The sequence below is a fragment of the Delphinus delphis genome, chromosome 3 (genome assembly GCF_949987515.2).
Source record: "Delphinus delphis chromosome 3, mDelDel1.2, whole genome shotgun sequence".
In the NCBI taxonomy this organism is placed as follows: domain Eukaryota; kingdom Metazoa; phylum Chordata; class Mammalia; order Artiodactyla; family Delphinidae; genus Delphinus; species Delphinus delphis.
This window is the reverse complement of record NC_082685.1, coordinates 3,661,293-3,771,875: the sequence shown is the minus strand read 5'-3', so window position 1 is coordinate 3,771,875 and position 110,583 is coordinate 3,661,293. Positions and strand designations below refer to the sequence as shown.

The window sequence follows — 110,583 nt, the reverse complement described above, 5'->3', positions numbered from 1 at the left end:
CTTATCCTTGTTGTAGCATGAATCAGCAATTTATTCCTTTTTATGGCCGGTGATATTCTATTGGATGGATGGACCACAGCATTTATCTGTTCATCAACTGATAGACATTCGGGTTGTTTCCGCTTTTTAAAAAATTTTTTTAAAATTTTATTTATTTGGCTGTGCTGGGTCTTGGCTGCGGCAGCCATGCTCCTTAGTTGCGGCTCGCCGGCTCCTTAGTTGTGGCATGCATGTGGGATCTAGTTCCCTGACCAGGGATCGAACCCTGGCCCCCGGCATTGGGAGCACAGGGTCTTAACCACTGCGCCACCAGGGAAGTCCCTGTTTCCACTTTTGCACTAGTGTGAATCTTGCTACTGTGAACATTCATGTACAAGTGTCTTTGTGGACGTATGTTTTTAATTCTCTTGGGTATATCCCTAGGAGTGCAATGGATGGATCGCATGGTAACTCCATGGTTTGTTTTTTTAACATTTTGAGGAACTGCCAGACTGTTTGCCAAAGCTCCTGCACCTGCCTGTTAGAAATTTACATGATTCATTTATTTGTTTATTCAACATATATGTATGGAGAGTGCCTGTGGGCACTGTTCTGGGTGCTGGGAATATAGCATTGAGCAAACAGGCAGCTCACAGGGAGCAAACGAACATATGGAGAAAAGATAAGACGAGGTGGGGTACAAGCCTGGGAAAGTCTCACTGAAAAGGGGGCCATTTAATCTGGGGGAAGGGCACTCCAGGTGGAAGAAAGCGCGAGTGCAAAGGCCCAGAGGTGGGAATGAATGAAATGTAGGTATCTGAGGAACATCGAGGTAGCCGGTGCTGAGTGAGGAGGAAAGTGCAGGGAGGTGAGAGCCGGAAGGTGATGTCGGCAGATTGTTTAGGTTCTAATGGGCCATCATGAGCACCCAGTAACCACAACTAGCATCCTGGGGTCAGAGGCAACCCCAGTCCAGGCTGTAAGAAGACCAGGCTGCTGCCTGGGGATCCCCAAGATCCCAGGGCAGTCTCCTGGCCCTCCATCTTCACGAGGTCCTTGCAATTTTCCTGTCCACACCACCTTTTCCTAAATGCTTCCAGCCCAGCTCCCGGTCTCATCCTCGCAGCATCCCAGCCTCCTGGTCCTGAACACCGTGCAAAATCTCCATTGCACAGGAGAGAAAGCAGAGGCCCCTTCACAGGAAAGAGAGTAGCCCCTGCATCCAAAGGCCCCCGGCTCAGAGCAGGGCGGGGCACGGCGAGGGCGTCGGGGGCTACAAGTCCTGTCAATAAACGGGAAATTTCCCCTCCAGGTTTGCTAAGAACAGGTCCCCACCTTGCCGTGGGGTAAGGGGCTGCTCCGAAAGACCTTAATCCCTCCCCTAGCAACCTGCCGCCGTCCCAGGGTAACTAGGGCGGGGCTCAACTCGGAGTCACAGGTCCCCGGATCCTGCAGGGGCGGGGAGTCTCGCCTTCAGAGGGGGAGGAGGAGTCCGCGCCGCGCCTACTGGCCCTTTAAGAAGCTCCTCCTTGCGATGCTTCAAAGCATCCTGATTGGTCCCGAGAGCCGCCGAGCGCAGCCGAACTTGACGCACCCGCCCGCAGCGTTCCCTACTTACCTCCCACGCGGCTCAGCGGCCGCCCCAGCCAATCACCAACGGGCGCGCCGACCCTCATCTACATGGTCACGCCCCAGGGGAAGGGCATACCCAATCCGATCGCTCGCCGAACCGTCATTAGCATGCCGGGGGCGGGACAGGGCGGGGCGGACGGCAGGGGTGGGCGGCAGGGGCGGGCTCGGGGAGGTTGGTTGGAGCGTCGTAGAAGCCGAGAGGTCCGGGAAAGTTTCTTTGGAGGTGAAAACAGCCGCGGAACTCGGGGCCCTGCGAGGCGGCGGGGGCACGGGGGTCCAGGGGCCGGTGCGGGGCCCTTCCAGGGCCGGGGGGGTGCGGACCTGGGCCTCCTGGGGGGGCGATTGCCCAACAAAGGATCCTTGGGGCGCCTGCCCTCGAGGGCCTCCCCGCCCCCGGTTCCGGCCCCCCCAGGCGCCCCGGACCCGGCTTTCCGGGGCTCCCCAGCCCGGCCCCGTCGTCACCGGCTTGGGCGGCCCTCATCGGCCACGCGTCTACGTTCCAGGTGCGGCCGGGAGTGGCCATGTCCCACGGTCCCAAGCAGCCCGGCGCGGCCGCCGCGTGAGTGCGACATCCCCTCCCCCCAGCCCACTCGGAGCTGCAGCCTAGCCCCCACCTCGTCCCGTTGGAGCTCCTCGACCCCCGCCCCCCAGGGTCTTGACTTCCCCGACTTGGAGCAGGCCCTCCCCCTTGGGCCCCCACGGGCTTCCCCCCAAACCTCCGGGCTCCAGTTCCTTTCAGGGGTCCCCTACTAGCCTCCCCTACTGCTCTTGCCCGAACCCTGGATCCTGACCTCCTCTGACCCCTGCTTCCTGAACTCAGGAACCCCTAGCTGCCAGCGTTAGCGTCGTGGGGGCGTGGGTGGCCCTGGCGTCCCGTGGCTCTAGTCTCTCCCACGCCCCCTGTGGCCCCCCCTAGTGCTTCTGCCTCAACCCCCGGATCCTGACCCTCTCAGAGCCCTCCTCTGAGGGAGGACTCAGGGCCCTCTCTGCCAACTCCGCCGTCGGTGTTGGGAAGTGGGGGTGACCCTGGCTTCCCATGGCTCCAGGCCGGCGAGCGGCAAGGCTCCAGGACAGCATGGGGGCTTCGTGGTGGCTGTCAAGCAAGAGCGCGGCGAGGGCCTGAGGGCCGGAGAGAAGGGGTCCCACGAGGAGGAGGTGAGAGTCCCTGCACTGCGGTGGCGGCGGCCCTTAGTCTTGAAGCTCCGCCCCGAACTCAATTTGAATTCGTTGTGGCTCCGCCCACAGTCCAGATTTCCCTCCAGATGCTGAGGCCCCGCCCCGTGCCAGATACCACGCCCCAAGAGCTCCACTGCCACTCTAAGTCCAGGCCCCGCCCACTGCCCAGGGATCGAAGCCAGTACGGAAGCCACGGCCACAACGAGGCCACGCCCACAACACAAGCCAGCCCCAACCCTGGGCTGATCCTCTGTCCCCAGTACTTCTCTGATCCCTTTACCCCTGGCCAGGGGTCTCTTAACCACACTCTCCCAACCCTGAACCCTGACCAGGCCATACTTCCAGGCCTTCTGGGTCCTACCTCGTGGTTAGGCCCCGCCCAAGTCTTTCAGGGCCCCGCCCCTTCCCCTCTGGGCCCGGCCCCAGCCCTCCAGGCCCCTCCCAACGGCGAGGCTGGGTTCTGCAGCCGGTGAAGAAGCGAGGCTGGCCCAAAGGCAAGAAGCGGAAGAAAATCCTGCCGAATGGGCCCAAGGCACCTGTCACCGGCTACGTGCGCTTCCTGAACGAGCGGCGCGAGCAGATCCGGACGCGCCACCCGGACCTGCCCTTTCCTGAGATCACCAAGATGCTGGGCGCCGAGTGGAGCAAGCTGCAGCCGGCGGAGAAGCAGGTGGGGACGGCTCGGGACAACTGACCTTCCCTCACCCACTCAGATACCCACCTGCAGCCACTTACCCCAAAGGAACAGGTGTGGAGGGTCCTTCGTTCCTCCTGGACTCCAGGACCTGGAGAACTGACCACCCATTAGCTCTCTCCAGCTTGTTGAAGGGAGGGGAGAGTAGCAGTAGGCTGGAATAGACATAAAATTTAATAAACAACGTTAGACTAAAGAAGTAGGGGTGGGGGCTGGATTTCTGTTAGAAACTTTATGGTTTTTAAGTTCTGGTAATTAATTTAAAAATTGCAAAAACATCAAGGAAACGTTAGCACCAGCTTGCACCCTCTACCCTGGGATTTCAACAAGCAAAATGCGTTCGGGAGGGCAGTCCAGCCTGGAGGTGGGAGCCTGCAGACATTCAGACACCAGGGAGTGGTTTATAAAGGCTGGAATTGGGATGAGGTCGGTGAGGTCAGGGAGTTGGGAGGTAGCCTGAGCAGCAGCCTGAAGGGTGGGGTTTTGTCTGGAGGGCAGTAGGGCGCTGTGGGAAGGTGCAGCACAGTGAGCTGACTGATGGAGATGGGGTCTTGCCCTGCGAGGGCTACCCTGCCCCTGGGCTGGGCCAAGCCTTCTCATGCTGCCCCCGCCAGCGGTACCTAGACGAGGCTGAGCGGGAGAAGCAGCAGTACATGAAGGAGCTGAGGGCGTACCAGCAGTCAGAAGCCTACAAGATGTGCACAGAGAAGATCCAGGAAAAGAAGATCAAGAAAGGTGCGAAGGGCCCCAGCCCCCAGGCAGCTGAGTGCCTGCTCTGAGATAGGTGACACAGGCAGACCAACCTACCCCCTCCAAAGGGCTCTCACGGTCCCGTGTGAATGAGACACACATAACCAGACAGTTGTGAGTGAATAGGGCTGGTCAGCGCTGAGACTGGGCACACACAGATGCGGGGGCGGGGGGAGGGGGCCAGGTGGGGATCTTGACCCAGGATGAGTAGGGCTGACTAGGGGAGGGGAATGATGGTGTTCCAGGCAGGGGGAACAGCACGTGCAGAGCAAAGCGTGGGGTCCGAGGAGACCTGGGAGGCTCACCCTGCCCTCCTCCCTCCCCCACCAGAGGACTCCAGCTCCGGGCTCATGAATACCCTTTTGAATGGACACAAGGTAAGCTTCCCTCCTCCATGGAGGACACCTGGGCAAGAAAGGTCTGGAGGTACTTAGACCTCTGGGTGAGTGAGCACCGTCGCTCCTGGGATGAAGTGAGCGCCCGGTCCAGATGTGTGCAAGCAGAGGCTGGACAGCCACACAATGGGAAGGCTGTAAAATGGACTCTGACCCAGGTGGCCTGAGGAGACCCTCCCAAGCTTAGGGGATGTCCCAGAGGGGGTGTGGCTGCCCTCCCACCCTCTCCCAAAAATATTGCCACCTTGTCCTGTCGTCCCAGGGTGGAGACTGTGACGGCTTCTCCACTTTCGACGTCCCCATCTTCACGGAAGAGTTCTTGGACCAAAACAAAGGTGAGCGCTGACCACAGGTTCTTGGAGCAAGTGTTGGGCCCAGAGGGCGCCAAGGGGGTAGGCAGTGGGTGCCTTCCTCCCCTGCCCCCGTAGACCAGAGAGCTGCGGTGTGGGGCTGGAGGCAGAGCAGTGACGGAAGGCCTGGCGTGAGGCACAGCGAGGGGCAAAGCGTGGCTGAGGGAAGGCAGGGAAGCGCCAGGATCTGACCCGGCTCCCCGCCTACAGCGCGGGAGGCGGAGCTGCGGCGCCTGAGGAAGATGAACGTGGCCTTCGAGGAGCAGAACGCGGTGCTGCAGAGGCACACGCAGAGCATGAGCAGCGCGCGCGAGCGCCTGGAGCAGGAGCTGGCGCTGGAGGAGCGGCGGACACTGGCGCTGCAGCAGCAGCTCCACGCGGTGCGCCAGGCGCTCACCGCCAGCTTCGCCTCGCTGCCGGTGCCGGGTGCGGAGGCCCCGCCCCCAACCACCCTAGCCCCGCTCCTCCCACCCCCGCCCCGCTCCTCCCACCCCCGCGAGTCCCGCCCCGCTAACTCCGCCCTCGACTACTTCGGGCTCCGCCCAGGCTACCGCGAGTCCCGCCCCCTCTGGCCCGGCTCCGCGAGCCCTACCCCTCACCCCCTCACCAGTCTCTTCACAAACCCTCACCTCCCTCCCTTTCGCCACGCCCCTGCGGACCCCGCTCCCGGCTACCCGAGCGCCTCCCGCCCCGCTGCCAGACCTTGCTGCGCCAGCCCCGCCCACGCTGGCTCTCGCGCCCCGCCTCTGACCCCTCCCCTCATGCCAGTCTTCCGCGTTCTTTCCTCAGCTGAGCTGGGCCAATTTCCCCTCCCCCACTAGCCTCCGCATCCCCCCCCCCATCACGACCCCGCCCTCTCCAACTTGCTTCATCTGACCCCTGCCACAGCTGACCTTGATTTCCCCGGGTCCAGACACCCTGACCGCGCCCGCCCGGCCCCACTGAAGTGCGCTCCCGACCCTCTCCCCAGGACCCCGCGCTTACAGACCCCCACCCTCTGACCTCTGCTTCGGTGGAGACCCCACCGCGGTGACTCCTCCGCTGGGCTCGGCTGACGGGTCCCCCCCCCCCCCAGGCACAGGCGAGACGCCCACGCTCAGCACCCTGGACTTCTACATGGCGCGGCTGCACGGTGCCATAGAGCGCGACCCCGCGCAGCACGAGAAGCTCATCGTCCGCATCAAGGAGATCCTGGCCCAGGTCGCCAGGTGTGTGCCCCAGCCGGTCTGCCCCCAGGCCCGTTCAGCCCAGCTGGGGCTGCCTTGAGTAGGGGCTGCCTCAGGCTAGACCTTCGCTGGCGGGACCCGGCGAAATAGACTAGCTTTAGGCCTCCAGCGGGGTTTCTGGGGTCTGTGGGCGCTGCCCAGTGGGATCTGGCTGCCGGCTCTTTTTCGGAGGGCACAGCCCATGCGGGATCTATTAGGTGGGGCTGGTTTGATGCAGGTGGCTAATGGCCTAGCCCCTGGGGGCGCTGATTCGGCCTGGTACTCTATTACGACTCTGGTGAATCATCCAGCACTCCCTTGGCCCAGGGGACCCGAGCTTCCCCAAAGCTTCGGGGTGGGTTTTTCTGGGTGCCTCCCAGCTGCCCAGGATAGGTGGGATCAACTCCAGGCTCCCCACCCTGGCATCTGAAGGAGCAGAGAAGGATGGCCTCTAGGGTACCCAGGAAGGGGGTGGGGTTGAGAGATGATGGGGGTCCCCCCTCACAGATCTCCTCCCTTCTGTCACAGTGAGCATCTATGAGGGTGTCTGCTGCCCCATGATCCAGAGAAGACCAAGCCCTGGTCACGGCCCCTCCCCCACCCCCACCCCATGGAGGAGGGGTGTGGGTCCATCCTTTGGGGCCAGGCCCAGTCCTGCACCTTGGGGGCTCCAGCCCCCCTAAAATTAAATTTCTACAGCATCCCTCTAGCTATCAGTCTCCCCAGCACCCCAACCCAGAAAAATCGCCCACCACGCACAGTGCACAGAACCCCATGGCCCCAGGGTCCACCACAGGGCACGTCACACTACACGGATGTGGGAACAGCACACATGGACAGCGTGACCCGGGACAGGAGGAGACCCGCAGCCGCTCATCCGCCCAGTGTGGGGAGAGTTACACACCCTACACCGGCTCTCCAGGACCAGTCCCTGGACACAGGGCAGAGAAAACCCACACCTGACACACTGGGACTCCTGCCTGGCAGGTGCCACCCTAAGTGCCCACACGGCCAGGCACGCCGCAGGGACACACTCTCACACTCCGGGCGGGGCCCTCTACCCCAGAATGGGGGGGCTGGTACTGACCACCCTACCCTCATCCAGCTGAGGGACCCCCGTGGAGGGGGCCCCTTTGCCACTGCTCAATTGGACTTTTTAAATAAAAATGGAATTTGAATTTCAAGCTTGTGCCTGTGTGTCTTTTGGAGGGAAACAGGCCAGGACCCTCTGTTGGGGTCCTAAGCCTACTCTCCCCAGCCCCTGGCAACCAGAAATCCACTTTTTTTTTTTTTTTTTTTTGGGCCACACCACGTGGCATGTGGGATCTTAGTTCCCCGACCAGGGGTGGAACCCATGCCCCCTGCATTGGAAGCCCGGAGCCTTAACCACTAGACCACTAGAGAAGTCCCACAAATTCACTCTCTGTCTCTGGATCTACCTGTTCTGGACATTTCATATAAATGGAATCACATGCTGCGTGTCCTTTGGTGTCTGGATTCTCTCACTGAGCATCGTGTTCTCAAAGTTCATCCACATTGTAGTGCATGTCAGTGCTTCATTCCTTCTCCTGGCTGAATAATATTCCACTGTGTGGATGGCCCACATTTTGTTTATCCAGCATCTGTTGATGGCCCTTCGGGTTGTTCCCACCTTTTGGTTGCTGTGAATCGTACAGCTGAGAACATGCATGTACAGGTTTTTGTTTGAACACCTGCCCTCACTTCTGGGTCGATCCTGAGAAGCAGACTTGCTGGGTCAGATGGCAATTCTATGCTTAACTTACTGGGGAACCCTCTCAGAGACTTCAGCCTTTAATGGAATGTTTGGGGCAGCTTAAAAATTCTAGGGAGTAATTTGACAAGCACTGATGTTACCGGTTGAATTTTGTCCCCTCCAAAGAAAATCTTGAAGCCCTAACCCCCAGAACCTCAAAATGTGACCGTATTTGGCAATAGGGTCACTGCAGATATGATTAGTTAAGATGAGGTCATGGAGTGGGGCAGCCTCTAATCCAATATGACTGATGTCCTTATAAGAAGATAAAGATTTGGACACAGCTGCAGAGAGGAGACAGCCATGTGACAACGGAGGCAGACACAGGCAAAGCACGCCTCCAAGGAATGCCAAGGATGACCAGCCACCAACAGAAGCCAGGAGGGGCAGGAAGGATGCCACCCAGGGTGTCAGAGGAGCTTGGTCTTGCTGATTTCTAGCCTCCAGAACTGAGAGAGTAAATTTCTGTTGTTCATGAGCCAGCCAGTTGGTGGTACTTTGTTACGGTTGTCCCAGGAGACTCGAAAAACGATACTCTCACACACCCACGTCCAAGTGTGTGCTCCCTCCTCTCACGCCCTCCCTGGCTCTGTACCCTCATCCCAAATTTGGAGTTTACCATTCCTGGGCAGGTCTTTACCTACTTTTAGCACAAAAGGATGTCTTCCCACAAGAGTACCATCCTGATGGATTTTTTTTTTGGTTCGTTTCTAAAGGTTCGAAAGTAGACGACTCTGTGGCTTCTAGTTTAATCACAAAGTTGTGCAACCACCAGCCCAACTTAATTCCAGAACATTTTCATCACCCCCAAAACAAACCCCCCTCCCATTAGCCATCACTCCCCATCCTCCCCTCCCCCAGTCCCAGGCAACCACGAATCCACTTTCTGTCTCCATGGATCTGCCTGTTCTGGACACTTCATCTAAACGGCATCACACGCTACGTGGCCTTTGTAATCTGGCTTCTTTCAATGAGCATCGTGTTTCCAAGGTTCATCTGTGCTATAGCGTGTATCCCATTTTGCACGTTTTTAAACTTTACATAAATTTTCTTACATCGTCCGAAGCCTTCTGCAACTTGCCTGTTTTCATCAATGGTTGGTTTCTGAGATTCATCCAAGGCGAAAGGCCTCTCTTTGGAGCTGCTATATGGCATTCCACTGCTGTTTATTGAGCCAACCATCGTTCCTGTCGGTGACGCCTAGATGCTGTGTTCCCAGGGGATTCTGAGAGACGCCTCCTGGTGCCCAGAACTTCCTTCTAATTTATCTGTAACCCAGTGTGCCCACTGTGTGCCAGGATACAGCAGGGGATGAAAGAGACCAGAACTCCTGCCCTCCCGAAACTGACATTCCAGTTGAGGAGACAGAGGAAACACAAGATGAATAAATAAACTATCTGCTATGTCAGGTCATGCTCAGTGCTAGGGAGGAAAAAAGCCAGAAAGAGAGATTGGGAGATGGTGATAGGAGGTGACAACTGAGCCAAGAGCCGAAGGAGGTGAGGGAGTGAACCACTTGGAGATCTGGGAGAAGATGTTCCAAGTGTAGGGGCACAGCCTGTGCAAAGGCCCTGGGGCAGGATAGTGCCTGTTGTGTTGAATGAACAGCAAGGAGGTCCGTGTGTCTGGAGCAGAGTGAGCAAGGGGGAGAGAGGGAGGTGGGGAGGGCAGGGAGGGGACGGGGCAGGTTGTGCAGGGCCTTGTGCGTGGAGGGGAGGACTTGAGTTTTTACCCCGAGGGAGGTGGGAGCCCTGGAGGGCTGTGGGCAGAGGATGGACACGTTGTGGCTCAGTTTATACCAGGGTAAGCGTCCTCCCCACCTCTTATGGTTGTTGCAAGGATTAAATGAGTGCGCCCAGCAGAGAGCAAGCGCCCGGGCACCCACGGCTGCCGCATCCTTATTTGTGATCCTTATTTTTCCCGCTCCCTGGAGAGTTCACAGCTGGCCCTGGCAAGGCCGGCACACCTGGGGCCAGCCCCCCCGCCCCCCTGCCCTCCCCCCCCACACCCCCGCACTCCGCGGTGTCGCCTTCCCGGGAGGCTCGGGTTCCCGGATCCCCTTACCCCGACGGCTCGGCTGTCGCTCCTTGGGCCGGGGGAGGGGAGGCTGCAGGAAGCGGCGGATCCGGCGGCTGTGGCCGTGGCCCCGGTGGCCGAGCTCCTCCTGCCATGGAGACCACAGCGGCCCGCGAGGCCCGGGGGGCCGAGGCCCCACGCCTGCCCGCACCCCCGCCCTCGCCCGCCGAGCCCCCAGCCGCGTCCCCCAGCCCGGCCGCGCCCCGAGCCCGCCCGCGCCTCATCTTCCGCACGCAGCTGGCTCACGGCAGCCCCACGGGCAAGATCGAGGGCTTCACCAACGTCCGCGAGCTTTACGCCAAGATCGCCGAGGCCTTCGGGATCGCGCCCACCGAGGTGAGGCCCCCGGACCCCCAGCACCCGAGGCCCACCGGCTGACCGGGGGTAGGGGTGGACCCTGGACGCCGGGACTGGGGCCCCAGAACGCCCATCTTCGGATGGAGGGGACCCGATCTCCGGATCTCAGAGACGCACCTCTCAGATCCTGGGGTGTCCGTACCCGGTGGACCCCCTGCGCAAAACATGCGCACGTCTTAGGGTTAACGGATGCCTAGTTCGTCCAGGAAAACACTGGGCTGACCCAGCTAGGAGTGGACCCCAGCTCTCAGGGAAGCGCCTATGTTTCCTGGGCGCGGCTGCGGGGCTGTGGTTCCAGGCAGCCCCCTTTCAGGTGAGAAGTCCGAGGCCGCGGGGGGTCAGGGGCTGGGTTGTAGGTGCGCCTCGCAGCCCCGAGGGGGCGCCAGCAGATTTAGAACAGTTTTAAAAGATCGGGGGTGACAGAGCAACGAAGGGTTAAAAGGGGAAGTCTGGGGGGGGTGGGAGAGGGGGCGTCCTCCTGCCCTAAGTCTCCTTCTCACCCTGCTCCCCATTCTGGGGGTCCCAGTCTCCTCGCCTCCCACCCCATTCTGAGAGGATCCCATACTCTGCCATTACACGTGACTGCGATCCTGGTAGGGGATGACTGGGGTCGGTTTCGTGCCTCTTTGCGCCTCGGTTTCCCTATCAGGCCCCTGAGCCCAACCCCCGGTTGTTCTGCGCAGACGGTGGGGGATGAATGAGGTCTGTCATTAATTTTGGGCTCCCCCTCCCCTCGGGACAGATCTTATTCTGCACCCTAAACAGCCACAAAGTGGACATGCAGAAACTCCTAGGCGGCCAGATAGGGTTGGAGGACTTTATCTTTGCCCACGTGCGCGGCGAGACCAAAGAGGTGGAGGTCACTAAGACCGAGGACGCCCTGGGACTGACCATCACTGACAACGGGGCTGGCTATGCCTTCATCAAGGTGCCCGTGGGGGCGGGTGGCTTCCCGGGTGCCCCTCTCTGCCCCTCTCTGGTGTGAACAGGACCTGAGAGGGGCCGCTGGGGTGGCCCTGTGAGTGACTCTGGGTCCCTGCAGAGGATCAAGGAAGGCAGCATCATCAACCGGATCGAGGCAGTGTGCGTGGGCGACAGCATTGAGGCCATCAACGACCACTCAATCGTTGGCTGCCGCCACTACGAGGTGGCCAAGATGCTCCGGGAGCTGCCCAAGTCGCAGCCTTTCACCCTGCGCCTGGTTCAGCCCAAGAGAGCTTTCGGTGAGGGCCACCTGGGGCCCAGGGGGCAGGCTGGTGGGGGGCGGCGGGGAAGCTCTTCCAGAAATTGGTCCTCTGCATGCACCGGGTGGCAAAGGGTGGGGGGATGGGACAGGATGGAAGGTTCTAGATGCCTCTGGTGACAGGACAGGGAGCTTCTGGCACTGTATGAGGAACAGGAGGGTCATTTCTAGATTGTTATAGAGTTGGTCTGGGCATGGGGGTCGGGGGAGGCTTGGGAAGATTGGGAAAGGATGAGGAGGTATCTGGATCTATTTTGTAGCTGGTCTGGGAGCTTTTAAAGTATTGCTATGAGGCTCTGGTGAGTTCTTGAGAGTGACTCTCAAAGGGAGCTCTAGAATGGGGCTTTTCAAAGAGAAGTCTGTGACTGGTCCATGGATGAGATAAGGAGGTCCCCGTCGAAGAAGGATTCTTAACCTCAGCACTATTCACATCTGGGGCTGGATGACTGTTGTGGGGCGGTCTTGGGCACTGTCAGGTTCGACCTAACAGGTGCCAGTGTCTCCCCTGAGTTGTAACAATCAAAAGCGTCTCTAGGTATTGTCAATGTCACGGGCGGGGGGCGCAAAATCACACTCCTCCCCCCCCCCGCCCCCCGTGCCAGCTGGGTTGAGAACCTTGATCTAGAATGTAGATCACCTTGTTTAGTTCAGCAGACAATTGTTTTCCATAAGCAGACTTTCTCAAGGAAGGAAGCAGGATGCTAATTTCCTTTCTGGCACAGGCTTCTTATCTCATCATGGACTGGCCCTTTGAGTCACCCTGTCCCAGAACAAGAGGTTCTAAAGGTGCCCTGGCCCATCTGGAGGGAGGTCCCAGGGGAGTGCGACAGGATGGGGTCCTAGATCTGCCCTGGAGCAGGACAGTGAACTCTGAGAGCCGTGAGCAGGTTAGGAAGAGCCAATTCTAGAGCAAGGAGCTTTCTAGATTGATCCTCTGGGAACAAGGAGAATCTTAAGCAGTCTCTTCTAGAGAAAGTCACTTTGAGAGGAGGAGGGAAATTTGAGGGAAGAAAGGATTCTCAAGCATGGTCCCTGAGGATTCACCCATGGACATAAGGAGGACTTTGAAGGGTAGGAAGGTTCTAGAAAGGCTCAGCTGGTGGCTTCTGAGTGTTTAGGAAGATATGGATCTGCCCAGAACACATGCACCTCCTCCACTCTGTCCCCTCCAGATATGATCGGCCAGAGAAGCCGGAGCAGCAAATGCCCCACGGAGGCAAAAGTCAGCAGTGGGAGGGAGACCCTGCGGCTTCGGTCTGGGGGGGCCGCCACTGTGGAGGAAGTGGTGAGTGGAGGGGAGAAGGGTGGACATCAGGGTCTCTTGCACCTAGAGCTCTATCGCTGACTCAGCATGACCTTGGGTAAGACCCTCTCCTTTGCCCAGCCTCAGTTTCCCTACCTGCAAAGTGGGCCCTTGTCAGTCAGGGCAGTAATGGTGGGACCAGAAGCATTGACTAATGTGTGGTCCCAGTCTGCTGTCACCTAAGGGGTGGGGGACTGGGGAGGGGGCTCGGAGTGATCCCAGGCTTCTGACCCTCTGCTTTGCTCCCTACAACCCCAGCCTAGTGAATTTGAGGAGGAGGCATCTCGGAGGGTGGATGACCTGCTGGAGAGCTACATGGGCATTCGGGACCCAGAGCTGGGTAAGGGGCCAGGGTAAGCCGGGTGGACCCTGGGGGGAGGACAGCCCATGGGGAGGAGGCAAGGGTCCCAGGGGAAGCTGGCGTCCCCCCAGGGAGCGCCCTCACCCACTTCCCCTCGGCTCGGCCTGCAGCGTCCACCATGGTGGAGACATCCAAGAAGACAGTGAGTGTCCAGGAGTTTGCACGCCATTTAGACTCCGTTTTGGGCGAGTTCGCCTTCCCGGACGAGTTTGTGGTGGAGGTGTGGGCCGCCATCGGCGAGGCCAGGGAGGCCTGTGGCTAGTCTGCCCCGGGGCCGAGCGCAGCCCCAGCCCGGAGCCCAGCCCCATGTCCCAGCCCTCCCGGCCAGTTCCCCAAGCCCAGCCCTGCTCTGGAGTCCAGAAGCCCAGATCTGAGACCCAGCCCTGCTCTAGAGCCCAGCCCAGCTCAGAGACCAAGCCCATATCTGAGACTGGTATCACCTCTAGAACCCACACCAGTTTTGAGACTGAGCCCAGCCCTGAGACTCGGCCATGCTCTAGAACCCAGCTCAGCTCGGAGACCAAGCACAGCCCTGAGACCACGTTCACCTCTAGAACCCATACTAGTTTTGAGACCAGGCGCAGCCCTGAGACCCAGCCCTGCTCTAGAACCCAGCCCAGCTCAGAGACCAAGCCCAGATCTGAGACCCAGCCCTCCCCTAGAACCCAGCTCAGCTCGGAGACCAAGCTCCCCTCTAGAGGCAAGGCCAGCTCTGAGACCACGTTCACCTCTAGAACCCATACCAGTTTTGAGACCAAGCCCAGCTCTGAGACCAAGCCCTGCTCTGGAACCCAGGCCAGCTCAGAGACCAAGCCCAGATCTGAGACCCAGCCCTCCCCTAGAACCCACCTCAGCTCGGAGACCCAGCTCCCCTCTAGAGGCAAGGCCAGCTCTGAGATCACGTTCACGTCTAGAACCCATACCAGTTTTGAGACCAAGCCCAGCTCTGAGACCAAGCCCTGCTCTGGAACCCAGGCCAGCTCTGAGGCCCAGTTCATCACTAGAACGCAAGCCAGTTCTGAGATGCAACCCAGCTCCAGAACCCAGCTCTCCTCTAGAACCCAGGACAGCTCTGAGGCTAAGCTGAGCTCTGATATAAAGTCAAGTTTGGGAACCCAGACAAGTTTTAAGAGCCACCCCGGCTCTGAAATCAATGCTAGTTCTGAAAGTCAGGCCAGCTTTATGACCCAGCCCTGCCTTAAAACTCGACCCAACTCTGGAACGCAAGACAGTTCCATGACCCAGTTGTACCTGGACACCTGGTCTAGCTCAGAAACACCAGTTAGTTCTGGAACCCAGGTGAGACTCAAGAAGCAGCCCAGTTCCAGAAGCCACATCAGCTCAGGATTCAAAGGCAGTTCCGAAACGCAACCCTGTTCTCATGCCCAGACCAGCTCAGGAACCCAGATGCACGCTGTGGAGCAGTCCAGGCCCAGACCCCACCCCCATACTAGGGCCCAGCCCAGCTCCAACGATGAGTCCAGCTCAGAGACTGAGCCCCGCTCTATACCCCAGACTAGCGCAACAAGCAGGCCTGTCTCCAGAATTCAGACAAGCTCTGGACCCCCATCCATCTCTGGGGCAAGGCCCGCCTCCAGAGCTCCACTTGATGCCAAGACCCACCCTCACTGCAGAACACAGAGCAGCTCTAGAACATCATCCAGCTCTGGGACCCAGACAGACTTCAAGGCTTGGCCAACTTCCAGAGTTCAGTCCAGCTCAGGCACTCCACCCAGCTCCAGAACTCAGCTCAGTTCTAGAGCGCAGGCCGGCTCTGAAATCCCATCGAGCTCTAAAACACAGTCAATTGCTGAGACCTACTTGAGTTCCAGAGTCCAGCTAAAGTCTGGGCCTGGGACCCAGACCAATGCAGCAACAGACTTAAGCTCCACAGCTCTGTCGAGCTCTGAGAGCAGGCCCAGCTCCAGGACCCAGCCCGGCCTGGGAACTCAAAGCACCTCTGGGACCCAGCTCGTCGCAGAAACCCTGCAAAGCTCTAGAAACCACCTCCAGACCACACCCCCAGGCAGCTCTGCTATTGAGCCAGACTTTGGGAGACAGACCAGCTCTGGAAGTCCGCTCATCTCTACAGCCCAGCCCAGCTCTGGGACCCAGACCAGTTCAAGAATACAGCCCAGTTCTGGAACCCAACCCAGCTCCGGAACGCAGACCAGTGCTGGAACCCAGCTCATCTCTGAGACCCAGCCCAGCTCTGGGACCCAGCCCAGTGCAAGAATTCAGCCCAGCTCTGGAGCCCAGCTCAGCTCCAGAACCCAGTTCAGCTCTAGAATTCAGTTCAGAGCTGAGACTCACCACAGCTCTGAAACCCAGACCAGTTCAAGAACCCAGCCCAGCTCTGGAATCCACCTTACTTCCAGAACCGAATCTGTTTCTGAAACGCAATCCGGCTCCAGAAGCCAGACCAGCTCAAGAATACAGCTCAGCTCTAGAAATGGGCTCCGCCCACCAACCCCTGGCCTTGACCCCAGAACCCAGGCTGTTGCCACTGCCCCAGCCCGACCTCAACACCCAGGCCCATCACTCAGAGCCCCACCTACAGGTCCTAGGAGGGTCTCTCACCCTCAGTCCCATGATCGGGTTCAAGGAGCCCAGGCCGATACTGGCCCAGGCCGAAGCCCATCCACTTCTGCCCTGTTCCCACGGCCGTGGTCCCCCTCCGTCCCGCAGAAACCAGCCCTTCCCCCCAAGCCCCAGCTGAGACCCCAGAAGTCCACCCCACCCACCAAATCTGTCATCCCTAGTTCTGCCACCAGGGCGGCCCTCCTGCATTCCCAGCCCCCTGAACCCTCAGCTCAGGGGCCTGCCCCCTCCCCCGAGCTCAGGGAGCCAGGGCCAGCTCCGCCGGCGTCAGAGCCCCTCCCCTACCATGGGGGGCTATAGCTTGGGGGTGACATACTTGTGGCCCCCATCCCCTCTCCTGCCCCTCCCAGCCTGGGTCCCCCAGAAGCAGCAGGTGACCTCATTCCCCCACAGGCGGGGTGGGGGGCGGTGAGGGAGGGTGGACACAGGGGCTTTGGTTTCACCCGGGCCTGGCTCTGGGAGCTGTAAGCAGATCCCAGGTCTGTGGAGGGGAGGCGGGGTGAGGCGGGGGGGGGAAGTTGGGGCAGGAGGCGGTTTCCCCCTCATGTACCTCGAGGGCTCATGGGGAATAAAGGCACCTCCCACCCCTGCAGCTCTGTGTGTCGTTTTTGGGGGGTGTTTGGGGGAGAGCAGAGGAAGGGGCAGGCGTGAGGGTGACATGACAGCACTAGATGCTTCTTACGTGGCTACGATGTGCCAGGCACATTGTTAAGTGCTAAGTGTGCAGGTGCTCATGGACCTGCAGACACACGGTGCTCTAGACAAGCTCAGTCATTCGGCCATTCTGTCTGCCTTTACTGAGCACCTACTATGGGCCAGGAGCTGCTTGTTCAAGGCATGGGGAGTCTGAAGGGCTGAGTGAATAGATGGCTAAACCACAAGCTTATGAGGGAGTGCATCCCATCTGCCGTGGAGGAAGCAGGCGTGTACGCCATGGTCCCTGTGTGTCTTGCCCTCTCTTTTCCTCACCTGCAAAATGGGCTTAATCCCAGAACCCTCTCTTAGGGGCTGTAGGGAGGCTTCCAGGAGATCCAAGCTGTAAAGTGCTTAGGGAAGACTCAATAAAGGAAGTGGGGAGAGGAGCTGGAAGCCAGCCCAAGCTCTTGGGGCTTCCACAGCCCCCCAGTCCTGCTCGGCTGCCACACGGTTGGATAGGAATATTGATACAAGAAACTTCAATAATTGACGATTTCAGAGCCAAAAGAGATTATGTTTTGGCAAGAGAGGGAGTCTCTTGCCCGTTCTCATTCAATCTTTTCTAGACAGAGCCTTCTCAAATTGGGCTGTCAAAGGGAATCAACTGTACCTCAGTAAGCAGGTCATATTCAGGGGTCAGAGGGGGTCAGAGTCCCCCATTTCTGGAGGATTTCTGCAAGGGGAGGCTTACAAGTCTGCTTTCCTCCAGACACCATCCCAGCATTGCCCACACCCTTCCTGGGATTGGGAGGCGCCTCTGAGTGGGGAGGGGCGGAGAGAGGGGAGGGGCTTTGGAAAGGGGAGTCAGGGAAGAGTTGGAGGGTCCCCAGGGATGATGGAAGACAGCACACAATCCTGCCACTCAAACTGTCCATCCTGCACTCCTGGCTCCTAGACTTCCGAACAGGCAGATGCGACTGACAGGGAGAACAAAGTTTAGATGGGGGACATGCTGGCAGGGTGCTCTGTCCTTCCAGAGCTGCCCCCGACGTCCAGCCCTGGCCCTACTGCATCGTGGACCTGCGGGTGAGCTGGGGTTGCAGGGAGAGAGACCTGGGCCGGGTACTGAGGCGAGGGTGGAGGCGCCGGATCACCGCCCGGCGAAACAGGATGTACACCCAGGGGTCGAGGATCTGGTTCCAGGTGGCCACGCGCAGGTAGATAAGCAGCTGCTTCTCGGTGGCTCGGGACAGCTGCCCAGTCGGGCTCATGGCAGGCGGGCTCCGCAGCACCGTCTGGGCGATAAAGACCTGCGGGGGGAGGGGTGTGTGTGCGTGTGGCCAGAGCGGTCAGCCGGGGGCCAGGCCGGCCACCAGCCCTGCCCTGCACCAGTACCTGCCCGGGCCACCTGCCATCCACCGAGACCCCGTGCTGATTTTGTCCCCGAGGTGCTGTGTGACCCCGGGAGAGCTGCCTGACCTCTCTGAGCTTCAGCTGATGTGGCCGAAAAATAGCACACTTTTCCTGCTCCTCTCCTGGGCACAATTAAACGTGGTGGACAAGAGGACTTGCAGGTGCGAGCAGGTGGAATCACTGTGACTGCCAGTTTTATTATTCTATCAAACATTTATATTTTATACAAATTTTATAATATAATATCAAATTATGGTATAAAATTGTATATTAAATAATTAAATTTTATGTTGTTTATTTTAAGTCAGTTTATATTATATTAAAATTTATAGTTTATAAAATTTTATGTTAAATAATTTTTGTTAAATTCTTATATTAACTCACTTTAATATATTTTATTAAATATTGGATTTTAGATTTAATATTATACAATATATAATGTAATAAGGTATTTACAGATTATCATAGAATATAATTAGTTACCTAATAATTAATATATTGTTAATTATAACTATTATATATAGTTATGTTATATATATTATATAGTATTTAAAGTTATATATGTAATTATATAATATATAACATAATTATAAGGATGTGACTATATATTACATAATGATTGATATAATTATTAAGTATTAATAATATGTAATTATAGCTATATGTTATATCATATTTAACAATTACATAATATATATAATGATTGATATATTATTAAGTATGAATGAATAATATATAACTACAGTTATATGTTATATAGTATTTAACAGTTATATAATATATAACTATATATTATATAATGATTGATATAATTGTTAAATATTAAGTAATAATATGTAATTATAGTTATGTTATACAGTATTTAAAAATTATATAATGATTGATATAATTATTAATTCTAATCTAATCTAATTAATTATAATTATTATATTTCATAATTATAATCAAATTTATACTATAGTTAATATAATTATATTCATATTGTATTGCATGTATTATACTAAAATAAATTTTTTCTTTTTTTTTTGGCTGCACCATACAGCTTGCAGGATCTTAGTTCCCTGACCAGGGATTGAACCTGTGCCCTCAGCAGTGTAAGTGCAGAGTCCTAACCACTGGACCGCTAGGAAATTCCCCCACAATTATTATTTTAAAATTGTTTCCTGAGCACCTAGTGTGCTGGGCAATTCTGGGGACACTGCAGTGGCCAAGACAGACCCAGGTCCCACTTGCACAGGTTCACAGGCTCACAGCCCCATTAGGACATGTGACCAGGTGGTTGCAGTTTGGTGGTGGGAGTGGGGGTGACCTAGCAGTGATGGAGGCACTGTTGGAGCCCAGAGTAGGAGCCTGACCGGGCTTGGGAGAGGTAACCAGATGGCGAATAGGAGTTTCCCAGGTGAGTTTGAAGGAAGTGTCTGTGGGCCTTTCTTCTGGGACAATAGGGAGTTATGGGAGGTTTTAGAGCAGGAGTTGCCTCATGGGCCAAATCTGGCCTGCCACCTGTTTTTGTTTTGCTTTGTTTGCTTTATTTTTGCCTTTTTGGTTTGTTGTTTTTTTTTTTTGTTTGTTTGTTTGTTTTTTTAAAGATAACTTTTTTTTTAATTTATGTATTTTGGGCTGTGTTGGGTCTTCGTTTCTGTGCGAGGGCTTTCTCTAGTTGTGGCAAGCGGGGGCTACTCTTCATTGCGGTGCGCGGGCCTCTCACTATCGCGGCCTCTCTTGTTGCGGAGCACAGGCTCCAGATGCGCAGGCTCAGTAATTGTGGCTCACGGGCCCAGTTGCTCCGCGGCATGTGGGATCTTCCCAGACCAGGGCTCGAACCCGTGTCCCCTGCATTGGCAGGCAGATTCTCAACCACTGCACCACCAGGGAAGCCCTGGTTTGTTGTTTTGCTAAGAATGTTTTTACATGTGTCAATGGTGAGAGAAAAAAATTAGAAAGCATATTTTGGGGGTTTTTTAATTTAAAAATATTTTTATTTTTATTTTTTATTTTTTGGCCAAGTCACGCAGCATGCTCAACTAGGGATCGAACCCACACCCCCTGCAGTGGAAGCACGGAGTCTTAACCACTGGGCCACCAGGGTAGAGGCCTAGAAAGCATATTTTGTGACGTGACAATGACATGAAATTCAAATTTCAGAGTCCGTAAATGAAGTCCTATTGGTGCACAGCCACGCCCGTTTGTTTCCATGTAGCTTTCATGCCACAGCAGCAGAGCTGCGTCGTTGTCACAGAGACTGTGTTTAAAGGGTTTACTATATGGCCTTTTAGGAAAAACTTTGCTGCCCAAGGGGACCAGGAATCGTTTAATGATTCAGTGATTCTACCTAGGATGCCTTCCTGGTTTTTACCTAACAGTTCAACTTCTATTTATCCTACAAAGCCTCAGTTCCAATGGCTCAGAGCAGGGCGGGGCTCATCCTGGCTATTTCAAGAGAGTCAAGGCTGGAGGGCAGGGAGAAAGAAGAGGCTGAGACAGATCCTTGTCAGGGACCTCTTGGTGAAGGTGACATTTGAGGTAAGACATGGAGGAGTGAGGGAGTGATCCATGTGGAGATCTGGGGTGGGGGAAAGCATTCCAGGCAGAGGGTACAGCCCAGTGCAAAGGTCCTGGGGCAGGACCGGGCCTGGCATGTTGGAGGAACAGCCAGGAGGTTCATGTGTCTGGAGCAGAGTGAGCGAGGGGGAGAGAGGGAGGAGGGGAGGGCAGGGAGGGGACGGGGCAGGTCATGCAGGGCCTTGTGGGTGGCAGGGAGGACTTAGGCTTTTACCCTGAGGGAGGTGGGAGCCCTGGAGGGCTGTGGGCAGAGGGGGGACCTGACTCAGGTGCTCACAGGCACCGTCTAGATGCTGCTCGATAAATAATAATGATAATAATTACAAGTGAATATAGAAATGGCCTCAGCTCGACACAGATGTAGAGAATAAACGTATGGACACCAAGTGGGTAAAGTGGCGGGGTGGGGCGGTGGTGGTGGGATGAATTGGGAGATTGGGATCGACATACATACACTAATATGTATAAAATAGATAACTAATAAGAACCTGCTGTATAAAATAAATAAAATAAAATACAAAAAAAGAAATGGCCTCAGCTCTATGAGACCAGGCCTGGGAGGGACACCCCAGGTACAGAACAGAAGCACATTTCTCAGCCGGAAGCATCATCCTGTAACTGCCACTCCCCTGGGACCCATCAGTGCCTGCAGCTTCACGTATCACAAAAAAAATTATGTTCCTTTCTTTTTTTTCTCCCACCACTGACACACGTAAAAACATTCTTAGCAAAACAAAGCAAACCAAATTTGCAATCTTCCTATCCCACAGGTTTAGCTTTTGTTTTAGCCCTTATCACCTCCTAATATCTACCACTTCACTTATTTATATACTATGTTTATTTCCTGTCTTCCCAACGACCTGAGTTCCAGGAAGTCAGGCAGTTTTGTCAGCTTTGTTCCCTGTGCAGTGCCTAGACCAGAGCCAGCAACACACTCATAGCTCAGTGAATGTTTGTTGAAGGAACCAATGAACAAATGAGTTCATGTCATCATCCTGACAGTCACTCTGAGAGGCTGGCACCTTTTCAGTCATCCCCATAATAGGGGGAGATTGAGGCTGGAGGAGATTGAGGCTGGAGATTGACCCGTAGCCAGAGTCACATGATAAGTCCGTGTTGGATGTGGGCTGGAAACCAAGTATCTGATTCCAGTCTCCAGACTTGTCGCCATACAGTCAGAAATGGAAAAATAACCACTCCAAGCGGCCAATTACATCAATCAGTGGAAGGACTTCAGCAAGCTCCCCTGACCCAGGGAAGATCTGTGCAAGGTTAGGGTCCAGCCCAGAACTAGGCACAAAGTAGAAATGATTCAGTAATTGTACCTGGAATGTCCTCCCTGCTTTTCTCTGGCAGGTAAACTCCTCTTCATCCTTCAAAACCCCAGCTCCAATGCCCCTCTTCCAGAAAGCCTTCCCTTATATCCCAGGGAGAGCCTGGGAGCCCTTCCCTGGGCATCTCAGTCCCAGGACACTGCCTCTGCCCCAGTCCTGCCCCCAGTTTGGGATTATCTGTGTCTTGCTCATGGGTTCCTCAAGGAAGGACCCTTGAACACTGGGGTCATGCCCACATTTTCTTGGGCGGACGAGAACCTGAGGGTTATGAATTCATTCGGGAGGAACCGAGGCCCAGTCACCAAGGGTGGGTGGGAGACCCCGGCAGCCCCTGCCCCCGCCACTCACCAGCAGCGGCATCCAGCAGATGCTGGCCACCACCATGATGCCCGTGAGCTGAGCCATCATCTCGACCTCGCAGTCCCGTGGGCGCTGCTGGGCGGCCTCCTGCCCGTGGTAGACGTGGCACAGGGTGGCCACGCTGATCGTGTTGAGCAGGAAGGAGAGCCCCACCGAGAGGCTGCCAAGGAGGGTGAAGAGCAAACCGAAGGCCACATCCCCTGGCTCGGCACCGAGTGTGAGGAAGCACCAGGAGCCCGGGTACTGCACGGTGTAGCGACCCACACCCAGCAGGGGCAGCAGGCCCAGCGCCAGCGCGGCGGCCCACACCAGCCCCACCGTGGTCCAGGCCCGGCGCTGCGAGGAGGCTGCGGGCCGTGAGAAGGGCCGGGTGATGCCCAGGTAGCGCTCCGAGGCCATGGCGGCCCCCAGCAGCAGCGGGCACAGGCCAAAAAAGACCATGATGACGCCCATGAAGTGGCAGAGGCTGCAACCGGGGTCCACGACCTGCCAGTCAAAGAGGGCGGCGTGCTGGGACACCACGATGGTGCCAGTGACCAGCAGCCCCATGAAGTCAGTGATGACCAGGCCGCAGAGGAAGGTCAGGAAGGAGGATCGCACATGGGAGCTGCCCTGCCGCGCACTCACCAGCACACTCAACGCCAGCAGGTTGGAGGCCAGGCCCACCAGGCAGAAGGAGGCTGCGAACCAGGGGGAGGCGATCAGGCGCCGTTCCTCCAGCGTGATGTTTGTTGGCCGCAAACAGGGCCCCAGAGAACTGCCATTGGGCCACATGGCGCCAGAGCGGAGTGGGGAGGGTCACCACCCCATCAGGCCAAGGCTGCAGGTGGGGTGGACTGGCACTGGCTCAGGCACACCTGGGGAGGGTGGTGGCGGAAGAGAAGATTTGCTGGTGATTCATTCTGCATTTTAGTCTGAGCAGCCCTGCTGAACTCCTACACAACCTTCAATGCCCCAGCTCAAATATCCCCTCCTATAGGAAGCCTTTCCTGACCTATCTCACTCCCTACTCAGTAAGTATTACTATTACTACTATGACTAGCTCCAGCCCTGTCCTGCCCAGGCTCAGTGACCCTCAAGGGTGAGGATCAGTTCTGTCTCCTCTGGGAACCCTGAAAGACACCAGTTGGTATTTGCCAGGTCTCAGAGAAGGGCTGAGAAGCCCCAGTTTGAACTCCAGCCCTCGTACCCACTGTGTGACCCCAGGCAAATGATTTCTTCTCTCTAAACTTCCATTTCCCTGCTGGTCATCCATCTGAGCCCTTGGTGGACTGCAGAATCCAGAACAGATTTCAGCTATTGTAAAACAGGACACACCCAGTGTGGGGAGGGCAGCTGGCTGGTGGCCAGAGGTCGCTGGTTCTCAAGCAGGCTCCAAGGTCAGCCTTGTGGGTCACAATTTCTCGTGAAATTGTGGGAGAAACCCGGCCCCATTGGTGTTTTAGGGAGAGCCTTCCTCACATGTTGGAATCGTGTAGATTCTTTTTTTCCCCCGTTTTTGTTTAATAAGAAATAAACCCAGAAATCCAGTTCCATCTGTGAGCAAAACTCAGGTCATGTGGAGCAGCAGGATCCCTAGGGACGGGCTATAAACAATAGGAGGAGGGTAATGGGCTATAAACTACCCTGTGTGGGGCTGGGGGAGAAAATTGGAGAGACATATGGGTCTGACTGCCTCGGGTGTGGACGAATCAGCCAGATATGGGGACGTCGAGTAGAAATAAAATGAGACCATTCAAAAGCCAGCTTCCAGGGGCTTCCCTGGTAGTCCAGTGGGTAAGACTCCGCGCTCCCAATGCAGGGGTCCTGGGTTCAATCCCTGGTCAGGGAACTAGATCCCACATGCATGACGCAACTAAAGAGTTACATGCCGCAACTAAGAGTCCACATGCCACAACTAAGAAGTCTGCATGCTGCAACTAAGAAGTCCGCATGCCGCAACTATTCCCCAAAAGGACACAGCAGGGAGGGCGTAAGGTCACCCAGGGGGCCGGCACCCCACCCTGGGCGCACACCACGAGCCATCCTTGTGCTGGCAGGGAGGGGGCACTGGGTGGCAGGATCAGAGTGGGCAAAGGTGGGGAGGCGGGACCATGGGAGGCACAGATGGCCCAGGCAGTTAAAGCTCAGAAAGGTCCTCTTATGATCCCCATTTTGCAAAGGCAGGGAACCGGAGGCACAGAGAGGTTAAATAACTAATCCAAAGTCACACAGCCTAGCCGGGGTGGATCTGAGATTTAAACTCGGGCCTCATTACATACAAATGTGTGTAATTGAGTCAAAGGCCTGCGAGTCAGGTGGAGGCTGGTGGGAGGTGGGTGTGGAGGGTCACCATCATCGGAATTTTCCTTGATGAAAAACAGATCGAATTTTTCTAGGGAATTCCCTGGCGGCCCAGTGGTTAAGACTCCGAGCTTTCACTGCCGAGGGCATGGGTTCAGTCCCTGGTCAGGGAACTAAGATCCTGCAAGCTGTGCAGCTCAGCCAAACAAGACAGACAAAAAACACACCAACCAAACAAACAAAAAAAAGGGATAGAATTTTTCTAAAAAGTTGGTCAGACTGGATTCGAACACTGACTTTGCCACGAACCCTGAGGGGAGTCAAGCCCCCGCTCCGAGTCTCAGTCTCCCTTCCTATAAGATGGGGCGGATGATGAGAATGACTTCATCTGTGCCCAGGGCTAAGCCCACGCAGGCGCTCCATTCGTGCTGGCCCTGAGCCCATGCCTGTGACCCGGCCTCAGCAGTGAGCGTGCTCGCTACCCCCTCACTCCCCATCTCATTAATTCAGCTCAGCAACTCCTTATTGAGCCTCATAAATTACCCAGCTCCTGCTGGCCAGCTCCACAGAGCTTCCCTCCCAGGCTGAGAGCCAAGGCCACTGCCACTTCGATGGGGGCGGGGCCTGGAGACGGAAACCTGAACCCCAGAGGGGTGGGGGCTTTCCACGGTGCTCGGCCATCTGAGCCCTCCACTCCCCGGCAGGGGTGTGCTCTTTGCCATCTCAGATTTGGCCTGCACTTGGATTCCCCCTGGGGCGGGGCGCTTGCTCCCTCCCTCCCTGGAGAGCTGGCAATGCGCTGTTTCTAAACATTCCTGGGGACTCAGGGCTGTGCCTGCGGCCACTGCCCCTGCCTCAGCCCTGAGTGACCGCCAGCTCCTCCCGGGTCTCGTGGTCTCCTGGTTCCCCACCCTTGCGGGGAGCTTATGCACCTGGGGACACACACCCCGTGTCTGCCTCGTCTCCCATGTCTGGGAACAAGCCTGTGGCCCAGGGCCTTTGGCCTGGGGGAGGCTGGAAACTGGCACCACTCCCTCTGGCCCCAGCCGGTGGTTTCCAGTCCCCCCGAGGGGTTCAGGTGAGAGCGGGCAGCTCAAGTTCCCCAGGCAAGCGGGCCAGAGGGGCACCTGGCGAGGCCTCCCTTCCCCTCCCACATTGGCCGGGAGGGCTGGCAGGGCCCCCACCCTGCAGGGGACCGTGCTCTTCCCAGCCCGAGGGCCATAAGCACCACGGTGTGGCCCTTGGGGGAAGTGCTCTCCCTCTCTGTGCCTCAAAAGAAGCATGGACCCCAGATTTGCTGGACAAACCCAGGATTCCATGGCCCGAGAGTGGGGAGGTTTGGACTTTGAAGGTCCCGGGTTCTGGAATTCTAACGAGTTCCCAGTTCTGGAAGCTGAAGGTCCCAGGAATCTAGAATTTCAAGGGGCTGAGGTTCCAGAACTTTGATGGGAATTTGGTTGGGTCCTGGGTTCCAGAAATCTCTCTCGGGTCCTGGCTCCTCTCTGGAGGATGGACTTTCAGTGCTCCCTCAGCCTCCCTCGGTGAGGCTGGGAGGGATCCATCCACCGCTGTCCCAGAGGCCTGTGCGCTGGGTTGGGCTCGGGCACCAGGCTGGTCCTCCCTCCGCCCACCATGGTGGCCCCGATGGAATGTGGTCTTTGGTTCCCAAGGGCCAGGCCCCTCCTCTGCCTGAAGGTCCGTCATCACCTCTGCCCCATTCTTCTCCTCCCGCTTCTGTGATCCATCCGTCTTTCAACAAGTCCCTCTTCCTCTTGACACACCACCACCTGGCCTGCCTGGCCTGCCCGGCCTGCCTGTCCTCACGCTATGGACCCACCCAGCCTCCCCCAAGGGTGACGGTGACCTCAGACAAACTCGGACTGGAGCCCGCAATCTGCCACTGCCCAGCTGGGGGCTCGACCTTGCTGAGTCTCAGTTTCCCCCTCTGTGAAATGGGGATAACAAGGACACCGACTCGCCTGCTGGCATTCTGGCTGGTCTTCCCAGGCCTGACCTGCTCCTGCCACTGAGACTTTGCCCCCTCTGTGCCCCCCCATCCCCACCCCGCCTGGTGCACCCTTCCTGCTTTCTGGCTGTGCTCACAGCTCATCTCCTGGCTGCGTGCATGGGGCAGCCAGGTGGGAGCCCTGATGCTCTGTGTGACCTTGGCCCACTTCCACGTTTCCTAAGTCCTTTAATGCTGCCCAGGTGACAAACGACGATGTCCTCTGGCATGAAAGTGCAGGGACCAGGCCAATCTCTGCATCAGTTCCTGCCCTTACCCGATGCAGACCTGCACGCCTGAGGGTGTGGACCCCCTCCACGCCCTTGTGCAGCCACAGACGCTCACACAGACACAAACGCATACATGCAGGGCCACTGTCAGTCCCCAGGCCCACCCTTGCCTTCCCCCACCACAAGACTCAATTTCCGGGAACTTTTCCTGTTTGTGACAGCAGCCAAGCGCCCACCCCAGAGGCATCACAGTCAGCCTGCCAGGGTTGGAGCTGAGCCTTGGCCCGGACTCACACGGTCCCTCCCTGTGAGCCTCAGTTTCCTTATCTGTCCAGTGGGTGTCCCCAAGCACCAGCGGGGGACGGATGGGTGATGAAGGGACAGGACCTAAGCCAGGCGGCCAGTGGTTAATGATGGGCACAACTCCGAGTGTGCACACAGACACACAACCAACCAGACGTGTGCTCACACTCACAGCCACAGCCAGCACCCTGGCTCCCTCCCCGGCTGTAGTGGCACCACAGGACACGGAATGGCCGGGCACAGACCCAGGGAAAGCCACACACAAAGAACATCCTCCGCCACACTGGCCACAGAGGCACACGCAGGTGCCCAGGGCCGGTAGCACTCCAGGCACGGGACCCAAGCTCACCAATGCCCCGGAACACCCAGCACCTGGCAATTGTCACCGCCCACGGTGAAACACCCACAGCAGGGCGGGTCACCGCAGGATACACCCGAGGCACACCGGCCCACTCTCATGCCCCTCCCCTAACCTGATGGCCAATTGTCCTCAGCAGGCGATGGTCGATGGGGCGTACAGGGGTAGCCAGCCGCGCAGTCGTGTCCCGGCGGACCTGCGGGTGCCGGGCTGGAGGTGGGCGTGCGGAAGCGGAAGCAGGGCGGCTTCCGGGGCCCCTGAGGAAACTGAGTCACAGCGGGAGAACCACGCCGAGGACCCCGGCACTGCCACGTCGCGGCGGGACACAGATAGAGGGTGGGGCGGGGCGGGGTCCCGGGCCGCGGGAGGGGCGGCGAGGTCCCCTCCCGGCCTGGAGGGGGTTCGGCGGGGACTAAAAATAGCCCGGGGCTGGGGCTCCGTTCTGCGGCCGGCGCCCGTCTCTGCTAGTGTCTGTCTCCCATCAGCCCCTCCAGTCCCGCGCTGGCCACTCCCCTCCCGCCCGGGCCTGGCTGATGAGGGTCAGTGGGCGCCCCCTAGCCCAGCGGGGAAACCGCGAGGCCTCCTGGGGGAGGGGGCGCCCATGGGACCCCAGGGCCGTAGGGGCAGGGGCGGTGGCCGGGGTGGCCGGCGCCCTCTCGGGAGCCTCCGCCCGCTCCCCTCCCCCAAGCCCGCCCCGGCGCTCCGGCCGCCAGGCCCAGTGTTATTCACCGTCCGGGCTGCACCCGAGGATGAGAGGGGGCGGGGCGGGGCGGGGGCGGGCCCGGCAGGCCCCGCTCCCCAGGGCGCTAGACCCCGACCCAGGGACCCAGGGCTCAGAGCTGGTGAACCCGGTGGGGTGGGGCCTGGCACACAGTAGGTGCCTCATCAATGTAGGGTCTGTCTGAGGCCCCTGCCCGGGCTGGGGGTAGAGGTGCAGGGACGTTTAGAGGGGAGAGGCGAGCACACTCTCCACCCAGGAGCTTCGTGGGCAGCCTGCTGAGACAGGCTTCTCGAGCAGGTGATCTGGGAGGGCTGTGGGTGGTGGCATTCTAGGGGGAGGGTCCTGTGAGGACACAGGCTGGCATTGGGGCCAGAGGAGGCAAAGCCCCCTGCAGAGCCGCCTGCGGTCCGGGTGGGGAGGTGTGCTTTCCCTCAGCCCCCGCAGTGCAGGGTGGGGAAGGATGCCCAGAGCCCGGCACTGCAGGAGTGATTGAGGATGAGCAGCGGGCTGGAAGCAGGGCTGGGGAATGTCTCCCCAGGAAGGATTGGCTTCCTTGGAAGCCCCCAGACTCACTCAGGGCTGTGGGCCAGGGTCTGATCAGCCCAAAGCCATGAAAGCAGAGGATGACCACCTGGGTACGGCTAGAGCAAAGGCATGGAGGCTGGACCGTGATGCAGGAAAGTGAGAAGCTCCTTAAAGGTCCTTCCTGCCCACAGTCCTTGGGCCTCAGGTGGGTGAAGGGGGTCCACGGGCCTGGGGCTGGCCTTCGAAGATGTGTGGAGGGCAGGGCTTGGGCATGGAGGGGTGGCCTTGGGCCTCCTTGGCGCTCAGTTAAGGCCTGGAGTGAGCCGGGGCTCTCTGGCTTGGCCTTGACCTCACCCCACCCAGTCCTCGGGGGCCTGGGAGGGGCACAGAGTATAGGCTCTGAGTGAGAAAGATGGACTCCTGCCCTGGCCCTGCTCTCCCCTCCATTGGGTCTACCCACTATCCTTCTGGCCTCTGCATCCCTCCAGATGGCACCTCCTCTGTTCCATCCCACTTAACCGTAACTTCTCTTCCTTGACAAGGAATCTCCCCAACTCCTATGCATCTGGCAGAGCCCTGGCTCCGAGGCCCTCTCCTCTGTAAAGCCTAGTTGTTCCAGGCAGTCTTGCCTCCCCCACCCCCTCCTTAAGGGCAACTCTGTGGCAGCCCATGTGGTAGAACAGGTAGACTAAACCTGACCTGCCCTCAAAGATCCCCCAGGCCGGAGAGAGAGAAAGCTGGATACAGACAGTCCCACTCTCCTGCGCTCAGGGCTGGGCCCAAGGAAGTGACAGGGCTTAGGTAGGAGCCCAGGAGGTGAGCCAGGAAGGCATCCTGGGGTGGGAGTAAGGGAGAAGGGACTGAGAACTGGGGCTTTGTGGAATGTGTAGGAGTTCCACAGGTCCAAGAGACGTGGCAGAAATTACACGTGCAAAACTTTGGAGGCAAGAGAGAACATGAGGCTTCGGGGAACTGTAAGGAGGGCAGACTTGGTGGGAAGAGGATGTGGGGCTGGGACTTCAGATGGAGTGGTGGGTGAGATGAAAGGGGACTGTTCCGGTCTCACTTCCTCTGGCCTGAGATAAGAAGGACAGTGCTCCTTCTGGGAAGTAACCAGGGCAGGGGTCAGAGAAGCGTGCTTGAGCTGCAATTAGCCTGGGTCTCACCACGACGGGGGGGGGGGGGGGGGGGGGGGGTGGTGGTAAAAATGCTCATTTTATAGATGGGGAAACAGGCCTGGAGGGCAGATAGGACGTGTCAAAGGCCACGTGTGGGTGGGATCTGAATATGAGTACTGGGCTTCCCCCACCTCCTGGGCTGGTGGCTGGGGGTCTCCTGGCCTCCGTTTCCCACCCCCCCCCCCCCCCGCCCCGCACCCTGCTCATAGGGCACACGGGAGTCGTGGGAGGGGTTGAGATGGCCTGGGGGCTCCAGATGGTGGGAACAGAGACCAGGTTCAGGACGTGCCCCCCCCCACCCCGGCCATGGCTGTGGTTTCCTGTGGGAGCCAGGCAGAGAGCATCTATTCTTAGCTTCACTCACAGCCCAGGGCAGGAAGAGGCTGGGGTGGGGGTTGGGGACAATCTGAGGGACACTGGGTGGATGCTGGGCTGGGGCTGTGTCATGGGGCAGCTGGGTGGGGTGATGTGCCTCCAGTCTGCCTGAGGGGTCTTCCTGACACTCAACTTGTGCCCTGCCCAGCTTACTCCCCTCTATGGCTCCCCAGTGCCCTGGGAAAGAGTACAGCAGCTGGACTTGCATTCGGCCCTGCCCTGGGCGCACCTGTTGCCTTTTCCTCTGCAAGGCAGGCCCCACCCTCCTTCTCTGCCCGGCAGCCCCGTCCTCCCAGGCCCAGAACAGGCATCCCTCCCCTCCTCCAGGGAGCCTTCAGTGTCCCTTCTGGGGCCCCCCAGACTCAGTGCCTCCCCTGCCCTACCCTGACTCCTTGCCTGGAGGGCGACTGAGCCCAGCTCTCCTCCCTCTGGACGGGGGGCTCCTGGCTAAACACGTGCCCAGCGAGTTGGGGTCACAGCCACCTTGTTCCCCTGCTCAGAGCCACCACCTCCCCTGGGTAGACTCCCTGCCCGGATTGCAGGAGGGGCGTAAGGAGGAACCAGGATGCTGGGGCTGGGAGGACTCCTCGGGGGGCAGGTGGGGAAACGGGCTGGGAATGGGAGGTTGGAGAAACCCGGGTTCTAACCCTGACTGCTGCTTTCTAGGCTTGAAAACATGTGCCTCTGTGAGCATGTTTCCCCAAATAGACACAAGCGCTGTCATGCAGGGCTGGCGTGAGGTCCACAAAACACAGGCTAAAGGCCAGGCTATTGCAGCCACACAGAGCCTGTGCTCTGAGAACAGAACAAGGCCCGACCCATCTGGTGACCAAGCACCCTGCTAGGCGCGAAAGTGCCTCCCGGCTCTGCCCCCGACTCAACCCTGCTCCCTGCTCCCGGGGCCTGTCCCACACTCGATGACAGTGGAGCAGGCCAGGGATTAATTGGTAGCGGCTGCCCAGAGGATTCTAAGATTGCTCTGGCAATCAGCAATTGATTACTAACGTCTGTGGAGGGTTCCAAAGGGGATGGATATGGTCTGTGTTCTGCTCTAAAGGGTAGTCTTCATTCTGGACCAGGCTGGCTGGGTGGGACAGGGTCTGCAATGGGGATTGGGCGTCCCATGACCAGATGCACTTCCCTGCCGAGGCCCCAAGCCCTGCTGTCTAGAACATGTTTATGGATGTATGAGCATGTGTGGGGTGGGGCAGGGCAGTGGAGGCCAGAGCTGAGCCAGAGGCTCCTGGGACATTGTTAAGTCGGGGTTGGTAGATGACCAGTGGCCTGGGGAGTGTCAGCCTCAGCGCTGGGGATACAGGGGCAGATTACTCTCTGTGGGGGGCTATCGTGGGCCCTGTGAGGTGTGGAACAGCATCCCTGGCCCCCACACTGCGATGTCAGGAGCCCCCCAGATCATGACCAGCACAGATGTCCCCAGACACCAGTGAGCATCGTCCCCTGGCCTAGGTGAGCAGCTGCGCACCTCCTGGAGCGTTCAGAAGTACAGCCTCCTTCTGGGAGCTGAGGCCGGGGGTGGGGGACAAAGCGGGAGGAAGCCCTCAGACTACCAGGGGCTCCCTGAGGAACTGTCACTGACTATCTTTAGGTGTGGTGGTTGTTTTCAAAAGGTCTTCTTGGCTGTTTAGTGCCTTAGTTGTGACAGATGTGCTGTGGTTACGTAAGGCGTTAACAATGGGGACAGCTGAGTGTGGGGTGCGGGAACACTAGACTATCTCTGCAGCATTTCTGAAAACCTAAACTTATTCCAAAATAAAATGTTTATTGAAAAGAAACATGCAATCTCACAAGTAGACCAATTAAATGAAAATAAACAAGATTCCCCCCCACCCCCCCCACCTAAAAAAATCGTTTTAGAGAAACAGCCTGAAACAGAAACGTTTCCAGATGAAATAGGGTATTTGGGCGAGGCTGTCTGAGGAGCTGGCAGCGGCCCTTCAGGCTTCTGACCACTTGAGGTTGGAAATGTCTCCGTAAGAAAACGCTAAAAGCAATCTGTTTCTGGGGTGGGCCCGCCTGGGGCACCGTTGACAGTCTATGACTGGGTGAGTGATCGTACCTGCCAGGCCCTTGACTGCCCGTGTCTGAGACTTGCCAACAAGGAGGGCAGCCCTGTGGTGGCTGGGAAGTGGCTCTAGGAGCGCAGCCTTGAGGGACGCGCAGAGGCCCAGAGGCCCGATGGGGCGCCACAGCCGCACCCTGGGGCTCCTGTGCTCGGTGGCTGTGGAAGGATGTTCCCAGACCTGATGGCGGGTGGTGACGCATCCTCCGTGCCCACCGGGCGGAGGCTGACCCCAGCCAGCACCAGGGGCGAGCTGGGGGACCACAGACGTCCCCGGATGGCCTCTCCGGGAACATGCACTCAAGGGCCTGGAGCCTGGGTCCTGAAGCCGCTGGCCATGTCCAGGGGCTGAGCAACGCCCTGCAAGCCCCCCAGAGCCCCGGTGATGCAGGGCCTGTTTCTTGGGTGGGGCTCAGCGTCAATCCAAGGACTGAGGTCTGGAGACGCCTGCTTGGTTCCCTGGGCTCTGAAAATCCCATCAGCAGCCCCTCCTGTGCGTCAATGCCCCAGGCCCGCCTGGTGGTGGGTCCCCTCAGCTCTCTGAGGCAGGCTCCGCAGCGACCCCTGTTCACACCAGGAAGTGAGGCCCCGCAAGGAGGAGGCCCAGCCAGGGGAGGCTGCTGGCTTCCCACACCCCTGGTCAGTTCGCAGGGGTCCGGGAGGGGGCCCGCCGGTCACCGGCGGTAGCGGTAGCGCTTGAAGTGGAACCAGAGCTGGAAGATGCCGTTGGCGAACTGGCAGCGGAAGCCGTGGCGGTGCGAGTACTCCCACTCGCGGTTGACGATCTTGAAGGCGATGTCCTCGTAGGGCGGCCCGGCGTGGAAGCGGAGCGTGGCGAAATCCTTGTTGTCGGCGCAGGCCTCCAGGAAGTACTCGGGCGTGGAGCGCTTGTCGATGAGGTCGGGGTAGAAGATGTTGAACTTGTAGCCCTGCACGATCTTGGGCGGCGGGTTGTCGAAGTCGTAGTGCGTCTGGTTGTACTTGTTCCACTCGAAGCCCGTGTGCACGCGGTTGAAGAAGCGCGGCTTGCGCGGCCGGTACTTGTCCGCCCACAGGTAGGCCTTGCCCGTCAGCGGCATCTCCACGCTGAACTGCGCCTCGTCCTGGCCCATGCCCTCCTTAGCGCGTCGGAAGAAGATGTCCTCCGCGCTCTCGGTGGCGTCGCCTGCGGGCGGGGCGCGTTAACCGGGACCCCGGCACCGCAGCCTCCCTTTCCCGGTCACATGCCCCGACCCGGGCCCGCCTGCCCGGTGCCCCCGCCCTCCCGGGTGGGCACCAAACACCACGTGTCCCCTGCCGGGTTGGCCGAAGAGCCTGGTGGTCAGAAGCCCGCAGTGGGACCCCCGGACCGGGGCCTTTCCGAGGCCGTTTCTCCGCTGTTCCGGGACTGATGGCTGCCCAGGAAGGCCAAGGCCCGGGCAAGCGGGCAGTATAAGGAGCTCAGAGCAGAGCTGGGCACGGGAAGTAAAGACCACCACCCCTGTGTCCTTGGGACCAGCCAGCCGGTCACGCCCACAACGAACAAACGAGCGAGCGAGCAGGTGAATGAACGGACACTCTCAAGAGAGTAGGCGGCGGAGCGCAAAGCAGGATCGAGACCGGGTTCACCACCAACGCCTCCTTCACCAAGGGGAGGCTCCGCCCCCTGCTGGCCCCGCCCCGCACCTGTGACCTGGAGCTGCTGCCTGGACAGCTGCAGGCGCTGCAGGTCCTCGTCCGGCTCCAGCACGTGGGCGTCCAGCGGCAGCTCGTGGGCCGTGAGCAGCCGCGGGCTGTACTTGCCGGCGTCGTAGTCGTCCAGGCTCTGTTGGATCAGATCCTCCTCCATGAGCACCGCCTCCCCGTCCGCCTCGCCCTCCGCCGGTGCGGCGGCTTCTGCCTCGGGCTCAGTAGCGCCACCCTCCGAGGGCCCGGGCGGGGTGGGGGCCGGGTCCTCAGTCTCCAGGCTGCGAGAGAGGGCTGGACTGAGCGGGGCGGGCAGTGGGCGGGGCTTCTAGTCCCGCCGCCCGGCAGGGGACGTCCAGACCCAGGCCTACCTGTGGCCCGGAGACTGCGGCTCCTGCTTGAGGATGGGGAACAGGGGCTCGCTCTCCACCCCCTGCTCCTGCTTCAGCTTGTACAGCTTCTGCCGCAGCACGTCCTGGTGCCGCTCGCGGAGCCTGGAACGCAGGCCGGGTGGTCACCCTGACACTCCAAGGGGGAAGGCCCCCCCCAAGGACTTCTCATGACCCCCCCATTTTGCTGCAAGGACCCAGAGTTTGAGGGCAGCAAGTGGCCACGACACAGGCGGACACCGGGAGGGGGCAGGTCCCTGTACTGGGGTGTTCACATGCAGGTGTGACCTAAGGGCCAAGCTGGGCTGGAAAAGGATGGGGGACAGGCGAGGAAGAGGATAAATTTAGAAGTGACTGCACTTAGCGGCAGACAGGGGCCGTGTTTACATGACAGCGCCAAGCACGAGGAGAATTCATACACAGAGGGTATGCGGCCTGTGGAAGGCGGGGGACAGCAGCCTTGAGGGCTTCCTGGGATGTCCGCTGACCCAGGGAAAACAAAGACCAGGTGCTAAGTAGAGGCCGGAAGGAAGGCGGGCAGGCTGCTGGGGGCTGGGCGGGGGCCTTCCAGCTGGGGCCCCAGCTTGTGGCTCCCAGGGAGGCCCCACCAGCTCACCTGGCACGGGCCATGTGGGCACGCAGCTGCTGCAGCAGGCTCTCCCAGTAGCCCATGTCTAGGTTGGGGCCCCCGGCCCGTATCTTGCCCTCGATGCCCTGGAAGATGACCTGCAGCTGGCTGTACGTCTTCCCCTTGAAGACCGACTGCACGTCGGAACTGACCGAGGCGTTGACCCCCTCTCGCCGCTCACCTGCAGTGGGGTGAGGGCTGCTCGGCATGGGGCTGGGCCCAGGTCCTAACCCTCTAGACTGAGAGGCCCCTGAGGGTGAGGCCAATGCTGCCTGACCCCAGCTCTCCCTCACAATGGCTGGCTTCCTTGTTTGTGGCTCATCAGACAGCACGCTGTGCCCTTCCGACCCCTGCCCTGCCTCAAGGCCCCTGCACATGCGGTGGGTGCTTCCCACCAGCAATAAGTTCTTCCACATCGAGTCCGCCTCCTAGATCCCAGCCATCCTCAGTCCTCAGCGAGAGCATCCTTTCTACTGGGAAACCTTCGTCAACTACCAGACTGCTCCCTTGGCCTGGATGCCTGATTCCCGGCTTTCCAAGGGCAGGGAGCTCCGTACGCAGCTGCTGGGTGAACGTGGGGGCAGGCAACCGGCTCGTGTTCCCTGCTCCAAAGCCGGCTTCTCCAAGCCCAGATGATCAGACAGGGTCAAGAACCCGAGTCCCCTCCAGCCAACCAACCTGGGACCCTGGAATCAGCACCTGGGCTCCCAAGCAGCCCTGGCCTCAGCAGCAGACCCACAGGGCCGGCAGCCCGGCCTCGGTCTGTAGCAGGTGCAGACACATCACGGGACCAAAACCCAATTCGGCGACACCCTTCACACCCGGCCAAGCAGAGCTGCATCCTGCACAGACCTCAAACAGAAGCCAGGCCTCTGCTCGCTCAGACAGACGGAGCCACCGGTGCTAACTTACAACCCAAACAGACAGCCCCAGTGGGCGCCGCTCCCACAGAAGCCCCGGGTGCTGAGCCACTGCTTAAAGGAAGCCAGGTCCTGGGTTTGGATGCCACCCAAGGGTCCACCAACAGGCCTGGCTGGAGAGTGCCGGCTGAGTGCCCTCTGGGACACCATTTCAGGAGAGGGGGTGGCACCGTTTGGGTGGGGGGAAGGCTTCTCCTCAGAGATGCTCCCTGGGAGGACCCACAGGGATTGTAAGGGGACCCACTTCCTACTGCACGCTCTATTGTACAGTTAGGATTTCCCAGCTGCAAAGAGAAGAAAAGGAGAGGGGGGGAAAAAAAGAAAGCAAAGGGGAAAAGCGAAAGGAAAGGGAAGGGCCAACTTAATTTAAAATGAAGGCCGCCTCTGAGGGGCTCCAGGAGTGGTGAAGACAAGAAGTTCCCCCTCTTCTCTCAGAAATCAGGCCAAAAGAAGACAAACACAAACACTCTCTTTGAGGACACCTGGGACCCTGACCGTAACACGCGAGAAGGAAAAGGGGACAGAGGGGTGACTGACGTGGCAGGGAGGGGGAGAGGGAAGGGAAGTGCCACAGGAGGGACCGTGGGCAAGGCATGCGGGGAGCCCTGGAAACGGAAGGGACCCAGCACAACGTCCCCCTGCCCCGCGGCCACCAGCCAAGGGGAGAGAAGACATTTCCTGACACGTGGGACGCCAACAATTTCCTGCCTCTCTCTACAAGTTACTGGAGGATGCGAGGGCACAAACCACAGGAAAGAGAGATGTGGGGTCCCAGAAAGGGGCTCCTCCTCTGGGGCGAGTGCAGGAAGCTGCAGGAGGGTGGCAGCAGACAACCCACCCGCGGTGGAAGAGGGAGTGGGGAGAAAGGGCCCAGGGACGGGGCAGGGGGCCTGATGGGAGCCTCCCAGGTGTCTGACCCCTGGGGAAGGTGGGGTCGGTGGTGCAAAATCCCCCACCCACGGTCCTTGCGCTGAGGCGTTGGCATCCTAAGAGCGGGCGCTGTTTTGAATGCTTGACGACCATGTACTCACTCCTCTTCACGCAATCCTCCCGGAGGTGTTTTCTCAACCCCGTGCGATGCAAGGAACAACCAAGCTCTGGGGAGGTCACCGATCGGCCCCAGGTGGCCAAGCTGCTGGGCGGCCCGGGTGTGCACCCAGAGCCACACCTGTAACTGTCATTCTGTCCAAGGGCCCTGCAGCACCCTCCCAACCAGCACCACTGCCACCAAAGCAGATGTTTCTGGACATGCATTTATTTTTCGTCATTGTCGTTGTTGTTTTTGGCCGTGCCACGTGGCTTGCGGGATCTTAGTTCCCCGACCAGGGATTGAACCTGGGCCCTCGGCAGTGAAAACACAGAGTCCTAACCACTGGACTTCCAGGGAATTCCCCTGGACACCCATTTCTGATAGCAAAGAGTCCTTTCCTTTCTCTGGAAATTACTACAAGATGTGCCCCGCTACGGGAGAAATAAAACTCCACTTACAAAGATAAAGGATGCTCCTCCTTTTCCTAAGAGGAAGGAAACCTCCCCGACCACCCCCAACTGAGCAGAGAACAGCACTTACACAGGCTCAGGAAAGGGAGGGCATTCGTCCTCAGCCACCATGGGTGGGCACTGACATGGAGCTGAGAGCTTAGTGACACAGGCTCAAGGCCCCCAGGAGCTAGATGTCATTAAAGCCGGTGGCTTCAGGGGGGCGGGAGGGGTGGGACTGCAGTGGTTGCCAACGAGCTTTTAGAACAGTGCCTCTCAACTGGAGTTGAATCTGCCTCCCGCCAGGGGACACTGGGCCATGTCAGGGGACATCTGTGGTTGTCACGACCAGGGGCTCCTGCCACTGAGTGGGTGGGGCAGGGAGGCTGCTCCACACCCCGCAGGGCCCAGGACGGCCCACAGAGAACGGTCTGGGCCCAAATGTCAGCAGTGTTGGGCGAGAGACCATGCTTTAGAGCTTGTCTCCCCTGCAATTACGTGCAGGCAATCATGCTGAGGAAAAGAAAAGTTGATTAAAGAAGCACGCCATGCTGCACAGGTTCCCGCCAAGTGCAGTCAGGTCCTGTTCTCAAGCGGACAAAGCCTCTGACGAAAACTTGAAACCCAAACAGAAAACCCACAGACGCCGCTCCCGGGAAAGCCCAGCGCTAAGCAGCTGTTTAAAGGAAGCCACTGGTGCTGCTTGGGTGAGCCCGCATGCCAGCGGGAGAGCGCCTCGCTCAGGACCCGCTGCCCCCGCTGCCCAGTGCTGCCCCCTGGTGGCTCGCAGACAGGCCCTGGCAGGGAGACCCCCAGAGAGGAAGCCGAGGCCTCTTCTGTGGAGCCACCCGGCCCAAGCGGCTCCCACCAGACCCAGAGGTGCCTCCCCGAGGGCACAGCCCGGTGTGTCTTCGGTGGCCCGGCCCGCATTACCTGGCCCCTTGCCCGAGGCCTCCAGCTTGCGAAGCTTGGCGATCTCATCCTCTGTGATGATGGTCATGTCCCGCCAGAAGTCCGCGTTCTTGCCCTGCTCGAGCTCCATGTACACCTGGAGGCGGAGGTGCAGACGGTGGGTGAAGGCACGCCCGGGGCTGGGGTGGCAGCAGCAGTGCCAGGCGCACAGCAGGGCCGTACCTGGATGTCCTCCAGCAGGTCTTCCATGTCGGCCACCGTAAGGCCGTTGAGGAAGGTGTAGGGCTCGTGCATCTCCACAGCCAGGTCGTCGTCCTCAGCGCTGATGTACTTGGCCAGGAGGTCGATGGGCTTGGCCCGCCCGTCCCGGATGCGGATCTTGGAGCTGCCGGGGAGCGGGGGGCAGTGTCAAAGCCGGGGTTGTGTCCACCCTCCTAAAGACCTCGCCCGCAGGGGTTGACCGGAGCCAGGGGAGGAGCCCGGCCTGCTGTGGGTGGTCGTCAGGGAAGGCTTCCTGGAAGAGGAGGCGTCAGGCAGAGGAGCAAGACAGGTCAGCTGGAAGGCACAGGCCCTGAAAGGGGCAGAGACGGGAGCAAGGGGTCTGAAGAGCAGCGGGTGGGCGGGGACACAGGGTCAGAGAGGCCCACCCGGGGTGAGCGATCTGGAGCCTCAGTGCTGTGTGTGGGAAAACGCATCAGAGGTTGACCCTGGTCCGACCCCAGGGAGCCCTGGGACCAGGCAGGTCTGAGCCCCTGGGGGCTGGCGCGGCTGGTGAGCAGCAAGGTGAGAAGGGGGCCGGGCCTGGAGCTCACACACCCCGTGTGAGCTCGGGCAACTCTCGACACCCCAGGAGCCTCACTTCTCTTGACTCTAAACGAGGCTGCTGAGTGAACCACCCCGTGGCCTGGGGATGGCGGGGCACCCGGCACCCTCTGCTCAGCAGCACATTCGTGTGACCCCTTGGCACCTGGCCCCCGGGGAGACAGGCGCGATGAAGAAAGCGACGGAAGGCAGTGCGCGAAAGAGGGTCAGGAGGGACCCCGAGGAGGAGGAGGTGGAAAGCCGAGGGCCCAGGGGCAACACGGGGGAGTGGCGAGGCGCGCTCCCTGCACCCGGGGGCGGGGGCGGGCGGAGGGCTTCGGGCGGAGGGTGGCGCACGCACCGCAGCTTCGCCTGCTGCAGGTGGAAGTGGTCCTCCTGCTCCTCCCACGTCTTGAAGTGCTCCGCCTCCTTCTCGCGCTGCAGCAGCTCCAGCTCCTGCTCCCGCATGGCCTTCTCCCGCTCGCGCTCCAGCCGCAGCTGCTTTACCTGCGGGCACACGAGGACATGAGCGGCCAGCGTACGATGGGGGTCTTGTGGGTCTGCCTTCATCCTGTCAGGCTGGGGGGCTCCCTAGGGGCGGGTGGGACCACACCCATGGCCCGGCCCCGGACACAGGAATCAGTCCGGGGACGCCTGAAACGCTGGACACACCCTGCGGCAGAAGGAGCCCTCCTTTTGCTAGAGACACAGCAGCCTTCAGCAGCCAGGGCCACTTTGGCCACCCAGCAGGGAGCGTCTTAGAATAAATCCCAGAGGCCAGCAGAGCCGAGCTGGAGGGAAACAGCTCTCTGGAGTCACTGCCCGAGCCCCTGGATCCAGCCGTGCCTGAAGCCAATGTCCCCTGGACTCTCCACGTAAGCCAATCAGGTCCCCCTTGACGTAAGCCAGGGTGAGCCAGCCTGGGAGCCCTCAGGAGGGAAGGAGGGTGGCCCGGGGCGCCCCACCTTCTGCAGCTCCAGCCGGTTGTCCTCCTGGATCCTCTTGTTCCGCTCCTTCAGCTCCTTCTCCTCCAGGTGGCTGATCCCCTTCTTCTCCAGGGCCTGGAAGGGCCAACGACACGCCCGCTGAGCAGCGATGCCCCCTCCTGCCGCCCACCCCAGGACCCCCTGCTGCTCTACGAGGCAGGCATCCACCAGACCGAAGCACCCGCTCTGCCGATGAGGAGCACGAGGCTGAGGGAGAAGTGACCTGCCCGCGGCCACACCCCGACTTCCAGCGGAAGACGCGGCCCCCCGTTCGCCTGCAGAATCGGTTCAGTACACTCCAGCATCGTGGGGCGCCCTCTGCCCCGAGCCGTGTGCTGAGACACAGGGAGAGGCAGCCCCGCCCCTGCAGAACACGACCATGTCACACACGGGACAGTCTTACTTGGGGCTGCTGACTCTTGTTTTAACGCAAGCCTGGCTGCACCGGCTGGGTGGTGTCCGGCTCTCAGCAGCTCAGACCCCCAGCAGCCACGCGGAGGGGCAGAACCAGCGGCTGAGCGAGAGGGGGACTCTGAAAGCACACTCGCCGGGGTCCTGGCTCACGGACCCCTCGGGGCACCCCGAGCACGGAGAGCGGCTCCTCCCTGTCTGTGCCCTCACCTGATAGAGGGGCCCGGGCACAGGCTCCCGGAGACTCCCCGCCCCTCCCAAGTCATCTCACAACTGTTGTGGGTGGCACGTGCCATGACCCGTGCCTCCTGTCACCTCCGCCGGCTCCGAGGGTCGTTCCAGGAGCCCCTGTGCACAGAAAAGCGTGCCCCCAGGGTGACACGGTGTGGCCCGGCCCGGGGCCACCGCCACACAGTGACAATGACCGCACTTCGTCTCTACGGCCACACACAACAGCTGCAGAGGGCCTGGACGGGGAGAGCCCGCACTCAGACACTGAGCCCTCGACCAATGCCCAGCCCGGAGAGGCATGTTCGTGGCCAACACCATGCCTGCCCACTCTGCCAGCCCAGCGCCCCGAGGACACCGGGACAAGATGCGTGACACCGCTCACACAGTTGGGCCGTCTAGTACCCTCCCCCGACTACAGAGGCCTCAGAGGCTGGGCCGGGGCTTCTCAGACGCCCCGAGGCCCGCTCACCCATTCGACATTTACTGAGGGCCGACTGCGTGCCAGCGCCTGGGACAGAGCCTGCCCCGTTGAGCTCACAGTCCACAGGAATTACACGCCATAAAGTGGGACATGTGTTTAGATGTCACCTTTGCAACGAGACCTCTCTGGACCCGTGCGTTTCAACTGCAGCCTCCTCGCCCACCCCCGCCTGCCTTCGTTCCTTCCTCTGCGGACTCAGCTAAATGAGTTATTTACAGCCAGCCTCCCCTGAGACTGATGGCCGCACAAGGACAGGCGTCTCTCTCTGTCGCTCACTGACGCATGTGCAGGGCCCACACGGTACCCAGCACCCGGCAGGCACATGATTCACGTCTGTTAGTAAAGCACTAGGAAGGGAGAAGCAGTGCCTTGATAATGAGGAAGAAACAGCCATGGGGAGGGCTTGGGAGTGCTCCAGGTAGAGGAATGGTGAGTGCAAAGGCCCTGAGGTGCTGTGAGCTCAGAGTGTATGTAGACAGCGGTAGATACGGTGGCTTCCGCCTGTGTCCACCGGTTCTCACCCTCCCCACAGCTGTGTCGGGTCGAATTTGTCCTCCACATAGGTATGTCCACGTCCCAACCCGGGAATCCGGGAACATGACCTTATTTGGAAACAGGGTCTCTGCGGATGTGATTAGTTGATGTCGTGCCGGACTAGGCTGGGCCTTAGTCCAGTGACTGGTGTCCTTATAAGATGAGGGAACTCTGGACTCAGAGACACAGAGAGGAGAACATCACGTGAGGACACAGACACTGAGGGAAGACAGCCACGTGACGACAGAAGCAGAGACTGGAGTGATGCAGCTACAAGCCAAGGGTGGCGAGCAGCCACCAGAAGCTGGAAGAGGCGAGAAAGGATCCTCCCCAGAACCTCCAGAGGGAACGTGGCTCTGCTGACACCTTGACTTTGTACTTCTGGCCTCCAGGACTGCGAGGGAAATTGTGTTGCTTTACTCCAAGTGCCCAAGGCCCCGGCCGGTGGGTAAGGGATTGGTGTGTAGTTTTGTGGGTTTTTTTAGTCTTTTATTTATCTGTTTTGGCCGCACCGCACAGAATGCGGGATCTTAGTTCCCAGACCAGAGGTCAAACCCACGCCCCCTGCAGTGGAAGCACAGAGTCTTAACCACTGGACCGCAGGAGAAGTCCTGGTGTGTAGTGTTCATCTCAAGGATGAGGTGACAGCTCTGAGGTGAAATCCCACCCTGGGCATGTGACGCTGAGAAGCTGTCTTGAGGTTAGGCTGGTTCTGTGGGCAGAGTGCCTGAGACTGTACACCGCACGAGACAGCGTGGGAAAAGCTGGCGGAGCCAGTGTGTGCACACGTGTGGGTAAAAATACATTCTCGATGGCCAGGTACGACCTGGGCACGTGTGCTGAGAATGCTAAGCAACGTCTTTGAAAATAAGTTGTAAACAGTTCATGAAGCAAAAAGCGGCAGAAGCACAGGAAGACCTGGCGAGCAACACAAGCAGAAGTAAGGGCTGTGGCCGGTGGCCACCTCGGGCTCACCTTGTTCCAGATGAAGGTGCCCAGCAGGTTGTTGTCCCCGAAGGGGTTGTCGGTGTTGGTGTAGCCCATGTACTCCTCGCCCCAGCCCATCTTCTCGCGCTGCTTCCTCTCCTTGGCCTCCTTCTTGGCCAGCCGCCGCGCCCGCTTCTCCTCGGGCGTCTCGAAGGCCTTCATCAACTCCTCCTGCTGCTTCCGCTCCTCGCGCAGGCGCAGCCGCTCCTGCAGGCTCTGCCGCTGGCTCAGGACCGCCGCCGCCGCCCGGGGGCTCTGGGAGTGGCCCGGGGACGCGGAGCTGGATGCGGAGGAGCTGGGGGACCAGCAGTGTGGCCGCTGCTGCCACTGGCGGGCCCATCGGCCCCGCTGCCGCTGCCGCTCGTCACCCGAGTCGGACTGAGAGGAGCGGTCCTGGGAGCGCCGGTGGGCTGGCGGGGGGCTCCGGCTCTGCCTGCCTCGCCGCTGCTGCCACTGCTTCTCATCCGAATCCAACCTGCGGAGGGAACCCGTGAAGCGCTGCTCGCTGCCTGCTGGCCAGCCATCCATCCCACCGCCCTTTACTGGGCGCCTGCTGGGTGCCAGGAGCTGTTCTAGGTTCTGGGGACACGGCAGTGACCAAAACATTGATGGCCCCTGCCTGCACATCAACAAACACACAATGTGACACTAGATGGTACCATGAGCTACCAAGATAGTGATGCAGGACTGGGTGTGGAGAGGTCAGAGAGGATCTCTCTGAGGAAGTAACGCTGGAGGAAGTAGGGGAGGGAGCTAGGCAGACATCTGGAGAAACAGTGATCCAGGGAGAGGGCACAGCAAGAGCAAAGGCCCTGGGGCAGGAATTTACTTGGCTTATTCAAGAAGCAGCAGGCAGGCCTGTGTGTCTGGAGCAGAGTGAGTGAGGGGGAGAGAGGGAGGAGGGGAAGGCAGGGAGGCAGGCTTGGGGCCAGATGGTGCAGGAGCTACAAGCGCTGTCCAAGGTGTCCAGGGAGGGCTTACAGGAGAAGATGGTGTTTATCTGGTCCTATAGGACGGGCAGTAGTGAACTGGAGTAAGACTGTAGGGAATACAGAGCCTTGGAAGGGCACTGCGAGCAGGGAAGGCAACATATGAATCCTGGGGATAGATTCTTTAATGTTGGGGGCCTCTGAGCAACTAAATCTGTCTTTAGTTTGCCAAATGCTCCACTTACTAAGTTCACGTCAAAGAATCTACACCATGAAAATCAATTATTTGATTTTCAAGTACGTAAATACAGACTGCAAATCTAATCAAATCTTCATAAATGACATTGACTCTAATTACGTTTCTCGGGTGGCTGATTCTTGTGAAAAACTAAAATCTTAGAAACCCCTAGCTGATAATAACAAGATTTACAACTACTTGTGAACCAATGCTAAAACATCAAGGCCAGGAGCTGAAACCAGAGTTAGCAAACTTTTTCTGTTAAGAGCCAGAGCGTCTATGGCACAACTACTCAACCCTGCAGTCACAGTGCAAAAGCAGCCACGGACAGTACATGAACAAATAGGCATAAATTTGTTCAATAAAATTTTACTTCTGGACACCAAAAGCTGAATTTCATATACTGGGTTGGCCAAAAAGTTTGTTTGGGTTTTTCTGTAACATCTTGTGGAAAAACCCGAATGAACTTTTCGGCCAACCCAAATAATTTTCACGTGTCATGAAATACTATTCTTTTGATTTTTTTTTTTTCTCCTCACCGTTTAAGCATGTAAAAACTATGCTTGGTCCACAGGCTGTAGTTTGCCAAGCCCTGGTTTAAACCATCTCTTTACTATTCCCTCTGCTTATATCTTCCGGGAACTCCTAGGTGACAATGATCTTATGAGATTCAAAAGGAAAAGCCACCTTCTCAAACCTAGAGGGTGATCAGCTATGTCTGACAACAGTCACTCTGGCTATGGTGTGGAGAACAGGCTGGAGGGATGGGAGACAGCGCACGCCTGGAGAAGTCCCGTGGAGATCCTGAGGGCACAGATGAGGACATCTGGGGGACAGTGGGGCAGGTACTGGCCTGAGTGTCACAGTCAGTTATGGGCTGAGCCAGCACTAGGACGCAGGTCTGAGAGTCAGTCCCTATCACGGTGCTGGTTCCTTTGTGCTGGAGCAGACTCAAGCCAAGTCTGGCCAGGTGCCCCATCTCCAGAGGAAAAGGGCTGCGGGCTGAGGGGCGGCTGAGCACCAAGTCTCAGGAGTCAGTTGAGTCCTGCCACCTGCCATCAACAGTTCTTCCCTCTCACACCCCACCTCCACTGGCAAGTGCTGTCACCTCTACTTCGGAAATCCCTCTCAAATCTCCCCATTTTCCCACTGTACCTCCCCACAGCCTCCCTCTCCTGAAGGCCATCATCATCTGTTGCCTGGACAGCTGCACTATCTTCCTCCTCCCTGGTGTCACTCCTGCCGACACGCTCAGTCCCTTCTCCACGCGAAAACCAGCAGGAGTTCTGCAAAGTAATCCAGACCACATCGCTCCCTGGTTCAAAATCCTCCACAGCTCCCTACTCCCCTCCAAATAACAGTCAAACCCTTCACCACGGTACACAAGACCGCACGATCTGGTCTCCCGCTTCCTCTCCGACCTCATCGACTCCCCTCCGCCTCGCTCACGGCGCCTCCTGCTGTACTTCCAACCACCAGGCGCCCTGCCTGGAACGCCTCTCGCTTTCCTTTCGCTGCCTGGTTAACCCCGACGTGCTCAGACGTCCCCTTCTTCAGGAAGCCCTCCCTGACTAACTCGGGGGTCTCCCAGCTCCCCGAGGGCTGGAGCCGGACCCCCAGCGCGGCTCACACAGCGACCCTACCTGCGCTCCCGGCTCCTCCGCCTGCGCCGCCTCTCGTCGTCCCGGCGACGTCGGTTTCGCCGCCCATGGCTCCCGCTACAACTTCGGCTCCGACTCCGACTCCCACTCCGCCTCCGCTGCCTTCGGCCCCTGCGACCAGCCGACCGCGAGCGAGATCGTGTATCGCGACCCATCGGCTGGGACGGTGGCGTCGGCGCGGACACAAATATCCGGGACCTGCGCCGGGGGCCTTCCTCGATCGCGGCGCGTGCCTGGCTGCCCCACCCACGCCTGAGCAGGGAGCTAGGAACCCATCTCGCGGCTCATCCTTCGGGGATTCCGACCCTCCCATAACCTCCCCACCGTCCTCAAACGTGGCCTGCGTAATGAACTCCTGCCGGACTGTTGTCGCTAGGGCTGGGGATTCGTTCTTCAGGCAGTACTGGGGGCAGGCCCAGGTGGGTCCTCGAGCCTTAGGGAGCCAGAGGAGCAGTGGGCGGAGCAAGGACGAACGAGGAACTGTGAGGGGGCGGAGCTTGGGGAGGCGGGACCAATAAGCAGGTCCAGAGAGGAACTGGAGCCGGAGTGGGCGGGGCCTAGGAGGCGGGATCAAGAGAAGGCGGGGTCTTGGGGCGTAGCCAAGGGAGGCGTGTCCCGGGGGCGAGGTCTCGCGGCCTGTGGAGGTGAGAGTTCAGGCTGCCCAAGGAGGTGAGGGGTGGGAGCTGGGACGGAGACGGAAAAGCCTTAGATGCTGGGCTGACCCTCTGTGAGAATCACCATCATGCTTCACCACCCGCCAATAATACCTATGTGTTTCAGGGGTTAAGGTAAAAAAACAAAACATAACTTGGATAACTCAAGTTCCCCATTAACCCATTTTATAGGGGGGGAAACTGAGGCTCAGAGAGTGAAAGTCACTGTAACACTCCCGCTCTCAATGAGGCAGTGCAGAGCTGGGATTTGAACTTGGTGGTCCAGCTTTGTCCTCTGGGTGCTGGCGAACCGTAAGAGGGCTTTGAGCAGGGAGGGATGAAAGGGGTCGTTAGGTGGGGTCCCTTCAGGGCAGGCAGGCAGGGGCAAGACTGGAGGGGCAAGAATGGAGGCCCGGAGATCTGAAGGACCCCGAAGTTCCGAAGTCCTGCCCTGAGCTCTCCCAGCCCACCCCAGAGAATGGCACTTAATACTTTAAATGTTTATCTTATAACACAACTTCCTAACACCACCCTAGATGCTAGCTTTGTATGCTCTGCTTGGTGCCGAGGTGGCGGTGGTGGCGCAAAGGGAACCCTTGATGACTGCCTGTCACGGGATGTGGGTTGTCCTGGTGATTTTCCCGATGCAGATGCATCCTTGAGCTTATCTGGATACTCATCTCTGAATGTAAGGTGAGCACATTCTCGATCGCCTAGTCTTGTGTATAAACAAGCCGAGCCGTCTGCGTCTGGGATTAAAACTGGGTTTTCCAAGGGCTTGTTTACAGACAGGATCTTATTTTCAATGCAGTGTTTCTCAAATTGGGAGTCCGGGAGAAATATTTTCCCCTTAAAAGGGGTCCACGCATTACTCAACTTGAGAGACTCTGGCAGAACAAATACAAACTCCGGGGAGTGTTTGTTCCTTCCAGCTGGGTTGCACTGATGTGAGCTTTTAAGTTTATCCGAGCTGAACTGGAACTCACTACTATTAAGGCATTCGGGTCCGTTGTTATTTAATTATTTTGATTCTTACTAAGGTTTCTTTGTGCTCTCCTTCAAAGTCAGTCCTTAAACTCCCCCTCAGACCATCGGAACGCACAGAGAGACAAAGAGGTGGCTAATGCTTATTACCCGATTTATTAGAGAGATCTCTTCCAAGTAAAAAGGGGGGGGGATGGCGGGGCTGGGGGGTGGGGTCCCGGGGCTGCATATGAGTGTTACAGGGCCAGCAGTGGCTGCGGTTACAGAGGCGCCCATGGCTCTGGGTTTGAGCGGGATGGCGTCCTGTGCCCGAGGAGGCTGTGCCCCGGATTGTCACACACCAGACCATGGGGGCTGAGCACACGGAACCCCCGGTGAGAATTAAGACACACAAGGTTTGCAGTTTCGTTGTGTTTGGAAATCAGTTCGGCCATAAAAACGGGGTTGGGATGGGGACAGGCGATGCAACTGAACCACCAGAGAAGGTGGCCAAGGGTGCTCGTCCCGGAGTGGGGACCGAGGGGCTGCGGCGACAGTACCATGGCAGGGGGCCCCAGTGGGACGGGAGTATTGCACTGAGCCAGGTGGTGGAGGGAGAGGGCGAGAGGAGGCAGAGGCCAGAGGCCAGCAGGGGACACACCGGAGGTTCCACCTTGTCAGTCTCAGAACACGCCTTTCATTTGTACACTCGTGCCCACGTTCGCAGTGACAGCAGCCGTCAGGGACGAGCTGCGACAGAACCAGGACATCGCCACAAAGGAGTCGACAGACTTCCATCCTGGGGCGGGGTGGGGGCGACAGCTGGCTGGGTCCAGGGCCCTCCTTGCTGGGGGTCTGGGGAAGGCCGCGAGTTCACTACACGTGATAAATAAGGTCCTGCCTTCCTACCCTTGCCCTGACCATAAGCACATGCCTCCCATCGGCCCAGTCCGCAGACCACTTTGCATCCGTGTGACAGTTCTCTGAAAAAGGGACAAAGAATGCAACTAACACAAAGGGGGTCTTCAAAGGGGTGTTCATGACTTAGCACAAAAATGAAAACGTCTCGATCACCAGAAGGTTTGCACATTTCTCCAAGTCAGCATCGGACTGATGCATTTGTTCCGTGGTTCACTCAGGAAAGCCTGAGGGGCCCAGCTCCTGCAGCTCGAGGTGGCTAAGGGCACCCTGGACGTGGGGCCCGATGCTCTGGTGGTCCCCACGGGACACAGTGTCTCTGTGCGCGGCCTCTGGGGGCCTGGGCGGGGACTCCGGTCGGCTTTTGGGCGACTCAGCAGTCCCTGTTCGTCCCCTTCAGACCTCTGCCCACTCAGCCCGCCTCCCCCTGGGCAGGACGGGGCAGGCACTGAAGAGGGCGCCCGTGTGAAGTCCAGGCGAGGACGTTCTGGAGTCTGGACGCACCTTCCGTGGACAGGAGGGGAGGACGCTGTTTTGCTTCTAGTCCAGGACACTGCAGGCTTGTTCGGACAGGTCCTCTTCCCAGAGCTGCTTCGTGCTGAAGTGTCCCTGGCGGCCCTGCGCGGGGAGAGCCCCCAGGGCGCAGCCCGGTTCTCCAGGGAGGAGAGGTGCGGCTAGACACCAGGTTCTGGCCAGGCGCACGAAGCAGGCTGTGCCGGGGAGGCGAGGAGGGGGCCCGCCGAGCACGAAGACAGCAGTGTACGCAGTTTGCAATGGACTCAAAAAATCAAATTCCTGGGTCGGTGGGTTCTCCAGCTGTCTCAGGCTCCACCAGGGAGGCAAAGGTGGGGAGAAATTTTCCCAGAAGGTGCAACTTCCACTCCACGCTAGCTCCCAGCTCCTCCCATGCAGGGCGGGGCGGGCCAGGGGAAACCATCCCTGTTGTGTCCCTCTCCAGAGGCGGGAGAGACCCTGCAAAGCTGCCAGCTCCAGCAGCCTGCTGTGGACACAGCAGGGGCCCCTGGCGGCTGACCTGTGGGGCTCTGGGCCCAGCAGTGGTTGCCCTGCTGAAGATGACCATCCAAAAAAAAAAAAAATTTGTTTTTCACCAAGAATTTCTTCTCCTGTCCTTCAATCGGCACAGGTGCCCCCACCATTAAAAAGAAAGAGGATGCCCACCTCAGTCCTCTTACTCAAGGGGGTCTGGTCCTCTAGGCCGGGCACCTGACTGTGGGGCTCTGCTCCAGGACACGGCTCTCGGGAAGTCCCGTGGGCTGAGGGCCCGGCCGCCTCCTCCCAGCTTGGTCCGTCTTCTGGAGGAGAGGTAAGCCCACGGCCCTGAGTTCCACTGAGAGGGGGCGGCTGTGCGTCCACATGGAGGTTCTAATCACGCCTGGTGATTCCTGCTCAAGGTCACCGGGGAGGTGGGAAACAGATGCTGAGAGATGGCAGGGGTGACAGGGTGGAGAGCGCCCCCAGCCACCGCCCGGCCACCCTCAAGGACTGTGTCCGGCTCTTGGCCCAAAACCCTGAGCCAAGAGCACCTGGCAGGCGCGATGGGAGGCCTCCAGAGGCGCCCTGGGGACCCGGCGGCCCTTCCATCCCAGGGGCCCGTCCATCCTGGCCAGGACTTGGAATGGATTCCACTGGGGTGCAGGTCCCCAGAGCCTAGGGCCTGGTTCCCTCAGCAAGACACATGCAAGCACAGCAAAGAACCAGAAGTGCAGTGGAATGGAGTTTTTTCTTTTCCATTGTGTGGTGGTTTTGTGTTTTTTTTGGCCTTTTTCTTTTTCTAAAAAAACACACATGTGTGCTGCCATGTCTGTGCAAAGAATAAGGGCCCCAAATAAATACATGATCGGAAACTCAGGAGGGTTCACAGTATCAGGCATAGGGAGCTGACAGGGAGCCGGGGCCAGGTGAGTCGCCCGGATTGGGATCGCTGCAGCCCGAGCGTCCGCGCCATCGAGGGGAGGGCGAGGGTGAGGGCCGGCGGCCAGGCGGGCGTCTCCCGAGCTCTGGGCTGAGCAGGTGGGCAGCACCTCCAGGGAGCAGCCGGGGCAGCAGCAGACACTCGGCTCCATCAGTGCCTGCATAGGAATTACTGAAGAGGCAGGGGGCGGGTGAGGCCATGTTGGGCCGGGGCCAGACCCACACCCGCCGGGCCTCCCCTGGCCGGGTCGGGCCCCACAGCTGATGCCGAGGGCCAGGGACCCCAGGAGCCATGAGGGCTGGACACAGGCCCCCGCACGGTAGAGCCCGGCTGCCCCTCCCACCCTGGGCCTCAGTTTCCCTGTCAGTCCCGGGGTGCCTGGAGGCCAGGCTCTCAGGCCCTCCTTGGCCAAGGCCACAGGCCTGAGCCCCGAGTGGGCCCGGCTGGCCAGCCGCGGCGCACTTACTGTGTCGCTCTCGCCGTCGGAGGCGGGGTGGGCCTGCGTGCTATAGTGAAGCGGGGAGTACACCCAGCTCCTCTCATCGGTGGGCTGGAGGGCAGGCGGGCAGCACGTGCGGGAAGGGCGCAGAAGAAGAGCAAGGTGCGAGGAGGTGCGACAGAGGCGACAGGAAGGAAGGAAGAAACAGAAATAAAAGAGGGGGCCCCCGAGGCGGCACGGGTGGGCGGCTCAGCCCCCGCTGCCCTCTCCCTGACGGGGACCTGCCCCAACCCGGATGGCCCTCGGGCTCGGCGGGGCGGGGGGCCGGGCCTCTGGGGCTGAGTGGCCAGAGCGCGGTGGGGCGGGCAGGAGGAAGCGGTGAGTGGTGGGGGGGTGTCAAGGCAGGGCCGGCACAGCAGGAGGCGGGGAGGGTGGGCGGGGCTTGGTTTGCTTTGCTGTCCACCCCCACCCCCCCACCCCCCGCCATGGCACCCTGACCTCCAGCCTAGCCCGGCAGCACCCTGGAGACCCTCTGCTGGGGGCCCTGAGTGGTGGCGACGGGGGCGGCCCATTTCCTGACCCGGGAAGCCTTTCAGCACCGGCACACACAGGTTTGCTCAGGAGAGACCCAGGCAGGTGCCACCCAGAGAGCAAGCAGCAGAGGCCTCCCTGCCCCGCTCCAAGAGCCCGGGGTCACCTTCCTGGGGAGGGGGCGCAGCGGAGCCCAAGTTCCGGCCTGGGGACAGGCAGAGCGGGGACTGGCCGCCGAGGGGCCACAGGATGGTCTTCCTCCAGCTGCGTCTGGGGTGGGGTCCCAGTCCGGGTCCCACTGCGGGGAGGACATACATTCCTCCGGCCCCCTCGTCCCTCCCAGGTCTGCTCTCACCACCAGAACATTCTCGGGGCTCCCCCGGCCGCCTTCTGTTCTCTCTTCCTTCAACGTCCCCCACAGCCTGTGACCTCCACCCCTGCCGCCAGAGAACACACCTGTCCTGGCCGCGTCCCCCTGAGCGTCCCACGGCCCCTAAGCCCACGATGGCACCCCAAGACCCACCCCTCCTCGGCGGGGTTGGGGCACCACCAGCAACCAGCTTCTGCCCTGCTGCCCTCGGGGCCCGCCGGCTGCCTCTCCACCCCACCACCCCACCATCCCCGCAGCTCACAGGCCGTCCCGGTACCCATGTGGGCCCAGGCCGTGCACCCACGAGAACCGTGTCCACCTATGGAGGGGTTCACACAAAGCATCTGGGGCAGCAGGGCGAGACCCCAGCTCGGGCCCCGCTCATTCCTTCAGGGGGTCACAAAGCAATAACCCCCCTGGCCCCCTGCCCACCTGGGAGCCCAGGGGGTGGGGCCGGGCCCGTCTGGGGCCACAGCAGGCCCTGACACTGGGGTGGCTGCCCTGCTGGGCTCAGAGTGGGGATGACACAGGGGTCCCGCAGGGAACCCCGTGAAGAGCCGGCCCTGGGTGACCCACGGAAGTTGGGCCAAGGGCACGCCTGCCCCGCACGGCGGGCCTCGGCGTCCAGCCTTCCTCTTGCCGCTTCCTCTCCTCCCGTCGGCCTCCAGGCTCCTGCCTCTTCGGTGCTCCAGCCAAGACCGCCCTTCCTCTTCTGCCTCCCCACACCCTAGGCGCTTCTCAAAAGTCCGTGTCAACCCCCCTCCAGGCAGCCTCTGCCACAGCACCCCACCCCATGGCCCTTGCACGCCACGTGTCCCCGACTCTGGGACCATCTCTGGGGAGCGGCATCCCTGGCTGGACCGAGCATGGTGGGAGGGCTGTGGAAGCAGTCTCCCTTTTTCAGGCTCGCCCGGCAGCGCCCGACACCCAGTGACGCTCAAGAGGGGCTGCTGACGGGGCTGGAGTGTGGTCTCCAAGGGGCCTCATCTTGAGAACACAAAGTCTCGCTTTAGGCCTTTGCCTTGTCCTGCCCGTTTGAGTGCTGTGTGCCTCTAGGAGGTTACTTGGCCTCTCTGGGCCCCCATTTATTGCTCACAATGACAATAACAAGTACTAACGATGCCACCGCTACACAATATCCCCATAGCATTCCAGGCACGCTGGGTGGATAAGCGTTTATTAGACACACAGGTGCCTGAAGCTTGGGATCCAGATTGTGTCTACCCTGTACTCTCAGGGGCTCCCTGGAGAGCCAGGGACTCGGTGTCTCCATCTGTGAAATGGGTATGGAGGCACCAGCTCCTTTCTCCTGCAATTAAGGGCTTGGCTTTGCAGTCCCGCTGCTGACTCATGACGCTACCCCCTTCAGGGGACAGACACCCCGTGGGAGCCGTCAGCAGCGAGGTCTGAACAAGTGGGAGCAGGGCACCTGGCACGTCCCTGACCCGGGAGGGTGGGAAAAGGGGCAAGGGCGGCCAGGGGATGGGGGTCAGATGCAGACCCTGCCACAGCCAGGCCAGCCCCTGGAGCCCCAGCTGTGTGCCCGCAGGCCCAGTGATGCCCACCTCAGAGGGGAGTAAGCAACGTCCCCATGGGATGCCTGCAGCACAGAGCCCCACACGGGCCAGCGCGGCTGACCTCAGCCACAGTGACATTTTCCCCAAGTCCCTTCTCAGAGGAAGAGGAACAGCCAGGACCTGTGGCTCCCTGTTGCCCACGGCGCGGGGCGGGGCTGGGCTCCCTGGAGGCCTGCCACGGTCACTTACAGTCCCTGAGGAGCTCAGCGTCACGGCCCGCAGTCGGCGATGCCGGGGAGAGTAAATCCAGTACCTCCCATCGGTGAACTGGGCGGGCCGGGCGGGCGGGGGAGGAAGCAAACAGAGGACAGGATGAAGTGACAGGATGAGCCACAGGGATCTGGCAGGTGGTCAGGCAGGGAGGGCGCCGGGAGGGGCAGGTGAGCCGCTGGCCAAGCAGGAGGTGCGGGCAGGGGTCCCACTGGCTTCCTTCTCTGCTGCGCGGGGCCCGGCCGCCCACTCGGGGATTTCGGAACCCTGACGCACACGACAGGACACGGCCCCAGGGGCCACCTCCCCCAGATCCAGAGAGCGGGAAGCAACCAGCCCCGGCGGGAGCTGACGGCAGGTGGGGGGACACACAGGGTGCACTTGGTACCCTCCAGGCCAGGCAGGGCCGTGCCCTGGCAGCACTGGCTCGGGGACCGAGAGCAGGGAGGCCGGTGTTAGTTACGAAGCAGCGATGCCAGCGGGAGGGCCAAGCTCACCCAAACAGGCCCCAAGGCCCAGCGCCGGGCAGGGGGCAGGCCCCGGCTCATTTTCCTGGGGCAGGGTCAGGGGTCAGAAGTGAAAATGAAGGTCCGGGAAGAGGACGGGCGGCTGGGCGCGTGTCTGGCCCTCTCTTTTGTAACTGGGACCATGTGATCCCTGAGCAGGGCCACCCAAGGGAGATAGCTCCAGGACCTACTATCGGGGGCTCCCTGGCCCCCGGGCACCCACTTCACCCAGGCTCCTGGTTCAGCTCCCTGCCCGCCCATGGGAGGTGTGTGGGGAAGGAGACCCCCAGCTCTGGAGAGAGGTCCTGGGTCCCCGGGGCAGGGCCCCTTCCTACTCTGACGGACGCCACCTCGTCCAGGAGCAGCTGTGCATCCTCATCCTGTGAAGTCGGCAGTGTGGAGCCCACCTGCCCCTCTCGGCGGGGCCCTGGCCTCCCTGAGCACGGAGCCCACCCTCCGCACCCACCACCCAGAGAGAGAAGGTGCGCGTCACGCCAGCCCACCACGGCCAGCCTGGGCTGCCCCGGGACCCAGGGCCTGGGCCTCCCCTCAGGCCAGCGGGGCCGAGCACTTGAGGACTCCAGATGTTTCCCAGGGCACCGCTGAAGACAGGGCCTTGGCTCGTGACCAGATGTGGTCATGAGGCCTGGGCCGGAGGGCCTGGGCTGGATGGTGAGGGACGGGGGTGCTCCCCAACACCTGAGTGTGAGCGTGCTGGCCGGGCACGTGGCCCTGAGTGTTGAAAGGTGAGCACACACGTGTGCCTGAGTGTGAGTGCACGTGCAGGTGTGCACAGGCGCCTTGAGTGTGCGACGTGTCAGCACGAGCCTGTGAGGGAGCAGTGTGCGCGTGTGTGAACAGGTGTGGGTGTAAGCACACGTGGGTTCGTACAGGCACGTGCGTGTGTGTGCACGTGTGAGCACAAGTGGTGGAGGGTCCGGCGACGGGAGGGATCCCGGGAGGACTTACAAAGTAGATGTCTGTGGCGGGCGCGTCCTCCTCGTCTGAGGCCTGGCTGGCAGTTTCCACTTCGATGGCAGCAGAGGCACAGGCCGGGGATGACCCCTCCCTGGGGGCACGGGGAAGACACGGGAGTCCTGGCTGGGGGTGCTCTGGACAGCCCGCGCCTTCTCCAGCCCACACCCCAGGACCCTCCCTGCTCCGCACCGTCCTTGACGCAGGGAGTCCGACTGCAGGGATGCATCCTGTCTGACACGTTCTAGTTCCCGCACAAAACAAACAGAACACCCCCAAGCACTGCTGCAGCCCAGGGAACAATGTGCCCACCCCCGAGCAGGCGGGCCCTTCCCCCTCTATTTGCTCAGCTTCACGCCTGTGGGCAGATCCCCGCCTCACCACTCACTTGCTGGGCAGCCATGAGGACCACGTTCTTTCTCGGAACCTCAGTTTCCTCGTCTGTAAAGTGGGGACACATGGCACCTACCCCCGAGGGGCCAGAACCTCTTTCTCCTCTTTTCTGAGCACTTACTAGGTGCCAGGCCTGTCTGAGGGCCTTGTGTGAATGAACCCACCAAACTTCCACTCGGGAAGGGGGGATGCTGCTGCTGTCCTGTGTTACAGATGAGGAAACTGAGGCTCAGAGTGAAGGTGAGGAACGTGCCTGAGGCCTTGGCTGGCGGCCATGTGACTGGTGACTAAATTTCACCTCCTGGATGAAATGATGAGTTCTGAGAAGAAAGAGCACCTGTAACCGTGCAGAACTGGTTCTCCAGTCACGTTTGCGGGGCAACTTGTGTTGTGGGGCAAAGACTGAATGACATTTCCCACCGCGACACTTCAGTTAATGGCAAAAAAGCTGACAGTGGCAGGAACTGGTGCGTGTGTGTGAAATAATAGCAAAGTGCACCTGGGAACGTGTGCTGGGAGTGCTAAGTAAAGTCTCTAGAAATAGAACACAAATTCTAAAAAGCATATAAAGCAAAAATTATGGGAAAGGCAAGAAGAACTGGATAAGGCAATTACAAAATTAAACAGCCCAAACAGATAAGAGGCAAGTAAGGACATAAAGGAACCGATGACACCAATCAAGACACTGGACAGAAAAGGCTTGTAGAGAACTTTCCATCTTTTCACAGAGAAGACACTTTTCTCCCAAGTGTCCACGGACACTTAAAAAGGGAATTTTGGGGACTTCCCTGGTGGTGCAGTGGTGAAGAATCTGCCTGCCAATGCAGGGGACACGGGTTCGAGCCCTCGTCCAGGAATATTCCACATGCCGTGGAGCAACTAAGCCCGTACGCCGCAACTACTAGGCCTGCTCTCTACAGCCCGAGAGCCACAACTACTGAGCCCACCTGCCACAACTACTGAAGCCTGCATGCCTGGAGCCCTTGCTCCACAACAAAGAGAAGCCACTGCAATGAGAAGCCTACACACCACAACGAAGAGTAGCCCCCGCTCACTGCAATTAGAGAAAGCCCGCGCTCAGCAACGAAGACCCAACCCAGCCAAAAAAAAAAAAAAAAAAAAAAAAAATAGCGTAATTTTTTGGCTGCATTGAGCGGCATGTGGGATCTCAGTTCCCCAACCAGGGATCGAACCCCTGCCCCCTGTAGTGGAAGCGCAGACTCTTAACCACCGGGGAATTCCCCAAAGCGTAGACTTTTTTAGGCCATTTTCTTCAGCTCGAAACCTAATAAAGTTAGAAGTAAGTACCAAGAAGGTAAACAAAAAATCTTAAACACTTGAGAGACACCCCTAAAAAGCCTTAGTCCAGGGTCTCCCCCTCAGCACTGCTGACATCGGGCAGGTCATTCTCTGCTGGGGCCCATCCTGGGCGCTGTGGGGTGTGGAGCAGCGTCCCTGGCTCCCACCATGATGTTAAGAGCACCCCCGGTCGTGACCACCAAAGATGTTCCCAGACACTGCCCACTCTCCCCTGAGGGCAAAATCACTCTCAAGTGGTTGAAAGCCACTATCTTAATTCAAAGAGGAAATAAGAAAAAAATCACTAACCATGCACATGTGAGTCAGTATAAAAGAACTGCTTCACGTCAAAACCCACGGGACACCGCAAAAGCAGTACTCAGAGAAAACTACATAGCCTTAAGGGCCTCATTATTAAAGAAAAAAAGGAATTTAAGCTGGAATAAAGAAACAAGTGAGAAAACAAACCAGAAGCAGCTAGAAAGAAGTCATTACTAGCGAGTTACAGTGAATGAAATAAAAACAAAACACAACAGGGGAAAAGGTAACTAAGTCCCCAACTGGTTCTTTGAAAAGCTTGTAAGTTGCTGTCTCGCAAGCCCCAGCAAAGCTAAGAGGGCAAAGAGAGGAAGGGTGGGAGGGAAAGTAACCTCAGATGACAGGGCGGCTCTGAGCCCTGGAGGAGGCGACCCTTCCCAGAGTGCAAGACCCCCACTGCTCCCGGCATCACGCGCTCCCTTCCCCCCCATGCCCCACGCCCCGGAAGCCCCATTCCCGCCCCCAGCTTGCGGACTACTTTTCCCAGCCTGCCCAGCGGACAGCTGGCCACGTGACCACTCTCGACCAATGGGGCCAGAGCAGAACTGGAATGCAGGAACCAGGTAACGGGACCGCAGGGACTCGAGGGCCACTCACCCCGCATCTTCCTCTTTGGGGACCACGATTTCCACGCTGCACGCGGGCTCCACCTGCACCGTGATCTGCTGCAGGTCCTCCTCCGCATGCGCCTCCTCCTGGGGCCTGGAGGCAATGGGAAGCCGCGCCTCAGTTTCCTTCCTCACCTCCCCCCCCCCCCACCCCCAGGAGCACCAGCAGAGCTCCAGGCCGGTGCCAACTTCCAGTCCCGGTTAACAAGCTCGTAGCCTCCACGAGGTGCTGTCTCCACGCACCATCAGACCAGGGCCCTGAGCCAGCCCAGCTCGCACCTGGTCCCTCTGGCCGTCATGCCCGCCTGGGGGCTGCAAGAGTCCACCTGGGGCTATCCTGTGACTCTGGCACCAGCAGAGGCATAATGAGTGAATGGTGGCCTGGATCCCGCCCACCCCCTGGGGGCAGCTAGGCACCTGCCTGGGGCCTGGACTAGGGGGTGAGGTAGTTCTGGGGTTCCAGGCTGAGACCCGTGGTGCAGGTGGGTCAGAACATTGCAGCATCCAGACGTGCAGAATCTCTGGATGGCAACACCAGGGAGCAAAATGGTGGCTGACATCAGAGCAGGTAGCTGGACAGAGGGGGATGCACTTTGCACCAAAGATGTTTTGTACCATGACTTTTTTTTCAACTGGCAGGAATTATCCCAAAAAAACTAATTACAGAAATGCCCTCTTCACTGCAGTCCTGTTACAAGATGAAACAACTGGGAACAACCCAAGTGTCCATGGCCCATTAGAGGGACGGCAACCAGCACATGCTCCACCTGCTCAGACAGGTGACCTTCTGCTGGTAGGTGACAGAGTAAGGGGCAGTGTGCCGCCCAGAGTGCACGCTGGTCAAAATGTGAGGAGAGACAGGCCCGAACGTGTGTCTGCTTGTATATTCACAAATATCTCCGGAAAGAGACAAAAACTCCGTCCAGGGGTTGCTCCCAGAAAGGGGAGCAGGCATGGGGCAGGGGGAAACATCTTAACTATTTTCCTTTTTGTATCTCTTAGAATAAAAATATTAATAAAAAGAGAAAGAAGAACCAACAGGCACGTGTGGGAGCAGGGTCCTCTGGGCAGCCAGGTGGGAGACAGACACAGAATCACCTGAGATATCCTATGCGGTCTAGAGCCTGACTTGAATCTGTGCCCGGAAAGCAGTGGTCAGAGACGAAGGGCTCTGGGTGGGGAAAGCGGGGGATGGACTGGGGCGGGCGAGAGAAAGAGGGAGAGGGCTGGGGTCTCAGCTCACCGGCCATCCTGTCCGGAGGACTGCGTGCGCCGCCTGCAGAGAGACCACAAGGAGGTGGGAGAAGTGGGGCGAGGCCCCGCCCACGCACAGCCCCCCGCGGAGGGACACGTTTGGTCTGCTCACCTGTACCGCGGCTGCTCTGATGTCTCCGAGGGGGACCGCTCTGGGATGGAGAGGGACGTGGAGGACAGGGTCGTGGCGATGGAGGCGGTGGTGGCCTCCTCGAAAGAAGGCGGTGTGCAGGGCAGGAGGTCTGGCCGGCCTGTGGCGAGGAGTGGGTGGGCACTTGCGGGGGCCTGGGAGGCCTCTGGGCTCCACCTACAACTCGGCTCACCCTCTACCACCCATGCCCCCTACTCCCACCTGCCACCCCACACTGTCGTCCCTGCCAGCTTTAAGCGGGCAGATGTGCTCCAATTTCCCCCTGGCATAAGACCTTCCAGTAGCTTCCCACTGCTCTCAAACTGAAATCCGAACCCCTCCCTTCGGCCCCCAGGGGGTCCTGCTCCACAGGCCTCACCTGCCCTCTCCCCCCTCCCGCTCTGCTCCAGACATACAGGCTCCTTGCTGTGCCTCCCACACAACAGGCTAGGCCAGGTCACACCCCAGGGCCTCTTGCACAGGCAGCTTCTCCCTTCCTTGATGCTCTTCCACCAGCCCCTCCCTGCCTGGAATCTCTGACCCAGGGGACGGGAGGGACCTTCCAGAACATCAGGCCCAACCCAATCAAGTACTTCATCCCTCCAGGTCTCTGTGCACCTCTGATGTGAAGGGAGCCTGTCACCTCTGGGGAGTGGGTTGCGGGGGGTGGGGGTGGGGGTGGGCGGGGAGGCAAAGTCTATGCTCAACCTTCACTGTGGCTCTTCCGGGGGCCCCGTCCCAGCTGCTCCCCACTTCCCAGCTGGGTTCCAGTCACCGCCCCTTCCCATCCAGGCTAGGCCCAGCTGCAGGGGCTGCTTCCTCCTGTTGGACTGCTGCTGTTGCTCCCTGAACCCCTCCCTTCCCAGCCCCCCAGGGACGACGCCTTGCCCCAGGGGCCCCCTTATCTCCCAACCGCCTGCTCACCTTCATCCTCCAGCGTGGGGTAGCTGCGGGCCCCCCGCAGGTCGTACTGCGCGTCCTCCCGCTCGCTGGGGATCTGGCTGGCCGAGAAGGCGGCGGTGGGCCCCAGGGGCTTGACGGCCAGCAAGGCACCGCGGCCCTTCTTGGACGGCGAGGACTTGAGGGCTGCAGAGGAAGGGCGGTTGGTGCTTGGGTGGCAGCACCGAGGCCGGGCCCTGCAGCCCCCGGTGCCTCCGTTGTACAAAAGCCTGGCTGCCACCCCCCCACCCCGCCCCACCTCCAGCCTGTCCCCCAGTGCTCTTCACTCTTGGTGGAGAAAGCCTGCCCTGCTTTCCACCCGGCTTGCCTCGGGAGGTGCAAGGAGCCCCAGGTACCTGTCCTGCCCGTCAAGAGAGATGGGACGAGCCCCCGGGGATCCAGCACTCCCACCCCAGCCCCCAGAAACAGCAGCAGACCAGCAGCTCCCAACACTTGCCACGCACTCTGGGGCCTCACCCACTGTGTCGCAGCCCACCCGGCCACGGCCCCGCCGCTGACATGGAAGTCAAGGCCTGGGACAGTGGGGCTCAGCACCAAGGGTCTGGCTCCCATGCAGGCTGCAATGGCCTGGGGAACGCAGCTCAGCTCTCGGGGCCCCCAAGTCCTTGTCTGCAACATCAGGGTCAGGGGAGGCGGGTAAACCCCGAGACGCCCTCTGCGCCCCGTCAGGACCTGTCACCACCCTCTCCCAGCGGGCCCTGTGACCTCTGCCCCCAGCATGGCGAGCTTAGCTCCCGCATACAGTAGGCGCTCGGTTTGCCTTAGGTACAGCCATCCAGTCCCTGGAGGCCGGCACTCCCTGGACTACAGCACCCTGAGAAGGTTCCAGGAAGAGATGTACTGGTAAAGGTTAACAACCGGCTCTCTGGGGACAGAGGCTGGGTTTGTGGTATTTGCCGATTTCCATGGTGTAAACGGTCCCTCCACAGTCAACCTCAGCGTACAACTAGATGTCACAGAACGTGGAGCTGTGCCGAGAGCCAGCTGCAGGTGACCGGCGCTGGCTCATGGCCCGCGCACATCTGGCCCAGGCAGTGAGAGCAGCCCCCCAGCTGAGAGCCAGACACTGGGCCTGCCCCTTCCCACTGCCTGCGTGGAGCCCCCATGGAGTGCAAGGCCTGGACAGTAAGGCGCACACCAAGACCACCCCCACGCCCACAGACGCTTACTGAGCACCTACTGTGTGCCAGGCCCCGAGCTGGACGCTGGGGACGTGGAGTGACCAGAGTGAACAAGCACCCTGCCTTTTGGGGGTAGGTGAGGGGTTGGAGGGGCCGACGACAGACACGTAGGGAGAAAGACCCCTTCAGGCCCCATGTGGGGTCCGGCCTGGGGTGCACCAGGGTCTGTGACTCTGGAGGCCCAGCACGGACATGGGACCTCCAGAGGCCACCATGGGCCATGGCCACCACGATTGCCCTGCGCCCTCCCCGACGACGCCCAGTTGGGCTGATGACTGGCCGGCTTCCGTGTGGCAAGGTCCCATTTCCTTGGCAACGGTGCTTCCCCACTGATCGCGTGCGTAAACACACCTCCCCCTCCTGGCTCTGTACAGATGGGGAAACTGAGGTGCGGAGGGGGCATCACTTGCTCAAGGCTGAGCGGGAAGGAGAGGACTGGGACTGGGCGGGCGCCACCCCCACTGCCCTGTGCCCTGGACCAGGTCCCCGCCTGAGGCCCAAGGCTGGCTGAACACAGGACCAGCGCTCCAGGTTTACCCTGCCCTTGATCTTCCGCCCTCTTCCCTCCACGCCCCCACCCAGAGGGCCTGGGCACTCACAGGAGTTCTTCCGGAAGACCGTGTTGCTCATGAACTTGAAGAAGCGCTCGGCGTAGAAGCTGGGTCGGTGCACAGAGATGGTGTCCTGGGAAGGGAAGTAGGGGCCCGAGGGCAGGCAGGTGTGAGTGCTGTGGCCCCATGGAGGCTCCCGTGTCGGGGGCGGGATGTAGCCTCTGTGGGGAGGGGACCCAAGGAGCAGGTAGGGACAGGGAAGCAGGAAGGTGGTTTCCTAATAATCGCATCTGTAATTTTAACTTTTTGAACCATGTTTCAAAGAGGTAAACAGGTAAGTATCAAAATCAAGAAACCGGAAAGAATCTCTAAAGCAAGGGTAGGGGAGAGCACGGCCCGTGCCTGCTTCGAAAGCTGGGTTGCAGGCCTGTCCCTGTGGCTGAGGGAGGCTGGTGTCCTCGGGGCAGGCAGGCCCGGCGTCCTGCACTCAGGTGGGGGTGGCCCTGGCCACGCACTGCTCCTCATCTGTGCCACGCGGAGACTGGAGGCTGCCGGCCTTGCCAAGATGTAGGGACGTGAGGCAGGGAGCCCGGCACACGGTCGGGGCGCGATACGGGCTGGGCCCCTGGACGGACACCCTTGCTGTCCCTGGGATCCAGTCTCCTCGCCCGCTATGGCACGGTCTCCCTAGCACTGCTGACAGCAGGCCGGTCGTTCTCTGGGGGCCGTCCTGGGCACTATGGGGTGTGGAGCAGCATCCCCGGTCCCCACCCACTCGATGCCAGGAGCCCCCCAGTGTGACCGCCACAGATGTCCCCTGACACCGCCCGGTGTCCTCCCCCGGCTGTAACATAACAGAACCCATCTGGACATGTGGCCTCCCACAATGAACGCTGCACTCTATCCTTGCCTGCGTGGAGGCGTGGCCACATGGCCACATGACCACGTTCTGGCCGATGGCTGGCGAGCTGAGATGAGCTGAGATAACGGAAGAGTCTCTCCGCCCTGAGAGGAAGGGCGCCCCTCCCTCCGGCTGGGGCCAGGGGCTGAGGACAACGCCTGGGGGTGTGCAGCAACACACAGGAAGAACCTGGCCCCCAACACTGAGGGCCATCCTACTGGCCCCAGGATGCTCACACCTGGACGGTTACTTCCATCAACATTTGAGGCTCCTGGGGAGTCGACCCAAATCCTCTGATGGGGGTCGCGGCCGCCCAGCTGTAACCTGGACCTTCTCAGCGCTTATTCCGGAAGGTCCCCCAGACCCTCCAAACGCTGAGTGGTGGGCGGGCTAGTTAGGATGCTGGATTTTACAGACTGCAGGCACACACACAGCCCTTAGCACTTGAGTGAGAGCTGGCCTGCGGGGGGCGGGGGGGCCCATGGGAGGAGAGGCCTCCGCCTGAGGGTCCACAGCTGGACCAGGGGTGCGCGGGCTGCCTCGGGCCCACAGGCAGGCTCTGTTTAGCCCCAACTCTTGGTCCTCACAGTCTTTTACATTCTGAAGTAATTCACTGCAAGTGTTCACGGGTTGGCTGCGCTCACAGGAAAACATGAATTTCAAGCTTTTCTCAAATAACTGAGCCGGTCCATCTAAGCAGGCCCCACCCCCATGGGGCAGCAGGGGTCAGAGTTGTGCAGTATTGCCCCCAGGGTGCAGCTGGGGCCCAAGACGCCCTCCACATCACACGTTCCCAGAATGCTCTCTGCCTGGCCGGCCCCTGACTCTCCGGGTCAGCCTGTCCTTGGGAATCCTTCCCACTCAGCTCGGGGCCCCCCGACCCGCTCCAGGAAGCCTTCGTGTACCGCTCACGGATGGCTCGGACCCCTCGTTGAGGATCCTGCAGCTGCCTTGCTTCCTCATCTCAGCCCTGACCCCTTGGCCCATGACTGTGGCTCCAGAAAGGGGGACGCATCTCTCAGCTCTTTAGCACCTGTGCCTGGCCCAGGGAGACGGTCAGTGCGTTTGTGGACGGATGGACGGAATGAACGAACAAACGATGCTCACCCCATCATGGACGAGAGCCTTCCAGGTGTGTTCCAGCTTCTTGATGAACCTGCAGAGAAGAAAACGCCCAGAACGTCAGCCAAACCTTCAGGTCCAGGGGTTCTCTTCTGGGCAAGCCCATTCCAGGGGACACTGTTGATATCTAGGGACGTTTGTGGTTAGCACGGGTGGGAGTGTTCCTGGCATCAAGGGGGTAGAGGAGTCCTGGTCTAGAGCAATGAGGCCACCTGTTGCATCAGCCAGAGGCCACCTCCCCTTTCCTGCCCCCTTGACCGCCCCCCCCCCACCTGCTGGCTGCTCTCACCACATTCTCTGGGGGTGGCAGTGGAAAGGTCGTGGTACATAGCCCCCCGTGCGGGACAGAGCCCACCCTTCCTCTCTCCCACGGGGCTGAGCCCGGCCCCTCGCTGCTGGAGTGAGCGCCCTGCACCATGACCCCCAGCTAGGCCCCGCCTGACACCGGGGCTGGGGAGAATGTTGCCTCCTCCAGGCAGCCTTCCTGGACACCTCTAGGCTGCAGGGGGAAGGAGCCCCTCCCTTGGCACACACCTCCGCCTCAGGGTGAGCTCCCCTCGCCCCACCCGGGGCCTCTGCAGAAACCCTGGAGCTGCCTGCTCCTGCTCCAAACGGGAGGGAGACGCCTGCAGGGGGTGGGGTCAGCCCTCAGGAGAGGAAACAGGCTGCAAACATCAGCCGTCTGATGGGCAAGAGGTGACCAGCAGGCAGAGGAGTCACCCAACGCCAAGTGGAGTTCCCGGCATGGGGTGGGGTGTGGACGGGAAAGGGGGACCGCCACGGCCACAACCTGCCTGTCACGCCTGGACTGTGTGTAACTCCTTCGATAAAAAACTAACAAGAGACGCTCACTTCTGTAAGCGTGCGAAGCACAAGGCACGGGTAACGGAGCTGCCCGTCACCCAAGAGCGTCTGGTTCCTTCGGCTACACCACGCTCGTGTCCACACTCGAGACCACACAGCACACGGCATCGGCTGTGAGCATTTATTTCTGGAAGTGTAGGAACCTTCCAGAGATGTTGCGCTTCCCAGCCACAGGGTGTTTCCGTCTTGCTCTGCTCCGCCCAGCACTTGGCACACGGCAGGGCCCACAGTCAGTCAGCTGGCGACACCTCACCCACCACCCAGCCCTGCACTGGCCCTGACCGGGCTCTCACTGGGGAGTGGGGAGACAGGGTGGGGGCAGGCACCCACCCGTGGGACCGCAGGCTGGAGGGGGCACGGGCTCCCACCTGGAGGACCACAGGATGGGGGGCGGGCACCCACCTGTAGGACTGCAGGATGTCGATGATACCAATGTGTAGCAGAAGCCGCTCCCCGCGGCCGTTCACAGCGGGGATCCCGCCCATCCTGGGGAAAGGGGTCGAGAGTACCAGCACCTGCAGAGCTGCCTCAGGGGCAGGCCTGCCTGTCAGGGGCACAGGTTGGAGGTGGCCTGGAGCCCCGAGCCTGGGGCCCTGGGCCTGGTCTGGGACTTGCAGGGACAGAGATGGAGGGAGACGCAGGCAGGACTGATGGGGCCTGGGGCTTGAGGATCCACACGCTCCCTGTAGATGGCAGCCTGGCTGGACCCTCAGAGGGGGTCCAGGCACCTGGGAACCCCACCCTGGTGAGGGGTCGAGCAGCTCTTCCGGCCAGCTCACCAAGTCAAAGCTGGAGGCCACAGGGTGCAGAGGAGTCCCGGCCATGAGACCCAGATGTGCGCACACCCACACGTGCACATGCGGAACTTGCACACACACGTAGGCACACGCACACATGCCCGCATGTGCACGTGCAGGCTCCCGGGCAGGACCAGGCTTCCAGGTGCAACCTGGAGAGTTAATGGCCTCATGCAGCCCCAGGCTGAGCCTGCCCCGCGCACTTAGCGAGGTTGCACGATGCAGCAGCTGTCCTGCAGTCATTAGGGCCCCAGAGGCTCTGCCAGCCACACTCCACACCCGAGCTCACCTGCACGCCCTGCCATCTCGCCTGGCCTGGCACCAACCCTACGAACGCCACACGGCTGAGCTCCGGGCCAGCTCGTGTCCTCCCAGCCTCAGCCCAGTCAGGGCCCTTCAGCTGGCGGCCCAGTGTGGTGGCCAGGCCGGGGTCAAGCCTCGGCCCGTCCCCCAGCTGGCTGTTGCACCCTGACGGCTAGCCCCACCTCTGAGCCTCGTTTTCCCAGCTGAAGACATGGGGATGCCACCCTCCTCCTCCAGGGCCCCCTACCCCCCAAGGACTGAACAGGGTCCGGAAATGGAGGGTGCCGCCAGTTCCCGGCATGGTCAATGCCTGGTGATGAGGGGACAATCGTGACACCTGTCCACAGCAGCCGTTTCCATCTGGGGCGACTCTGTCCTCAGGGGACAGTGATGCTGTCTGGGGACATGTGTGGTTGTCACGACTGGAGGGCAGGGATGCTGCTCCACCCACCACAGTGCTCAGGACGCCCCAGAGAAAGTGACCCGACCCTGAACGTGAGAAGCACAGGGTGGGTGGTAGGGATACTCTGTGAGTATGTCAGCGACCGCGCCCAAGCCCCCAGGGCAGGACCAGGTCGGCCAGGTGGTGGGTGGGGTCAGGGGACGCACTCCTCTCTGGACCCGGTCATCCCTCACTGCCGCCTGGCATCGCCAGGGAAGGACCGTTCTCAGCCCTGCCCCCGGTGGGTCCCGGGTTTGGTATCTTCCACCTTCTCCGGGGCCGTCTTTCAACACTTTTCCAGCTTTGCTGCCTACGGTGGCGCTTTAACCCACCCTGGGGCCCAGCGGGAGGGAAGGGGATCTGTGCTTCCCACAGCGATGGCCAATGACCTTCATCTACTGACTGACTGATCTGGACGCCCTGGTCAGAACACCTGGCCGCAGCTGTGTGTCTGCCGTCCACCCCTCGGGGCACGGGGGGCTGGGGGATGGGTAGGCGCTGCTGTCCGCTTGACAAACCAGGAACAGGCCAGACCCTGGACTCGGTCGTATCCCTCTCACCTTCCTCACGACTCCCCCCGCCCGCTTCTCGCCTGGCAAGGGGGTCGGGGCAGAGATGAGAACGGGAAGCCCCCGAGCCCCGCCACCTACGTGTCGTCCGTCTCGATGGCCTCCCCGCGCGCGGCCCCGCCCTGGATGGACTCCATGGCCGTGGAGTAGAGCGCCTTCTGGCCCAGCGGCCGCTTCTCGTCAGCGGTGCTCTGGGCGCCCTCGGCCTGCCGCTCACGCTCCTGCTGGTCGATGTTGTGCACGCCCAGGAGCAGGCTGTAGTCCATGATCTTGAAGCTCTCCAGCACCTGTGGGGCCGGGGGTCAGGGGGAGGTGCCAGCTGCCCCCCAACCCCCACACCCCACCCCCATCTGGGTCTGTGTCCACTCAGTCCCCACAGCCAGGTGGGAGGCCCCATCCTCATCCCACTGGGGACCCCAGCGGTGGGCCTGGGGCACAGCTTCTGACTCGAGGCCAGGCCGCCCTGGCCGTGGTTCAGGAGCCCGGTTCTCTGGTCACCACTCCTGCTGCAGGCCCCAAGGTGCAGCCCAGGACAGGGACACCCGGGCCCTGGGGGGTGGGCTCTTGAAAGCCGTGGGGCCCTGAGGTGTCTGGTGGTTTTCTGGGGAGGGGTCTGGGAGCCGGGGTGCAGAGGGGACCCTGGAGGACCCAGGCCTGGCCTGAGCCCTGCCAGGCCTCCGTATCCTCGCCTCTGAGGCCGAAGGGGGCACGGGCAGACTGCAGTTGCAAGGCCTGCGAAGGGCCTGGCGGGTTTTCTTTTTTCCTAAGAAGCACCTGCCCATGGAGGGCAGCTTGGAGCCCGCACAAGCCTGATCTGAGGTGCGCTGTAAGGTGAGGGCCCTCCCTGAAAACACCAGGCTGCTCCTGGGGCTTTGTTTCGGCAGCAGGAACGCAGCCTGAGGTGGGGCTGGGGCAGGGAGGGAGCGCGTATCTCGAGCTCACACTGCGTCCCCACTTTACAGGTGGGAAAACCGGGTCTCAGAGATGGAGGCCCCGTAATCACGGCCCCGGCCAGGCCCCTCCTCACCAGGCAGTCGCGCTGCAGCGTCTTGACGAGCGCGGAGAAGGTGTCGGCGTCGAGCATGAGCCCCTCAGGCATGTCCTGGATGAAGTCCAGGTCTTTGTAGGTGGGGATGCTCTTTTCCTTCTCCTTCTTGCTGGCCCGCCGCTTGTACGTGGAGCCCTTGAGGTCGAACTTGAGGTGCATCCTGACCACGCGCGGCAGCACGTTGTTCATCACCACCACGCGTATGTTCTTCCCGCCCGACTGCACACAGTACAGTCCGTAGAACTTGGGCAGCAGCGTCCGTGGGTTCTGGTTGAGGTTCTGGGGAGGAGAGGGTCACTGGAGATGATGCCGGGAGCTGTGCCCGCAGCCTGCACGGCACCCTGTCTGCCCCACAGATCTCAGGCCAGAGGCCACCTCCTCAGGAAGCCCACCCTGACCACCTCTCCCAGGCTCGTCCCTCTCTCCGCGCCCCCAGCACCCTGACTGTACAGCCAGCCAGATGAGTTCGCCATCACCCCACCTGGAAGAGCCAGGAGGATCTGTTTCTACAGAGTCAGGCCCAGCGAGAGACAGCCTTTCCATAAAGGGCCCCAGGGGATGCTGCCGAGGTGTCTGGGCCTGGCTTCCCACCAGGTCAGACCCAGGTGTCCCACCTCCCCAGCCCAAACTGGGGGGATGGCGGGCATGGCCTCCAGGCGTGTCCAGGGCAGGGGTCAGCAAACTCCGGCCCGAGGGCCAAATCCAGGCCACTTGTCTTTGTACAGTCGGGAGCTAAGAATGGTTTTACATTGTTAAAAAAATAAAGCGTCCTGTGACATGTGAACATTACGTAAAGTGCTCACGTCAGTGTCCAGAAGAGAAGCTTTACTGGCACTCGGCCATGGCTACTGGCTCTCGCCTCGTCTGTGGCAGCTCTCTCGCTGCCACGGCAGACCTGAGCCGTGGAGACAGAGGCTGTCACTCACAAAACTGAAAATGTTTACTGTCTGGCCCTTTACAGAAGAAGTTTGCTGACCCCGTGAGCTAGGGGAGCCGGGGGTCTCACCCAAGATCATGCACGGCTGGGGTGGGTGGTGCACCCCACAGGGAGAGATGGGTCACGACCTGTGCAGAGCTGCCCGGGGCCTCTGCCCCTGCCCACATCTGTGTATCAGGACCCCCGCTACTGCAGGCCAGCAAGTCTGAGGCTCCTGCTCCCACCCCCGCCCAGCGGCCCAAATGCCAGCTGGCAGCCAGGCCCACCTCCCCAGCGCCTCTCTGAGTCACCAGCTGTTGAGACACGAGGCGCGAAGCCATGATTTCTAGGACCCGTGACTCAGGGCAGTGGGCTGGGGGGATGGCCAACAGGGCCCAGATGGCTGTTCCTGCCTGCCACGTGAGGGGGTCCTGCGGGTGGGGCTCAGTGACCCAGGACGGCCTGCCTGGAGGGGATGGTGCCCAGGGTGGGTGGTGCCGGGGTGTGTGTGCGGGGGGGAGGGAGATGCCGGTGCCCGGGGGTGGGGGGTAGTGCTGGTGTGGGGGGACTAGTGCCCACGGCTCCTCGGGCAGAGGGAGGAGGAGGGTGTGAGGTCGGGGGCGCTGGGGCTGGAGGGGCACGGCGCTCCCACCATGTAGTAGCCGGGCAGCAGCTTCTGCAGGAACTCGGCCTCCTTGTGCATCACCGTCTTGATGATGAACTCATCGTCGCTGGTGACGTAGAACAGGGAGCCGCTGGCACCAGGGTTGGACAGCTCGATGAGCGGCTCATTACACAACGAGTACTGAAAAGGGGGGCAGCGAGTGGGCGGGGTGCTCACCAATCCCCACCCCCCCAGGGGCCCAGGGGCTGGCAGGCAACCCCGAAACTGGTCACCGTCAGCTCCATTTTACAGACAAGGCCACTGAGGCTTGGAGAGGGGGACGGTCTCGCCCAAGGCCACACAGCAAGGATTTGAGCCCGGGCTAAGCCTGCAGCCTCAGTGCTGACCCACTAGAGTGTGTTCCCTCTCCTGTGAGGGACAGACACCTGGCCATATGGGGAGCCGACACACCTGGCCACGACTTGCCTCCCAGCCTCCCTGCAGCTACGACGGTCAGCTCTGACCCGTGAGCCGTAAGCACAGGCTGCCGCGTGGGACTTGGGAGAGGCTCTCTAAACGGGTGGCAGGAGCTGGCGCACCTCCTGTCTGAACCCCTCTCTCCTCCCCACCTGGAACCCCGCAGCCGCACTGGACCACGTGGTGACCTTGGGGGTGGAAGCCCAGCACCGGGAACGGCAAAAACAGAAGCTGCGTGCCTGGTGAGCAGCCCCACCCCGGCCCCCCGGACACCCTGGCCCCTCCCACCTCTCTTCCCCACCTCCTAGTCCCTGACACCCACGTTCCACCTCCGCGATCACTGCCCATCGTCCCCGCGCACCCCCTCCGCACCATTAGATGGTAAGTTCTAGGGAGACAAGGATATCTACATGATTTGTTCACATAACAAAAGGGGTTCCCAGCACATACTTCAGTGCCTGGCACAGAGTAGATGCTCAATTGTTAAGCAAATGAATGAAAAGCAAGGCCTGCAGGCCTTTTCAGCTGAGTCAATGAAGTACTTTTTAGAGTTGAGGCTGTCTGGGTCAGGTTTTCTGTCTCTTGCACCCCCCCAAATCCTAATTGAGTACCGCTGGTATACACAGCGTGGAGGACGGGCCCCCTTTCCACGCCACAGCTGCCCCTGGATGTTCAGGCCCCTAAGCCAAAGGCTACCCTGTGTCCACAAGCACTAGGTGTGGGGGTGCTCACAGCCGGAGCCCACTGACAGCCAACCCTGGATCCCACCCGCCATCACCCCTTCCGAGCACGGAGCAGGACTGCACTGCCTGGCTTCTCTGGGGTGGGGTGACGCTGTCTGACAAGCACTGGCCAGTGAGCTGTGAGCACAAGTGGTGGGTCATCCCCAGGTTGGAAGATGTAAATGCTGCTGTGTGCCTTCCAGAACTCTCCCTCTGCCTCGGAGGCCAGACGTTTGGGGTGGGAGCTGCTTCGTCAGCCTAGTGTGCCAGTGATGAGCACAGCCCCTAGTCAACCCAGGGCGGACACAGAGTGTGAGCAAGAAACACACCACTGTCATTTTAGGCCACACGGATGCAGGGGTCTGTTTCTTACCCGGCATAATCTGCTCCGTGCTGACTGATACATGCTGTTCCCAGTGCTCCTGTTTCTCACGTATTACTGACTCTCAGGAGCACCAGCAGAGGCAGACTCAGGTCCAAAGGAGGAGAGGGGCCTTCCTCAGTCCCTTGACAAAAAGCCAACTGCCACTTTCTCAGTACTACCTGACACCCAAGCATATTTCCATGCACCCCCTGGTCTGCTGGTGCCTGACCTCAGCCTTGAGAGGTAGGAGCCGGCAGTTTTATTGCCCCCACTCAGTGTGATGGAGGCAGAAGCCAGCTCATACGGCAGTCAGCACAGTTAGGATATGCCAGCTAACAAGCAGCCCCCAGACAGCACTCACAGTGCGTCTGCTGTGGGTCAGCTGGGGCTGTGTTCTTCGCTGTCACTCAGGGGCCCAGGCAGGGGCCACCCCAAGTGAGGCACTAACACTTCCGGCATCTCTCCTGGAGTGGTGGGGAGACAGTCAGTCCAGCCCAGTCTTAGCACCGGGGACACAGCAGTAAACAAAACAGTCCAAATCCTTGGCTCCTGGAGCTGACATTTTTTTTTTTTTTTTAATTTATTTTATTTTTAGTTTTGGCTGTGTTGGGTCTTCATTGCTGTGCGCGGGCTTTCTCTAGTTGTGGTGAGCGGGGGCTACTCTTCACCGTGGTGCGCGGGCTTCTCATCGCGGTGGCTTCTCTTGTTGTGGAGCAGGGGCTCTAGGCTCGCGGGCTCAGTAATTGTGGCGTGTGGGCTTCAGTACTTGTGGCTCACAGGCTCTAGAGCACAGGCTCAGTAGTTGTGGCACACGGGCTTAGTTGCTCTGCAGCATGTGGGATCTTCCTGGCCCAGGGCTCTAACCCGTGTCCCCTGCATTGGCAGGCGGGTTCTTAACCACTGTGCCACCAGGGAAGCCCTGGAGCTGACATTCTAGTTGAAGCCAGACAGATAAATAAAGTAATACACAGTGTGTCAGATGGTGACAAAGGGCACAGAGAAACATCCCTCGGTTGAAAGGCAGACGTGCTGGAGGCAGTTACGGTGATCAGGTGGCCAGGAAAGGTGTGTCCCCTGAGGAGCCAACATCGAGCAAAAGAATGTGACTGAGCCTGTGCAAAGGCCCTGAGCGCGTGCAGATGGTGGAGGACAGCATAGGGAGGAGGCCGGGTGGCCAAGGGGATGGTGCAGCGGAGTTCGGTTGGGAAGGGAACCAAGGAGGCCAACCTTTATTCCGAGTGCGGGGACAGCTAGGGAGTGACATGGTGTGATCTGTGCCTTAAGAGGCCCCTCTGGACTTTGGGGGTGCGAGCCCGACGGGGTGCCCAGGTGGGCGGGGCGGGGGCTGGCCAGGGGCATCGGTGGAGGACGAGGAGTGGCCAGATTCCGATGCATCCGACAGCAGGGCTGGCCGTGGGAGCAAGAGCAGCTCAGGGAAGGCTCGGACGGGGGCAAGGGGCGTGCAGCTGCGGCCACAGCCATTGTCCATCCCCACTCCGCCTGTAGCCACTAGCCACAAACATCCACAGCACAGAGGCCCCGCCCAGGTGCCCCGCCCTCCTTGCGCTCCGCCAGGCATGGGCCCGCAGCCACCGCCGGGCACCTCTGGGCACAGACTACAGTGAAGCACCCTGCAGGAGAGCAGGGACGTCGAGCGGAAAACCCAGCAGAAGGGAGTGTCCAGTTCTGTACAGGATAGATCTACGGGAGGAGAAAGTTCGGGAACCAGATGGCTGACAGCAGCTGCCCTGGTGAGCAGCTTGGTCGGGGCCGTGGGTCTTGGGCCTCACTAGGCGCCACTGCCGAGGGGCAGGTGGGTGACAAGCAGGGGCTCCTGAGCCAGGTAACCCACCGTCAGGACGGGGTCATGGGCAGACGACCCCCAATTCAGGAAACAGCCCGCCACCCCACCCCACCCCCATGCCCTGCTGTCCTGAGCTGAGATTAAATGACATTTAACCCCAGGAGAGCACAGGGGTCTCACAAGGGGTGAGAGTGACTATGCACAAAAAAACTCGGGCCTGGTGCCTGCAGCTGGGGTGGGGGGCGGCAGCCAGGGGCCGAGGCCGTGACCGTGGAGGAGAGGGGAACCCCGGGGGAGGCAGAGCCGGCGAGGGAGGCGGGGACAGTCCGGGCGCCCGGTCCATCCCTGCCCCGCCGCGCGGGCTTCACTCCTGCAGCTCGGAGCAACCCGGCCCACAGGCTGAGGGGCTCCACTTGCCCTCCGCACGGCACCCACTTCCTTGCCGTGTTTCCCAGCTTGCTCCCCGACGGCCGACCCCAGCAGGCTCCCCGAGGCCCTGTCTGCAGCACCCCCAACCCCTCAGGCCCAGGATGGACACGCCTTAGGTCTGAACCTTCCAGCGAGTTTCCAGCCCGCCAGGGCCCCGTGGCCCAGAACACCCAGGCCATCTCCGCCCTCCTGCTGCCATTCCAGGCTCACGCTCCCATTCCAGGCTCCCGCTCCCTCTGTGGCCTATGTTGGAGGCCGCAGGGCTGCTGCCTGCCTGTCCCTGGCGGTGTTGGTGGGAGTGGAGGTTAGGGAGAAACGAGAACACTCCCCGTCTGGGAGGAGCAGGGAGAATGAAGTTGAAGGTCGCCAAGGTGGGGCTGGGTGACCTCAGACGTCTGAGGTCCCTACACTTTACTTATCAAGTTCGAGATCAGGCCCCAGCCATCTCCGTGGCCCACCTCTGTGGACGTGGCAGTTCCACTGTCCACTCCCTGCTAATGGACACCGAGACCATTTCTCCCCAACTGTGAACAAGGCCATAGGTCTCCCCTCCCGGTGACATGACAACACAGAGTCTGGGTAACCGGCGTCCTTTCTGCTGTAGAACCGCCAGGCTGCACGCGAAATGCTCCTCCGCGCGCCGCGGGGCTCGCAGACGAGGGAAGCTCTTCCCAGGGCTGGGATGGGGGAGGTCGCGTGGGACTCGGTGACTTCTGGGCACTGACCGGGCAGAGCTGGGGAGCCCCAGGTCACACGTGTCCCCGGCCGGAGCAAACGCTGGGCCTCCAGAAGGACGTGGCCCCGGCTCAGGGCACAGCCTTCCCACAGATTAAGACCCGAACGGGAGCAATCGGAACACGGTCAAGGCCCCCCAAACCCACGGATCGGGCCTCCCCAGAGACGGCAGGTGCCAGGAGGTCAGACGTGGGCGTCTTCGCAGACGCCGAGGCCTCCACGTGCAAAGTCACAACGTGTGACCAGGCGGGCCTGGAACAGACCAGCCGGACCTTCTGAAGTGGAGACTCTGGCCGATGACCCAGACGCTGCTGCCGTGAAGCCCCATCTGGACGTGACCTTCAGGAGTCCTGACAGGGATGCGAGGTCAGAGGGTCTGGCCTAGGTTTTGTTTTTTCTAACTTGAGAGACTAAAACCACAGCGGAGCCGGGAGGACAGAGTCCAGGCTGGTGGCCAGGAGCACAAGCATGGCCGGTGACGGGACAGTCCCTCCAGGATGAGTGCACAGAAGACTGTAATGTCTGGAAGGAACAGACGGCCCGGCCAACAGCCAGCGAGAACCAAGTCCAGCCCGCCCCGACTACAAACTGAGCAGGGAGCCCGGCGACGCTGCACCCACGTTCCTGCCCCACAGAGACCAAGAGGCAACAAACAGGTGGTGATCTGAGCCGGCGAGCCTGGGCTGGAGCCGGGGGCTGGCGACGCAGCAGCAGCCGAGGACACACTCACCAAGTAGTCATCCGGCCGGATCCCAAAGAGCTCCCGGAAGTAGCGGAAGGCGACAGGCGCGTAGGTCTTGAACCTGAAGTCCTGGAAGTGATGGGCGGGGGTGAGGTTGCTGCCTTCACTGCAGAGGAAGCAGGGGGGAGGTCTGTGAGGGACCTGCCTGCCCAGGCCCAGGCTCAGCCCCAAGGTCCCCAAGGAGCCAATCCAAAAAGCAACACGGGGCTCCCGATGGGACAAAGGGCCATGGCCAGCCTCGGGCTGTCCCCCAACAACCACCCTCCCTTCATCAGCAACAGAGCCCAAAGCATTGGGTGTACACATGGCTGCCCAGAATAAGACCACTGCCAGCCTCTCCCACAGCCTAGTGTGGTCAGGGAGCTGTGCTCAGCCAATCCCCTGTGAGTGGAGGAGAAATGATGTGGGTCCTTTCCTGGTCATGCCCTTAAAGGGCAAGGGCATGTGCTCTCCTTCTCCTCCTTCCTGCTATTGGAATGTAGGTGTGATGGCAGGAGCCTAGGCAGCCCCCAGGGGCCACTGGTAAGTAAAGCAGCATATTGAAGATGCTGGAGAAACCAGAAGGAATCCGGGCCCCCCAACAACACGGAGCCACCTGACCAGCCCTAGACTATCAGTGTGTGAGTGTGTCGCGTGCAAGCGCGCGCATACACAGGCACACAGGCGCGCACACACACACACACACACACACACACACACACACACGAGAAACAACAAACTTCTGTCTTTCCCTATTTTTAAAAGTCACCATTACATTGCATCCCTGTGATTCAGCAGCAAACTAACATCCTGACACAGGGCTGGACCTCAAAACCAGGAGACCCCAGGAGGGGCCAGTGCTATTTTTGGCAGAGAAAGGAGCTGAGAGAACGGGAAGACTATTTCCTAGCACCGCTGTCTGCGAGCAGGGCGAGCTGCTGAAGGCACGGGAGCTGCCCCAGCAGGCCGGGCCAGGTACCTGGGGAAGAAAATGCTCTCCACCACGTAGAAGTCCTGCATGAGCACGTCGCGCTCCGGCTTGGAGCTCAGGTTGCCCACGGTGTAGCCAATGCCCAGCTGGATGGCCCCCTTCAGGGTGGAGGACGTGGTCTGCGGAGAAACCCAGCCACATCAAGACCCCCGGGGCCGGTCCCTGGCCCAGCCCTCGGCCGCCAGGGTGAGAAGCAAGGTGGGAGGCCCCCTTGGGACAGGGGGGCGGCATCTGGCCTGTCGCTCAGCCTGCACAACCACACAGCAAGGAAGTGGCCTGGCTGAGACGCCAACACCACCTGGCGTGGCCCCAAGGCCTGTTTTCTATCCAGCTTCTAGAAGGTTCCTACATCTCAAAACTGCCCCAACACAGCAAGGGTCTTTGGGGGATTTTGCCAGGGTTTCCCTTGCGGGGAGGGCACAATACACAGCAGTGCCCAGGCTGCACTTCCGAGACCAGGGTTCCATCTGTCCACCTTCGAGGGGCTCTGCCTCTCTATTCCTCGGTCCCCACCCCGGTCGAGGATAGAGGTGACAGCGTCAGCCCTCCCGGGGCCACCCTCATGCCCGCCCACACTGGAGAAGCACCAGCTGCCTGTCCATCTGTCAGCACCGCCGCTCATGTTACTGTCACTGTGAGCCCTAAGCAACGTGCCCACCACTGAGGAAAGACACCTCGGCCCCCAAGCCACTGACTCTGGTCCCCAGCACCCCCACTGCAGGAGCAAGCCCTTCCCCAGCACCCGCCTCTCTTCCTGACACCCCCCGCGAGCCACTCCCTCAAGATGCTACTGACTGAACACAGTTCTCCAGAGAAGATATGCAGACAGTCCACAAGCACAGGAGAAGGTGCTGAACACCACCAGCCACCAGGAAGATGCAAATCAGGACACAGTGAGACGCGCTTCCCACGTGCTGGGAGGGACAGAACCAGATAGACAGACAACAAGCACCATGGAGGCCCAGAGAGTGGAATCCTTGTGCTCGGCTGCTGAGAATGGAAAAAAGGGCAGCCGCTGTGGACAGTCTGGCAGCTCCTCCACTGGGTTACATATGGCTCTCATGGGACTCAGCGGTTCCACTCCCAGGTGTGCAGCCCAGAGAGAGAAGCACAGTCCACACGAAAGTACACAAACCTTCACAGCAGCACTACTCACAACAGCCGAAAAGTGGAAACAACCCAAGTGTCCATCGATGGATGGTAGATACACAAAATGCTTCCCCCTCCACACACGCGATGAATGCTTCCCCCTTCATCACTCGGCCATGAAGAGGGGGGAAGCCCCGACACTCGCTACAGCGTGGACAGACCCTGAGAACACGATGCTCAGTGAGAGCAGCAGACGCAGAAGGACACACAGGGTGTGATTCCACTGACAGGAAACGTCCAGAACAGGCAGATCCACAGGGACAGAGAGTGGGTTCCTCATTGTCAGGGGCTGGGGAGGGGGTGGAGGAGGCGAAGGGGTACGGGGCTTCTCTTGGAGGTTAACAGAAATGTTTTACAGTTGACCGTGGCAATTGCTGTACAGCTCTGAATACTCTAGAAACCACCTAACTGAACACTTCAGAAGGGTGACTCATAGGCTGCATGCACTGGCTCCCAGCAAAGCTGGTATTTTAGGAGGCGCAGCAAGGCGGGGGGAGGGCGGGGACCAGAGGCAGCGGGGCCCAGGGTTGCCTCTCACATCCCTGGCCCGACCCCTCCTCTCCTCAGCCCCACTTTCAGAGGGAAGGGAGGGAGCTGTGATTTCCTCTTGCCCAACGTCACACCCAAGGCCACAGATGACTCAAGGAGCCCGGCAGGTGGTACAGCCTCAGAGCACCTGCCGGCAACCAGCAACCGAGAGCAACTGTCTCCAGCCACCTAGTCTCCAGCCACCTACGGCCGCGGCCCACACCCGACCTTCAGGGCCCGGTGCACCCACGAGGATCCCTCGTCCCACCCCCGCCGACGGAGGGCAGAGCAGGAACCTTCTTGTAGGTGGTTTCGCCGGATGCGTCCACACCCCGATGACCCAGCTTCTTCCCGTGGCCAGGGCCCGGCTGTCCAGTCATCAATGGGGCCTGGAGAAGAGGAAGCAGGAAGTGTTTAGAACTGGCAACGAGGTACTGCTGCAGGGGCCAGAGTGCTCTAGAAATCCTGCCGAGAAGGGGCTTCGTCACCGCCCGGCCGGAGCCCAGGGCGGGGGCCGCTGGGGGCGGGATGCAGGGCACTCGGGCTCCACGCCCCGGGGGGCCACCCCCAGACCAGGACTGCCGGCTCCTCTAGAAAGCAGGAAGGTTGGCAGCCCCGGCCCTCTGCAGGCGGGGGGAGAAGAGCCCCAATTTCAGGGTCTCCCCCAACCTGGCACTGCTGACTTGGGGCTGGTCACTCTGAAGGGGACGTCCTGGGCGCTGTGGGGTGTGGAGCAGCATCCCTGCCCCCCCCCACTCGCTGCCAGGAGCCCCCCAGTTGTGACAACCACAGACGCCCCCAGACATGGCCAGGTGAGACCCTCTGGGCTGGAATGACTGCAAACAGCATCTCCTCCCTGAGGGAAGAAGTCCTGCTGGCCTGGGAGCAGGCTGGCTCCTGCCAGCTCCAGGGGACACATGTGGCATCCCAGCAAAGTCGTGTGGGAGCCGCTGGCCCCCGTGTGTGACATCACAGGGGGAGGATGGTGGATGGGGCAGTGGGGCCTGGAGGGACACAGGTGCCAGCTCAGGGCCGGGGCTCCACGAGTCACAGACATTTAAGAAGCACCTGCCGCCACCTGAAGGGCTCAGACCAGCCTGTTCTGCTGACCGCCAGGGGCCAGGCTCCGCTCAGGGAACGTTAGTTGCCAGCCCTGCTCCGCACCCATCTCTGGCTCCCCACTGCCTTCGGCCTGGACGCCCTCCGGGACCCCAGCAGGTGGACAAAGCTCACCTAAGAAGGACCTGAGTGCCCAGCTGCGTCCTGGGAGAGGAGCCTGGCTGGGAGGGAAGGCAGACACCCAGGCAGGGCGGGGGCTCCTGTGCACCTGGGTTGCCTCTAACCCGCTGTCCGCGGCTCCTTGGACAACAGGGCTCACAGACGCCCCTCGCAGGCGGCCTCCAGGAGTGACCGGAAACTGACCAGGGACTGGGTGCCAGGGGCTCACGCGAGCGGACAGGACTGGAGGTACCCGGACAGGTATGTGGGGCTGCTGGGGCGCCGTCCTGGAGGCGCGGCTGGCGGGTGATGGCACCACCCTCTCCAGGTCCCTTCCGCCTCCCCGCTCCCTAGACAGCCCAGGGTAGGATCCTCGGGGCCCTCCCGCCCGCCCCACGCCTCCCTGAAACTCAAGACGCTGGCGGGACAGACAGGTTTTCACCATCTGACGACAGTTGCTTATTTGCTTGGCCAGCATCTGGGGCCCAGAGAGGTGCAGGGAGATGCCCGAGGCCACGGAGCAGGATGCGGGCTGGGCCGGGCACTTCCGGTCCACCTTCGGGAGGCAGGCCAGGGTGGGGCCCATGGGACACTCACCTCCACTGGGGTCGTCTTCTTCGGGGCCGAACCTGAGGGGGAGAAAGGAGACTTCAGTCTGGTCATGGAGGTGCCACCATACACACACCCTGCGCCCCTGGCAAGGCCATGAGGACCCCACATGGCCAACGGCCTGGGGACGTGATGCAGACGGGCTGGACGAGGGGCCCCGAGGTGGGAAAAGCTGCGGGAGCGACCACCACAACGTGGCCGCACAGACGGGTGGGGGGAGAGGGGAAACGGCACAGCCCACCGCCAGGAGGGCCCTGGGCGAGGGCAGGTGGTCGTCGCAGGGATGGGGCAGCAGCAGTAGGTGGCTGGGGCCCGGGCTGGAGTGACGGCGTGGCTCCCGAGGCAGCCGGGCCAGCCAAGGATGCTGCCTGCCTCCCAGCTGGGGTCTGGGGGGCCCAGGAGGCTCACGTGGGGAGGCCTCAGGCCAATCACTGACCCCTCTGACCTCGGTGTCCTCACCCAGAAAGCAGGCTTCTGCTGAGGATTATCTGTTCAGTGAGTGTGATCAGCAGATATGTCGCCCCAAGGATGTCCACATTCTGATCCCAGAATGGGCTTTAAAGGTGGGGTTAAGTTGAGGCCCCTGAGACGGGGATGACCCTGGATTCCCTGGGGGGCCCAGCGTCATCACAGAGTCCTTATAAGAGGGAGGCAGGAGGGTCAGAGGCAGAGAGAGACGGGAGATGCTGCGCTGCTGGCTGTGAGGATGCAGGAGGGGCCGCGAGCCAGGGGTGCGGCATCTCTAGAAGCTGGAAAGGCGGGAACCAATGCTGCCCTGGAGCCTCTGGAGGAACCAGCCCTGCCCACGCCTGGATTTAGCCCCGTGAGGCCCGAGTCAGACTCCTGACCTCCAGGACTGTCAGAGAACCAATCTGTCTGGTTTCAGATCAAGTTTGTGGTGATTTGTCACAGCTGCAACAGGAAACTCAGACACCGGTATCTACCAGGTGTCAGCTTGGAGAGGGGAGGCAAGTGGTGACCAGGACAGTCCCGTCCCCCGCCTTCAAGGGCTCACAGCCCAGGGGGAGCAGAGAAGGGCCTGGACAGTGCAGCGAGTGCCAGCAGGATGACTTGGGGTGACAGGTGGGGGGTCAGATCAGCAAGGGAGGACTTGGGCTTTTACCCCAGGGAGGTGGGAGTCCTGCAGGACCGGGGGTGGGAAACACACCAGACCTGACTCAGGTGCCCTCTGGTGGCCGTGGGAGGACAGACAGGGTGAGGACAGAGCCGGGGACCAGTGGGGAGGGGACCGCGCTGGTCCAGGTGGGAGATGATGGGGTGGACCAGGGTGGCTGCTGTGGAGGGGTGAGTGAGAAGTGGGAGGATTCTGGTTAGCTCTGAAGTCAGGATAGACAGGCTGTGTGCACTGGGGGCGGAGTGAAGAAAAGTGAGGAGTCGGGAATGACTCAGGATCTTGGAGCGACTCACAGAAGGAGAGAGCTGCCTCGACAAGATGGGGGACCCAGCAGGAGCAGGTTTGGGGGGTGGTTGGGTGCAGGGTGGCCATGCTGAGTGCGAGAGCCCTGTGAACGCCCTGCGTGAAGACGTCAAGGGGCAGCTGGACCCTGAGTCAGGAGCTCGGGGAGGCCCAGGCTGGAGACAGGGCTGTAGGCAGCTGTCCGGGGGTAGATGGGGTTCGAGCCCCAGGAGCAGACAAGGCCATCCGGGGAAGGTAGGGGTGGGGGAGGAGAGACGCCCACGGAGGGGGGTGGGGGGAACAAGGGCAGCCGGGGAGCAGCAGGCCCAGGTCAGGGGTCAGAACACCCACTCTATCCACCCGGCTTGGGCCAGGGCTGGGGGCTGGGGACTGACAGCGAATGGGCATTCGGCTTCCTCTGGGAGGATGAGAATGCTCTGGAATCAGTGGTAACGGCTGCACAACACTGTGCAAGAAACACTGAATTGTACACTTAATAGGGAATTTTATGGTATCTATGAATTATCTCTCAATAAAGAACATAAACCCAAGATGACACGGCCGTGGTACAGCCAGGCTGGACAGGGTAGGGACTCCCCGGAGTGCCCATCTCTGTGCGCGACCCCCAGAAGACAGGAAACTGAGGCCAGGTGGGCAGCCAGCTGGGCGCTTCGTGGCAGCATGGCCCACAGAAGGGAACCCCCACCCACACAGGACAAAGCCCACGGGCCCTGGAAGGCGCATACCACCACCACAACGGCAAACGCCAGCCACATGTGGGTCACAACAGTCACGCCCGCCGGCAACACGCGGGCCTCCCAGCCCGGGCTCCCTGGCCACAGGGACGAACCTGGGCTCAGCCCCTCCCGAGGCCCGGGGGGGTGGCGGAAGGTGCTGGAAAGCCGACATAATATTTTCGTTGGCTGTCCAACAGCAGAACAATGCATGGTTTTGTGTCTGGGGTGTGGGGGAAGGAAGAGAGAACAAGGCAGGAAGCGGCAGTGGACCACGCAGAACATTCCAGACTTCGTCTGACCCCAGGCAGCCCCTTCTCGGCCCACCTGGGGCACCTGAGCCCACAGCCCAACCCCTGTGCCCACCCGATCCTCTGCAGCTCCCGGCCCCTCATCCCGGGGTCCAGCTGGTCCAACACGGTGGTCCCGATTCCCCCCCAAGCCCCAGCCCACCACCGAGGCCTCTGCAGTCTCAGGCCTGTGGGAGCGGCCTGGCCAACACCAGCATCGGACGCAAAGTCCCAGCCAGGTCCGCCCTGCATGGGGACACTTGAGGGACTGACCTCAGGGTCTCCCCGCTTTGTGCCTGGATCTCACCCCCAGGCCCCCCTGCTTCTCCTGGCTGCTGAAGGGGGAGACCCACCCCACCCGGAATACCCCCAGGCGTGAGGCCAGGAGGGGCAGCAGGCAGGCTCCACGCTGGCCCAGGTCACAGGGCAGGGACAGAGCGAGGGGAGGACAGAGAATGGATGGAACACCGGGGACGGCGCCGCGCCCTCTGCCCGGACACTCTCCCCAACGTCCCCTCGGAGGGGCCTCCTCATGGCCTCCCCGGGTCCCGCCATCCACACGCTCTCACTCACTCTCTGCAATTCCCTTTTGGAACCTCGTCTGTCAGTCGCCCTCCTGACCAGGTGACCCTGTTGCCGGGGGCCATGCGGTTCCTGCACCCGCTTCCACCAGCCGGGCCAGGGGCGGCAGGGACCAGCCAAGATGTCGAACTCCTCCCAGCCCAAGATGTAACCAATTATCTTTTGAATGAGCCACCCTGTTTTCAAGGAAATTAAGTTTTAAAAATAGCCGGGGGGAGGAGGAGAGTGTGAGGCGCTGCAGAGCTGAGACCTGGGGGAATCTGGGGGCATAGCTGTGCCTCGGGCCGGGCTCCCCGCAGACACCTCTGAAGCCCGCTGACGAGGGACCCACCCCCTCCTCAGCACACACAGGACTGCTTCTCTACATCTGATGTGGAAAATGAGGCAGAGAAAGCTCCCCAAGGACCCTGGGAGGGGCCTTAACATCTGTCCTTCAGCAAAACCACTAGGTTTCTTCTACCTTGACGTCTACCCGGAGTCCACCACTGTCCCCGGCTCCTCTCAGCCCCCATCCTCTCCCACCTGGACCAGCTCAGTCCCCTCCCCTCTGGTCTCCAGCTCCCACCCTCCCTCCAGCCTGTCCTCCCCACAGCAGCCACCAGGGGGCACCTGTGAGCACCTGAGTCAGGCCCCACCCCTCCTCTGCCCACAGCCCTCCAGGGTCCCACCTCCCTGGAGGTAAAAGCCCAAGTCCTCCCTGTGGCCCACAGGGACCTGCACAACCTGCCCCATCCCATCCCTGCCCTCCCCCCTCCCTCTCTCCCCCTCGCTGACTCTGCTCCAGACATACAGGCCTCCTTGCTGTTCCTCCAACATGCCAGGCCTGGTCCTGCCCCAGGGCCTTTGCACGGGCTATTCCCACCACCTGAAATGACCTTCCCAAGACCCCTACAAGGTTTGCTCCCTTGCTTCATCCAAGACCTGGCTCAGACATCACCCCCTCAGAAAAGCTGTCCCCTGACCACCTCGCCCCAAACTGCCCCTCTGAGGCCACTCTCCCCACCTCTCGGCTTTCTCTCTTCCCACCACTTGGCACCACCTGGTGCTTGTGTGTTGCATCTTCCCCCAACTACAGGGGACCAGGTCTGCTTTGTCACCTGCCAACAGGCACCTGCAGAGCTCTCTGAGTGCTGAGAGGGAGAGGTCCCTCCAGAAAGGGGTGGCAGGGGACATGAGGCCTGCGGGGTCACTGCAGGGGCTGTGCCCCGAGCACTGCCCACCTGGTGCCCAGGAGAGGGCTGGCTCCCCGTGACTCAGCAAACAAGAAAGCACAAGGCCCAAGAAAGCAGGAAGCGGTGCCAGGGCCAGCACTCACTCACTTCCCCTATTAGCTGGAAAGGTCTGGCCACAGAAGCAGAGTCCTGCAGGGAGGCCGCGGGGAAGCCGGGCATCCCATGGGCATGGCAGGAAGCTGGGGCCCCCGGTCAGGCTGGGCTGCCCACAAGCCACACCGGGAAATCTGCTTGTAACCCATAAGGACGGACGGCTCTGTGGCCAGCAGCCGTGTGACTCACCCCGAGCTACAGAATTCGACAGAAGGGACTGTGTGATGTGAGGAAGGTGGGCAGCTTCTGGTTCCACCCTCGGGGTCCCTGCTGGGGCCCTGGGGGAGACCCCCGGGGGGGGCAGGCAGCCCCCTCCCCTGAGGCCTGTGAGCGCGGGAGCCTCCTAGACTTCATGCCGCCCGCTGAACCCAACCCAGATGGCAGAAGTGCAGGCAAGCGTGTGCAGTTTGCAGCCACGCAGTTCCGAGGTGGCTGTTACACATTAGTAGCTGACTGACGCAGGTACCACACCTCCACACCGAGAGCACTTCCGAGAGGAATATAAGGATCCAGTTCCAGGGACTCCTTTGGGAGAGGGATAAAGGACAGAGCACTTTACCTCCTCTGCCCAACTTGCATTCCTCACGCTCACAAAAGCGTTAAACGTGCCACACGACAGATCACTCATCCTTAAAAAGGCATGAAGCACTGATATTCGCTGCAACGTGGATAGACCCTGAGAACACGATGGTCAGCGAGAGAAGACAGACGCAGAAGGACACATAGTGGGTGATTCCATTCCATTGATGGGAAACGTGCAGGGCAGGCAGATCCACAGAGACAGAGAGTGGGTTCCTGACTGTCAGGGGCTGGGGGGAGGGGATGGGGACTGACTGCTCATGGGGACTGGTTTCTTTCTGGGGGGATGGAACGTTCTGGAATTATATTTTGGTGGTGGTGGCACAACAAATCGAACATAATAAAGACAACTGAATTGTGTATTTTAAAAGGGTGAATTTTATGGTATGTGAACTCTATCTCAAAAAAATTTTTTTTTTAAGGAATGAATCCCTTTAGTTGCAAAAACACCACCCAGTGATGTGCGGCACCAGAGCCTTCTCCAGACCCTGCCCCTCTAGCCGTGATGCTGCAAAGCAAGAGTATGCAGGCCTCAGTCTCCCCACCTCTGACACAGGGTCATGCAACCAGATGGAGGTGTCTGAGCTCAGGAAGGGCAGCCTACCCTCCAGGCCACCGCACCCCCAACCTCCGGTGGAGAAGGACCAGTTTTTCCTTCTATTTCCAACCCATCCTGGGGCCAGACATCCATAAAACACAGTGAGAATCAGCTACTGGAGAAGTGAAGCAAAGACACGCAAGATCAGGCCCGAGGTTTTGCTCCTGATTCTGCGCGCACACAACTGCAGTCAAACCAGACAGAAGTCACTGCTGCGGACCCCCACCTCCTGCTCTCACCTCGTGGAGGACCCACTGTCGTGTCAGCTGTGACACTCTGTGCAGCCCGGCCTCGGCCTCTCCTCTCCCCTCTGCGGACAGTGTTGGGGGCTCCGGGTGCCCCCAAAGCCCACTCGCTGACCCAGCCCGCCCCCCAGCACTGCAGACACGAGGGCCGGGTCGCTCTCTGTGGAGCCGTCCTGGGCGCTGTGGGATGTGGAGCTGCAACCCTGCCCCCACACTGGATGCCAGGGGCCGCCCAGTCATGACAACTACAGGGGACAGGGTCGCCCAGGTGAGACCGTCTGTCCTAGTCCCTGTGGTCGAAAGCCCTCGGACGAGACGTTTACCACGGCAGTGACAGCCAGCGTCACGCCCTGCCGCTGTGCGGGCCCTGTCCCACAGATCACCCGCCCCGCCCCACCACTCATCCCTAACGCCACACTGACTGGGTGACATGGGTACTGGCCTCCCCAGTCTGCATGGGGACCTGAGGCAACGGTCCCCATGGGAAAGCCACAGGCAGAGGTGTGAACCCAGGCACCCCTGACTCCACAGCCCCGTGCTCGGCGAGTATATCCCTCGGTTACACCATCAGAAACCCCCTACCTGGGCTTTCTTTCTGGACGTACAGCGTTGATGTGAGTTGAGTCAACTTTCAAAATCACAATGTTTTGGAGATAAACCTGGGTTTCTTGAAAAGCGAGCAGATCTACATAGACAAGGCCAACATCCTCACTTGCCTGGATCCACGTTCCTGCCCTTCGTGGTCTGTTCCCTCCACGGTGGCCAGAGGACGCCGGTGAGTACCTGAGCCAGACACCACCTGATTTAATGACCACATTTCATTACCACCATTTTACAGAAGGGGATGCACGGGTTTGGAGAAATTTAGGAAGTTATCCCAAGTCAAAGGTGAAAAACCTTACGATCACACCTCAGAATAAGCCATGTCCAAAAAACTATTAAGAAACTACAGGAAAGGGGGGAAAAAAAAAGCGGGGGTGGGTCGTGAGGCAGGAACAACCTTTACTTAAAAATAAGTAGGGGGCTTCCCTGGTGGCGCGCAGTGGTTGAGAGTCCGCCTGCCAATGCAGTGGACACGGGTTCGTGCCCCGGTCCGGGAAGATCCCACATGCCGTGGAGCGGCTGGGCCTGTGAGCCATGGCCGCTGAGCCTGTGCGTCCGGAGCCTGTGCTCCTCAATGGGAGAGGCCACAACAGTGAGAGGCCCACATACCAAAAAAACAAAACAAAACAACAACAACAAAATAAGTAGGGTGGGCTTCCCTGGTGGTGCAGTGGTTAAGAATCCACCTGCTGGGCTTCCCTGGTGGCGCAGTGGTTAAGAATCTACCTGCCAATGCAGGGGACACGGGTTCCAGTCCTGGTCCGAGAAGATCCCACATGCCGCGGAGCAATTAAGCCCGTGCACCACAACTACTGAGCCTGCGCTCTAGAGCCCGTGAGCCACAACTACTGAGCCCACGCACAACTACTGAAGCCCATGAGCCTAGAGCCCATGCTCTGCAACAAGAAAAGCCACCGCGACGAGAAGCCCGCACACCACAGTGAAGAGTAGCCCCCACTCGCCACAACTAGAGAAAGCCCACGTGCAGCAATAAAGACCCAACGCAGCCAAAAATAAATAAATAAAATAAATAAATTTATTAAAAAAAATAATAAACAAGTAGGGGAATTCCCTGGCAGTCTAGTGGTTAGGACTCTGCGCCTCCACTGCAGGGGGCACGGGTTCGATCCCTGGTTGCGGAACTAAGATCACACATGCCGAGCAGTATGGCCAAAACAAAAACAAAACAAACAAAAAAAACTACAAAGCAAACACAGTAAACATATTAATATCAACCACAAGACAAGGAGTTCAGCTGTGAGGGTTACCACTCCAGTGGGGGCACTGGCCAATGCAGTGAAAGGAATGAGTATTGAAAAGAAAAAAGACAAAATTTTAGAAAATCTAAGAGAACCAACTGACCAATCATTGAATTAAATGGAGCAGAGCAAGGTGGCCAGACAGATACCAGTGACTCACCTGAGGTCATATTGCAGACATGTCAGGAAGAAGTGGGATCTGGGAGTTTCTGCCCTTTGCACCCACCATCTGCTCTTATATGTCTGCCTATCCATGGTTTCACACTTGGGTTAATTTTAATCTGTCAAATGTAGACGACCTCTCTGATTAAAAGACATTAACAGGGCAGCTGCTAATCCTTCCTTCACCAAGGTCACACCTGGTGTGACACTGAATAGATGTGAATCTGTGGTCAACACCACACAGTGACAGAAATAAAGAACTTTCATATTTTTATATTACCTCAGATTTTTACCGCCAGCATTAATGACAGGGAAGGCTAAGAAGTCTAGAGTTAATAACTGATCAGAGTAGTTAACATCCCAAAGAACATGTTGAAAAATATCAAACTCTAGTTACTGATACACATACGTAAGTGTTTCAGGTGGAGTGTGCTGATGTCTGCAACTCTGAAATGCATCCGTAAAATTAGATGGAGAGAAGGATGGAGGAGTGATGGGCAGGTGGATGGAGGGATGAAGTAAATACAGCAAAATGTTAATTGTAGGATCCAAGCGGTAATCAGTCAGTGTCCACTGTCCAATTCTTTCACCTTTTCAGTACGGTTGAAGATTTCCTTAATAAAATCTTTTTCCTCCGGATTAAAGGTGAATTTTCACCTTTGATGTCAGGTGTTTTTGAACTTTGGAGAAACACATTTTTGAGCAGATTCTGCCCAAAGAATGTGAGTGATCACAGGGGCAGTAGCGGACACTACTGAGCACCAGCGTGCCAAGCCCGAGGCACGGCATAACAGGCGTTGCTCATCACACACTGGAGAAGGCACGTGCCTACCTCAGGGCCTTTGCACTTGCTGTGCCCTCTGCCTGGGACGCGCTATCCCTACACCTCCTCGTGGCTGGCTCCTGTCCTCCGCGCTCGGGTCTCAGCATGAATGTCTCGTCCTAGAGACCTTCCCCAACCACGCCGGCCCTTTCCCACCCCCAACCCCTTGCACCCTCTACCGCGCCCGTTTATTTCATGATACACATCACTGTCTGAAGCTAACTTCTTGATCGCCTTGCTCCTTCCTGGGAGAGCAGAGACCGGACTGTCTCGTTCACAGCCTCTTCCCCAGACCTAGCCCGCCTGCTGCCACACAGTAGGAGCATAGTAACTACAGGTCCAATGAGCTGGGGCAGGGGAGGCTAGGATGGAGAGAAGGGGATGGACGGATCGGGGGGCAATCTCAGAGGAGGACGGCCAGGATGAGGAGACCCCGTCACGGGAGGAAGTGGGGCTGGGACCCCTATCACTGAGACAGGGGCCCGGGAGGGACATCCTGGAGGTGGCTGGACACGCAGGGCTGGGGACACGCGGGAGACGGCCTGTGGAGGTGACAGCTGATGCCTAGAGCAGCGCTCAGCGCACAGCAGGTGCTCGCTGAGTCAGCAAATGAATGGATGAAGACACGGATGCTGGGAAGCCCCGCCCAGCCCACAGCGGGGCTTGGCTGGGCCCACTGGAGGAATCCACACCCGAGGTCTGATTCCCCGTCACAGCCAGGTGGCTCCGAGTCCACAGCCACCAACCAGCTGGGGCTGTGGCGTAGCGCGTGGGGCCTCACCGCGGGAGGACTCGGGCCATGGTCTGGAACTTCAGAACAGATGGCAGGTCTCCAAAAAATGTGTGGGGATTAATACAAGCTATTTCCTTCCTCTTGCATATGTTTTCTCTTATGATTTTGCATTTATCACTTTGCACCCCGGAACGGTGAATGGAACCAGGTGAGGAATGAAAAATTTTCCCCAGTAAGCGACTTCCTAGATGATATCCTGTCTGTTCACTCATTCCTTCATTCCTTCACTCGTAACAACCTCAGTGAGCATCCCTTAGGTATAGGGTCCTGTTTTACAGATAAAATACTCCAGAGGAAACTGGTTCCTTGCCTAATGTTTAATAAGAAGAGAGTTTAAACACCCAGAAAAGCACACAATAAAATAAAAGACAACAATGTGTTACTATGCAGGTTAAATGAATCTTTTTTTGTTTATCCCTTAAGTCAGGGGTCAGCAAGCAGTTTCCGTGCAGGGTCAGAGGAGACCCAGCAGAGGCCACCCAGGCGTCCCGGTGAGGGGAGTGACCTAAAGGTGGTTCTCACCCATGGTGGCCTGCTCCCATGGGACACTGCACAATGTCTGAGGACATCTGTGGTCGTCACCACTAGGGGGCTCCTGGCATCCAGTGGGTGGCGGCAGGGATGCTGCTCCACAACCCACAGCTCCCAGGATACCCCCAGGGAATGACCCAGCCTGACATCAGCAGTGCCGGGGGGAGACCCGGAGCAAACATAAAGATGTGTGGTACGGGGGGGCAGAGCCTGTACATGGGGGTTCATTATACTATTCTCTGGGTGTTTAAAATATTTCATGATAAAAATATACTTACTCCTACTATCCTGTCTGCCTTGCACTGTTTGAGGTGCCCCGTAATAAAAGGCTATGGCACACACAGCCCTCCCTGTACTGGGCTGGCGCCCCACTAGCTGAGTCTCCAACCCTCTCAACACCCCTGGGAGGTAATCACCGTTGGACCCACTTCATAGCCAGGGAGGCTGAGGTCCAGAGGTCCAGCGAGTTCAAAGGCTGCAACGTCACCATTCGGTGTACCAAGAGTCACATCACAGGCCTGAGGGGGAGGAAGGCTCTGGTGCCGTTTCCAGGTAAACCAGGGGTTGGAGCCACGGAGCTTGACCAAGGCTGCATGGCCAGCAAGCCCCGGGGCCTGGGTGGGGTTCTCAGCCTCTGAGATTGACCAGGCTCCAGGGCAAGCCCCTTCCTCACCCCGGGCTGCCCATCCAGCAGCTGGCGGAGAGATGCAGAGACCCACACAAGTGCACTGTGTGCAAACACGCTCCAGGAGGCCAGGCCTTCGGAGAGCCAGCTGTGCTGCCACACAGCTCTGGGCCCGTTTACCCAACAGCGCGGGACTGGGGGCAGGGGGACAAATGGGGGCAGGGCCCCCTCTTAGCAAAGGTATCTCATCAACTCAAGCCGTCAAGACACACGAGGTCCTGGCACCAGGAAATAAGGCCTCTTTTCTCACCATGAAGCAGTTGCCAGTCCCATTTCCCTCCTCGCTCTGGCTCCTAGAGAGCTCAGAGTCAGACTGGCAGCCTCACCCCCCAGCTCCCTGTCCTTAGAGGCAGGACAGCACCAGCTCGCAAGGTGACACGGGGAACTCCCCTCCTAGCCTGGCAGTTCAGGGGCAAGTCCCAACCTCCTGAGCCTCAGTTTACCCCCTGCCAAACAGGTAAGAACAGTGCTGAGCTCCCAGGGTGTGGAGAGGAGTCTGAGGCACATAGAAAGCCGCCCCCAAACGCACCTTATTAGTTTTCCCATTGTCACCCTCCCCCACTTTCTTCCATTCATCACGCATGTTCACTTGGTGAGTCTGGTGGGGACGGTCATGGGGGCGCAGCCAGGACACGGTGGAAGCAGCACTGGACAGCTGGCACCACACGCTCCCCTGCTGACCCAGGTGTGCAGCCATGCGAGGTCTGAGCTCCCCCTAAGCGAACATGGCCCACTTCACACCCTCCCATCTGGTTCCTGGCCTCGTGTCCCTTCACACCAACATCTCCAGGGAGCCACACAACCCTCGCCCTTGGAATAACATCCCTGCGTGCCTGGGTTCCTTTCCGGAGTCCTCTGTGTGGGGAGGGAGTTGTGGTTGCCCTCCAGGGCCACGGCCACCTCCCCTTCTCAGCAGACTCGATGGTTGCGGGGAGCCAGCTGGGCGGCCTGAGCCCCGGGCAGGGCAGGCATCAGGGGAGCCGAGAGCAGCCTCCCGCCAGACAGTATATGCCAGGGCGCTGCAGGTCTGCTGGGGAATGTCCACCTGACACCCAGACAACCAGTTGCTGGGGACCCCTGCCTCACACCATACACAGAAATCAACCCTGGACAGGGAAAGACTTAAAAGCAAAAGATAAAAAAACTTTAAAAGGAAATCAAGGAGAAAGTCTTTCTGTTCTGGGGTGGGTGGGGATTAATGTCTCCCGTGCAAAGTGTGAGCTAAGTGGAGCTCCAGGGAGTCCCCAGGGCCCCGTGTGCAGCTGGGTCCCTGCAGACTCACTGAGCCCCCGAGGGCAACTCTCGGAGGTGCTCAGGCCACCAGGCCAAGCTGGGCTGGCCCGTCTGCACAGCAGCAACCAGAAGCTTCCTCCCGAACCCTTTCTGGGGCTTTCCCTGACCCTCCGGGTGGAGCTGTGCTGCCAACTGTGTCCTGAACCTGGCCTGGGGCCCTGCGGCCATCTGGTCACCTGTCCCCGCCTCCACTGGGCTCAAGGACAGAGTCGCTGCCAGGGCCGGCACCAGCCTGGCACGGAGCGCAAGCTCACCTCACGTTGGATGACCGACTTTCGCTCTGCCCCGGGGCACAGATGTGCCTGGCCGTGCGCAGCCTTCCACCGGGCCCACACTATCACCGCACCTCCTCCTCTGCGGATTTGGGTGCTGGGGTGAGGGAAGCCGCATCTGGTTCACACCCAGGTGGAGCTCGCCTTCCCCATGCCCGTCCTAGGACCTCGGCAGTCCTGGCTCTACCCTCTCCTGGAGGCCTGGGTCTCTCCCTCTGGCACGACACACTGTGACCCCACCTTTGGTGCTCTCCTGACTCCACTGAGAGCTCCACGGCGCAGGCTTCCCCTCTCCAGCCCCCTCAGTGTACCCGCACCAGCCCAGAGCTGGGCATGGAGTAGACCTCAGTGAGTATCGGCTGAGCGAGAAACCCTGGATGGCTGCATGGAGGAGGCTGAGGAAAAGCACCACCAAGAACCTCAGAGATGAGCAGTGGGGACGCAGCCCTCACGAGTCTCAGACACGTTCCCTCAAGCTGGACATCAGACAAAGGGCTGAAGGCCCAGAATGGCCACGGCCCGTGGTGCTTCCGGCCCAGCCTGTCCTGAGTGATGCCCTACTCGTCTCTCCTATTAAGTGGGGGAAACTGGGCTCAGAGAAGGGGTATTTGGGTGTTTTGAGTCGAGACAGAAACCCAATTCACGCTGCTTGGAGAAAAAAGATGTGTGAGGGGGGGAATATTTGTTAATGTAAGTCAAGGGCCGGCAAACTGCCCTGGGGACTCAACCCCCACTGCAATTGTTATAAATAAAGTTTTATTGGCACACGGCCCCACCCACTCATTCACAATCATGGCAGCATCAGCTCCCACAGAGACCATCCAACCCCTCACAGAGAAAGCTTGCAACCTACCAAGACCAAGGAGGCTGGGCGATGGGCTTCAAGCCTCACTGGGCTGGGGGCCCTGAGGACTCAGTCTCCCCATCTCAGCTCTGCTGCTGCCCCCCCCGGCAGGCACCTGGGTGTGGGGTGGACCAGCCCCTCCATCCTCTTGTCCCACATGAAGTCCCAGAGCAGTGAGGCTCTGATGCAGCCAGGCCTGGTCCCACTCACCCAGGGCCGAGGCGCCCTGCCTGTGAGTTGGACAGGGGCTCCCCAGGGGAAACCAGGTCGCCAGCGTCAGTGCTCGGGAAGGGGCCGGCAGACAGGAGCCAGGTCGGAGGACAGTGGCCAGAGCGCGGTGGGGACAGTGCTTCCCCCACCCTGAAGGTGCCTGGCAGAGGGTCACGCGCTATCTCAGGACTGATGCTCGAGGTTTCTTGGCCCAGTTTGCCTCCCAGATGTATTTTATTCTCCAGCAGCCCGGGCTGGGTGGCACACACCGCACTGGATTCCAGCAGACCGAGGGCACTGAGGGAGGCGGGGCCGTGGCCGGAGGCCCCCTGGTTGCTCACGGGGTGGTACTGCCGGTTGCGGGGTGCTGCTCTCACAGTCCAGTTCTGGGCCCCATTTCCCAGGGGCCCCCAGACCCTAGGCCAGACCAGGAGCCAGGCCCCTGACGGTCAGCTGGGCCCTGGGGGTGTCACAGGGGCTCCTGCACTTCGAGGCCCCTCTGAGCCAGGCATGGTGGAGCTGACTGCCCAGCTGCACCCAGTAAGACAAGGGCTACAAGTGCCCCATTTTACAGATGAGAAAACAGAGGCTCCAAGGCCAAACAAGCTGCCTGATCCCACAGCCACAGCAGGGGCCCATCCTGGGGGCGGCTCCTCCAGCCTAGCCCACAGCCTCACTGCAACCTCGTGAGAGATGGAGCCGCGAGGTTTGGGGCTAAGCCACCCTAAGATTCCTGACCCACAGAAAGTGTGAGATGATAAATGTTTATTACTATTTTAAGCCACGAAGTTCTGGGGTAATTTGTTACAAGGCAATAACTAACCGATGCTACCTGGGTCTCAACATGGCCCCTGAGGCACAAACGAGAAGAGTGGATGGAGATGGGAGAGCTGTCCAGATGGAGGGCCCTCCCGGCCCGCACCTCCTCCTCCTCCCCCCCCCCCACTGTGTTCCCCCTATGTGGCCCCCTCACTGCTCCTCACACACGCCAGGCACAGTCCTGCCCCAGGGCCTTTGCACGTGTTTCTCCTCTGCGTGAACGCTCTTCCCCAGCTCACCATTCAGGCCTGGATCAAACGCCACCCTCTCAGAGAGACCCTCCCTGACCACCGGCTGCAGCTGGCTCCCAACCCCACTCTCCGCCACTTATAAGTCTGCTTGGTTTAAACCTTCTTTTTTATAGTTTTGCTCCTCCGGTGGCTGCTCCCTTAGTAGCCATGAGCCCTGTGCGGGCAGCAATCACAGCCTCCTGAACATCAACAGCCCAGGGTGCCTGGCACTTGGCAGGATCGTGGGCACTAGCACCCACCCCCTTCTCCCTGGTGATGGCCCCAGGAGTCATGACGAGGTCCGGGGCCAGGGAGCCAGGGCTTGGCTCAGAGGGCACACAGGGGGCAGGAGCCCCAGGGCACAGGCTGCTTTGTGCGAGCCACCAGCTCCAACCCTCCAGTCACTCCAGGGACCAGCCAGGGCAGCAGGGACAAAGAGTTAACGCTGACCGAGTCTGTACCATGAGGCCAGGGCTGTTAATTTGTTTAATCTGCCCAACGGACCTGTAAGGCAGGTATTACGATTACCTCCATGTGACAGATGTGGAAGTTGAGGCTCAGAGAGACCAGGTCACTCACCTGAGGTCACCCAGGATCGAGAGGGGATGGATGGACTTGATTCCAGACGGCAGGCTTCGGCCTGAGCAACGACTGTATCCAGGAAAGGAGACAGGAAAGAGCCAGCTGAGAGCCAGCACAGCCTCCCAGGCAGTGGGAAGAGCCGGTGCAAAGGTCCTGGGGCAGGACCGTGCCTGCAGAGCTGGAGGGGGGGCAGGGGGTGGGGGGCAGTCGGCAAGAGGCTGTGATGCCAGAGCAGAGTCAGTGACAAGAGGTGAGGGCAGGGAGGGGACAGGCCTGACACCACTGTCACCACTGGACCCACGTGTGGCTGGTGATTACGGTCCATCTCGCGCTTCCCAGACTGGGGGCTTCCTTGGAGGCAGGGCCAGGGTCTGTCTTGGCCCCCGCTATGACCAGAGGCCAGGCCACAAGGGCACCCAGACAACTGGACGGGGGAAACACTGGGGTCCCGCCCACAGCAACACAAGTAACTCAAAGCGCACCACAAACCTACACGAACGCAAGAGCTGAGACCATAAAACCCTTAGAAGAAAACAGGTAAATCCTCACGACCTTGGGTCAGGTAGGAATTTCTTCACTACAACAACCAAGGCACAGCAGCCAAAGAAAAAAAAAAAACAGAAGCTGGTCAAAACTGACACCACTGGGCTTCCCTGGTGGCGCAGTGGTTGAGAGTCCGCCTGCCGATGCAGGGGACATGGGTTCGTGCCCTGGTCCGGGAAGATCCCACATGCCGCGGAGCGGCTGGGTCCGTGAGCCATGGCCGCTGAGCTGGCGCGTCCGGAGCCTGTGCTCCTCAACGGGAGAGGCCACAAGAGTGAGAGGCCGCGTACTGCAAAAAAAACCAAAAAACAAAAAACTGACACCACTAAGAAGATGAAAAGACAACCCACAGAATGGGAGGGAATACTGTGGATCATCCACCAGAAGAGGGGCTCGTGTCTAGAACACAGAAAGAACGCCTACAATTCAGTAATGAAAGGAAAACTAACCCAACTGGAAAACGAGCAAAGGACTTAATAGACGTTTCTCCAAAGAGGCCACACAAACGTCCAACACGCACACGAAGCGATGCTCACCATCACTAACCGTCAGGGAAATGCACACCAAGACCACGGTGAGCCCCCCACCCCCAGGTGAGGATGGGGGAGGGGAAGGGGCACAGCTGCCGTGGGAGCGGAGCGGCAGCTCCTCAGAAGGTTAAATGGAGTTTCCATCTGACTCAGCATCACCACAGCGGGGTGTCCACCCAAGAGAAATGAGGACATGTGTCCACACAAAGGTTGTACATGAATGTTCTCAGCAGCACGAGTCACAGCAGCCATAAGGTGCAAACACCCCAAATGTCCATTGACGGACGATGGATAAACACACGTGTCCTTCCACACACGGGAGCATCACTCAGCCATGAAAAGGGATGAAGCCCCGACACTCGCTACAACATGGATGGACCCCGAGAACACGACGCTCAGTTAGAGAAGCCAGGCACAGAAGGACCCACAGGGTGTGATTCCATTGATGGGAAACGTCCAGAACAGGCAGATCCACAGACACAGGCAGTGGATTCGTGGTTGTCAGGGGCTGAGGAGGGGGATGGGGGTGACTGCTCATGAGGACGGGGCTTCCTTTTGGAGTGATGAGAATGTTCTAAAATTGATTGTGGTGATGGTCACATAACTCTGTGAATATAGTTGCACACTTTAAATAGGTAAAACCATGTGGCATGTGAATTATCTCGCAACAAAGCTGTTACTCAGAAAAAGCGTTTAGAGGGCTTCCCTCGTGGCGCAGTGGTTGAGAGTCTGCCTGCCGATGCAAGGGACGCGGGTTCGTGCCCCGGTCCGGGAAGATCCCACACACCGCGGAGCGGCTGGGCCCGTCAGCCATGGCCGCTGAGCCTGCACGTCCGGAGCCTGTGCTCCGCAACAGGAGAGGCCACAACAGTGAGAGGCCCGCGTAACGCCAAAAAAAAAAAAAAAAGTGTTTAGAAAAAAGTCTAAGAGTAGAATGAGGTCTGCAGGCCAACCTCGCTTTACTGCACTGAGCAGATACTGAGTTTTTGACAAAATGAAGGTCTGTGGAAGTCTATCGGCGCCATTTTCCCAACAGCATTTGCTCCCTTCGTGTCTCTGAGTCACACTGTGTTATATCTCACAACATTTCAAACTCTGTCTCTATTATTACGTTGTTATGCTAATCTGTGGTCAGTGATATTTTATGTTACTATCAAAAAAAAGATTACTACTTTCTGAAGGCTCAGGTGACCGTTAGCGTTTTTTTAGCAATAAAGTATTTTTAAATTAAGGTATGTGCATTGTTTTTTAGACATAATGCTACTGTACACTTAATAATACTACAGTATAGTGTAAAGATAACTTTTTTTTTCTGGTCGTACGCGGCTTGTGGGATCTTAGTTCCCCAACCAGGGATCAAACTTGTGCCCCCGGCACTGGAAGCGCAGAGTCCTAACCACTGGGCCACCAGGGAATTCCCAAAGATAACTTTTATATCTGCTGGGAAACCAAAAATTCATGTGACTTGCCTTACTAAGGTATTTGCTTTATTTCAGGGGTCTGGAACCAAACCTGCAGTGTCTCCGAGGTCTGCTTGCATTTTACAAACACAACAGTAGGAGGTGTGTGACCAGGGCAGGTGTGCACAGCGAGTGCCTTCCAAGGGGCTGGCAACAGAGGTGCCTGAGGTGGGTATGAGGGTGGGGCCAGGCCTGTATTTCGTGCCAGAAACACACGGCAGCTTTCCAAAGGAGGGAAAAGAAAAATCCCGAGAAAGCTGAATTCTGGGGGGGGGGGGGGGGGCACATGCAAAGGCCCTGTGGTGACAGGACATTCTCCAGGAACAGCAAAGAAAGGGTCTGTTGTGGCTGGAGGGGAGGGTGCAGCTGGGGGCCAAGCCCTGACCAGCAGCCCATACTGCCCCCCCACCATTTCACTGCACAGAGCAAGTGTTTCCACAGTGGTAAACAGGAAACCTTGCAAAGGACAGGGCCAGGGGTGGGGGTGGGGGGCAAGGTGTTAATCCAGAACTCACAGGCCCTAAGAGAAAGAAGGTTCCAGAACCTTCACAACTCATGCCACAGACACAGCCTAACACCTGTCTGGGCTGAGCACCGGCCTGCTGCCAAAGTTCAGAGCCCGAGGCTCTGGGCAGAGACGGCCCTCAGGTCAGCAGACAATCACCACATGGAAGATCTAAGGGGGGCGGACTCAGTCATGGAAATCGGGTGGGCTTCCTGGAGGAGCAGGCAGAGGACGGACTGTACAGTGGGGAGGAGGAACGAGGCAAGGAGGGTAGCTCCGGGGGTCACCAGGCACATTCTCAGTGGCTCCGCAGGTGGAAGGGTTCAGGCGGCTGGGTCAGGGTCACAGAGGGACTGTCAGCCCAGGAAGGAGGCTTGTCCAGTCTCGGGCCCTTGGAGGGCCCCGCCGACCTCACGTCTCCAAATGCCATGTGGATCCCGGACTGAATCCGGGAGAGGGAAAAAAAGTTACCATAAGGGAAGGTTTGGGTTAATTCACAAAACTGTGAATCCTGACTGCGGGCTGCGCCGATGTTCCATTTCCTCCACGTGACCCCTGCACTCAGCTCAGAGAGCGTCTTTGTTTATCGGATGTACAGCCCGTCCTCCGTCCTCCTTACTTACAGATTCCACGTCTGCAAGTCCACCTACCGGCTGGAATTTATCTGTAACCCACACGCAGGGGGCTGCCACGCTCGTTCTCAGGCACACGCAGGGCAGCGAGGTCTCGGGTGTCCCACACACGTGCCCAGCGAGCCCGAGCCAGGTGACGCCCTGCCTGCTCGGTTCAGCTCTCAGACCACAGACAAGTGTACTTTCCGTAGTCTCTTTAGTGCCATGTTTTCTGCATTTTTGTGTTTTTGGTGAGTGATTCTGCATCTAAAACGGCCCTCCAGCGTAGAGCTGAAGTGCTTGCTGGCCGGTGTCCCACGTGCAGGAGGACGGTGACGTGCTCATGGGGACAGTACGTGTGTCAGATGAGCTTAGTTCAGGCAAGGGTTACATCCCCGCCGTGAATGAATCAACAACTGATATCAGACAAGGCGTCTTTAAACAGAAACGTACATCACACGAGGCTGCTGCATGGGGATCAGTTGTGATGATGGGGTGACAGAGGTGGAGCCTGGCCCCGCGTGTCCTCCCTCCCTTGGCAGAGGGCGTGTGGGTGTCGCCAGAGTGTCCCTGCAACTTTCCACAGGCTTCAAAATAAAACGTTAAAAAAAAAATAATATATATGGAGACAGGTAAACATCCGGAATAACGGTCATTACCTCCGTAGAAACGGAGGGTCAAGACAAATAAATGCTCACTTTCCACTGACTGCAGGTCTGGGCTGCTGCTTTTTTCTAGTAAGCATGTTATTATTTGTAGCTGAAGGCATGCCTTTTGCACGAAGACAGAGGCAGACAAGGGGAACCGAACAGAAAGCCCAGAAATAGACCAGCTACACGCAAGAATCTGGTCTGTAATCAAGGTGGCACCTGAAATCCGTGAGGAAAGCAGATTACCCAGGAAGCGGGGGTGGGCTGACCCTGAGCCACCTGGGAAGACTTGGCTCAATTAAACCCTTGTACATCTCATGCCAGGATAAATGCCAAATAAAGCAAGAATTTAAATGTAAAGAAAAAAATAAGTAAAATTATAGAAGTACTAGAAGAATTTAACTGTAACCTAGGAACAGAGGACACATTTCCATCATGACGCCAAACTGGGAAACCATAAAAAGAGACTGATAGGGACTTCCCTGGTGGTGCAGTGGTTAAGAATCCACCTTCTGGGCTTCCCTGGTGGCGCAGTGGTTGAGAGTCCGCCTGCTGATGCAGGGGACATGGGTTCGTGCCCTGGTCTGGGAAGATCCCACATGCCACGGAGCGGCTGGGCCCGTGAGCCATGGCCGCTGAGCCTGCGCGTCCGGAGCCTGTGCTCCGCATTGGGAGAGGCCACAACGGTGAGAGGCCCGCGTACCGCAAAAAAAAAAAAAAAAAGAATCCACCTGCCGAAGCAAGGGACCCAGGTTCGAGCCTTGGTCCAGGAAGATCTCACATGCCGCGGAGCAGCTAAGCCCGTGTGCCATAACTACTGAGCCTGTGCTCTAGAGCCCGAGAGCCACAACTACTGAGCCCACGCACCACAACTACTGAAGCCCACGTGCCTAGAGTGCGTGCTCTGCAACAAGAGATGCCACTATAATGAGAAGCCTGCACACCACAACGAAGAGTAGCCCCCGTTTGCTACAACTAGAGAAAGCCCACACATAGCAATGAAGACCCAACACAGCCAAAAATAAATAAATAAATAAATAAATAGAAGATACTATCTAAAAAAACAAAGAGAGAGAGGCTGATAAATGGGACCACATGAAAACAAAAACACCGGCCTGACATTGATAATCATCTTCAGAGAAGATGGGGAAAAGCCACTTAAACTTACTTGTATCATGGATTTAAAAAAAAAAATCTTCCATAATATATAAAGAGCTCCCACAGATCAATAAGAAAAAGACTGGTAAATAATTTGAAAATGGGAAAGATACAATCAGTATACAGTTCCCAGAAAATGAATAAGAGTCCTGAGATGTGTACGATTAAATGCAGGAGTGGGGTGAGTGGTGAAAAGGGGTCTGTGAGTGTGGAATCAAGACAAGACAGAGTGGAGACATGAATGCTTGTGGGGGCAAAGGCACCAAGGACTCCCTGGTGGCCGATGCTCCATTTTCCAGCTCTGACAAAGTGCAGGATGCTGTCAAGGTGAGGCAGTCCAGTGCCACTGGACTGCCGTGTGACCTGGGCGGGCAAGTCTCTGCTCCCTTTGCTGGGATACATTTTTAATAAAACAAAGATGAAACATTAAAAGGAAAAAATATGTGAAGACATTTCCTTCTGATTCACATTTCCCTCTGATTCACGTTTCCCTCTGATTCACGTTATGATAAATACCCAGACCTCCCTTTGTGCCATAAGTTTGGCAAAGATGGAAGAAATGGGCGAGGCACGGAGCTCTCACCCTTGCTGGAGGGAACTTGGAACGGTTCACCTTGGGTTCATCACGTGCATCTTATGATGCTCTGACATCTCAGGGACCTTGCAGACCTGGGGACTGTCCCTCCTGGAGTCAGCCAGCCCCTAGATCACAAACCATCTGCCTGTGAGCACATCTCTGCCGTGCCAACCAAGCCACTATGGGCCACACCCTCAGCACTCCTCATCCTGCTCACACGCAAGCCCAGGGGCACCGCCTCAACCGCCCCCAGCCAGAGCCCATGCCAGCCCACAGCCGCCGCCATCGAACGAGCCGATCCCAAGCTGGCTCAGGGTGCCAACGCTGCCCGTCCCTCCCATCCTGCAGAAACCCCAGTAAGGACCCGTGCTTTCTCCGCGTCCGAACTGGCTTGCAGAGACAGGGCCTCCATTTCCCACAAGCTGGGCCCCGTCCTGGACGGTTCACATGCGCTGGCTCATCTAATCCTCATGGGATCCCCGAGAGGAAGGCGTGCCTGGATGCTGCTTCACCAATGAGCTTCCCGTGGCTGCTGGGACCCTACATCCTGACTCTTCTCCACCTGCGCTCGGCCCCTCGGTCACCTCCCCTCGTCACACGCTGTAAAGGCCATGTCCTGCCAGGGGCTCTACGACGTGTCCCCCACGGACACATCAGCTGCCCGGTCATCGCTCTGCACGAGGAGGCCCTTTCCCTGCCTCGTCCCCACCTCCTCGCCCCATGGCCGTCTGCCCAAAAACCCCCTGGGCTCCAAACTTGGTCCTCTGCCCCCCACGTCTCCATGTCTCATATTCACACTGCGCCCGACCGTCCCCCATCTCAGCTGAGGCAGCTTGCCCTTCCAGGGGCTCAGACCCCAACCTGGGAGTCACCCTCTACTCCTCTCCCCTCCCCCGCCACACTCACCCCTTCAGTAAGTTCAGTCAACTCGGCTTCTAAAATCTGCTCTGCATCACTCCTTCCTCCTGCCTCCACCCAAGCCCAAGTCCCAGCATCACCACCTGGACCAGTAGAGTCCCCACCACCGTGGTCCCGGGCTCCCACACTCCCTCCCCACAGTCTTTCCCCCACAGTGGCCAGAAGTAGCCCGTGAGCACCTAAGTCAGGCCCCGCCCCTAATCTGCCCACAGCCCTCCAGGGATCCCTCCTCCCTGGGGGTAAAAGCCCAAGTCCTCCCCGCGGCCCACAAGGTCCTGCCCAACCTGCCCCGTCCCCTCCCTGTCCTCCCCTCCTCCCTCTCTCCCCCTCACTCACTCTGCTCCATCCACATGGGCCTCCTTACTGTTCCTGCAACAACCCAGGCACAGTCCTGCCCCAGGGCCTTTGCACGGGCTGTGCCCTCTGCCTGGGAGCCTCTCCCCACACCCCCTCAGTGCACATCCCCTCCTTCCTGTATATCTCTGCTCAGATGTTGCCCGTCGCCCCTCCTGAGTACCTGGCCTCCATCACTCCCCCCACGCCCGTTTTTCTCTCCCCTTCTCCGCTCTGCTCTTCCCCATGGCACTCGCTTCCCCTGCCGTGTTACACCTCTCTCTCCTTGCATCACTTACTGTTTGCACACACCCCACCCGCACCCCCGGCACGCACACAAGGACCGTGCCCGTCTCATTCGGGCCTCCCCAGCACCCGGCCCAAGCAGTCTTCAGCAGCATCTGCTCACGAACACCTGACCTGCACCCCACAGCCCCAAACCTTCAACGGCAACCCCGTGCCCCCAGGATAACGGCCCATGTGTGTGCATGACACGTGCATGATCGAGAGAGAATAGCAACTGGGGCAGATGCTGGGGTCTCTTTCCTTGGTCAGAGCCAGAGGCCAGGTCTCCAAATGCCTTCCCACTGGCTCAGGCACTTGCGGCCCCTCAGGCTGGACCCCTAACCCCTCCATGGGGCCTGGTGGCACCTAGTACAGGGGCGCCAAGGCTAATCCCCAGGTCAGTAATCCCCCCACGTGCGCAGTCCCCGCTGTCCAGCTGGCAGCAGTCAGAAAATCCCCAGCGGGATCCCGACCTGCCCTGTCACACGTGGTGCCACGCAGCTCAGTGTGGGCAGCGGGAACAGGAGGGCCCGGGGCCTGGTCACCAAGCTGGTAAATGCCCGGGCCACACGGCTGTCACTTAACGAGCACCGCCGGGGGTGCGGGGCTCACCTCTCCATGCCCCGCCGAATCCCTGGGACCCCTGCCCTCATTCTGAGAGGTGGAGGCAGGCACACTGTCCTCAGCCCAGGCAGGGCTGAGCCCGGTCAAGCCCCAGGCCACGCTGCCCAGGATCCCGTGGGAATCCACCAGCCTTGGGGGCCCCGAGCAGCCCCCCAGACCTGCTCCTCACCCATCAGCACAAGCCTGCCAGGGCCTGGACCCCCAGACCTGCTCCTCCTTGGGCCCTCACCAACCGCCCTCCCCCCACCAACTCCAGGGTGCAGGCCTCCCTACCCACCCTCCCTGCCACAAGACCACCGTCCAGGCCCCCAGCCCCACTCACCTGGATGCCCACCCCCGCAGCCCCTCCCCACCAGGCAGGCAGAGGGCTCTCGCTCTGTAAAACATGACTCTCTGCCCTGCTTAAACCCACCAGCACCACCGACTGGACTCAGACCAGAACCCGAGCAGGGCCAGGCCCCCCACCCCTTCCCTTCTGAGGAACAAATCACGCTCATTCCTGCCTCAGGCTCTTTGCACTGCTGATCCCTCTGCCTGAATGCTCAACCGCAGCTGCTTGGGTCACCTGCTCCCCTGACCACCTGGTAGCAGCAGGCCCTGGTCACCCCCTGGGGCCACGGCGCCCATTTCACTGCTCTGGCAGCTCCCCATGGGCTGGCGTGGTCTGACTCAGGTCAACAAGCGTTCTCCGTAGAGGACCAGCCAGTGAGTGTCTCCAACTTTGCAGGCCACGGGTCTCTGTCTCAACTCTCAGCTCTGCCGCTGTAGCTAGACAGCCCCGTGGACCACAGGCGAATGACAGGGCGTGGCGAAGAGTCAGGAAGACGTGACAGACAAAAACCGGTGGGCGGGATGGACCCGGGGCCCCAGTCTGCAACCGCGGGTCTCACCTGTTTACTAGCTCGCCATCGCATCCTAACCCCTACCAATCTGAAGGTGAGGGAGCCCAGGTGCCGGACCCCTGCCCCCCCAGGAGGTGCTCCATAATGTCCAACAGGCCCTGCCCAAGGGCAAAGCAAGAGGTGACCGCACGTCCCCGTGAGCCGAGTCAGACGGCGGCCCCGCCCACCCAGGCTCTGGGGGAAGCGGTCCCTCGAGCTGGCACCCACGTGGGGCCAGCCAGGGCAGCACCCTTCCAGGGCTCTACAAGCCAATCGACCTGATCCAGCTCCACGAGAAAGGCACAGTCATCACGCCCATTTCACAGATGGAGACACCGAGGCAGAGGACCCCCTGGCTGGCAAAGGCGGTCCGGCTCCTGAGGGCTCTCCACGGAGAGGACCAGGCTGCCGGGCCAAGCGCCGGACATGGCCTCACTAGAAAGTGGCCAGGGCGGGATTAGAACCGGGAGCCTTCTGCCTCCAAAGGCCATTGTTGACTACCAATGAGCAGAGGAGGGACGCTGCTGCCGGCGGTTACAATCCGCCCACAGCTACAGAGGAGGCCCCTGGTGATGAGGCCCCACCCCCAGCCATGCTGGCCGGACGCTGCTTTTCGAGCACATGAGGCCTTTTGCTTGGGCCCTGCTGGCTTCCTGCGCCTCCTTCAGGCCTCCCTCAAATGTCATGGGAAGTCTCATTGAGAGGACACAGTAGAGCAAAAACTTGAAAGAACTAAGGAAGCAAATGACAGGGATATGGAGGATGAGCATGCCAGGCAGAGGGCACAGTGGGGCAGCACCAGGCCTGGCGAGCTGGAGGAACCGCGAGGAGGCCCGTGTGTCTGGAGCAGAGTGAGCGAGGGGTAGAGAGGGAGGAGGGGAGGGCAGGGAGGGGACGGGGCAGGTCGTGCAGGGCCTTGTGGGCCGCAGGGAGGACTTGGGCAGACCCCTTTTCACCACTCACCCCATTCCTGCATTTAATCCTACACATCTCAGGACTCTTATTCATTTTCTGGGAACTGTATACTGATTGTATCTTTCCCATTTTCAAATTATTTACCAGTCTTTTTCTTATTGATCTGTGGGAGCTCTTTATATATTACGGAAGATTTTTTTTTTAAATCCATGATACAAGTAAGTTTAAGTAGCTTTTCCCATCTTCTCTTAAGATGATTATCAATGCCAGGCAGGTGTTTTTGTTTTCATGTGGTCCCATTTATCAGCCTCTCTCTCTTGTTTTTTTTTAGATAGTATCTGCTATTTATTTATTTATTTTATTTATTTTTGGCTGTGTTGGGTCTTCGTTGCTATGTGCGGGCTTTCTCTAGTTGTAGCGAACGGGGGCTACTCTTCGTTGTGGTGCGCAGGTCCCAGGGAGGTGGGACCCTGGAGGGCTGTGGGCAGAGGAGGGGCGGGGCCTGAGTCAGCTTTTAGTGGGAGCCTTCTGGAGTGAGCGGGAGGGAGCACAGGAAGAGACAGGGGGCCAGGCCAGCCATGGATGATGGGGCTGAATTCACATGGATGAACCAGGTGGTGGCAGGGAGTGGGGGGCAAATGGGTGGATTTCCGGTCCACTTTGAAGACAAAGCCGACATAATTTGCCACCAGGTTAGACGTGGGAGGGGCCAGGGGTCAGAGGGGAACACAGCTGACTATTCTGAGACATCACGGAAGCAGGAAGGACAGGAGGGAAACTGCTCAGAAACACCAGGCCACAGCTCAGGCCAAAGCCCACAGGCAGCTCGTGGACACCCACAGGAGCCCCGTGAATGTGCCCAAGAGCCCAGCCTTCCTGAGATCCTCCACAGAACCAGGCACTCCACAGAGTCCCCAAAAGCCAGCAGAGAACACCATCGGGCCTTCCCTGGTCCGGGCCTCGGGAGCCCAGGAGTTTAAAGTAACCGGATTCTAAAACACCACCGATACATTTCACCTCCCATCAGATTGGCCAAAATGGCCGAGGCCGATAACATCCGGAGCTGGCAATGCTGCGAGGAGATAGTCTCTCTTGGCTCCTGCCGGACCTTTCCAGAAAGCCAGCGGGCATCAATCTGGTTGCGCCTGACCCAGCCGTTCCAAGGCAGGGACTCCAACCACTAGAACTGAAAGTACCACGGCTACAAGCCCACGTTCAAAGATGTTTACTGCAGCATCGCTTGTGACAGCAAAAGGCGGCTCCAGAAACCACTGGATCGTCCCTCAGCAGGAAGCTCATGCCTAAAGGGGGTGGGCTGTCACTAAAGTTTACCTAGCGCCCTCCACCTGCTGATGCACTAACTCAGGTAAAGCTGGCAGTGTGGCCCCATTTTACAGATGGGGACACTGAGGCTCAGAGAGATCAAGGCCCTGTGAGGTCACAGAGAAATTGAGTGGAACCCAGGCAGGATAAGGGGTTTCCACCTTCTCAATCACAGCACCATATTCTCTCTCTCTGAAGAAAAGAATTGATACCAACGTGGGGAAAAAATGCCGTATTATGGATAAAAAGCAAGCAAGTTACAGAATGATGGGTGAAGGTGAAGTACGGCAGCCCTCACCCCGGATGACTGTGTCTTCAGGGGACACTGGGCGATGTCCAGGGACACCTGTGGTTGTCAGGACTGGGGGGGCTCCTGGCATCAAGTGAGTGGGGGCAGGGATGCTGCTGGACCCCACAGTGCCCAGGACGGCACCCACAACAAAGAACTTTCCAGCCCCAAACTAGCGCAGAGGCATCGAGACTCTGGCATCGTACGAACCCCCTGGTGAGCAAACAGACCCATCTGTGTGTTTATCCATCTGTTCGAGCAGCAGGAAAGGCATGGACAGTTGTTCCCCAAACTTAAGAGAAACGGGTTCGGCGGAGGACAGACAGCTATTAATCCTAAAGTGAGTGAAGTAAGTGATCAGCTGTGGGAACCGGATTTCTGCGGGTTTGGGGACAGGAGTGGGGACGGCCCCTTATGGGCCAGGTCCCTGTGCTCAGACCCAACCACAGCCGGGGCCTGGGACTTTATCTGCCCCCATCAGATCACCTAGCCCCTGATAAGACAAATATATGCTGTGTGGCTTTCCTGTGAGCACTGCATCCTAGTCTATTGTGTCTCTGCCCAGCACAGGGCAGAGGGCTGCTGGCGGAGGTCAGGGGGCTGACAAAGGACTTCAGCCGGGTCCCTCTGCCATGTCTGGGGCTGGCCAGGCAGGGCATCGCCGCCAGCAAAGAACGGGAGCCAGAGGGCCGGATTGTTGGAGCTGAACCAGGGTAACCCACCAAGCAGCTCCAGATGGCAGCAGGAAAGGAAGCGGTGGGAGTCCTCTGGAGCCCGGGGGAGCTCGCTCGCTCTGGCTCTTTCTCCAGACATTTCTCCCAACTCCCAGGCAGCACAGCATCTCCCTGCCTGCCAAGGAAGCTTCGGGAGGCCCGGGGGAGAAGGAGGATGGATGCCCCTGTGGGTGTCTACAGGGGACTCGCCAGAGAGGGCTGCCTGGAACAGAGAACTCTGCGGATCCAGAAACTTCCTATTTGGGAGCCTGCAACCTTGACCAAGAAGGAACCAGGCAGTGGCTGGGCTCTGCACACCGCCCCAGGGAAAGGCAGACCGCGGGCCCACAGGGCAGGGCGAGGCTGCCTCCTTCCCCAAACCTGCTCTGCTAGAGGGCCAGGGAGGCATGCCAAGGAGAGGGGCTCAAGAAAGCACTGCCCCTACAGAGCTACGGCAGCCCCCCAACATCCAGGGAAAAGGCTGCAGGGGGCCTTCTCCTCCCCCACCTGCTGGCAAGCCCTGGCACTGACGGTGCCTGGAGATGTCATCCCCCTACCTACCTCCGGTTATAGGAGGTAAACTGAGACCCAGAAAGGGAAGGAATGGCCAGTGGACTAGAAACCAGGTCTGGTGAATTCCACAAAAATGAGGTAGTCAGGAGGCTGACCCATCTGGCCTCCGAGACCCCCCACTTCCGCCACAGCAGCCCCTGCCCTTAACGACCAGTAAGATGTGCCCACAGGGTGACGACTTGCAGGGAAACGGGTGAGGCCCGGAAGCTGATACCAGCAAAGTGGGCGGCCCTGAGTAGTGGGTCCAGACGGTCGGGGCGGGGGGAAACATGTGGGACAGCGTCACCCCTTGGAGGCAAGGTCCCCCATCGGAACGGGGGTACTCCACTATCCCACACGCAGAGCAGCCCCCTGACAACACTGGGTGGGACGTCGTTCCCAAGCGCCCTCAGCAGGAGGCAGTGCACCCACCCACCACGCGTCCTAAATAGAGGTCGCACCCCTCCCAGAGGTGAGGACCCATCTTCCCCGCATGTCTCCAACGGGGTCTGCTCCACCCACAGCCTCCCAGAATGGGGCCCTGCGCCAACCCCCGCTCCCAGACAGCCGGCTCCCCCAAGAACCCCGGGAATGGGCGGCGCCACCCCGACCCCCAGGGCGGGGCGTCTCGGGCCCCGCGGCGCGTCCCCCAGCCCCGGAGTGGGGCGTTCCATCCCCCCCGCGAGCGCCCCCGAGTGGAACGTCCCGGCCTCCCCGCTGCGGGTCCCGACGCCCCTCCGGCGCTCGGACGGGTCCACTGGGCCCCGGCAGGGGGGGCAGGGCGGGTCCATTCGGGGAGCGGGGAGAGAAGGAGGAAGGTCCGGAACCGTTACCTGCTGCCGCACTGCTCTCTGCCGCCCAGGCCGCCTCTGAGGTCACGGCCCCCGCCTCGGCGCTCTCCGCCTCGTCCGGCACCTCCAGCTCCATGGCCGCGCGCGGACCTGCCGGCAGGCGGGCGGCCGGCCGGCCGGAGGCTGCGACCCGAGATGCGGCCGCAGCCGCCGCTCAACAACAACCGCCACCGGCTGGAGAGCTGAGGGAAGGGGCCGGGCTCAGGGAGTGAGGGGCGGGCCAGGGGCGGGGCCAGGCGCTGCGCCATCGCGCACCGCGCGCACCGCCAATCGGGGCTCGGAGGCGGGGCCTGCGTGCGTCCCGGGCCCCAGGAGCGGCGCGAGCGCCCTCACGTGCCCAGGGGTGGAAGGGCAGCGCCATTCCTGTCAATATTACTGTAGTACGTAAGAGCGTTATTATACATAACGAGCATAAATAATAATTACAGTTAAAAATTATCACCATATTAAAAATAAAATTTATATTACATGTGCTTATGTTTGATATAAGTAATAGTTACGTAATAATAAGAAACAAATTTTTATCATTATGCACAATATACAAATTGTATGTCATATTGTCATGATACATTAACGTGACTATTAAACAGTAATATGGTATTATAATAAGTAATGTTAATATGTAACGTAAAAATATTATTTATGATATATAACGTAGTAAAATTTAGTTATATGTAACAATAACATCCTTAAATGCCAAGCTTAGTGCTAAAGCCTTTATATGCAATATCTCCATAAGTTAGGGACCTGCTTTTTGTTTCCTTTTTTTTTAACTACTACCATATTCCCAATACCTAACACAGAACATTACACCTAGAAGACAATTTGATCAACCAGATGAGAACTATTATCATCCCCATTTTACACATGACAAAACAGGAGCCCAGAGAGCTGAAGCCACATATTTGGAATCACACAAAGAACCGTGTTGTGAAGCATCCCCTTTACTTATTGTATTAAGAATAATAATATTATTTAAGTCTAATGGTGAACTCACCAACGATATGGTTAGGCAGTCATTCATTCTGAGGTCATGGTTTGGGGAGTAATAAATGTTGCTATTAGTAGTTTTATTCATTATTAATGATTTCTGCTGGGAGGCAGGTGGGGGAGTCCAGACACTCTGCTGGTGTGGGTGAAGCTGGGCTGTTTTCACCCAGGCCTGTCCGACTCCAGACACGTGATCCCTCTTCATTGTCAGGGTGCTGGTGAGGTCAGCGGGAGGCCGACAAGGTTGGGCTTAGGGGTGCTGGGTGATGGGATAAGGGGGAATCAGCAAGAGGGAGCAGGCCTCGGTCCGACCCAGGGCTTAGAAAGATGGTCCTGAAATGTTCTCCATCAAAACAAGGAGACAAATCAAGAAAAAGGAAGACACAGAGAACAGGACCCAGGATGAGGTGGAGGGATCCTCTAGGTTAGCTGTGTCCTGTTAGAATTGAGCCTACCCAGAGAGGAGGAGTCAAACAGCTCCAGGGAATCAACAGATGATGGATAAACACAATGTGGTCCATTCATACAATGGGATATGATCCCGCCTTAAAAAGAAGGGAATTCTGACACACGCTGCAACGTACGTGAACCTGGAGGACGTGATGCTCAGTGAGAGAATCCAGACACAGAAGGACAAGTACTGTCTGATCCCACTCACATGAGGTCCCTAGAGGACTCAAATCCATAGAGACAGGAAGTAGATGGTGGGGACCACGGGGTGGGGGAGGGGCTGGAGAGTCAGTGTTTCCTGGGGACGGAGCTTCAGTTTGGGAAGATGAGAAAGTTCTGGAGATGGGTGGAGAGGATAGATGCACGACAATGAGAATGTGCTTAATGCCACTGAGCTGTGCACTTAAATACGGTTAAGACGGTAAATTTTATGTTATGTGTATTTTGCCACCATTTTTTAAAAAGGCTCCAGAAGTTCTCTGGACACGCGCCATGGATAGAACTCCTGATTCATTTTGAATCTGTCTCCAGAGAAGATCTACATCAGTGATCCTCAAAGCGAGGTGCCTGGACTTGCCCCCATCAGCATCAACCAGGAGCTTGTTAGAAATGTAGGTTCTCGGGCCCCAGCCCAGCCCTCCTGCATCAGAAACTCTGGGGGCGGGGACCCACAGTCTGTCTTTCAATGAGCAAAGTCTGTCTTTCAAAGGCAATTCGGATGCCTGATAGAGTTTGAGAACCACTGGCTCAGACAACTGGGAATGGAGAGGAGGGGCCGGGATCCCGTGGGGCAGCGGCTTTTGCGCCTCTTGCTTCATCCCCCCAAGTGCCTGCTCAATATTCCCATTTTGCAGGATGGAAAACTGAGGCTGCCCAGCTGGGGCTGGTTGTCTGGTTTCGGGCGCCCCCTCGTGGCTATTGCTGTCAGCACTGGGTCCTGCAGGTAAGAGGGACTTTATGAGTCTTCCACCCCCTCCCCATATTCCATTAATTCATTCCACAAATATTTATTGGGCACCTACTGTATACCAGACACTGTTCTAGGCCAGGAGGATACACGAATAAACAGGACCAAATCCCCGACCTCAGTGAAGAGACATCTAGGGAATTCCCTGGTGATCCCGTGGTTAGGACTCCACGTTCTCACTGCCGAGGGCCCGATCCCTGGTTGGGAACTAAAATCCCACAAGCTGGGCTTCCCTGGTGGCGCAGTGGTTGAGAGTCCGGCTGCCGATGCAGGGGACGCGGGTTCGTGCCCCAGTCTGGGAAGATCCTATATGCCGCAGAGCGGCTGGGCCCGTGAGCCATGGCCGCTGAGCCTGCACGTCTGGAGCCTGCGCGTCTGGAGCCTGCGCGTCTGGAGCCTGCGCTCCGCAACGGGAGAGGCCACAACAGTGAAAGGCCCACATACCGCAAAATAAATAAATAAATAAATAAAATAAAATAAAATCCCACAAGCTGCATGGTGTGGCCAAAAAAAAAGAGAGAGAGAGAGACATCTAGAAGACAAATAAACAAGCAAGCAAGACACAAGGCGTTTCAGCTGCTAACAAATACTTTGAAACTAATACAGATGTGATACAATGGCAACAGAATGTGACTGCAAAAGGCTCCACAGCTAATACGTATTAAGCTCCTATTCCAGTGTTTTCTGCTAGAACTACAAGGCAAGCCCATTTCAGTTTAACTTTTTAAATGTCATTTAAAATTTTCTAGCAACCACATTTGAAAAAATTAAAAAACCAAAAGCAGGCGAGATAACTTGTAACACTATATTTCATTGAACGCAATACATTCAAAACTATTATCATTTCTACAGGGAATCGATAGGTAAAACCAATGAGCTATTTTACATGCTTTTCTGCACAGCTGCTCTTCCAAATCCGATGTGTATTTTACCTGCATGTCATTCATTCAGACCAGCCACCTGTGGGTCGCAGCTGGAAGGTGCAACTC

The 110,583-nt window shown here is 59.1% G+C and overlaps 6 protein-coding genes across 13 annotated transcripts; 3 read left to right on the top strand and 3 right to left on the bottom strand.

Annotated features, from left to right (window-relative positions):
• Positions 1 to 1,768: 1,768 nt before the first annotated feature.
• Positions 1,769 to 7,365, top strand: HMG20B (high mobility group 20B). Of its 2 annotated transcripts, XM_060007400.1 has the most exons (10): positions 1,769 to 1,834; positions 2,115 to 2,170; positions 2,658 to 2,766; positions 3,254 to 3,457; positions 4,096 to 4,216; positions 4,562 to 4,608; positions 4,889 to 4,961; positions 5,187 to 5,402; positions 6,052 to 6,184; positions 6,881 to 7,365. In XM_060007400.1, exons 2-10 carry the CDS (start codon positions 2,133 to 2,135, stop codon positions 7,356 to 7,358), a joined length of 1,419 nt encoding a protein of 472 aa, XP_059863383.1. In that variant the 5' UTR covers positions 1,769 to 1,834; positions 2,115 to 2,132; the 3' UTR covers positions 7,359 to 7,365. The 2 variants fall into 2 exon arrangements, with proteins under 2 accessions (XP_059863383.1, XP_059863384.1); XM_060007401.2 differs by lacking the exons at positions 1,769 to 1,834; positions 6,881 to 7,365 and adding an exon at positions 6,710 to 6,871 and having other exon boundaries at positions 1,898 to 2,170.
• A 2,759-nt stretch (positions 7,366 to 10,124) lies between these two features.
• On the top strand, positions 10,125 to 13,557 carry GIPC3 (GIPC PDZ domain containing family member 3). The gene is made up of 6 exons (XM_060006529.1): positions 10,125 to 10,367; positions 11,131 to 11,316; positions 11,431 to 11,611; positions 12,804 to 12,916; positions 13,193 to 13,274; positions 13,406 to 13,557. The coding sequence occupies exons 1-6, from the start codon at positions 10,125 to 10,127 to the stop codon at positions 13,555 to 13,557; spliced, it is 957 nt and encodes a 318-aa protein (XP_059862512.1).
• Positions 13,558 to 13,601: 44 nt separating this feature from the next.
• On the top strand, positions 13,602 to 16,339 carry LOC138414015 (uncharacterized). The gene has a single exon (XM_069540502.1). The coding sequence runs from the start codon at positions 13,602 to 13,604 to the stop codon at positions 16,194 to 16,196; it is 2,595 nt and encodes an 864-aa protein (XP_069396603.1). The 3' UTR covers positions 16,197 to 16,339.
• Positions 16,340 to 17,098: 759 nt separating this feature from the next.
• TBXA2R (thromboxane A2 receptor) lies at positions 17,099 to 28,035 on the bottom strand. 2 transcript variants are annotated; one of them, XM_060006528.1, is made up of 4 exons: positions 27,496 to 28,035; positions 22,829 to 23,058; positions 22,190 to 22,687; positions 17,099 to 17,842 (listed from the first exon to the last, which is right to left on the bottom strand). In XM_060006528.1, exons 2-4 carry the CDS (start codon positions 22,973 to 22,975, stop codon positions 17,597 to 17,599), a joined length of 891 nt encoding a protein of 296 aa, XP_059862511.1. In that variant the 5' UTR covers positions 22,976 to 23,058; positions 27,496 to 28,035; the 3' UTR covers positions 17,099 to 17,596. The 2 variants fall into 2 exon arrangements, with proteins under 2 accessions (XP_059862511.1, XP_059862510.1); XM_060006527.1 differs by having other exon boundaries at positions 22,190 to 23,058.
• Positions 28,036 to 32,791: 4,756 nt separating this feature from the next.
• Positions 32,792 to 45,670, bottom strand: CACTIN (cactin, spliceosome C complex subunit). Of its 2 annotated transcripts, none has more exons than XM_060007398.1 (10): positions 45,494 to 45,670; positions 42,672 to 43,158; positions 40,019 to 40,114; positions 39,415 to 39,560; positions 38,475 to 38,637; positions 38,274 to 38,388; positions 34,930 to 35,122; positions 34,296 to 34,418; positions 33,925 to 34,223; positions 32,792 to 33,424 (listed from the first exon to the last, which is right to left on the bottom strand). In XM_060007398.1, exons 1-10 carry the CDS (start codon positions 45,664 to 45,666, stop codon positions 32,934 to 32,936), a joined length of 2,286 nt encoding a protein of 761 aa, XP_059863381.1. In that variant the 5' UTR covers positions 45,667 to 45,670; the 3' UTR covers positions 32,792 to 32,933. The 2 variants fall into 2 exon arrangements, with proteins under 2 accessions (XP_059863381.1, XP_059863382.1); XM_060007399.1 differs by having other exon boundaries at positions 33,925 to 34,205.
• Positions 45,671 to 47,288: 1,618 nt separating this feature from the next.
• Positions 47,289 to 107,361, bottom strand: PIP5K1C (phosphatidylinositol-4-phosphate 5-kinase type 1 gamma). Of its 5 annotated transcripts, XM_060007394.1 has the most exons (19): positions 107,170 to 107,361; positions 78,582 to 78,613; positions 77,063 to 77,155; positions 75,078 to 75,208; positions 74,108 to 74,225; positions 68,895 to 69,047; positions 67,306 to 67,605; positions 66,360 to 66,565; positions 64,570 to 64,653; positions 63,289 to 63,337; positions 61,329 to 61,413; positions 59,513 to 59,674; positions 58,571 to 58,709; positions 58,448 to 58,480; positions 57,194 to 57,298; positions 54,581 to 54,680; positions 53,085 to 53,162; positions 50,445 to 50,528; positions 47,289 to 50,149 (listed from the first exon to the last, which is right to left on the bottom strand). In XM_060007394.1, exons 1-19 carry the CDS (start codon positions 107,261 to 107,263, stop codon positions 50,147 to 50,149), a joined length of 2,049 nt encoding a protein of 682 aa, XP_059863377.1. In that variant the 5' UTR covers positions 107,264 to 107,361; the 3' UTR covers positions 47,289 to 50,146. The 5 variants fall into 5 exon arrangements, with proteins under 5 accessions (XP_059863377.1, XP_059863378.1, XP_059863379.1 ...); XM_060007395.1 differs by lacking the exon at positions 53,085 to 53,162; XM_060007396.1 differs by lacking the exon at positions 64,570 to 64,653.
• Positions 107,362 to 110,583: the final 3,222 nt, after the last annotated feature.

Excerpts from the sequence above, each read along its gene's own strand:
- TBXA2R (XM_060006527.1), bottom strand. The coding sequence starts at position 22,975 with ATGTGGCCCAATGGCAGTTCTCTGGGGCCCTGTTTGCGGCCAACAAAC. Across the intron at positions 17,843-22,189 it reads TCTGCTGGATGCCGCTGCTG|GTCTTTATCGCCCAGACGGT; the intron begins GTGAGTGGCGGG and ends CTCCCCCCGCAG.
- LOC138414015 (XM_069540502.1), top strand. The coding sequence starts at position 13,602 with ATGTCCCAGCCCTCCCGGCCAGTTCCCCAAGCCCAGCCCTGCTCTGGA.
- GIPC3 (XM_060006529.1), top strand. The coding sequence starts at position 10,125 with ATGGAGACCACAGCGGCCCGCGAGGCCCGGGGGGCCGAGGCCCCACGC. Across the intron at positions 12,917-13,192 it reads CCGCCACTGTGGAGGAAGTG|CCTAGTGAATTTGAGGAGGA; the intron begins GTGAGTGGAGGG and ends CTACAACCCCAG. Across the intron at positions 13,275-13,405 it reads CATTCGGGACCCAGAGCTGG|CGTCCACCATGGTGGAGACA; the intron begins GTAAGGGGCCAG and ends CTCGGCCTGCAG.
- CACTIN (XM_060007398.1), bottom strand. The coding sequence starts at position 45,666 with ATGGGTCGCGATACACGATCTCGCTCGCGGTCGGCTGGTCGCAGGGGC. Across the intron at positions 43,159-45,493 it reads CGGAGGAGCCGGGAGCGCAG|GTTGGATTCGGATGAGAAGC; the intron begins GTAGGGTCGCTG and ends TTCCCTCCGCAG. Across the intron at positions 35,123-38,273 it reads GGCCTCGGGCAAGGGGCCAG|GTGAGCGGCGAGAGGGGGTC; the intron begins GTAATGCGGGCC and ends ACCCCACTGCAG.
- PIP5K1C (XM_060007393.1), bottom strand. The coding sequence starts at position 107,263 with ATGGAGCTGGAGGTGCCGGACGAGGCGGAGAGCGCCGAGGCGGGGGCC. Across the intron at positions 66,566-67,305 it reads CGCTGCAGCGCGACTGCCTG|GTGCTGGAGAGCTTCAAGAT; the intron begins GTGAGGAGGGGC and ends CCGGCCCCACAG. Across the intron at positions 63,338-64,569 it reads GACATCCTGCAGTCCTACAG|GTTCATCAAGAAGCTGGAAC; the intron begins GTGGGTGCCCGC and ends TCTTCTCTGCAG.
- HMG20B (XM_060007400.1), top strand. The coding sequence starts at position 2,133 with ATGTCCCACGGTCCCAAGCAGCCCGGCGCGGCCGCCGC. Across the intron at positions 3,458-4,095 it reads TGCAGCCGGCGGAGAAGCAG|CGGTACCTAGACGAGGCTGA; the intron begins GTGGGGACGGCT and ends TGCCCCCGCCAG. Across the intron at positions 6,185-6,880 it reads ATCCTGGCCCAGGTCGCCAG|CATCCCTCTAGCTATCAGTC; the intron begins GTGTGTGCCCCA and ends AAATTTCTACAG.